The sequence below is a fragment of the Parasteatoda tepidariorum genome, chromosome 6, assembly GCF_982258835.1.
Source record: "Parasteatoda tepidariorum strain Cologne lab strain chromosome 6, Ptep-v5.0, whole genome shotgun sequence".
Lineage (NCBI taxonomy): Eukaryota > Metazoa > Arthropoda > Arachnida > Araneae > Theridiidae > Parasteatoda > Parasteatoda tepidariorum.
This window is the reverse complement of record NC_141760.1, coordinates 114,087,171-114,231,349: the sequence shown is the minus strand read 5'-3', so window position 1 is coordinate 114,231,349 and position 144,179 is coordinate 114,087,171. Positions and strand designations below refer to the sequence as shown.

At 32.0% G+C, this 144,179-nt stretch overlaps 6 protein-coding genes and 1 long non-coding RNA gene across 7 annotated transcripts in view; 5 read left to right on the top strand and 2 right to left on the bottom strand.

Annotated features, from left to right (window-relative positions):
* LOC147808309 (WD repeat-containing protein 7-like) overlaps positions 1-724 on the top strand; it is an 8,160-nt gene extending 7,436 nt beyond the window's left edge. Inside the window, exon 6 of the mRNA XM_087166981.1 lies at positions 575-724. The gene's annotated coding sequence lies outside the window, so the exon portion shown is untranslated. The remainder of the gene's footprint in view (positions 1-574) is intronic.
* Positions 725-42,869: 42,145 nt separating this feature from the next.
* LOC147808308 (uncharacterized) lies at positions 42,870-45,417 on the top strand. The gene is made up of 3 exons (XM_087166980.1): positions 42,870-43,041; positions 43,099-43,671; positions 43,715-45,417. The coding sequence occupies exons 1-3, from the start codon at positions 42,870-42,872 to the stop codon at positions 45,415-45,417; spliced, it is 2,448 nt and encodes an 815-aa protein (XP_087023106.1).
* Positions 45,418-50,489: 5,072 nt separating this feature from the next.
* Positions 50,490-53,246, top strand: LOC147808307 (uncharacterized). The gene has a single exon (XM_087166979.1). The coding sequence runs from the start codon at positions 50,490-50,492 to the stop codon at positions 53,244-53,246; it is 2,757 nt and encodes a 918-aa protein (XP_087023105.1).
* A 5,448-nt stretch (positions 53,247-58,694) lies between these two features.
* Positions 58,695-59,630, bottom strand: LOC147808306 (uncharacterized). Its single transcript, XM_087166978.1, has one exon. It carries the CDS (start codon positions 59,628-59,630, stop codon positions 58,695-58,697), a length of 936 nt encoding a protein of 311 aa, XP_087023104.1.
* A 6,535-nt stretch (positions 59,631-66,165) lies between these two features.
* LOC107450113 (uncharacterized) lies at positions 66,166-73,643 on the bottom strand. Its single transcript, XM_016065849.4, has 7 exons — positions 73,273-73,643; positions 71,064-71,182; positions 70,449-70,683; positions 70,127-70,273; positions 69,392-69,444; positions 67,134-67,374; positions 66,166-66,301 (listed from the first exon to the last, which is right to left on the bottom strand). The coding sequence occupies exons 1-3, from the start codon at positions 73,337-73,339 to the stop codon at positions 70,567-70,569; spliced, it is 303 nt and encodes a 100-aa protein (XP_015921335.3). The 5' UTR covers positions 73,340-73,643; the 3' UTR covers positions 66,166-66,301; positions 67,134-67,374; positions 69,392-69,444; positions 70,127-70,273; positions 70,449-70,566.
* Positions 73,644-89,656: 16,013 nt separating this feature from the next.
* On the top strand, positions 89,657-103,474 carry LOC147808305 (uncharacterized). The gene is made up of 4 exons (XM_087166977.1): positions 89,657-91,702; positions 92,250-92,537; positions 98,733-98,799; positions 103,329-103,474. Exons 1-4 carry the CDS (start codon positions 89,657-89,659, stop codon positions 103,472-103,474), a joined length of 2,547 nt encoding a protein of 848 aa, XP_087023103.1.
* A 10,338-nt stretch (positions 103,475-113,812) lies between these two features.
* LOC147808304 (uncharacterized) lies at positions 113,813-115,176 on the top strand. Its single transcript, XR_015434941.1, has 3 exons — positions 113,813-113,877; positions 114,019-114,173; positions 115,042-115,176. It is a non-coding gene; the product is annotated as an uncharacterized LOC147808304 (long non-coding RNA).
* Positions 115,177-144,179: the final 29,003 nt, after the last annotated feature.

The following is a 144,179-nucleotide window of genomic DNA, read 5'->3' as shown; positions in this document are numbered from 1 at the left end:
CCATTCATCCTCAGGTTGTAATTTTGACCTAAACCAGAGCCTGTCACCCTTTCATACAGGGGGGTGAGTTAATGGAGTTGAACTCTTGACCTTTAGGACATGGGCCCAAAGCCCTTCCAACCAGGCTATCACGACCTTATTTATACTATATGGTGATGCCATTATAGGCCTTATAATTGAACCACTTATTTAATGCCATTATAGGCCTTATAATTGAACCACTTATTTAAATTTTAACACATTTTTATCAAAAATGGTTATAAATATTTTATTTTCCTTACAATCAATGTAGGGTTAATCGTCAGGCTAACCGTGAGAGGTTCTCGTGGTCCTCTTTTCCATGTAGCACAAATACGGGTTGATTCCACTAGAAATTAGATTATTATTAAAAGCATCTTTAGGGAATAAATGCCTCTGCTCATTTTTTCACTTAGATTGAAACTGGCAATGACAGATTTCTGGTTGTATCTGTATTGTGCTTGTTTTGCTAGAAAGTTTTAAAAATTCTTTATTTCCATCTTTAAGTGCTAAAAAAAAGTATATAGGGTTTTAAAACTCGTTTTATCTACTTTAGGCCATCTGCAATGGTGTGATTGAAGCTACCATAAATCATGCCCAAGGCTACATGCAATCTAAACAAACTGTGGATGCTTACAGTACTGGTGAACCTTAATCTGCCTTTCATAAAAGGATAAGTTTCTGCCTGGATATTTGCAATAAATCTGTCAAGGTATTTTTATTTTATTTATGATTCTTATTCCTTTAATTGTTTTTTTTTCTATAATAAAATGATGCTGTATCAATGTATATAACTCTACTGTAAACAATAACAATTGTAAAAATTTTTGTAATTTTTATTCCTTTGTTTTTTCTATAATAAAATGAAGCTGGGAAAATGTAAACAATTCTACTTGAATCCATTGTGGTAGTGCTCAGGTGTAAGAGACATGTTTAGTTTTATAATACTGTGGAGTCTTTGAAACAAAATCTCTTAGTTCCAGCTGAAAAAATTGTTATTTAGAAAATTTGCTTCATTTAGTATCCTCCTTTTGCAGTTATTAAAGAAAGTTCTTAGTCCGTGCAACAAGTTCAAACATCTATAATTATGACTTTGAATAAAAGTTAATATGTATTATAAGTGTATTTAAATCATTTATATTCTTGCTTAAACAAAATGCTCCAAAGTGAAGACACTTCCACAATTTAGAATAATGCTTTGAAATTTCTGATATTTTACAATGTTAAATTTTCTCATCTTAAAAGTGAACTAAAAATAGTCGTTATCTTTGAGTTGGAAACCTCTTTTAATTGATTTGAATTAATGCATCATTTTAGTCCAATGTGATTTTTGTATCTCTTTGTTTCAAAATCACTTTCTTAGCTGTTATCACTTTAAAATCTCTTCATCTGTAAGACAATTAGTTATAAATGCTTATTCACCTGCTTCCAAAATGTCAAAGACTTACATCATCTAACATTCTTTCTTTCCTTTCTGATGTTCCAACTTTCAATTGTAACTATATCCAAAAATCAAAGATTCGATTAAAAGAGCAGAAAATTTTAGCATTAAATATTCACAAACTGAAAGTCGTATATTGCTTTACATTTAATAAACTAGTCCAAATCATTAATTACTATTATTTTTTCAATAGATTCTTAGCAAGATAAGTTCACTTAGTTTTGAATTAACAAATACTTAATCTCAAAGTAGGCCAACTGGAAGAGCAGTTATTTTTAAATTAAAGAAAAATTTTAAGAAAACATCTAAAAAAAAACTTTTCTTATTAATTTATTATTTTTTTTACTTTAAAGCTTGACATCGACGTATAGGCCTCCCAATATATGCATTCAATATGAATAAAAAATATAACTTTTTAAATAAATTACATTGATTAGTGTTTAAATGACTGCTATGTTCAATTATATAAGTACATTGAATCATAATAAATAAGTAAATAGAATAATTTTTTTAAATTTCTCAATCAGATCTAATTGCTTATTTCTGTTCTATTAAATACTTTTTGTTTGAATTTACCAGGAAGTAGGTTTAGCTCTGGAGTTTTATTTTGGCACAAATATCAGAACTTACAATCAATCCGAAATCAAAAATAAAAATACGCTTAACTAACCAAAGCAAATTCAAGGAGCTTTTCCGAATCACAAACTACTCATTCCCGTTTTATTAATTGAAAAAATACACCTGTTTTAATAAGAGCTAATTAATTAGCATAATTATACAGTGCTCAAAATAAAAAATGGACCACCCTTAAAAACTTTTGATCTAATGATCGAATCTTCAAGTTCTAGGACTCGATGGGGTAACCTCAAATATGCTAGTTAATTAGAGCAGAAGTTATGAAATCAGGCGCAAAAGTGTACTTTCTTTGAATACCTTTTTCGGCCGATTCAGATTTCTTTACCCCAAAAATATTGGCTGCAATCGGGAAAATATGGTCGTAATAATTTTACTTTTTCCATATTTCGCGCATCTCGAGAAATTTTTCAGCGAATTTAAACATTTTTGCACACAATTATAAAACTAATTTATTCAAAGATGATTCCATACTACAGGGTGCATACAGATTCCGTATACTCCTTAGAAACTTCTTGGAAATAAAAAAAGTCTCCAAGGCGTACTTGGATTTCTAAATTAGTCCTTAGAAACTCCTTAGATTATTGTGTTGCATAGATGAACTTACTAAGTACGCTGATGAATTTGCTGCCCAAACAGGGAAACTAAATAATAAGCCGTCAAAATCTAATAGTTTAAGAAAAATTTAAAAGAAAAAAAAATTATTGCAAGAGTTAGAAGAAAAAAATAACAGCAAATAATTTTAATTTTACATGTTACAAGCAAACTTAATTAATAATTTTCTATGATTATTTTTTTGTATAAAATGCCTTAGATTTTCGTACGTATTCAAATTTAGAAATATAAGATTGGTAGGTTTTTATGTTAATCTTTAACATCTGTACTTTAACAAGATTTATTAAAATAATTGAACCTGAAAAATGTATTTATGTGTAAAAGTGATAACTTTATTTTTCTTGATGAAGTTTGACAAAGTTAAAATTTATTTCAAAAGGGCTAAAAAAAAAAATATGCTAACTAAACGTTTTTGCAAGTTCCTTATAATAACTGTTTTTTAATTTAAAAAAACTGTCTAGTTATCTTTTACACAAAGATTTTTAATTTTTGATAAATCCTTAAAATTTTGGACTTCTTGGATACTCCTTGGATTTCTTCGTCTGATCTCTGTATAAACCCTGCATGCAAAAAATAAATTTTAATTAATATTAACTATTTTATTAACTATTAGTTGAAAAATTTAGAATTATAAGGTATAAAATTTTTTACATCATTTTAAAGTATGTAATTTTACATCACAAAATACAAAATTGGTTGAATAGTTTCTGAGAAATCTAATTTTAAAAAACCTGTATATTTAAAATTTGATTTTTCACGAACTATTCACCCAATTTCGCTAAAATATTTTGTATTTTGACATGATGTAAAATACCTTAAAATGATCTAAAAAATTTTATATCTTACAATTCAAAATTTTTTCGTCTATTATTTGATAAAATAATGAATAGATAGTATTTATTTTTTGCAAAAATTATTCAAACAACTAAAAAAGTTTTTGATGTGATGAAGTAAGTAAAATTAACAGTAAAGGGTTTAAACTGAATACCGCTCTTCAGCCAAACAATGGGAACCATATTTCCCAGATTGCAGCTACCCCTTATATTTTGGGGGTCAGAAATCTGAATTCATTCTAAAAAAGGTATGTTTAATCTGAGAAAGTACGTTTTTGTGTCTGATTTCCTAACTTTAAATATTGTCTGCACTTATTAATTAGCATATTTGAGGTCATCCCCTCCAGCCATTAAGATTGAGTCCTAGAATCTGACACACCACAGTAAATGTGTGCGAACTAGTTATATCTTTTAGTTTGTATGGACTGATAGATAAATCTTCTATCTAACCATGGATTGCAGGACTTTGAATTGTAGATTTATAATGAAGGAATGCTAAAACATGCCAGAACACACACTCTACAGGATTTTCAGTAGACTACTGGACTTTGGCAGTTTCTCCTGGTCTACTGGTTTAAATAAAATTGTTAAAATCCTGGTTTTCATACATTTTAGAAAATTCCCTAAAATGGAGTAAATTTCCAAAAACAAAATCCCTACTGAAATAGAATTTTTGAACAGATTATTGCTTGCTTGCTTAAATATTTAAATAAGTATTACTAATACATAATGACACGAACCTCGTTTAAGGAAATCAGTTCATAACTTTATTTGTTCTAAAAAATGCTCTGTTTATTTTTATTCAGAACTCTTTTTAAATTAAAAACAAAATCTTAACTATCTTTGATAAATTATATGCCTATTAATATTCAAAATTAGGAGTAAACTTAATACATAACATTTCAAGTATGTCAATCATAAGTGGAAAATATTTCAGTTTTTCGATTTTGATGCTCAGTTTTCATCAGTTTTGATATCAGTTTTTAATATTTTGAGAAAATCCCTAAAACTCCCTATGTGTATTTAGTTCATTATGCAACAATTATCATGAAATTTATATTTCGTAAAATCTACCGGAGTTTTTCCTATTCATGATGATTCTCTACATTGGGTTCGAAATTACAAGGCTATGGCGGTGAACATTGGTAAACTCAAAATTTGGTCTTCTGTTCCAAATTAAGTCTGTGTAACCTAAAAAAAATATTTCAATGTCTGTAGATGAGTCCTGTTTTAACAATTTACATTGATTTTGAGAAGAACTAAAAACCTATAAACTACAGAGGATTTGAAAATCATCTGAAATAAAAAAAAATGCAGGGAATTTTCTTTCTTTACAAACTCAGAAAATACAGGAAATATTGTTTCTTATTTCAGTCTTTTAAAAAATGGTGACCACTCAAAGCGTAATCTATGGGATATTTAAGGATGATATTTCAGTTATACTAAACTATTTCGTTTACTATAGCATCATTTAAATATGTTCAGCTGCTCCTTTTTTCTTTCAAGCTTTTCCCTCTATTAAAATTAGTATAGTTAGCTCAATATGACTGACGCAAGAGAACAGTAGTTGTTGTGTTTCCTCTTAATATATTGTGTATAATCTGCATAGCAAAAACACAAGGAATTTTTTTTCTCCATATTTGAGTAATTTTTTATTATAAAGTATCAAAATTTTATATTATTAGGTATATTTATGATGAACATAAACGTGATAAAATGTTAAATATTTTAACATTATGAAGCTATAACTGCTCCTATTATGAATGTCACATGTCATGCTAAATTTTTATTTCAGCTTTTTTTAAATAAACATAATGAAAAGTCACATACTATTATTTGAAAAGATCGTTTATAATCAATTAATTACTTTAAAATTTATATCTCGAACTTCTTTTATTATAACTAAAAATATTTTCTTTTTTCAGGGTTTTCCATTATTTGGGATGAAGCATGAACAAGTTTGTTACTTTTTGTCCATTTCATTTGCAATTATTTGATACCAATTATGTATTTTTGAATTTTTAAGAAATGTAATTCTAGCAGGTAGTTAATGTTTATGAAAACATCGGGTAGTAGTTGTTTATGAAAACATCGGGTAGATGTTTAGTCATTAAGATAAATTTAGAACTGGCCACACGCAACAAAAAGAATTTCCACAGAAAAGGAAAACCAGTACCAATGTTCACAAACACATTTGATAAGGATGACTCAGATACAAAGAAACATGGGCAATCAAATTAACCTTCTGTTAGACGCGCACTTGTTTCCGACATGGGTAGTCGCGTTGCACCTATAAGGTGTTTTTGATTTTTTTAAAGTCAAGTGACATTGATTCTAGTTTAAATAGTTAATTGTTACCTAGTTAAGATTCTTTAGATAGATAAAGTATCAAAAAACTTATTTAATTAGTAAAGTATATTAAAAAACTGTATCACAAATAATTGCACAACATAAAGAAAAACAAAGAAGAGTAAAATTGTAAAAAAACATTGAGAGTTTTGTATATCAGAACAACTTATTTCAATATCACATGTTAGTATAAAAATATTATCTTAGAGAGGCTGTCTGATGCAGAACTACCACCTTCATGCGAACAAGAATTTTTGGTCTTTACAAATTGTTGTTACATGACTAAAACATAAGTATTTTCCTCAGGTAGCACAAGTATACTTTGTATTTTTTAAATTGTTTATTTTTTTGACATGGCTCGCACATTTTTCTTTTCTTGACTTGATTTTCAAACAGTGAATTTTCTGCGGCTTGAGAAGTTTGTTTCTGCCGAGATTTTTCACCCCGAGATTTCTTCACTCTCTAAAATCATAAAACCATCTGCTCCGTTCAAGGCTAACGCCTACACACACACACATAACTCTGAGTGAAAAATAAATCCACAAACTCCTCCATTTTGAGATGCTGGACAGTAACTCAAAATATTTATAACATGCCAAGTCTATTTGGCACTTTTATAGATCACCCATACCGAGTTCTTTTTAGTTGAGGTGATGTTGCTGGCTGTTGTGGTACAGATGGTGAGTCAGTAGTGGACACTGGAGCCTTCTCATGAGCATGAGTTGGTAAAATTTCTTCCCAAAGTTCTAGTAGATAAATTCTTTGTACGGGAAGTATTAATATATTGGTCTGAGTCTTTAATTTGACAGCTCTCATTTTCCCATCTTTCCCATCTATTAAATCTACTACTCTGGACAAAGGCCAGTTTTGCCGTTTTTTTAGCATCTCCGATCAAGACAATTTCGCCCATCCTAACGTTAAGATTACAAAGATTTTTGTCCTGTTTTTGAATAAGTAGCCCTAAATATATATTTCTAAATCGTGCTAAAAGTTTCCCTTTTAACTTCACACGAAATCTTACTCTTTTGTGACAATTGTGAGATTCAAGTGCGTCTATATAGGATACTTCAAAATTATTTTGATCCTATAAAAACAAGTGTTAAGGGGGTCCTCCATATCTTCTGATAAATACGTTAGAGGACGTGAATTCACAATTGTCTCTCATTCAAATAAAATTGTTATCAATTCTTCATACGTAAGTCTGGCTTTCCCTAGAGTTTTTTTTTAAAAGAAGATCCTTCACAATTCGAACTAGCTTCTCCCACCAGGCAGCGGTAAGAGGGATGAATTTCCAAGAAATTCTATATCCTTAAATACTTTCTTCCAATCAATTTCACGTAACAAATTAAATGTCCCTCTGAAGTTAGTCCCATTATCTGAATTGTGGGCTTTCCCCTTTGTGCTATAAAACGGCTTAAAGATAACAAAAAAACATTCTGTTAAGGAATTAACCCTCTCAAGATGAATGAGCTCTAAAAAGAGAACAAGTAAAAAGCACAATCCAAACTATATCAACTCGCTTTATGTGAAGTGGTCCTGCCAGATCAATTCCCACAATTTCTAAAACTTCTGAACATCCTATTCTATCACGAGGTAAGGCTACAGGCTCAGCACTGAATTGTTTAACCTTAAAACGTTAATATTTTTTTCCAATCCCCACCTGTGTTAACATCCGTCAATTCAGGTATTTACAGGGCTATTTTATTGGCCTCTCTTTCAGGGGCACCATATTAGGTGGGCCAACGTTGCTCCCACAGTGAGGACAGATAGTACAGAGAAGGAAAGAATATCCATGCCTTGCCCAGAATTCGAACCCAGAACCTTTCTGATGCAAGGACAGCTCCCTGTCCCTTACACAAGCCGGTCGGCTTAAAACGTTAATATTTAGCACAAAGGTTTTAAATACTTCTCACTGATTTTCGCCATCTTAAAATCCAAAACTTTTCTCGAAATATGCAGAGCAGTATTTGACTTCCTGCGTGATGGTTCAGCACTGAATTGTTTAACCTTAAAACGTTAATATTTTTTTCCAATGCCCACCTGTGTTAACATCCGTCAATTCAGGTATTTACAGGGCTATTTTATTGGCCTCTCTTTCAGGGGCACCATATTAGGTGGGCCAACGTTGCTCCCACAGTGAGGACAGATAGTACAGTGAAGGAAAGAATATCCATGCCTTGCCCAGAATTCGAACCCAGAACCTTTCTGATGCAAGGACAGCTCCCTGTCCCTTACACAAGCCGGTCGGCTTAAAACGTTAATATTTAGCACAATGGTTTTAAATACTTCTCACTGATTTTCGCCATCTTAAAATCCAAAACTTTTCTCGAAATATGCAGAGCAGTATTTGACTTCCTGCGTGATGGTTCAGCACTGAATTGTTTAACCTTAAAACGTTAATATTTTTTTCCAATGCCCACCTGTGTTAACATCCGTCAATTCAGGTATTTACAGGGCTATTTTATTGGCCTCTCTTTCAGGGGCACCATATTAGGTGGGCCAACGTTGCTCCCACAGTGAGGACAGATAGTACAGAGAAGGAAAGAATATCCATGCCTTGCCCAGAATTCGAACCCAGAACCTTTCTGATGCAAGGACAGCTCCCTGTCCCTTACACAAGCCGGTCGGCTTAAAACGTTAATATTTAGCACAATGGTTTTAAATACTTCTCACTGATTTTCGCCATCTTAAAATCCAAAACTTTTCTCGAAATATGCAGAGCAGTATTTGACTTCCTGCGTGATGGTTCAGCACTGAATTGTTTAACCTTAAAACGTTAATATTTTTTTCCAATGCCCACCTGTGTTAACATCCGTCAATTCAAGTATTTACAGGGCTATTTTATTGGCCTCTCTTTCAGGGGCACCATATTAGGTGGGCCAACGTTGCTCCCACAGTGAGGACAGATAGTACAGAGAAGGAAAGAATATCCATGCCTTGCCCAGAATTCGAACCCAGAACCTTTCTGATGCAAGGACAGCTCCCTGTCCCTTACACAAGCCGGTCGGCTTAAAACGTTAATATTTAGCACAATGGTTTTAAATACTTCTCACTGATTTTCGCCATCTTAAAATCCAAAACTTTTCTCGAAATATGCAGAGCAGTATTTGACTTCCTGCGTGATGGTTCAGCACTGAATTGTTTAACCTTAAAACGTTAATATTTTTTTCCAATGCCCACCTGTGTTAACATCCGTCAATTCAGGTATTTACAGGGCTATTTTATTGGCCTCTCTTTCAGGGGCACCATATTAGGTGGGCCAACGTTGCTCCCACAGTGAGGACAGATAGTACAGAGAAGGAAAGAATATCAATGCCTTGCCCAGAATTCGAACCCAGAACCTTTCTGATGCAAGGACAGCTCCCTGTCCCTTACACAAGCCGGTCGGCTTAAAACGTTAATATTTAGCACAATGGTTTTAAATACTTCTCACTGATTTTCGCCATCTTAAAATCCAAAACTTTTCTCGAAATATGCAGAGCAGTATTTGACTTCCAGCGTGATGGTTCAGCACTGAATTGTTTAACCTTAAAACGTTAATATTTTTTTCCAATGCCCACCTGTGTTAACATCCGTCAATTCAGGTATTTACAGGGCTATTTTATTGGCCTCTCTTTCAGGGGCACCATATTAGGTGGGCCAACGTTGCTCCCACAGTGAGGACAGATAGTACAGAGAAGGAAAGAATATCCATGCCTTGCCCAGAATTCGAACCCAGAACCTTTCTGATGCAAGGACAGCTCCCTGTCCCTTACACAAGCCGGTCGGCTTAAAACGTTAATATTTAGCACAATGGTTTTAAATACTTCTCACTGATTTTCGCCATCTTAAAATCCAAAACTTTTCTCGAAATATGCAGAGCAGTATTTGACTTCCTGCGTGATGGTTCAGCACTGAATTGTTTAACCTTAAAACGTTAATATTTTTTTCCAATGCCCACCTGTGTTAACATCCGTCAATTCAAGTATTTACAGGGCTATTTTATTGGCCTCTCTTTCAGGGGCACCATATTAGGTGGGCCAACGTTGCTCCCACAGTGAGGACAGATAGTACAGAGAAGGAAAGAATATCCATGCCTTGCCCAGAATTCGAACCCAGAACCTTTCTGATGCAAGGACAGCTCCCTGTCCCTTACACAAGCCGGTCGGCTTAAAACGTTAATATTTAGCACAATGGTTTTAAATACTTCTCACTGATTTTCGCCATCTTAAAATCCAAAACTTTTCTCGAAATATGCAGAGCAGTATTTGACTTCCTGCGTGATGGTTCAGCACTGAATTGTTTAACCTTAAAACGTTAATATTTTTTTCCAATGCCCACCTGTGTTAACATCCGTCAATTCAGGTATTTACAGGGCTATTTTATTGGCCTCTCTTTCAGGGGCACCATATTAGGTGGGCCAACGTTGCTCCCACAGTGAGGACAGATAGTACAGAGAAGGAAAGAATATCAATGCCTTGCCCAGAATTCGAACCCAGAACCTTTCTGATGCAAGGACAGCTCCCTGTCCCTTACACAAGCCGGTCGGCTTAAAACGTTAATATTTAGCACAATGGTTTTAAATACTTCTCACTGATTTTCGCCATCTTAAAATCCAAAACTTTTCTCGAAATATGCAGAGCAGTATTTGACTTCCAGCGTGATGGTTCAGCACTGAATTGTTTAACCTTAAAACGTTAATATTTTTTTCCAATGCCCACCTGTGTTAACATCCGTCAATTCAGGTATTTACAGGGCTATTTTATTGGCCTCTCTTTCAGGGGCACCATATTAGGTGGGCCAACGTTGCTCCCACAGTGAGGACAGATAGTACAGTGAAGGAAAGAATATCCATGCCTTGCCCAGAATTCGAACCCAGAACCTTTCTGATGCAAGGACAGCTCCCTGTCCCTTACACAAGCCGGTCGGCTTAAAACGTTAATATTTAGCACAATGGTTTTAAATACTTCTCACTGATTTTCGCCATCTTAAAATCCAAAACTTTTCTCGAAATATGCAGAGCAGTATTTGACTTCCTGCGTGATGGTTCAGCACTGAATTGTTTAACCTTAAAACGTTAATATTTTTTTCCAATGCCCACCTGTGTTAACATCCGTCAATTCAGGTATTTACAGGGCTATTTTATTGGCCTCTCTTTCAGGGGCACCATATTAGGTGGGCCAACGTTGCTCCCACAGTGAGGACAGATAGTACAGTGAAGGAAAGAATATCCATGCCTTGCCCAGAATTCGAACCCAGAACCTTTCTGATGCAAGGACAGCTCCCTGTCCCTTACACAAGCCGGTCGGCTTAAAACGTTAATATTTAGCACAATGGTTTTAAATACTTCTCACTGATTTTCGCCATCTTAAAATCCAAAACTTTTCTCGAAATATGCAGAGCAGTATTTGACTTCCTGCTTGATGGTTTTTCCAGTGAAAATGTTCAAAGAGTATTTGAGTAAATATACACTTATCAGGAATGAGAATAGGATATAAGAAAAATGGTTTATCATTTCGTTCTGTGATTCTAGCCCTGACACAAAAAATAACCTTCCTCATCTTTAAAGGCACATAAACAGGGAATTGATCTAACATCTTCGAAAAATTGGGATTGCACTAATCGAATTAAAAGAACATCAGCATTCTCTATCTCAATAATAGACTGTTTGTCTTTCATTAACCAGTTTTCTACTTCTGTTAATGAATCTTAGTACCCATGCAGCTAATCGGATAATTTTATGAAAATTCGAAAATTTAACAGAGTACCGAGGTATTGCTTGTTCTGACAAAGTTATGTTACATAAAGTAACCTTTCTTTTCTCATTTAATATTTCAGGCAATTCAGTACAAATTAATTCAGTGAGAGGCCAATTATTTGAATTTTCCCGCAACCATAGTGGGCCTTCCCACCATCAAGATTTCATTAGGTGTGTTGGAGTGCACCCGCTTGAAATTAAATCTGCTGGATCCATTTTTTCTTATATATGACACCATTCATTATTTCGAAAAAGACTCTCTCACTCTGTTTGACACAAACACTGACCCCTCGTTCTTTAATCCAGTATAACGCCATCATGGAATCACTCCAAAAGGTGATCTTTGTATCTGTAATGTTCATAGCTATTCTCACCGAATGCGCTATTACTCTCCCAATTCCTTAAATTGAAACATCTTGTCGCAAAAATATTTTTAGTATTTTTTTCAAAACTCTTTAATTTCTCCTCAGAATGAACACCAGACACACAATTATCTACGTGAAAAAACTAGCTTAATGTTTGGACCAAACACTCATATTCCGGTCCTACATAATTAACAAGATGAGAAATCAATGCCGCTAATAAAAATGGACTCGATGTCACCCCAGAAACTACTCTGCAGTGTCTATAAATTGTTTCTTGATTTTTGAATCATAACATGAAGCGAAGAACACTGGTCAAACTTTCACTATCAAAGAATCATTTTTAATTACTGGCCAGGTGAAAAAAACAATAATCAGTATCAAAATTGTTAGTAACTCTTTCAATTATACCTAAATTTTCCCTCTCTTGAAAAACAGCTTTATAATCTATAATCCTATAATCTATAGCGCATCTTTCTGTGACGCTCTATAGATAATTCTTTATTTGTCAGCCGTTATTGTTGATTTAAATGTCAAACAGAGTTCGTATCTACCGTCTTGAAGAATTTTTATACTATTTTTTAACTCTTCCTAGACCCTAGAATATTCTGAACTTTTTTTCGCGTTCTCAATGGGGTCTAAAATACCCATAGATTCCAAAGACCATAAATCACTCATTAACGAGTCTTTCATGTGCAAGGAAATTGAATTCAAAGCAATATCACTTTCATCAATATTCGCCTATTGCCCGCTCACAAGATATCCAAAAGGCGTCATCAAACAAATACAAATTAGGATTCAATTCGACCGGTTTATGAGTTAACAAGGATATTTGCTTCTAATAGCAAACCTATCTCATTGACGAAAAAATTTCTTATCGGATGAAGCTATTCTTCTATTTTTTAATTTCCGAATTAATAAAGTATCATTCATTTTAAGCAAAGAGTGGGGATCCTTCCAGCTGCTGCGTTTTTCATCACTAGTTACAGTACTATTCAATTGCCTTCGGATAATTTGCAGCAGTTGTGGGAAAAGATTAGATAACTTCAGCAGCTCTTGAATTGGGTATTACAGATTTGTGAATTTTTGAAAATTGAGATCAAAATGTCAAGTAGCCTTTCCCTTCACTAAATTTCTTAGGTTCAATTACGGGCAATTTAAATGTTTTTTTTTATGGTATATCCGCTGGCAGAGGAATCTTAATTAAAGTTTATAGGAATCTTAATTAAAGTTAAATATTTTATACCTCTTACTCAGCCTACATAGATTTGTCTGATAGGATCTGTTTATTTGTGGAACTTATTTTGATTTTTTTGAACTAAATGTAATGTCTTGATATTGCTCCCTCTATACATATTTTTTTAGGATCATGGTTGAATTAATTTTGAGCTAGACTTAGATTATCTTCAAAAACTTTCTCTTGTTGGAATTTAGGCTATTATATTTCATATATTTTGAAGCTATGAACTACAAAAGTATACAAACTTGCAAGGTAGTGGAGGATAAGTTTCTTGATCTATGAAACTGTAGGAATTAGAGTTTGAGACTGAATTTTGTGTGTTTAAATAATTAGGGTCTACGTGGGGTGTTCCTGCTGTAATTTGGCTTGTTTGATTCATGTTGATCAACATATGAATGAAAAAGCATTCCAGCCTATTGTCACTAAACTGTTTCTTCCTGCATTGTAACATGGTCGATGACATCCAACAAGAAAGTTACAGTAAAAGTCAAAGTTTTAATCAGAGTTTTCATTTATGCTTTTATAAATATTTTATTGTGTGTAAAAAAGGTGAGAACATGCCTCTTAAGAATCTCTAATTAAACAAATTTAACGTTTTTTTGGGTCACGATACATGGTTTAAGAAGCGGTGACCAAAACAAGGAATTGCATGCCTATCATAAGCACACAGTACAAAAAATTAGTCATCATTAGAGAAATCATGAAAAACATAATCTCTCTGGATTTGATAAGTTATTCCGCCAGCTTTTGCAGGTACGTCGGGCTTAGTATAAGTTACTCCCTGAGGGATTGATCACCCAAAACCACCGAATTGCGAGGAGGATGCTGATTACCGCGTCCTACCTGTTGTTCCATCATGTCCCACAAATTTTCAATGGGGCTCAAGTCAGGTGCAGGAGATTTGAAAGCCAGTCGAGATGTAATTGAGGGTCTGGGTGTTCATGAAATCAGTCATATACTTTTTCAACCCGATGAACTTTGCTGTTGTCATCTTGAAAATTAGGGGTATAAACTACACACTCTTCATGAAGTTGTTGATTGAAAGGCGACTTCTAATCATCCAGAATGTTCACATAAACATGTTGGCCCTCTCAGTGAGGGGGTGTAATAAGAAAAATGTTCCCAAAACATGGCAGACCTCCCTTCTGCCTGACCTTGCACGCAATCAGGATAAAAGGCTTCATCTGCTCTTCGTAGCACTCGATGACTTGCGTCTTTTAAATAAAGGCAAAACGTGATTCGTCAAGTAATATAATATTCCGCCAGTCAGCAACTGTCCACGTTCGGTGACTTCCAGCCCTAGGAAGTCGCGCAGTTTTATGTGCCTGTTTGAGCAATGCCTCTTACGAGATACTCGACTCCAGAAGTCCATTGCATGCAGCTCCCGTCGCAATGTTCTCTCACTGACAGGTTGGGATGAACCTTCATTTACTAACTGAACCAATTCCTGTCGGGTTTGGAAGCGATTTTGATTGACAAGTCGTGAAACTCGTCTCCGGGCCCATTAATGCATGATCTTTTTCCGACCACAATTCTGACGTCTTTCGTGACCACGTGTATTACACCACTGCTTGTAGACACGTTGAACAGTCCGCATCCAGCAACAATAAATCCAGCAACTTCATTCACAGTATGACCATGGGCATGGCCAAACACAATTGCCAGTTTTTGCCACTCTATGACATCCTTACACTTATCCATATTTACACACAATTTCCTTTTCAAACAAAAATATCACACTGATAGCTACTTGCCTTTGATCACGTTGAAGCAGTGTGCGGGCAGTTGAGCACGTCACTTGACCACTGCGTCACCAAACGAAATTTAACGATTCATCGGTGCTCACGCACTAGGTTGACTAATTTTTTGTCTGGTGAGCTTATGTTTCTTCTGATGATGGTGAGCTATCTTGCACATACTTAAATTATCCCCAAGGATTTTGCTATTACCCTCATTCGAAGACTATAAAATTATAGTCAAATTATTCCTTATATATTTAACAAACGTTTTTTTTCATACCTCATTTGGAATTTGTAAAATGGTTGTTTGTGCTTAATTCTAATAATACGATGAATTATGAGGTTAAAAAATTTTATCAAAAATAAGAGTTTGATTTTCCTAAACTGCCCAAAAAAAGTTTTTCGAAATCACTTTTCTCAAAGTTTTTCCCATAAATGTATTCTAGAATATTACATGAACCACAAACACTATTTTTTAATCCGAAAGAATCGATGGACACCAGGTACTCAAAAGCATAAAGTTTAAGCAACCTGGTTGTGTTATGAAATTAGCTAAAGAACTTAAATTAATTATAATTGTCGACATTATGAGAGTTTCAATACCTGTTTAAAAATGTATTATTTCAAAACCAGCTTTTTAAGAGTGCTGTCACCATTAAGTCAACTTATCCTTAAACAGTTGGTATCCGAAATGAGCAATATTTTCCGACGAAAAGATAGTTATAAAGAACTTACAATAGAATTTTTCTATGGAATAGTTTTTGCTGAAATGAATAATAACTTGAGTAAAATACACAATAAATCCAAGTTATAGGCTTGTGCATCGTGAAAAGTAAATTAAAGAATAAGATTAGATTAGAACTAAATCAATAACTGAAAATGCGCAAATTTGTTAAATTAATTTTATTCTGTATGAATGAATCCAACATAAAAATGTAAATATACAATTATATAGAATTTTGATAATCTTCAATTTCTAACAAACTTTGCAATTTTTTTTCTATTCAAAAAGAACAGTAATTGGTATCAAATAATGCAATTGATTTTGTGACAAATCAACAAAATAAAATTCTATGTTTCTAAACATTTCTTTTTTGAACCAACTGGATGAAGCAATGGAGAAGCTATTACAGGGAAGAAGTAAAGCTAGAGAGAGGCTACTGCTGAGAAACACTAGAAGGATGGGAATTCCTACAAGGTGAAGAAGATGAAAATTAATTCAACTAAACGAAGAGCGTTCTCCATTTCATAAAACCTTTTTTAAAAAAAAAAGAAACTCTTTTTAGTAAGTTTCACTGACGCAGACAGCATCACTAAAAAAGAGTACAGAAATAGACAAAAAAACAGCAGTATTGCAAGAAGAAAACACGGGATTTGTAAGGCCAAAAAAGAAAACCTTCATATTACTTTAATTAAATAACAATTTTGTCTAGAAATTCAACAAGAAAGTTCTTGTAGAAAAATATGTCGTTAAGACTATTGACTTCAGATCCCAATTATTTAAAATTGTTCACGGTTTCAAATTTATAATCCCCAATTACAAGATAAGGGCTGGTATAATTGGTACAGGTCATATACTTAGTTTTGCCCTGGTTGATTACAAGATGCAGGCTGCTGCCTCAAGTGAAATAAAAGCCTCTGTTAGTGCCTCAGGAGTTCGTGCAACAATATCAATGTCGTCAGCGAATGTAAAAATTTGGACAGATTTATTAAAGATTGTTCCGCGGGTATTAATATTCGAGTCTTTCATAATCTTTTGCAAAGCAATATTGAAAAGCAGACAAGCCTCCCTTTGTCAAGTCCATTAGAAACAACAATAAGATCATTCTGAACTCTGAGTTTTGTTTCAGTTAGGGTAATGGCTGTCAGATTGACGAGTTTCTCTGGTATTGCAAACTCGCTCATTGCCTCGATGAGTAGATTTCTGTTAATGGAGTCATAGGCAGTCTTGAAGTCAATAAAGTTACTATAGAATAACTATGAAAGTCAACTATAGAACTATAACTATAGAAGTCATGGTACGTTAAAAGTCATGGTAAAAATATCTAATTCTGCTTGATTAGCTCTGAAATCTCAAAATCTGCCTTCAAACTCAAAATGGAGTTTTTTCAAGCCATCTTCATAATTCTAAAGCTTAATAATATTACCTAATTTACAGAGGGTATTGAATTTAACTTCGAGCTTCCCAGCTAACAGATTAAGCTTCTGTAAAAGGGTCATCAGAGAAAGTAAAAGGGTCATCAGTACTTAGTTTAAAAAAAAGAATATTCTATTCGCGGGCCGGACAGAACCTTCTGGTCGGCCACAGTTGGCCGCAGGGCGTAATTTGCCCTTCCCTGAAGTAATTGATACTCATTTTCTTATTGCAACAGAAAAATACATAATTTCTTTATATTAATCTCAAATTATTAAGAGTTGTTTCCTAGACTTCCATTAATTGGATCATACTGGAAACTGTAACTAAACGGTTTTTTAATTATACATAAGTAGAACAAATTATACTTTTCGTAGTTTGTTGCTAGCCCTTTTAAAAAAAGTCTGGTATGCGTTTACTGTTTCAAAATGTGTCCTGGTTTTTTTTCTCAGGAACACTACGTGACCAGTATTTTAAACGTATTACTTTTCACTTTGTAATTTTTTTAAGCAAATTAATTTTGATGTTTACCGTAATGCATTAAAACTTTTTTTTAACTAATTATCAGACAGAACTGGTTAATTATGACCTAAATAATTCCTCAGGGGGTTTACTTGTGAGTAAACACGGGTGTCACAATCCCGAGGTACCCCAGTGATTGTTTTATTTAGATTAAGTTTTGTTTACTATGAACTTCACTATAAGCATATAGTTACACTTTAGTGAAAAACGGAGCTTTTTTCTTCTGAAAAGTCAGCTCATTAATTTATATTCTCTTTGTGGGGATGCTTCTCCAGGATCTGTGATTAGTTATAAAGGCTAAAGATTTTTTAAAAAAAGATTAAACTTTGATTAAAGCTGTTCCGTAAAATTGTATTCAGTTTCACTTACATATAATACTAATAGCTTTAAAAGTTCATTTCATTATGAAATTGACTAATTCAATTCTGATTTCACGAGAATTTTTTTTCCCATAAGATTATTTAGGTTTTGTTTATATGAATTCATATGCGAGTTAAAATTAGAAATGTTTTAAAATTTTGGTGTTTTAAAGCTTATTGAAAACTTTTATGCACCTTTAAGTAAAAAGAAAATAATGTTTCAGTAAGCATCATTGCCTTCAGAGAAATTTTATTGATAATATTCTGAAGATTTTAATAGTTACTGCAGTCATACAAAGTTTCGCAACACATTTTCCATTCTGAAAAACGACTTAGCAATCTTTTTCTTCTTTCCTTTTTTTGTGTGTCATTTTTCTTTAAAAAATCGAATGAAAACAATGTAAGCATTACTTGGGATTTAAAAAAGCTGTTCTTGGAGACATAGAAGTTATTCTGACATTGCTGATTCCCCCCCCCCTCAAAAAAAAATATTTTGTCGCTGTTTTTCTTTATTTTCCTTTTTCGTCCTGAATCTTATCTGTCCCATTTTCTGGGGATTAAAATGTTTGATACGGATAAATGAATTATTTATATTTTTAACAATTCGTAATGTTATTTTTTGAATCGCAAAATATTTCTACTAGTTGTATACTTGGTTCAGGCATATAACCTTACCAACAGGATTCATGGTCTTATACTTGGAAATAGATTATGACCAAAATAATTCCTCAGGGGGTTTACTTTTAAGTAAACACGGGTGTCACAATCCCGAGGTCCCCCAGTGATTGTTTTATTTAGATTAAGTTTAATTTTCTGTGAAGAAGCATGTGCTGTCTCTGGAAAAAAAAATTTGACGATAATGTAAATGAAAAAATTGTTTCAACACGTTAATATAAATTTCAACATTACTCCTTCAAAGAAAATCTGTGCGAAACATTGGACAATATCTGGAAATTATTACACGTCCTTTGTTGAGAATATAATAACCAATTGCAAGTGTAGAACTGAAAACTAGCTCTGAATTGTCCGTTACAGCCATGTGATTGAATGTAAATTATTTTATCAGCCTAACTGAACTAAAAACCACTATTAAGCACTGCAAACTAACATCACCATGTAATACACAGAAATAATATATTCATACACCTTCCAAAGATTCAACTTTTGACAGTTGTAAAATTGTAAGAATGAGAGCTGAACGGAACTTTCCTTTCAGTTTACATAGTACTCACGAGTAATAGAAACCAGACTAGCTTATTTACTTAAAAGTGGTCAAGTTTTATCGATTAAAGAGATTTTAAAAAGTTCCATGACACAATAGACAGGATTTTATTTATAGAATCAAATTGGGCCTTTTTTATATTAGCAGTATTGTTGAATTTTGATTAGGAAAACTTTTCTAACCAAAATTGCCGCTCTGTAACTTTAAAAGCCTAATGATGCACAATATCAGAGTTGCTGCATTTGGCCGTGGTTGTAAATGTAGAAAATTTATTCTTGGCTTCTATATAGAAAATATTTTGGGTCGCTTTAATGTTTAGAATTTGTTTCTCCTGTTTCCATTTTTCGCTTTGTCGGGCATTAGCAGAATAATGTTCGAGATAATTTGTACATTGTTCTGGTGATGTACAGGTTTTTAAATTATGCCCAGATTGACAAAATCGATAACAGGTCTCCTTCCCTCTGCAGACCTGCTAACCTTACAAAATAAAAAAGCAGGAGACTCTTTCTGTATCACGACATAGCGCAATATTGAAAATTAAACCTGATTCACATTTCTTACAAGAAGTTTATTTCAAAATATATTATTTTCATTACATAAAATAGATCACAATAAGGTTCTGACACTGACTAATAAAGATATGTGTTCTTACTATAAAATATAAGGTTCTATAGAATTATATTAAAACACATCTTGATTTTTTAAAATTTAGGAAGAGGTTCAAAATTAGCAAAATATGTCAATAATGAATACAATACTTTATAAATGTATTTCTTCTTATTTTTTTTAAACTGCTACTGTTTTAAAACTGCAGATGTTGCTGTTGTAGCATTATTTAAAAAACTGCCATCTATAGAAAGTGATAAAACATTTTGCCTAATGGTATCCAAGATATATTTCCTCTCCAATTTTGCCATTTCAATGGTCATTGCTGTTGTTTTGGTTCGCGCACATCCATAATTTTTAGCGATGTTGCTATAGGGGAACATTAGCATTTTTCTAAATAAATGCCCAGCATGATCTGAAGCACAGTTGGGAGGTTATGCTCTATGATAAAAGCAGTAAAAAATGATTCGGCGCGAATAACAGAAAAATCATCGTTTCTTTTATTTTTCTTGAAAAATTATTTTTCGATTTGCTTTGAGAAATCTAGAAGCAGTTTGATGCTTTTCACGATTGATGTGGGCAACAATATCACTTGCAATAGAAAAATCTGTTTGACACGCATAGCAGAATGCAAACGTATCTCCTTTCCTTGAACTTAGGATACAAGGAAAATCATCAGAATATTTTTTGTTAAAAGCTGTCTGATATATTTTTCTTAATGTTAGTCAGACATTACTGCTTGCAACCCTCCCTCTTCCACTCTACGTCACACGATGCCATGGTATCATGATAATCACGAATCATGATTACATACAACGTGAAGAGGCAAAGGAAAAACGGGAAAATCGGGGATACAAAAGAATAAAACACATCTTAACACTGTGTTCTAATTTAAAAATTAAGAAACGTCGTTTGTTTAATAATGATTTCTTTTTCCTTATTTTCTTTACTCGGTACAACTTCGCATCGAAACCTTATTGACATTCTTAAAGATAAAGGATACTTCCCTTTACTTTAAAACATGCTTATATATTGACTAAGTGCTCGGTGCAATGTATCCTGATTTGGCTCTTACGCAAGAAACTAACCATATCCTTGATTATGTATCAGACTATATATTGGACCACCTATAAACAAATCGTACAATTATATAAATAATCGATTTTCATATCATGATGTGTTGATATTCGGGAAAAGTTCGGGCAAAGAATATTATTTTACATATAATTATAATTCAGTTATCACTTCCTTACTACTTAAAAAATACCTTCAGGGAGGGTGAGGTAGAAAACAATGACTATCTAACTTACCACCTCTGCATATAAACAAATATCGCTAATATATAAACGCTTCATTATTATATGAAGATGCATTTAAATTCCGGCAAAATATAAAACGAAAAATATTTCAGCATGCAATAATAATTTGGTTTTCACTTCCATACCACCGTGAAAATTCTTCCTAGGAAACATTAAAAATGCGCAAATATGATACAGGATTTCTTTTCTCCAACTACCTCAATACTCAAGTACTGATGTATTACTAGTTTTTTCAGTTAATAAATGTTTGGGGATTTGAAACAAATTTTTCTTAAATAGCGAAATAGATGCTATCGTTATAAGATTTTTTTAAATATCGGTTGCAAGTCAAATAACCTATATCTTCCTTCAGTACAAAATTGAATCACAGCATATCCAGTATCTATTGGTTTTGTAAGTAGGCATTCCTTTTTTCTCTAAAAAAGCAAACATAAATCACAATTTCATAATAGATCCCAGCTGTATTATAAATCCATACTTAACACGTTGACCTCTGTTTTACCAACATTGAAATTACGTCCATTAGAATGGTAGTCAAAAGGCTCATACCATGCTATGTGTTGTACTAGCATAGGAGTGAATATCTTGACATTTGCTACTGCATTATAGACAATCAAGAACGTGTGTAATCTGTAAGTTTGTAATTAATAGAGATCTATGGAAGTGTGACCCTACTTTCTTATCGGCAACTAATTCAATATTTTGGAGCTGGACCATTGCAAGCTTTTTAATGTAGTCAATAATTGTTAGAAAATTCGCATTAAAAATTTTTTAAATGGTTTAATAAGTTGGTATAATAAGATTTCTATTACCAAGTAAACATGGATGCTAATTTGAGAATAGACCCTGGCTCAACACTACCCTAGTTACCCATAGCAGCAGAGTTATGAGGTTTATGATATATATTTTCCAGAATTTGTGCTAGATATATTATAAATTGCTCTAAAGTATTTAGTAGAAACTTTCATTTCAATACTGAAGTCATTATACTGATTTCTTTCTATCGAGAACGGCTAAGAAACTGCTTTTCACAACTTATCTTTCTTTCATAAGTCCTTTAAATTCATCTTGATTAGAAATCTGCCATTAAAGCTCATTTGTCTTTTAAGTAATGCATCCTGTATGCACTATTGAATAGCTTCCTTTTTAATCACTGCAATTCACTTCTTGTATTACGGATAATTATATTTATAAAAATAAGATAATGCTCAACTAAGGAAGGTGATAAAAAAATTTTTTATTTTAATTATTATTATTAATCAGCCATATTATCAAAAGCTTCCGTATAAAAAGCATTGAAGTAGCACTGTCATAGGCTTGAGAATTACATCTGAAAGTTACACTAGATCCAAATGTTTGTTGTGCATTTTTAATCCAGATGCGCCATATGTTTCTTTCATAAAACTGCTAGTACTAAACATAGAAAAAGGAAAAAATTGGTTTAGCACATAATAAATAATTATTTTTTTAGAATTATTATTGGATTTACGTATATAATAGAGGGTGGAACATTTACTTCCATTAATGCAATTGGTTACCCTTTTAGCCGCTTTTAATTGTTTGCTGTTAAACATATAAGTGGATGATATATACATATATGGCCTTTTTTTGGCCAAAACTATAGACTGGTGGCGATGGTATCTTCCGTAAAAAATTTTTCATCCACTCCAATACTTTGATTCATCCATAAGCATTTTCTTTCATTTCTAAATATGCATTTACTGTAGATTCACCTGTATCTGTACAGGCAGTAGAGAAGCTTAAAGAAATTTAATATTCCTTTTTATCTTGTACTAAATTCATTTGAATATTGAATTCATTTGAATATTGAAGTTATAATAGTTTTGGCAAAGTGAACTCTTAATCTCTCAATATTGATTATAATGGTAATTGTTTCTTACTCGTCATCTTGAAAGGATATCGGGAACACATAAACATTCAATTAAAGAGTAGAAATATTCAAGCCCAATTTATTTCATTCTAGAAATAGACGCATCCTGACTCTAACTTGCTCCAAAGACATCTTAAAGTGTTTGACGTAGAAATGTGCAGCCCATTCACGCTTTCTCTATCTTGCACCTATCCTTAAGAAATTTTTGCATTTTTTTTTAGCTCGAATTAAAGGAATCGCCTCATAAACATATACTGAAGTAACACGTTTTGTAAATGTAAGAACAGAATACGATCAATCAAAGCTAAGAAAAAATTACTATACTCAAATAACAAGATATATATACTTTTTCATAATATTATCACTGTAATAGTGTACAAATATCACAAGACTTGTAACGCGTTTCATACTTTGCTCGGCATTCTACCAAACTGATGGCTATGCTTACGCAACCAATCATTTACAAATGGAAATGATCCATTTCTCTTCTCAGTCTGGGAAAGAATACTCAAAAGCATCAATATATTGGATAGCATAACTATTTACCAATGTATGTGTTGGAAAATATCCCGAATACAAGTTACTGTCTTAATAAACATACACCAATTTTTTTAAGGAGCAATTCTTTAAAGTTCTCTGTTTCAACATTTGTGTGCTACGTTGATAGTTCTGTTAATTAACTGATTCGAATTAAAAAATAATAGGCAATAGATGAGTTACTTCATCTGCTTAAATAGTTTTGAGAAGGGCTGCACATGATTGATATTATGGTTAATATTAATACAAGACTGTTGCCTGTCGGTGGATGATGGTCGGTAGGTAGATGTGGCGGTTGCCTGTCACAAACCTGGGCGGGTGCCTGTCACAAACCTGTGGCGGGTGCCTGTCACAAACCTGAGGCGGTTTCGAATCAGAAATTAATAGATAAGTTACTTCATCGGCTTAAATAGTATTGAAAGTAGAATAATAGTATTTAAAAGCTCAAATAAAAGTACGAATGTGTCGATCTTCTAAACAAGGATCTTACTCAGTGTCTAAACGTAAAATGACAGTAGAAAAGTAAATAGATTAACAACAGGAACAGAAGGACAACAAAATAAAAAAGAGTGATAAAAAAACCGAAGTGAAGCTGTCTCGATGGAAACCCTAGAGTACAAAAGATTAAATTAGAGTAGATTTCCAAAATTTAAGAAAAGGTGTTAAATTTAAGAAAGTTACAGAACGAACGGGAAAGTGCCTTGTTTTTATTGAAAACTAATATATAAAAATAAATGTATATACAATGTGTGTATTAATTTTTGATATATTTGAAGTGCTCTAAAATATGGTTTAAAATAAACTATCTTTAAACACATTACAAATGTGTCTTGTACTGCCATCTAGTATAAAGACAGATAATTAAACATGATTTTGCCATAAGAAATAAATCGTTTAATCTTTTAAACACCTCATCCCGGAAATATCACAGAGAAATATATAGAGGGTGGCATTTTGACGCGAGCCAGAAGGTTTATTGAAATTATAAGAATTTTTCAAAATGGAAAATGATTTATAAAACTAAAGGTCAGTAGATGAAGTTGAATGCTTATAGGAGCAGAACTTAGGATTGGAACTCCAATTATAGAGCAATGGAGGATCGTTTAGTATCCTAATTTTTACATATATTTCATGTTCTTTAAGTTTAAATGTAAGGGTAAGTTTAATTTGCCCAATGTATGCAGGTACCTAGTATTTGCATTCTCAATTTTTTTCTTCTGAAAAGTCAGCTCATTAATTTATATTCTCTTTGTGGGGATGCTTCTCCAGGATCTGTGATCTGTGATTAGTTATAAAGGCTAAAGATTTTTTAAAAAAAGATTAAACTTTGATTAAAGCTGTTCCGTAAAATTGTATTCAGTTTCACTTACATATGATACTAATAGCTTTAAAAGTTCATTTCATTATGAAATTGACTAATTCAATTCTGATTTCACGAGAATTTTTTTCCCATAAGATTATTTAGGCTTTGTTTATATGAATTCATATGCGAGTTAAAATTAGAAATGTTTTAAAATTTTGGTGTTTTAAAGCTTATTGAAAACTTTTATGCACCTTTAAGTAAAAAGAAAATAATGTTTCAGTAAGCATCATTGCCTTCAGAGAAATTTTATTGATAATATTCTGAAGATTTTAATAGTTACTGCAGTCATACAAAGTTTCGCAACACATTTTCCATTCTGAAAAACGACTTAGCAATCTTTTTCCTCTTTCCTTTTTTTGTGTGTCATTTTTCTTTAAAAAATCGAATGAAAACAATGTAAGCATTACTTGGGATTTAAAAAAGCTGTTCTTGGAGACATAGAAGTTATTCTGACATTGCTGATTCCTCCCCCCCCCCAAAAAAAAATATTTTGTCGCTGTTTTTCTTTATTTTCCTTTTTCGTCCTGAATCTTATCTGTCCCATTTTCTGGGGATTAAAATGTTTGATACGGATAAATGAATTATTTATATTTTTAACAATTCGTAATGTTATTTTTTGAATCGCAAACTATTTGGTATTTCTACTACTTGTATACTTGGTTCAGGCATATAACCTTACCAACAGGAATCATGGTCTTATACTTGGAAATAAATTATGACCAAAATAATTCCTCAGGGGGTTTACTTTTAAGTAAACACGGGTGTCACAATCCCGAGGTCCCCCAGTGATTGTTTTATTTAGATTAAGTTTAATTTTCTGTGAAGAAGCATGTGCTGTCTCTGGAAAAAAAATTTGACGTTAATGTAAATGAAAAAATTGTTTCAACACGTTTATATAAATTTCAAAATTACTCCTTCAAAGTGAATGTAGAAAATTTATTCTTGGCTTCTATATAGAAAATATTTTGGGTCGCTTTAATGTTTAGAATTTGTTTCTCCTGTTTCCATTTTTCGCTTTGTCGGGCATTAGCAGAATAATGTTCGAGATAATTTGTACACTGTTCTGGTGATGTACAGGTTTTTAAATTATGCCCAGATTGACTTAATCGGTAACAGGTCTCATTCCCTCTGCAGACCTGCTAACCTTACAAAATAAAAAAGCAGGAGACTCTTTCTGTATCACGACATAGCGCAATATTGAAAATTAAACCTGATTCACATTTCTTACAAGAAGTTTATTTCGAAATATATTATTTACATTACATAAAATAGATCACAATAAGATTCTGACACTGACTAATAAAGATATGTGTTCTTACTATAAAATATAAGGTTCTATAGAATTATATTAAAACACATCTTGATTTTTTAAAATTTAGGAAGAGGTTCAAAATTAACAAAATATGTCAATAATGAATACAATACTTTATAAATGTATTTCTTCTTATTTTTTTTAAACTGCTACTGTTTTAAAACTGCAGATGTTGCTGATGTAGCATTATTTAAAAAACTGCCATCTATAGAAAGTGAAAAAACATTTTGCCTAATGGTATCCAAGATAGATTTCCTCTCCAATTTTGCCATTTCATTGGTCATTGCTGTTGTTTTGGTTCGCGCACATCCATAATTTTTAGCGATGTTACTATAGGGGAACATTAGCATTTTTCTAAATAAATGTCTAGCATGATCTGAAGCACAGTTGGGAGGTTATGCTCTATGATAAAAGCAGTAAAAAATGATTCGGCTCGAATAACAGAAAAATCATCGTTTCTTTTATTTTTCTTGAAAAATTATTTTTCGATTTGCTTTGAAAAATCTAGAAGCAGTTCGATGCTTTTCACGATTGATGTGAGCAACAAATCACTTGCAATAGAAAAATCTGTTTGACACGCATAGCAGAATGCAAACGTATCTCCTTTCCTTGACCTTGTTTTCATTTCCTTGAAAATTTGTTTTCATTTGTACTTAATGGAAATTTAGTTTTTGGTAATCTAAGTGATGATAGGTTTCGATTGTGAGAAATACTTGTTGTCTCCATAACGTATGAAGATGTTCCGCTGGACACTACCATTCTTACCATCGATCCCAATAAGGGGAACAGAAATACCTGCTCTGAATACTTCAGTATCGGTACTTTGTTCAGGGTGGATTCAGCTAGAGCACTACCCCAGGAGAGTGTGGATCCGCCATTACTATATAGCTTAGGGGCAGTCCCATGACGCAGCATGTAGTCTCAAGCTGGGTGCAAAGCATGCCCTACCAGCCGGTTGAAAGAGAGGGGGACCTAACTCCTCTCGTCTAAAGTGTAGCACTGGACAAAGAGCACGTAACCTGTAAACTCCGAGATAAAATTAGCCCCTCGATTGAGAATGCAGATAGGTAACTCCAGGATCCCCTTTTCTACTTTACGAGAGGCGGAGAACATGATGGTCAGCAATAGCCAACATTGTTAGTCTGTATGTTTTTTTTGGGGGGGGGGGGAACTGTTATTTAAAATAAGTGAAACATAATCCTAAAAAAAGCAGCAGTTTTGGATCTAAAGGAATGACCAAGTAAACGGTATTTAGATCTTTTATTTCCATAATGAAGTTGAGGTATTTTGTTCTAAGGGTGAACAATTGTATTACATGGTCTTATCAAAAATTTACTTTCGTATTTTTTTTTCATTTGTCAAGGTGAAATTCAAAGCACTCCATAACTCGTCATCAGCAAACAATAAGATGCTTATAACTGGGGCATATTTGAGATTAGTATCGATTAATTCATCATATTAAAACAAGAAAAAACTCTGACTCAGTCCCGTGTCTTGAGTTAAACCCTGTTTGTTTAGACACAACACACAGTCTGGCCATATTTAACATTTATGAAACGTTGCTTAAAAAGACTTTTAATCTACTTGTATGTAAGTTATCAGAAATGCCTGCCTTTTTAGCAAGCCATTTGCCTAAACTCCTGCATTTTTTAAGCCCACAAATACTATCTTTGCTTTCTCTGAAGGCAGTCTTTTGTCTTTCGTTGTGAGCGGACCAATTTGTTCAGCATATCTACCAAACCCTGCTTGCTTTTCTTAAATAACTGCTATTTCATCAAACAACACTACACATGGCTCAACACTACCCTAGTTACCCATAGCAGCAAAGTTATGAGATTTATGATATATATTTTCCAGAATTTGTGCTAGATATATTATAAATTGCTCTAAGGTATTTAGTAGAAACTTTCATTTCAATACTGAAGTCATTATACTGATTTCTTTCTATCGAGAACGGCGAAGAAACTGATTTTCACAACTTATCTTTCTTTGGTTTATAAACGCCAACAAAGTCTATTTCTCAGAATCACCCAGAATTGCAAAGAACTCTGGTCACGTTTACCCTTTACTAAAGCTCTAAAACCCTTTTTACCAGAGCTCTAAACCCTGGGTGGTTGCCTGTCACAAACCTGTGGCGGGTGCCTGACACAAATCTGTGGCGGGTGCCTGTCACAAACCTGGGCAGGTGTATTTTAAATCTTGCAATCCAATTCTCTTTTTAACTAAAAAATCTTTTTTTCCTTTTTATAAACTTAAAAATATTTTTTTTACTAGCCTGAACAGATATCTGTATCAAGAACAACTATTTTTAAGGGATAAAATGCGTCTTCCTTTCTAAAAAAGGCTCATCCCACGCCTACTGCCGATCTGATTTAAAAAGAAACTGAAAAAAACCATACTATGTGTCTCAAACAAAGTCTTCTTAAACCATGGTGGAACAATGAATGTGGACAAACACATTAAACCCTCAAAGTAATGCATAGAATACAACTACAACTACTGAAAACTGAATAGATTTTAAGAAAAGCGTGAGCTTGAAAAGTGCGATGACAGATCCAAAGAAACTTCTGGATTCAACGTGTTAACAAAATGCATTTAAAAAAAATATTTACAGAAATTAGGAGAAAAATCCAAACATTATATGGCCATTATAAAACTTATTCTTTTTCAAATCTTAAAACCAAACTTAATAATTTTTATATGATGTTGAAGAAATAGTTCACAGCTTAGGTGAGAATTTTTCAAAGGTAAAAAATCAATTAAATTAATACCCTTCCTTCGAACAGTATAAATCTAATATTGAAAGAAAAAGCCCATTAAAATGTCCATTAGAGCCGATTAATGGGTATAAATCTATTATTACACAAGCTGGGCTAAAGACTGCTGTAAAATTACCACGCCTGGTCCTGATGATGGCATACTAAAAACTTTCTCAATCCCATTTTTTGAATATTTAAAACTTAATCGCAAATTTGGGTGTGAGGTGAATTTTTCCTCAAATAGGAGGAAATCGAATGTAATTGCTGACCTGAAAATTACTAGAACTCCAAAACTAAAAAATGCCCAAAGTATTCATCTAACGAAAAATCAAAATACATCCTATCTTCTAAACAGAATTGTTTCCGAAAATGCCTTTTCATAATTGTGCTTTGTTCATAATTGTTTCATTACAAAATCTATAGATCAGGTTCACTCGCTTTTCACTCTGACGTAATTACGAAAGTGACAGACACTTCAACAATTAGCAGATGGAATGGAACACAAAGATCTACAACGAATTTGAAGTCGGACCATAAGTCACCCCTTTTAAAAGAAATAGTTCCAGGAAGGTTGTTAGTATTTCAAACAGATTACGAATTGGCCATACATGATTGGTACTCATTCAGATGCAACAATCATAGACTCCTTTTACTAAACGAACTAGCTGCTGTTTGCCCTAATTGCAGAAAACCATTAAGAATAAAACACATCTTAACACTGTGTTCTAATTTAAAAATTAAGAAACGTCGTTTGTTTAATAATGATTTCTTTTTCCTTATTTTCTTTACTCGGTACAACTTCGCATCGAAACCTTATTGACATTCTTAAAGATAAAGGATACTTCCCTTTACTTTAAAACATGCTTATATATTGACTAAGTGCTCGGTGCAATGTATCCTGATTTGGCTCTTACGCAAGAAACTAACCATATCCTTGATTATGTTGTAGCGTATCTACCACTACAAAATTACAACTACAATTCACTAGTATATAAGACATGTTAACTCGACTCTATGTTGGGGTACCTTTTCATAGATGACGGTTGACATGGTCTGTAACTACTCTCCCCACATTGGTGACCCGGACGTGATGTGAACACGCCTACCTTGGCAAAAAAAAACTCCCACTTTGATCTGGATACGCCTACATCGGCAGTAACGCCTTCTTCGTTGGATGGTCCACATTGAATAGTTGACTTGCTACTTGTGACTGCAACATTATCCACCTCCTCGCACTGTTGCTACTCAGTCTCGTGCACACAACGTCGGCCTGCATACACTCGACTGCTAAAGGCAACACAGGAGCGACTACAACCGTGAAGTTAATACACCTCTCACATTCAGCACTCAAAAAGTACGGTGATCTTAATACAGCTCTCCCGGCTCAACCGCACAAAAACAGCAATGATTCAACTAGTGGTATTCATTCATCGTATTCTATCACAGATATAATTCTGGTGGGGAAGTACTGTAGCGTATCTACCACTACAAAATTACAACTACAATTCACTAGTATATAAGACATGTTAACTCGACTCTATGTTGGGGTACCTTTTCATAGATGACGGTTGACATGGTCTGTAACTACTCTCCCCACATTGGAAATGCTTCTGGCCATCGACTATATCTGTCAACACATGTCAGACAATACCTGTATCCTTTAGATGGAGGTAATGGACCTACTATATCTATGTGGACATGACTGAAACGACATCGTGGAAGAGGATAAATACCAGGTTCAGACTTTGTGTGTCGTTGAACCTTAGACTTCTGACACTGCAAGCAGGATTTTGTCCACTCCGAGACGTCTTTTTTTAAGGAATGCCAGACAAATCTTTGTCGGATCAAGTCAACAGTTGACTGCACTCCTGGATGAGATAAGTTATGAAGATTGTCGAAAACTACTTTTCGAAATGCTTGAGGTACGTAAGGGCGTACCTTGCCAGTGGACGTGTCACACCATAGTTCTAAACCATCTGGCGTGAATACGAAAGGTTTGAGCTTCAAAACCTCTGATCGTCTACCCTCATGCAACTCATCCCCAGAAGACTGTGCACGTGCCATTTCCTCATAATTAATATTATCAGATATATGAATTTCAGAAACTCTGGAAAGTGTGTCTGCCACTAAATTTTCGTTTCCCGAAATGAAACGTATATCTGTAGTAAATTGAGAAATGTATTCGAGGTGTCTTACTTGTCGAGGCGAGTTATTACCATTATTTTTACAAAACGCGTACGTCAATGGCTTGTGATCAGTATAAACGCAAAATTTTCGTCCTTCTAACATATGTTTAAAATGCCTTACAGAGCTATAAATTGCAAGTAACTCAAGATCATATGTACTATAGTTACGTTCGGTAGTTGTAAGTTTGCGTGAAAAAAACGCTAATGGTTGTACAATATCGTTATCAATCTGTTGCAAAACTGCTCCAATGCCAATATCTGAAGCGTCTACCATTAATGTAATGTCCGCATTCACTATCGGATGCGCTAATGTTACCGCATTCGCAACGGATTCTTTACAAGCGTCGAAAGCTTTAATGTTTGCCTCTGACCAAGTGATCGGAGTTTTATCCCTTTTCTTCTTAGTTTTACAAAGATCATGTAGGGGGGCCTGAATAGTAGCAGCGTTTTTTAAAAATCTATGATAGAAATTTAATATAGCTAAGAAACGGCGCAATTCCTCAACAGTCTTTGGCAAGGGAAAATTTTGAATAACAGTTACTTTATCAGGTAGAGGTGAAATACCTTGAGTATTAACAAGAAATCCCAAGAATTGTAACTCTTTTTGGCCGAACACGCATTTTTCGACGTTTAAAATAATACCGAACGAGTTCAACCGCTCGAAAATTTGTTCCAATTGCATCATATGCTCACTTTCAGTTGCGGAAGCGACTAACACGTCATCTAAATATGCGTAACAAAAATCTAATCCGCGTAGAATTTGATCAATAAACCTTTGAAAAGTTTGCGCTGCGTTTGATAATCCAAAACACATGCAATTGTATTCGTAAAGACCAAAAGGTGTTATTACCGCACTTTTAGATTTCGAATCCGCGTCTAATGGAATCTGGTGGTAAGCTTTTACCAGGTCAATTTTTGAGAATATAGTTTTACCAGCTAAGCCAGATGAAAAATCCTGAATATGCGGTATGGGATAACGATCCTCTAAAGTGACCGAATTTAACTTTCGATAGTCACCGCATACCCGCCATTCATCATTCTTTTTTTTAACTAAATGAATGGGACTAGACCATGGGCTATTTGAAGGAGAAACTATACCCTGTTCTATAAGAATGTCAAACTCTTTTTTAGCTGCTTTAAGTCTGTCTGGGGCTAAACGACGAGCCTTTGCACAAACCGGTGGACCTCTTGTAATGATAGAATGAGTAACATTGTGCTTTTTAGGACTCTTTAGAAAAGATTGATTTGTAATACCGGGAAATTTTGACAAAAGTCTATGATACTCAGTATTTCCGCAAATCGTAGTTAAACCTAACGATTTTCCGCGAACCCGTGTACCCTTAGCTGAAAATCTCGAAGTACTATCAATCAATTTGCGATTTTTTATGTCAACCAATAAACCAAAAAATTCTAAAAAATCTGCACCCAAGATAGGTCGCACTACATCAGCAATAACAAACTTCCATTTGAATTGCCTTTTTAAACCAAAATCTAACGTTAATCTACGAAAACCGTATGTGTTTATTTTTGTTCCGTTCGCAGCGTAGATTGCTATCTCCGTAGTCGGTTGCTTATGAATGCGTGAGTCGCGTGGAAAAACTGAAATTGACGCGCCAGTATCAACTAGAAAATTAAAACCTAATTTTCGGTCAATTATGTGGAGGCGACTGAACTTTAACCCACTATCTGTCGTCACCGAAACAGAAGCGGAATTCAGTTTTCCGAGTATGAACATTTACCGACACATTTTTTAGCATTTTTACCAAATTTAAAATGGTACCAACAATACTGTTTTTCCGAAGTTTTATTGACATTATTCGAATTCGAACGAGCCCTTGAACCAGACCGTTGACGAAATTTACTTCCATTGTAACTTTTTTGTCGAAAAGTCAATTTTTCAACTTTTTCGGAAAGTTCAGAAATTTGAGATTGTAACTCTTTTAAATCAACGGAAGAAATATTATGTTCTGTAACTGAAGTACCGAAACACGAAACTTCGTTTATTTTATCCGCGATTTGAGCCAAATCAGCAAGTTTGTCTTTACTAATTGATAATATTTGCTGAATATTAATAGGGAGTCGCTGAATAAACAATGTTTTTAAAACATCGTCAGATATTTGACTACCAGCTAACGATCTCATTTCATGTAATAGTTGCGTTGGTTTTTTCTCACCTAAATACAATTCCTGTAACAAAGTCCTCAATCGCGAACTTTCGGACTGTGTAAAACGTTTTACAATACGTTCCTTAAGAACCGTGTATGGATTATCTGTAGGTGGAACCTCAACGATATCTTTTACGTAGGAAAGAACTTCCATATCTAACGCTGCAACGACGCAGTGGAATTTTGTTAATTCTTTTTCGATTCCCGACATCACAAAATTTGATTCTACTTGAAGAAACCATAAATTTATTTCGGTTTTCCAAACGGGTGGAGCTCGAAATGCAACTCTGGCTATTTCGTTTTCAGCCATTATACTATCAAGTTAACAATTTAAATGCCTTTGAAAATGTATTAAAAACTAGTACATTATTCAAGAAAAAATATGAATAGTTTACGAAAGCATTAATTCATATTTACATTGTACTTTATGAATTCAAAATCAAATTGTTTACAAGTCCATGAGAATTCAATTAAATTCAATACGTTAAAATTTAAATTTCACTAGTGTATAGAAACTTTAAAACCTATAAAAATGGCACAATGCACAGCTCTGAAAAAGAGAAACATTAACCAAGAAGTAACTACTCACTGCGTACCAGGTAGGCCAGCCAAGTTCAAGAAAAATAGTAATCCATAATTACACACATTCTTTGATTCAGAAGGGTGTCACAACTTCTAAGTCCGGGTCACCACTTGTGGGGTTGATTTGGTATCTTTGTTAGAGTCCCCACTTAAACTCTAAAAAGAAATATAACTCTAGGAAAGCGTTCCACATAAAAATGTTTCCGAGAACGTGTTATAGGTTTCTTCATAAATAACACTAAGTTTTAAATAAATAACTATCTTTATTAACATTTAGGAAACTTGTAAATTTAACTAAAACATTTTAACATCTATAAAACTTAACCACTTTAACATTGAGGCATCATAGAAATAAACTGCGAAAAGGTAACCGGCGAGAACATGCCGGATTGCTAGCTAGAACCGACGGGGAGAGAGAGAGAGAGAGCTATCTGTGAGGATGCGGTCAAGTTATATCCAAAACATAGTGTGCGCATTTTGCTGATTTCGCCCTTCACGCATATCTCCATTCAGGTATGAGGTTTACGTCAATTATCGGCTGCGAGCGACGTAGTCCAACGTCAGAGATTCGTAATTCGGACTTTGCATTTCAGACCGCAACGCCACAATGTATCAGACTATATATTGGACCACCTATAAACAAATCGTACAATTATATAAATAATCGATTTTCATATCATGATGTGTTGATATTCGGGAAAAGTTCGGGCAAAGAATATTATTTTACATATAATTATAATTCAGTTATCACTTCCTTACTACTTAAAAAATACCTTCAGGGAGGGTGAGGTAGAAAACAATGACTATCTAACTTACCACCTCTGCATATAAACAAATATCGCTAATATATAAACGCTTCATTATTATATGAAGATGCATTTAAATTCCGGCAAAATATAAAACGAAAAATATTTCAGCATGCAATAATAATTTGGTTTTCACTTCCATACCACCGTGAAAATTCTTCCTAGGAAACATTAAAAATGGGCAAATATGATACAGGATTTCTTTTCTCCAACTACCTCAATACTCAAGTACTGATGTATTACTAGTTTTTTCAGTTAATAAATGTTTGGGGATTTGAAACAAATTTTTCTTAAATAGCGAAATAGATGCTATCGTTATAAGATTTTTTTAAATATCGGTTGCAAGTCAAATAACCTATATCTTCCTTCAGTACAAAGTTGAATCACAGCATATCCAGTATCTATTGGTTTTGTAAGTAGGCATTCCTTTTTTCTCTAAAAAAGCAAACATAAATCACAATTTCATAATAGATCCCAGCTGTATTATAAATCCATACTTAACACGTTGACCTCTGTTTTACCAACATTGAAATTACGTCCATTAGAATGGTAGTCAAAAGGCTCATACCATGCTATGTGTTGTACTAGCATAGGAGTGAATATCTTGACATTTGCTACTGCATTATAGACAATCAAGAACGTGTGTAATCTGTAAGTTTGTAATTAATAGAGATCTATGGAAGTGTGACCCTACTTTCTTATCGGCAACTAATTCAATATTTTGGAGCTGGACCATTGCAAGCTTTTTAATGTAGTCAATAATTGTTAGAAAATTCGCATTAAAAATTTTTTTTAAATGGTTTAATAAGTTGGTATAATAAGATTTCTATTACCAAGTAAACATGGATGCTAATTTGAGAATAGACCCTGGCTCAACACTACCCTAGTTACCCATAGCAGCAGAGTTATGAGGTTTATGATATATATTTTCCAGAATTTGTGCTAGATATATTATAAATTGCTCTAAAGTATTTAGTAGAAACTTTCATTTCAATACTGAAGTCATTATACTGATTTCTTTCTATCGAGAACGGCTAAGAAACTGCTTTTCACAACTTATCTTTCTTTCATAAGTCCTTTAAATTCATCTTGATTAGAAATCTGCCATTAAAGCTCATTTGTCTTTTAAGTAATGCATCCTGTATGCACTATTGAATAGCTTCCTTTTTAATCACTGCAATTCACCTCTTGTATTACGGATAATTATATTTATAAAAATAAGATAATGCTCAACTAAGGAAGGTGATAAAAAATTTTTTTATTTTAATTATTATTATTAATCAGCCATATTATCAAAAGCTTCCGTATAAAAAGCATTGAAGTAGCACTGTCATAGGCTTGAGAATTACATCTGAAAGTTACACTAGATCCAAATGTTTGTTGTGCATTTTTAATCCAGATGCGCCATATGTTTCTTTCATAAAACTGCTAGTACTAAACATAGAAAAAGGAAAAAATTGGTTTAGCACATAATAAATAATTATTTTTTTAGAATTATTATTGGATTTACGTATATAATAGAGGGTGGAACATTTACTTCCATTAATGCAATTGGTTACCCTTTTAGCCGCTTTTAATTGTTTGCTGTTAAACATATAAGTGGATGATATATACATATATGGCCTTTTTTTGGCCAAAACTATAGACTGGTGGCGATGGTATCTTCCGTAAAAAATTTTTCATCCACTCCAATACTTTGATTCATCCATAAGCATTTTCTTTCATTTCTAAATATGCATTTACTGTAGATTCACCTGTATCTGTACAGGCAGTAGAGAAGCTTAAAGAAATTTAATATTCCTTTTTATCTTGTACTAAATTCATTTGAATATTGAATTCATTTGAATATTGAAGTTATAATAGTTTTGGCAAAGTGAACTCTTAATCTCTCAATATTGATTATAATGGTAATTGTTTCTTACTCGTCATCTTGAAAGGATATCGGGAACACATAAACATTCAATTAAAGAGTAGAAATATTCAAGCCCAATTTATTTCATTCTAGAAATAGACGCATCCTGACTCTAACTTGCTCCAAAGACATCTTAAAGTGTTTGACGTAGAAATGTGCAGCCCATTCACGCTTTCTCTATCTTGCACCTATCCTTAAGAAATTTTTGCATTTTTTTTTAGCTCGAATTAAAGGAATCGCCTCATAAACATATACTGAAGTAACACGTTTTGTAAATGTAAGAACAGAATACGATCAATCAAAGCTAAGAAAAAATTACTATACTCAAATAACAAGATATATATACTTTTTCATAATATTATCACTGTAATAGTGTACAAATATCACAAGACTTGTAACGCGTTTCATACTTTGCTCGGCATTCTACCAAACTGATGACTGCTTTCGCAACCAGTCATTTATGAATGGAAATGTTCTATTTTCTTCTCAGTCTGGGAAAGAAGGCTCAAAAGCATCAATATATTGGGTAGCATAACTATTTATCAATGTATGTGTTGGAAAATATCTTGAATAAAAGTTACTGTCTCATAAACATACACTTCAATTTTCTTTTAAGGGGTAGTTCTTTAAAGTTTTCTGTTTCAACATTCGTTTGATATGTTGATAGTTCTATCAATTAACTGTTTCGAATTAAAAAATAATAGGCAATAGATGAGTTACTTCATCTGCTTAAATCATTTGTTATTCGGGGAACCTCCTCCCCAATGCAACACCTGCAAAGTTTTACTCACTATGCATCATATCTTAATTATCTGCCCATGTTTTAACCGTCATCGTCTAAACTTTTTTGGTAGTTCTATTTTAACTCTTCAGGATTTGTTAGGTGACTCTCATCATCCTAACATTTTTGCGTTTCTACGCGCAATTGGTCTTCTATACTGTATATAACTGTCTTATCCTATTCACAATTTTATCTGATTTTATTCATCTTTGAATACCTCTGTCACGTTGTATCTAGTTTTTAAATTACGTGTGACTTTTAATGAAGAAAATTTGTAATATGCATTTACCTTATTTTAAAACCGTTCGTTTGGCACAGCATGTCCTTCTTTGGACTTTGTGCCATTAAACCCCACATTCAATCAATCAATCATCTGCTTAAATTGTTTTGAGAAGGGCTACACATGATTGATATTATGGTAAATATTAATAAAAGACTGTTGCCTGTCGGTGGATAATGGTTGGTAGGTAGATGTGGCGGTTGCCTGTCACAAACCTGGGCGGGTGCCTGTCACAAACCTGTGGCGGGTGCCTGTCACAAACCTGTGGCGGGTGCCTGTCACACACCACTCAATTTTTGCAGCAATCGAGTGTTGCCTACCTCTCCCTTTGAGGAAATATCAATTATCAAAAGTGTTCCGAAAAATTAGTCAGCGAAAAAAATTAAGAAATTCTCGAAAGTTTTTTTAAAACTTGTTTCGATTTTTTCGTAGAATATTTGTAGTTTTTTACTCAAATTAACGAAGAACCAAAGGAACCAAATTAGAAAAATAAAAGTACGCAGTGTTTTGCTTTTAATTTTACATTAGTTAGAATTAGATAGCTTATTGGGTCAATATTCTGTTGAAGGAATAAATCATAATGGAAATCCACTGTCAACAGCAATAGAGCTTTAAGCTAAACAAGCTTTCCTTTTTGCTTATAACGATTGGAAGAAATGTCAGAAGCCCGATAAATAAGAGAGCGTAAGGCAGCAATCTTTTGTTCAGGAGGTCAATGGTTACCGATTAACAGAAGTGAGAAATTCATTGCAATTACGAATAAGACTAAGTAAAGTAAGCATTTTTTTCTTGTTGAAACGTGAAACAAATGCTATTGAATTTATAATATTTAAAACATGATCCATGGCCATGAATACGAAACAATTATCTATAACAGGTGAATTAATTAAAGTATATAATTTCATAATAAGGCATATACAAGTTAATTGAAAAGATTGCCTATTCCAACTGAGCTCACAATCAGAAGCTAAAATTTATCATTAAAAGTGAAAGTGTATTGTTCTTAGTAAATGCGAGTAGTCGTCAATTTAAACTTGGCTGAAGTGGAACTCTTTTTAGACTCTTTTCGATGCAATTAGAGAAACAATGGGAACGTTAGTGAATAATAAATTGTGCATCAAAAGTGACTAATGTGTTTTCATTTGGTTTGAACGTACAAAGCTAGTTAACATAATCATACGGGTTTTTGAGAGTAAATACATTTAAACTAGAAAGTCCGGATAAACTTGAAATGAAATACTTGGCTAATGTATAAGAGGTGGTGCCTATATTGGAAGCAATGGGTCTAAAAGGAACCTAAGCCATATGAACTTTAGGTGAAGCTTAAAACCTAGCACAGAGTGAATTATTATATGCAAGAGAAAATTCCAGATGTTTACGAATTATTACAGCAGTTTTCATGGCAGATATAATTTTCTTAAACTCTTTAAAGCTTAAATCTTTAGGTAATACTCTATATGGGCCGTCGTAGATTAATTATTAGGATTTCTGTAGATATTCAACTTTGTCTAGAACTGCAATTTGTATCCTTTTTAGTAATAGTAATGTCCGAGGTAAACTAGCAATGCTACTAATTAATACTAGCAATGCTACCGAGTACTAATACTACAAATTACTTTTGAATACTAATGAATAATAACAATACTATTGAAATTTTAATTCAGAAAGAGGATTTTTTTAAGGTCGGGAATTTAAGTCAACAGTATTGACAATCAAATGTTTGATTCTTTTTTGTGGTTCTGACATCGCTAAATGCAAAAGCTCTTTAAATAGAAAAAATCAACTTTGGTATTAAGGGAGGGGGAGGAGTAGAATAAAGTTGTTATTTAAGAGCACTGAGTTCGTTATTATTTAAGGTAACAGAAGAAAGATTGACAACAGAATTTTGATTAAGAGGTGGTTAAGTATTAAGTTCAGGAAGATGATTAGATGTTAGGAACCTAGAGGATTACTTTACTTTGATTAGTTTGTGTAGAAAAATTAAATCCTTCACAAAGAACGTTAATCAATTGCGTCAAAATTGGAAGTAGAATTATTACTATTTATATGCAAGTCATGTAATTTGCGCTCAACAGTGGCTTACTTTTTACAAAATTTCTTGAAAGTAAAAACTTAAAATGAAGTATTTTCTCAATTTTGTTGTGAGGGCAAAATATATTTTCAAGATACGAATTCAGAATCAAATTTAATGCCCCTACAATGAATAAAGAAACTAAAGTAGTGTAAGAGTTTGTTTTTTAAGCCTTATGTTGCAAAAACATTGTGATTTCTTACAAGTTTTGAAGTTAATACGGTTCGCAAACGGTTAATTAAAAATGCTGTTGTGCTGCATAAAGTTATTTTTCCTTTATGAACATAATATGTGTTTCTTATTTAAGAAAAAGAGAGAGAAATCCTAAGCAAGATTTGTAAAGATGTTATGAATTATAAGTTTATAGACCTAAATGAATATTATCGTTTAATACTATAAGATCAGTATTATCATTTTCAAAAGTGAAAAAGCTTTAATGGCAGAGAGTAGGGTACACGTACTACCCAAAAACCTAATAAATACCAAAAAGCCTTTTTGAAACAATAGTTTCGAATTAATATGCATGATTTAATGATAATTGTAATTTTTTTATGGTTGAAATCGGGAATTACAGCCCTTAAATTTCCTTCGCTGATTTTTCCGAATCTTTTTGCTCGCTATTGAAATAGAGGAACCTAATATTTTTTAGCAATGTAAGAATTGCATGTGCAAAATTCTTCTGGCATTTCGCCAGCATTCAGAATGCAAAAAGTTTTGTTGTTACATAAATTAAAAGAAGTGGTATAAAATGAGATAAAAATTTATTTACATGTAATAAGTTTTTCACAAAAAGTGTGATTAGCGTAGAATACGCAAAGAAAAATTATCTATAGATAAAAGGAATTTCCCTCTTAAATTCATGCCAAGTTGTAGGTGCGATATAGCCACAACTGGCTCTTGCGCCAATAACTAAAAACTAACTAACTAACTTAAATTCATGCTAAAGAAAAGAAGGTATGTACCCTTATGCAATTACGAAATAGTATGTAGCAAACTAAATACTATTTCGTAACACAGTTGCATTTAACTAAGAAATAGAACCGTTGAAGAAGTAAAGTCCGTCATCTCCTCAACAAGCCATACTACATGAGTCTGCATGGTTAACAAAATAAGTAATGAGGGAATAAAAAATACTTCCAATCTCGCAAAGGATATACAGAGACTAGGATTGAGTCAGTTTTGGCTCCACCGGCTGATAATTTAATTACTTTAAAAAAGAGGCTCACGCATTAGCAAAAAAAAAAAATATTCACAGACTAACTCAAAAGGTATCATGCATACAATGTGGACCCAAAATTTTTTCTAAATACAATCAAACTATGAAGAAAAATTCTGACCATTACATTGCAAAATTCCAAATATTTAAAATGTGAAATATAAATAAATGCCCATTACAACCTTTTGATGAACACAATACCTTAACCCTTTGGCTACTAACATTTGTCCCAACAAATGCTTCAAAATTACTAATGGGGTGAAAAGCACTTAGAAACTCATTGTAATATATCCCAATTGTAGAGTCAAATCAAGTATACGTGCTTCATGTGTCAAATATCCCCTGGATGGCGCTACCTAGATGGCGCTAAAGAGTTTCTTGCATGAAATAGCATTGTGATTTTGCGCTGGGACAGATATATCCCACTAGTATTCTTCATCGGGACAGATATATCCCACTCGTATTCTTCATTGGGATTGTTATGCTCATTCATATTTTATTCATATTTGTTCAACTGAACATAGAAAAAGGAACAAATATGAGTTGGCCAGCTTAGTTCCTAAGTTAAAACAAAAAGAAAACACTTCGACACGGAAAAGTTTAATAAGCAGACCCCTGTCAGTGTTATCTTTGGCGATGACTATATTTGACGTAAATGATGCTAGAAAAACTTGAAAAACAATTATGGATATGAGTTTTTTGTTACTGAATATTACCCCCGTGTATTAAATAGTGACTGGTGCAAGTTAAATCTGTCGGGGTCACAAATCCTCCAAGTTTCCTTAATAAATCATTACCTCTGGGGGTACTGATCCAGGAACTGGGGGTACTTCGTCTTCTGGACCAGAATCAGAATTACAAGGATACGCAGTTGAACATTTGTAGTCGTAAACATAGATTTGGATCGGCTGTTCAACGACGTTCAAAATAAAGTAAAATTAATGAAATAAGTATTTGAGTTTGAAAAATACAGAATTTAGGGATATTTTTAAAGGAAATCTCAAATTACGATGTCTTTGCTAACCCCTAAAGTAGATTAGAAAACTGAAATATTTTATACATCAACTTTTTAAGAGAAAGCTGATACTTTTTGATTTGGGACAATATGCTTTATTTCTAGGGGTGTATTATGCACCATAACGTATGATTAGTATGGAAAAGACTATCTTCCATCACCTGAATAAATTTTGTATGCACTTAGGTTTTTAAATGAATTTACCGTATTGTTTGGCGCAGCATGTCCTCATCTGGACCTTGCGCCTCTAAACCTTACATTCAATTCAATTCCATCACCTGAATTGATAGTTTTGTAATCCCATAGAAACCGACTGACCAAAAGGTGTAGTTCAATCTTACAGATCTCCATTCTAGTATAATATAGTGAAAATATATTCCAATAATCTATAGGAATCTAGTGGATATTCCAGCATGAAAATGATATGCATTAGACTGTTTTACATTTTTTAACTAACATGCATATCGGATAATATTATTTCAAATGAAACTAAAATTAATCTATATTATGTAAAACGCTAATACGTACGTATGTATGTATCAATAAAACCGATGATATATCTTTTCTCGCGCTGGCAACAGTTTTCATTTTTAATTGATTGGATTCGGTGCGCAAGAGCACGTAGTGAGCATCATATGTCTATCTATCTCCGATTGTCACCGAGAAAAAAAACGGTTGGTTATGAGTACTGAAATAGTTCCTTTTCATTGGGAGAAATGAGAAATGTTATGCTATTGCTATTTTATTTTGAATTGAGCGCTTTACTATTCCACGTTTTGTTATATTATTAGTTATGAGTTGAATGCAGTTTTAATATTTCATATTTATTTTAAGTTAAATTTCATGAATCTTAATAACCTACGTATGGTTTATAACAATCTCCGAAGAAGAGAGAGCCGCTCTAATGAAACTCCAGAAGAGCAATATCAACGAAGAACAATTAGAAATGCTACAGAACTAGCACGACGTTCTAATGAAACTCCAGAAGAGCAATATCAACGGAGAATAATTAGAAATGCTACAGAACTAGCACGACGTTCTAATGAAACTCCAGAAAAGCAATATCAATAGATAACAATTAGAAATGCTACAGAACTAGCACGACGTTCTAATGAAACTCCAGAAGCGCAATATCAACGGAGAACAATTAGAAATGCTACAGAACTAGCACGACGTTCTAATGAAACTCCAGAAGAGCAATATCAATGGAGAACAATTAGAAATGCTACAGAACGAGCACGACGTTCTAATGAAACAACTGTTGAACAACATCAACGGAGATTGGCCAGGAATGCTGCCGATAGGCTTCGGCGCTCAAGAGAACGTAGTGAGCATCATATGGCTAATCGGGTGAATTCTCAAACTGAAGTCACTGTCTTGGAACACGATTGCGGTAGTATGACGGAGGTTTGCAATTTTTGTCACGCACTTTTTTGGCGGGGTGAACTAAACTCCAGTAAAAAATATACAAAATGCTGCCATGATGGGAAAGTCCGATTGCCGAATTTGGCTGATCCTCCTGAACTTTTAAAGGATTTACTATCCAATAATTCAGTTGAAGCTAGGAACTTTCAACAGCATATTCGGGAGTATAATGCATCACTGGCTTTTGCATCAATGGGCGCTGAAGTAAAATTACCTCCTGGATACGGCCCATATTGTTTTCGTATTCATGGACAGATCTACCACAGAGTTTCCCCATTGTTCAGATGAAAAGAAAAAACCTGGATATGGACAGTTGTATATATTTGATTCTTCTGAAGCATGCAGAAAGCGTCTATCCAACAATTCATCTTGCCTTGCCTCCGTGAGGAAAAAATTGGATGAAATGCTACGTTTACTAAATCCGTATGCTGAATCATATTTGCAAATGCATAAATTAATGCAGGCTAATCCAGCAGTAAAGGTAAAAATGGTTTTTGCTGAAAATTCAGATTCGGATATGCGGCGTTATAATGCACCTGCCTCCAGAACTGAAGTCGCTACCATATTTGTTGGAGATGAAGGCGAACCACCAGCAAATAGAGATATATGCATTTATCCAGTTGGGAGGGGTTGCATAAATATTTCTCCTTTAAATAAATGCAATGACCCTATGGTTTATCCTCTACTTTTTCCAAGAGGAGAACAGGGATGGTCAAATGAAATTGAACATGTTCAAGAGAGACGCTCGGCTAAAAGAAATAGAGTAACTCAACTACAGTTTTATGCTTATAGGCTTTCAGTTCGTGGTGGTTTCAGTACTTTGCATAGCAGTGGCAAATTATTTCAACAATTTGGGGTAGATGCTTACGCTAAAACAGAAGGATCTCGACTTAACTACATCCGCTTAAATCAAAAAGATCTAAGAGTAAAATTTTACCAGGAACTTTTGGATGCTTTAACAACACAAGCCTTGAATAACAATTTACGCGTAGGAAAGCTTATCATATTGCCTTCTTCTTTTCAAGGAAGCCCAAGATTTATGCAACAAAATGATCAAGATGCTATGGCTATGGTCAGAAAATTTGGGAGACCGGACCTGTTTGTTACATTTACCTGTAATCCTGCCTGGCCTGAAATTTTAAATGCCATGAATGGTCGGGAAAAACCCAAGAATAGACCAGATATTATTGTACGAGTTTTCAAGATGAAGCTGTCAGAGCTTTTGGACGATCTCATAAAGAGAAATATATTTGGAATTGTTACTTCTTACATATATGTTATTGAATTCCAAAAGCGGGGCTTGCCTCATAGCCATATTTTACTGACATTAGACTCTTCCTCCAAAATTCGTTCAAAAGACGACATAGATAGATCTGTAAGAGCAGAATCACCTAATGTAAATATAAATCAACGTCTTTTTGAAATTGTTACAAGGGTCCATGGCCCCTGTGGTTATTTAAACCAAAATTCCCCATGTATGAGATATGGTAAATGCTCGAAGCAATTTCCTAAAGATTTCAAAGAGGAGACAGAAGAAAATGTAAATGGCTATCCAGTTTACAAAAGACGCTCCACTGTGCCAGTCAAAGTTGGCAAGCATCGCATTGATAATCGTTGGATTGTTCCATATAATCCTTACCTTATCAAGAAGTATAATGCACATATCAATGTTGAAGTTTGCGCATCTGTAAAAAGTGTAAAATATTTGTATAAATATGTATATAAAGGGCACGATGCAGCTTCTATCGTGCTGAAAAATGATAGCAATATAAACCATGATGAAGTTTCAAATTTTTTAGATGGACGATATGTTAGCGCTCCAGAGGCAATGTGGCGTCTAAGTGAGTTTAGCATGTCTGATAAATCTCACACAGTAGTTCGACTAGCAGTTCATTTGCCTGACCAACAACCGATATACTTTATAGAGGGCCAAGAAAATGAAGCAGTTGAACGAGCTTCAATTAAAGAAACAACTTTAACTGCTTGATTTAAATTGAACCAAGTTGACGTTGAAGCGCATGAATTTTACTATGCGGATATTCCTGAACATTATGTCTTCGATAAAGCTTCAAATAAATGGAAAAAAAGGCAACGAGGCGGGCAAAAAGTCATTGGAAGAATGCCTATAGTTGGTGTACAAGATTCTGAGAGATTTTACCTTCGCATGTTATTGTTAAGAGAGAAAGGTGCACTCTCCTTTAATAGTTTAAAAACTATCAACGGGAAATTCTGCCAAACGTTTCAAGAGGCGTGTAAAGAACTTGGGCTGCTTGATGGGGATCAGTACTGGCATGACACTCTTTTTGAAGCTGCAAGAATGCACATGCCAAACTACCTTAGAGTTTCGTTTGCCATGATTTGTGCCTTTGGGGAGGTTGAAAATATTCCCGATCTTTGGGTTGAACATAAAGAAGCTCTTTCTGAAGATTTCATAAATAAATATTCGGAGGAAACTGGGCCACTTTATGCACTAGCAGCATTAAATGAACTGCTTAAGTCTTACGGCTTAAACTTGCAAAAAGTTAAACTTCCTTCGGTCAATTTACCGACAAATCTCTTTCCAATATTCTTCGACACTGCTGAAGAACAGTCTAAAGCTAATGCAAATATTGAAAAGCTTAATTCTGAACAGCGATTTGTTGTTGACGAAGTACGAAATGCTGCTTACGGAAATCAGTCTGATGTTCAAAAGTGTTTTTTTTCTTGATGGTCCTGCTGGGACAGGGAAAACTTTTCTATATTCAACTCTATTACATGCAGTTAGAGGAAAAGGAGATGAAGTCATCGCAGTAGCATCGACAGGAATTGCAGCTACATTATTAATCGGAGGCAGAACTGCCCACTCAATTTTTAAAATTCCTTAAACATTAAATTCTACTTCTACGTGTAATCTGAAACCCAATACTCCTGAAGCTAAATTATTTGTAGATGCTAAATTATTTGTAGATGCTAAATTGATTGTGTGGGATGAAGTTCCCATGACGCACATTCATGCCCGATAGACTACTGAAGGACTTAACTAAACTTGATGAACCGTTTGGTGGAAAAATTATTTTGCTGGGTGGAGATTTTCGACAGGTTCTTCCGGTTATTCAGAGAGGTTCCAGAGCTTTGACAGTTGCGAGCTGTATTAAAAAACACGCGCTTTGGACTAAATTTTTTGTTTTCAAATTAACTGAAAATATGCGTGCTACGGCTTCTGAAAGAGAATTTGCTAATTGGCTGTTACAAGTTGGGGAGGGTGCAAGTGGAGATCAAATTATATTGCCCCCAATTTGCTATCCTGAAATTCAAGATCCAGTAAAACAGCTTTTTCAAGATATCACTTTTAGTACAATAACACCTGCAGAATTAAAAGGTAGAGCTATACTTACTGTAACCAATGATTCACCATTACTAAATAATAACCGTGTATTAGCATGCTTACCAGGAAGTGAAGTTATTTATGAGAGTACCGATAATATAGTCAGTGATGACCCTCAAGACCAACTATCATACCCTGAAGAATTTTTAAATAATTCAACTCCAACTGGAATGCCTCCTCACAAATTAAAATTAAAAACAGGAGCTATAGTTATGTTACTTCGAAACTTAGCTCCTTCTAGAGGTCTTTTCAATGGTACAAGATTAACAGTAGTTATATTAGAGAAAAATATCATTGTAGCAAAAAAAATTTGTGATGGTAACAGTGAATTTCATCTTATACATCGAATTCCACTAATTCCATCTGATAATAATATGCCGTTTAAATTCAAACGCAAGCAGTTTCCAATTAGATTAGCTTTTTCGATGACTATAAACAAAGCCCAGGGACAAACTTTCGATAAAATTTGTTTAGATTTAACTAAACCAGTGTTTAGCCACGGTCAATTATATGTTGGACTATCAAGGGTGAAATCCTTCAATTCTATAAGTGTTGTATCGCCAAATGCCCAAATTAACAATTGTGTTTTTAAAGAAATTCTATAAAAAGTTTTAAATAAACAACTTTAACTTAAATAATAAACTCATTTTCTTACTCTTTTCTTTGTTTTTTATACATTTTATATTTTTGTGATAAAATAAAAAACTTATAGTTGTTCTGCTTCTGAACACTGATGAAAACGCAAAATGATCTCAAATCAATCAAAAATATATACATTTATTTTACAAATTCCATATTAGGGTGGCGCTATTCAGAGAATTAAAAATACAAAATTATCTTCATCAAAGCCGATGCTTTACATCCGGCGTTCAGTGGCAGACTACTATTTCATATTGTTTTACAACACATGGCTTTAACCCTTTTGTGGGAAAGACTTTAAAACAAAACTTACAACAGTTGCTTTTCTCAATAACTGAAATTTAGAATAGTGTGATTAAGAAAAATATGTGAACTGTTTGCAATTTCAAATTAATATTGAAATGCACAGGTTCAAAATTTTCTACAGTGAAAAGTTTTCGGAACTTCAGTGTTCAAAAAAGTATACAAAAGCTAGACGTTAAGAACGTATCCAATGAGCGAGTAAAGCGAGCACCGGATTGCTTTGCAATCCGAAATGAACTGCGAAAGCAGTTCCGAGGGTTGGCGAGCGTCAGCGAGCAGGGGGCGAAGCCTCCTAGTTTTTTAATAATTAGGTTTCCTCACTGCTAAAAATTGTACTTTTGATTTTTTTTTCTGTACACGATTTAAAAAGGAGAAACATACTCTTTGGCTGGTGTTATCCTGGTTTGGAGTCTTTTATCGGTGGCACAACGTTCTTTTCAATTTTTTCAAAACAATAGAACTGGATTCATTGCTTTAAAAAATCATTATAACGTTTTAACGTACTGACTGACCATTAGTATAGCCATTCTAGATTCCACAATAAATTTCAACCAACAAAAAATGAAACAAAATTATTTTTATTAAACGAAAACAACATGCATGTACAGTATAAAATATTACTTGAGGCAGAAAAGAAAAAGTGAATTATTCTGATTGAAAAAATCATAATCCTGTCAACATTTTATAAATAAATTTAATACTGCCTTTTTGTATAAGTTTCAGTTCTTTTTGAATTAATGCTCTAACATTATATAATAAGTTGACTCTAATGTTCCTTTTCTTTATATTGAGTTTAACAGGAAAAAGCAGTAATTGATATGCATTATAATGACCAATATCCCTAAGCTGATAAGGTAAAACTTTGTTGTTTATTTTATGGTTTAAAAGAGTAAAAAATGGACCAACATAAAGGCTTAGATGGATCTTTGTTTGCACTAAGCTTAAATAAATTAAAATACAGATTAATCAGAGCGTTGAACCAAAATTACGAGCTTTTGAAGTTAATATTGACGAAAGGATGCCAGTGCTTTATCTAGACTTTTATTTTATATTGGGTTTAATGTACATTAAAATATGACAGACAAAGTATGTAACTTAAGAAATGTACATTGTAATTTACAGTCAAAACTTCCTTTAGATCAATAAAAAAATTACTCGATACAATAAGTATCAGTAATATCTATATTATATAAAACGCTAATACGTACATATGTATGTATGAATAAAACCGATGATATTTCTTTTCTCGCGCTGGCAACATTTTTCATTTTTAATTGATTGGATTCGGCGCGCAAGAGCACGTAGTGAGCAACCAGATAACAATAACCAGAGTGAGCATTATCAGGTTGTTCAATTCAGATTCATGCACTAAAAACATGACAATATTTCATTTAAACTCAATTAGGAATTAATTAATTAATTGAAGTGAGAATGCTTTAAAAGGCCGCTGTTGAATTGATATTTTTCTACTGGGAGCTTCCTAAACGTCTAAAAAACGTTTAAGTGTTTGTATTGAATGCTGTTGCCACTCACATTAAGTTTGTCAATTCCGTCATGTTTTCTTTATTTTATTTTGTATTAACATTATCTTTTGCGTTTGTGAAACTGGCAATTATTTTTTATGTTCTATTTATGTTTATAATATTACGTTAAAGAACTTACGATACGTTGCGTTTAAGAGAATTCGGTACGATTTTCATCTTTATGATGTAAGTTTATGTATATTGTATAATATCGTAAAAATAATATATTGTAAATAGTCCTATTATTCTGAGTGTTGTATTGTAAAATAAAGTAATTAGAAGCAAAAGAAACTTGAGTCATTATAAAGTGGCGTCCGCGACAGGACATTATACTCTGCATTTCGATGTAAAATAGAAGAAGGCAAAATTACGAACAAGATATTACTTTGTCAAGGATTAAATAGGTACGAATAATTTTGAATTTTGGCTGCTTCTGTTATCTTTTTATACGAAGTCTTCTTTTATGTACAGTTTATATGTTTGATCTGAATTAAGTTTAAAAAAGAAAATTAACTCGAGATTTAGAATAAGTAGAAACTGAGGGTTTATTAAGTGAATTTAGTAAATAAACTGACTAAATATTATTTACATTAAGAATATGGATGCTCTTAAAGTGAAAAGAAAGTCATTAAGAACAACTTTTACGACCACGTCGAATAAGTTGGCGCAATATTTGGCGACACCGGAAACTGTTGCCAAGGATATTAATCAGTTGCAGGCACTAAGGTCACAATTGCAAGATAAATTTTCTCGTTTGAATGAAATTCAAAATGAAATATCCTCAGTACTTTTAGAAAAACCTGAGACCGTTGCTGAATACGAAACTGATTTTGAAGCAGCGGAAAATTACAGAGATAATTATCTTGAACTAGACGCAAAAGTCGCAAATTTTTTAAATAAGGACTCCGGTTCCATCGCCAAAAGTTCTTTAGAGGATAATGCCGTGAAACTAAAACTATCGAAATTTGAATTGAAGACATTCTCTGGTGATCCTAAAGAATATCTCACATTCCGGAGTATATTTTCAAAAATTCATGAATCCGAAGATTTATCTGCGATCGACAAGTTCCAATATTTATATCAATCTATGGTACCCGAATCCAGGGCAGCAAGATTAGTTTCCCAATAACAGCAGAGAATTATCCGAAAGCCATTAAATAATTGAAATTAAGGTTTGGCCGAGAAGATCTTTTAGTACAAATATACGTTCGAGATCTCCTTTCACTTGTTATGAAAAGTGCTACTGCCGGAAAGAATTCTCCTGATTTAGCAACCCTTTACGATATGCTGGAGACAAAATTAAGAGCTTTGGAAAGTTTGGGACGTACGAAAGAGAAATTTGCTGATTTTCTAGAGCATCTTGTAGAGTCATGCTTACCTGAAAATGTTATGCGAGCCTGGGAACGGAGTAGAATTTCTGAAAATACTGATGGCGTTACCAGTCAGAGATCCCTCGAAAAACTAATGTGTTTTTTGAGACATGAGGTCGAATCTGAAGAAATGATCAGTTTAGCTCGTGAAGGGTTTGGTAGAGATAAGGGAAGTGGCGAGAAACGAAAAGATTACCACAAATCGATCCAAACAGATGAACCTACTGCTACTACACTGATCGCCAACACCTCAGTAGGAAAAAACAATTGTATTTTCTGTGACCGATCACATCCAAGTCAAGACTGTCAGAAAATAGCAGAAATGAGTTATGAGGACAGAAAATCACGAGGTATACAAAAGAGATGCTGTCTTGTTTGCCTCAAATCTGGTCACATGGCAAAAAGATGTCACAGTAATGTAAGGTGCTTAGTTTGTAAACGGAGGCATTACACAATACTTTGCCCAGATCTACGTAAAGGAATTAATTCTTCGTCTAAGGACAAAATAGCAGGTGATGAACAGAAAGCAACAGAAATATTGTTCACGAATCGTCCTTCTGAACGTGAAATATATCTCAAAACAATTACGATCAGACTACGAAACAGAGACAAGGAAGTCTGTGTTCGTGCACTAATGGATGATGGGTCACAGCGCTCCTATATTGAAAAGAGTTTGGCTGAAGAACTGAAACTTTCTCCCACTGGAAGCGAAGTGTTTTCTCAAGGACTGTTTGGTGGGGGAACTTCTCCTGCTTCAGAGCATAAGAGATATATGGTAACTGTTGAAAGTTTAAATCGCAAATATACGACCTCAATATCTCTTCTTGACCAAGCAAAAATTTGCTCAGAGCTACCAAGGATACAGTATAGAAGTTTACTTGCTGATCTAGCTTCTCGAGGAATAGAAATAACAGATGTTGGAAAAGATACGCCCCCTATAAGAGTTCTTCTAGGAGCTGATGTACTTGGAAGAATTCTGACTGGAAAAATAGAAGTGTTAAGATCGGGAGTTTCAGCCATAGAAACCTTACTAGGTTGGACAATTTTAGGTCTAAGAAGAAAAAAGAAAATGGTTAACTTAGTCGCATTAAGTTTGCAAAATAAGGAGTTGCCAAAAATATGGGATTTGGACGTTTTAGGCATTGAAAATCCCGTGGAAAGAAAAAATAAGATGCAACTAGAGGAAGAAACGTTGATCCATTTCAGAGAAACATTAAGAGTCTGTGAAGATCAGAGATATGAAGTATCTTTGCCATGGTTGGCTGGACATCCTGCCCTTTATGATAAATATGACATAGCAGAATCCAGACTTCGCACAGCAACTAAACGTTTGTTAAACGAAAATTATTTTGATGCTTACGACGCTGTATTTAAACAATGGGAATCAGAAGGTATTATAGAAACTGTACCAAAAGAGCAGATTACGAAAACAGGTCATTATCTCCCCCATAGACCAGTCATCAAGCTATCCAGCAATACTACGAAGGTTCGACCAGTTTTCGACGCATCTTTCAAGAAACCTGGATTTGCTTCCTTGAATGAATGCTTAAGTGTGGAACCGAATCTTATACATAGGATACTGCCATTACTGTTGAGATTCCGTTCAGGGGCATTAGGAGTTATTGCCGACTTAAAACAAGCATTTCTTCAGATACGATTAAGAGTCGAAGACAGAGATGTACTAAGGTTCTTGTGGTGGGAAGACGCTGAATGCACAACATTTAAGACTTATCGACACTGCAGAGTGGTGTTCGGTGTGTCTTCCAGTCCATTTCTTCTAAATGCCACAATAAATTATCATCTAGGATTGCAGAAATTCCAAACAGAGAGTCTTAAGAATACGATTGATAATTTAAGAGAAGGATTTTACGTGGACAACCTAGTCACAAGTGTTAATAACGTCGATGAGCTGGAGCATTTAAAATCTCAAGCTATCCAAATAATGAAAGAAGGTGGGTTTGAATTACGATGCTGGGCTTCCAATAACTCTAGGGAAGGACAAGAAACGGAAATGGTTCTTGGCATGAAATGGAATTTAGTTAGTGATGAACTTTCATGTAAGATGCCGTTAAATTTAGTTACCGTCAATGAAAAGGCAGTTACGAAACGTTTACTTCTTTCTATCATCAACAGTATTTACGATCCAATAGGCTTTACTGCTCCAGCGCTATTGTTGCCCAAATTCCTTTTACAGGAAGCGTGGAGAGAGAAACTAAGTTGGGAGGATGCATTATCAGCACAACTTGAGCAGAAGTACAGACGGTGGGAGAACACCACTGCTCTCATACCTGAATGTACCATTCCTCGAAGAATGTTGCCTGTAAATTACGATAATGTCGAACTGCATATTTTCACAGATGCATCTTCTTTTGCATATGCTACTTGTGCTTTCTTGCGATGTGAATACCGAGGTCAAGTGACAGTCAAATTAATAGCTGCTAAAGCTCGACTTGCTCCAATGCAAAAACCTACCATTCCAAGACTTGAATTACTGGGAGCCGCCCTCGAAGCTCGTTTAGCCGCAACTCTACGTTCTGTTCTGCCCATTTCCTCTAGAATCCTTTTTTGGACTGATTCAATGACAGTTTTGAGCTGGATTACGAGAAAGGAGCCATAGAATACATTCGTTGGAAATCGAGTGAAAGAAATCAGAGAATTGACCAATATAGATGACTCGAAACATGTACCTGGAGAAGACATCCCTGCCGACTTTGCTACTCGCTTTTGCGACTGGGCAGATCTATTGCAAAGTCAGTGGTGGGAGAGTCCCAGCTGGTTATACGAAGAAGCAAAATCTTGGCCAGTGTCTGAGATATCCGTTCCGGATGAAGCTTTTCTGGAGCGACGTTAGACAGTGATAACAAATTTAGCAGCTGAAAACGAAGAGAAATTTGGACAAAGATTTTTATACTTTTCGAGTTACATAAGGATTCTTAGAATGACTGCTTATGTTCTGAGATTTTGTAACAGCATTAAGAAAAACTCTTATAAGTTGACTGGTGCGATCTCATGTGAAGAGATTGAATGTGCAGAAAACACTCTTAAAAAATCATACCGTATGAATGGCCTTCTGACATACGTGAGAAGTACAAGGATACAATACAATTCTTCGTAGAAAAGGAAATTTTGAAAGTTCAAGCAAGACTTATCCTCAGTCAAGATCCGGAGGACTTCACATATCCTATAGTTTTACCAGACCATCCTCTTCTAGAAAGACTCATTTTGCATACTCATAGATCTTTGATGCATGCTGGTGTATTAACGATACTAGCACAGTTAAGAGAAAGATTCTGGATTCCCAAAGGACGGAGAGCTGTAAGAGCCGTTTTGCGACAATGTGTACCATGCAAAAAACTGACTTCTAGAAATGTTAATACTAAGCCAGCTCCTTTACCGCCTGACAGAGTAAACAGAGTCTCAGCATTTCAGATAACTGGCGCAGATCTAGCTGGTCCTCTTTTCTTACGTGGTGGAAACAAGGCTTTTCACGTGTGCAGTATATCGAGCTGTCCACCTGGAGCTAGTTTCATCTCTCTCCACAGAATCATTTATGCAAACCATACGAAGATTTTGGGCAAGGAGAGGAAGATGCTCTACTCTTTATACAGATAATGGTACGAATTGCGTAGGTACAGCAAATGCGTTAAAATATTTAGATTGGGATTTCATACAAACAGAATGTTCTCTACAGAAAGTTAAGTGGTTGTTTAGCCCACCATCTCCATGCTATGGTGGTTTTTGGGAACGAATGGTTCGCTGCGTTAAGGAACTCCTTCGAAAATGTTTGAGCAGAGCTTGTGTCACCTACGAAGAAATGTTTACTTTGCTTTACGACTGTGAGGCGGCTATAAATGCGAGACCATTAACATATTTGTCAGACGACCCCAACGAATTGAAACCCCTTACGCCTGCTCACTTCATTCAAGACTCAAAAGAACGTGAAACTTTCGATCTAGATTTAATCGACTCTCAGCATTTATTGAAACGAGTTGTTCCAGTGATTAAACCGTCAGGAGAAGTACATTTGTGTGGTGATTATAAAATCACGTTAAACAAAGCAATGAACGCACATCCTTATCCAATTCCCGCGGTAAATCATCTTCTTTCTAATCTTAAAGGAGAAGGTTATTATGCTAAGATAGATTTGGCTCAAGCATATTTACAATTACCGGTTGATGATGCTTCCGCTGAAGCTCAGACTATCATCACGCATAAGGGTGCGTATAAGGTAAAAAGACTTCAATTCGGAATTAACGTAGCCCCAGGAATATTTCAAAATTTAATCGAAGATTTGTTTCGAAATTTAGAAGGGGTTGTTCCATATTTTGATGATGTACTCGTCAGAAGAAGTTCGGAAGAAGAGTTAGCCGCTCGTTTGGAACAAGTACTAGATCGTTTGAGAAAAGCGGGACTTAAAGCAAACGGGAACAAATGCTTATTTGGGGTAACGGAAGTAGATTTTTTGGGCTACCGTATCGATGAGAAGGGTATCCACCCCTCCAAAAGTAAAGTAGAAGCGATTCATGCTTTTCCGGTACCTAAAAATAAAGTTCAGTTACAAGCGTTTTTGGGTTTGATAAACTTTTATAATAGTTTTCTAAAGGGCAAAGCTACGAAAGCTGAAGTATTACATAGGCTTCTAGATAGGGATTCAATGTGGAAATGGTCTAAAGTCCACGATGAAGCTTTTCGATATTTAAAAGAATTGTTCAGTTCCGAAGCGGTTTTGGTTCCGTTCGATGAAAAATTACCGATAACTTTAGCTTGCGATGCATCTCCGTTTGGCGTAGGAGCTGTCTTAAGTCATGTTCTTGAAAATGGTTGCGAAGCACCAATAGCTTTCGCATCGCGTACGCTCGCGTTGACAGAAAGAAATTACACGCAAATGGACAAAGAGGCGTTGGCAATTGTGTTCGGTATAAAAAAAATTTCATCATTTTGTTTATGGACATAAATTCACTATTATAACTGATCATCAGCCTCTGCTAGGAATTTTTTCAAGAAATAAGCCTACTAAAGAAATTTTGTCTCCGCGTATGCTGAGATGGTCTTTAATACTTAATGCATATGAGTATACTCTAATTCATAGACCAGGGAAAAAGATTCAAAACGCAGATTCTTTAAGTAGACTCCCAAGAGAGACTGATAAATTTGAGGTTCCCGCTCCTTTAGAGGTATTGTTTACAGAGGACTTACAAGATCCTCCGCTTCAGGCAGCAGAAATAGCAAAATTAACATTGCGTGATCCAATTTTGTCAAGAGTGCTAAATTGGGTTTGAGAGGATGGCCAAATGAAAAACCAGATACAAAAATTTCAGACTTTTTTTTCGAATCGTAACGAACTTTCAACCCATCGAAATTGCTTGTTATGGGGTAATAGAGTAGTTATTCCAGTGTGTGGAAAATCACGTGTTCTCCAGGCTCTGCATCTGGGACACCCAGGGATCGAAAGAATGAAAGCTCTCGCACGTTCATACGTGTGGTGGCCAGGCATGGACCACGACATAGAAGTGCATGTTCAAAGATGCCAGGAATGTCAACAGACACGCCATGCCCCTCCTAAAGCTCCAGTGCATCCATGGGAGATTCCAGAGAAACCTTGGTCCCGTCTTCATATAGATTTTGCAGGTCCGTTCCAGGGACAAGAATTCCTCATCATAGTAGATGCCATGTCAAAGTGGATAGAAGTGCGTCAGATGACTTCTGCCTCTGCAACAGTCGACGTCCTGCGAGAAATCTTTGCTACCCATGGGATATCTGAAGCCATCGTTTCCGATAACGGAGGTCAGTTTCGAGCATCGGATTACCAGATTTTCTTAGAGAGGAATCTCGTCCGAAGGGTCATGATCGCACCAAGACGTCCGTCCGGAAATGGTCAGGCTGAAAGAACAGTCCAGACCGTCAAAGATGCCCTAAGGCGCATTGTGAAGGGAAATTGGAGGAAGAGGCTTGCCAAGTTCCTTCTTCAACAACATTGTACTCCCACCACCACAACAGGTGCTAGTCCTGCGGAACTGTTGATGGGGAGGAAGCTAAGGACCGTCTTAGATAGACTCCATCCAGATCTGACGGCTGAGAGGAAGTTGAGACAGGAGCAAGATGCGTATAGAAAAAATGGTAGTTCTCTTCCAAGATCGTTCAGTGCCGACGATCCAGCCTTTGTTAGAAACTATGGACAGAGTCCAAAGTGGTTTTCAGCAACGGTCATTAAACCCACAGGTCCAGTTTCCTACCAAGCTGTGACTACAGGAGGCGAGGTAGTTAAACGTCATGTGGATCAAATGCGGAAACGTATTCCTGATCCGTTGACTGTTCCGTCCGACCCTAGTGTATCATCTCCACCAGCAACGAGTGTTGAGACTGAAGTACCATCTCCCATTCCTTCAAGTGCTGATTCGCAGAGTGCAGTAGTTGAGCCTACAATACCAAATCAGGAGTCTTCTGTTCCAGTTCCAGAACAGACTTCCAGAAACTTGAGGCCCAGACATACCATCGTCAGGCCAAGCAGGTTCAAGGACTTTGTTCTATCCTAGGGAAAAGGAGTGTTGTGATGTCAACCGACGTCACCTTCCGTCATCACTACGAGTCAACGACGACAGCCTGTAGTTTCTGAATAGCGGCGCTGCCTTACCTTTCCAGATAGTATATATGTCCATTCCTAATAGATGTTCATCGCTAACCTTGTTACGTGCGGTAAGCATGTTATTGTTATGTTATGTTTTATTAAACTTATACCTTTGTTATTATGTGTCTTATTCGGATACCACCAAGAATATCTCACAATACAATAAAAGGAATATTAGGTTCCTAATAGTAACCAAGTATTCCTTTTATTACTGTATAATGCAATCCTAGTATTTGTAATCCTAGTAACTACTAATTCATTGAGCAATTTATATAAATGTTTGTATAAGAGAAAATTATATTTTTATTTATTTAGAAGCGACGGGTTAGTTTCAAAGGAGGACGGGTACATTGTTGGACAAGCCGTCCTCGGGGACGGGTAAAATTTTTGAGTTTTTTCGAGCCCTGATTTGAGTAATTTATTAAATTTCTTCTCAGTTATTAACTTGTATTTAGAGTTGAAAAAGTCGGTTATTCGCCAAGAACGTCTATCAAATATGTCAAAATTGGAATTCAAATAACTGATATTTATATGCAAGTCAATTGAAAGTTTTACAGCGGCCTAGGCCAATAGGCCCTTACGCCAAATACAATGGAATACATTAAAAAAAGGTCAACATACCCCTATATATAAAATACAAAAAATATACCTAGAAGAATCGGGATGGCAACAGGCCATTTACATAAATTAACATAGTAATAAAATGTTTAAAAATATCAGGTCAACAGATCCTTATATGGCAGGTCAACAGATCCTTATAGCCTTAAAAAATTTTCCTATTTTACATAGCATTTTGCCTTTGGCAAGGATAGTGACAGTTAGAGGAAGGTATAAAATAATACATACCCTGAGCACCAGTATAGCTGGGGTAAAAGTAACAAAGAGACATTGCTCGACAGGGTTCTATCAAGCAAAGGTGACACCAGAGTGATTAAACATTGAAAAAGTTGACGAGCTGGAGACAAAAGTACAACAAAAAAACTTACAGTAGTACAATGTAAAAAAAACCACCACCAATGTTTAAAATTTGGAATTGAAATCAATCAACTTATCATTAGCTAAAAGGGCAAGGGTAAAACCATTAGTCAGACCAGCTGACATAATATGTAAAACCAATTTTAAAAAATGGTAAAGCATTTAAAATCTGCAACAGGATAAAAGTAAACACGCTCCGAAGGCAAAAACACCCAGGGGTGCCGAAGAACAGTATAAAATCTGAGGTACATGACTTAAAAGACATTACAATAAAACAGGAGTAAAAAAAAGTAAAAATACAGTTTAAAACAAACAAAACCTGTAAACATGACAAAGCAGACTAAAAACAAGACAGTTATAATAAGATGGTAAAGTAGTAAAATGGTAAAGTTGGTAAAAATGGGCAAGTGGTCCAGATAAAAGGGAGTTTGGCAAGGCGACAATCAATAACAAGATTAAAAGACATTAAAAGTTGTTATTATTATTTTGGACCAACACCTCCTCGAGCGTAGTTTTAATAATTTGTTTAATGATATTACGGCAAATGATACTGGCAAAAATTTGATGCTCGTTCTTCTCGAGGAAGTGTTGTTGTCGGAGTGCTCGGAACCGAGAACAGTGATATAGAAGATGTTCTACTGTTTGGGGTTGATCGCAATTGTTACATTTATCATCCTTATTGAAAAACTTCCTTTGGTAGGTCCCGAACAGTCCGTGCCCCGTCAGGTATTGATTTAAGTAGAAATTTGATTGAATTCTTGTAGTTGACGGGGTCTTAATAAACTTAAAAGTCTGCCGGCTCTTATTAGAATTGTACCAATTGTACTGCCACCTTGCCATTAGAATCCGCTTGATTTCTGTCTTTGCTTGCCTAGGGATCCTCAGAACTTGGAGATCTATAATCTCGGAGCCAATGGCCTCCTTAGCTGCTTCGTCGGCCTCCTCATTGCCCTGGATCCCCACGTGGGCTTTAACCCAATTCATTGTAATACCTCTGTGCCAATATGTTTTAATATTTTCAATCAGTTTTGAAATTGGTTCTGGGCCAGCCAGGGCCTGGAGGGAGGACAACGAGTCTGAAAAAATGGTAGCGCTATTGATATTATTATCATTGATCCAGATAAAGGCGGATCTGATTGCGATAAAGATATTAGTATTGTCTGTGACTCTGGTGGAGGATTTAAAAATAGTAATACCATCTTGTTTAACAATCATTGCATGTGACGCATGGAAAATTCCAGGTGTGTCTACCTCCATCCGAGAGCCATCAGTATAGATCTCCACCCCCTGGTTACTAGGGGCACAATATCCCCAGGGCAAGGAGCGATAAAGAGATGGGTGCTCCCGGGGCGGCGTATCAAAATTCAAGGTGTTGTCGAAATCGGGAGGTAGTACATGCATTAGATCTTGTAATCGCCATCCCCATCTCACCCTCTTGGTATAAACATCCTCTATAACTTTAAGTGTTATTGGAACCACCCCCGCCAGTATCTGGATAGCCTCAGTACTGGTAGTAGCGTGGGTTTTTATATGCAAGTCATATAATTCGCACTCAGCAGCTAACTCTTTGCGGATTTCTTGAAAGTAAACATAAAATTTTGTTGAGGGAGGAAATTTTTTTTAAAGGTAATAATTAAAGATAAAGTTTCATGCGCCTACAATGAATTAAGAAATTAAAGTGATTTTTCAAGTCTTCCATTATAAAAACAATTAATGTAATTTTTCAATAATTTTGACGTCAATTTTAAATTTACCGTTAGAGATGATATAAAATTTATATTAGTTGTTGTCATAATGGACTAAAATTATTTTTTCTTCTTGGATCACATAATATGCAGAAAATGTTAAAAAATAATTTTACTAAAATAAAAAATATATAGAGAGAGAACGCTATTACACCTTAACATGATTAGATAAGTGCATAATTTAATTATAATTGTAGTTATTTTATGGTATAAAAAGACATCTACCGCACTCTGCTCACTCTCCCTCAACAACCCTCAAATTGCTTTCGTATATCTCTATGCTCGTTCGCCGGGGGGTAATGCCTGCCGCCTCCACGTGGTGCCCCCTGGATACCCCTCACTGGGTAACTAAATGGCAGGCAAACATCATGATGAGCGAAAAGATAACCTTGGATACGGCATCATCCGTCGCGCCGGTTAACAAGGGATGCGTTCAGGAATTAGGCAGAGGTTCCTGTTCGAAAAGTGTAATACAGTCTCCAGTAGCATATGGTAAGCCCTCGGGTGAGCCCAGTGCTAATACCGCTGCTTTGCAGTCTGCTTCGGATGCTGGTGAGTCGTCCAAAGGTTCAGGCCCTTCCTCTGTAGAAGTCTCTGGTCCCCAGAGGCACTCGGGGGACAGTGTGTCTGGTACCATTGAACTGTCCAAGAGCCGGAAGAAGAAGTTGAGAAAAATGAGGGCCATTGCGGCGAGTGGAGGAGCTAAGAGACCTAGGTCTTCTGATGCAACACCCTCTCCCAATGCGCCAACCCAAACCGGAAAGAAGCCCAGGGAGGATGTTGTTCCTGGGAGGAAAGCTCAATCCAGCGGAGTGGTTCCCCCTAGTGGGGATAGCCGAGCTGGAGAGGGGGATCCAACCGGGGGCCTCCAATCTGGGGTCTCTTTTGCCTGTGCAACTGGGTCTACCAAGATTGCTATAGTCCTGGAGGATTTTCCTCCGGACTAGCTTTCTCTGGAAAACTCAAATAACATCTTGAAGGAAATCTTGGAGCAGACTGACGCCATTCCTGGTGGCGAAAGAATGCCCGAGATCTATAATAACCACCTCCAAAGAGGAGCGCTGGTAATTCAGTGTAATGACTTTACTGTTGGGTGGATTAAAGACCACTTTAACAACAAAGCCTTGGGTAACATTAAGCTCAAGGTCATAGGGGCAAACGAGCTTCCCAAGCCCGTGAAGGTTGCCTTTAAAACTAAGGAGCAATTCTCTGACCAGAGCACCTTTTTATGGCGTCTTCAGAGACTAAACCCAGGGTTGAAGTCGATGGGGTGGAGGGTTCTGCAAAGTGCTGTGGGACCAGGCACCTCTAGATGGATCTTTGAGGTGGAGCCTGAAGACGCTGAAGCAATTGCAAGGGCTAACTTTTGCGCACTGACTGGAGTGGATCGTGGAGATTTTAAAATTATCCACGATCCTAACAGGAAAAAAGCAGTTGAGGCTCCAACAACATCAGACCTCCCTGTAGAACCTGATGTCCAAGAGGACATGGAACAGGAGGAGGAACCTTGACCGGCAAATTTCCCTGATTCCAAGGTAAGTTCAATTGGGGCTCTTGATTTTTCAGAGTTTGGGTTGGACTCTGGGTCAGACGTAACATTACAACCTGACTCACCAGTTTCCATGCTTGGTATTGATGAAGCAATGGAGCTGATAAAGGAAGATCTTTCTTCCAAAAAATAACCAGGATAGGAGCCATTCTGGTTTCATTCATACTGCTAACCAATGGCCACAATCAAGGTTGGTCAAATCAATCTCCATCATAGCATTGCTGCCTCAAGCCTTATGGCCAAAAGGTTGAATGATGGAGAACTTGATATTGCTCTTATACAAGAGCCTTGGACCCGCAAGGGCAAAATAATGGGTCTCAATGTTAAAGGTTTTAATATCTTATATGATACCCATTGCGATCTTCCCAGGACCTGCATAATAGCTAGGTCTAATCTAAATGCCCTTAATCTTGTTAAATTTCTTAACAGGGATTTAGTTGCAGTAAAGCTAAAATTCTATGATAATAAGTCAATCTCTGATTTTGTCATAGTCTCAGCCTATCTCCCCTATGAGGAGAATGATCCATTAGCTGACATTACTAGGGCCCTAATTGCCCACTGTAGTTCAAGCTGTAGATTTATCTTTGGCTGTGATGCAAATGCTCACCACACAGTGTGGGGTAGCAGTGATTGTAACCAGCGGGGGGATGTACTCATGGAACATATTTTAAATTTTAATTTGTATGTCCTTAATAAAGGCAATGAACCTACCTTTGTTACGTGTAACAGAAGGGAAGTCATTGACCTTACTTTATGTAACTCTAAAACAGTAGGTTACGTTAATGATTGGAAGGTATCTGGGGCCGTCACTGCCTCAGATCACCAACTAATTACTTTCTCTATTAAAGGCCTCTCAGGACTGAAGGTCGTAAGGAGGAACCCCAGAACAGCTGATTGGGGTTCCTTTAGAGCAGCTCTGGAGAGGAAGATGGGGAGCTTCTCTGGTAAGTACAATAATGTTAATGATGTGGAGTGGACTGTTGACCAAGTGCAACAGATCATACTCGATTCATATCATATTTCTTGTCAGGTTACGTCTATTAGCTCCCCAAGGAGAGTTCCTTGGTGGTCTTCTGAGCTTAGTAAATTACGTAAGAAATGTAGGAAGTTATTTAACAGAGCAAAGAAATCTGGTGAATGGCAGTCCTACAGAAACGCTCTAACTGCTTATAACAAGGCGATCAGAGCATCTAAACGTCGCTCATGGCAGATTTTCTGCGATGGCATTAATACTAATTCTGCCACCGCAAAGATTGCAAAAATTCTTACTAAAGACTTTAATTGCAGTTTAAATGCTATCCGTCTTGCAAACGGAAGATACAGTGAATCAGGAGAAGAGGCTCTTGGAGAATTACTAGAAGCACACTTCCCTGGATCTCATCCTGCGGAGAATGAAAATCTACATATTACTACCACAACTACTTGTAGTAGGAATGACTGGGAGACCGCCAAAATGGTGGTCTCCTATGAGAAGGTTGTATGAGCCATAAAGTCTTTTAAGCCCTACAAGTCACCAGGCATGGACAACATCATACCAATGATGCTTATCCAGGGGGTGAATACACTGGCCCCTATTCTATGTAGGATTTTTCGATCCTGCATAGCATTTGGGTATATACCTCTCTCTTGGAGGAATACCAGGGTGATTTTCATACCAAAACCAGGTAAGGAGAATTATTTTGAGGCTAAATCATTCAGACCAATCAGCCTCACTTCCTGTCTGTTGAAAGCGATAGAAAAGCTAATTGACAGACACCTCAGAGACACTGTGCTCATAGAAAGGCCACTGTCCTCCTCACAGCATGCCTATCAACCAGGCAAGTCTACAGACACCGCTCTGTATGAGCTCTCCTACCTGCTTGAGAAATCTATCACAGATAAGGAGATGGCTCTCGCGGTTTTCATTGATATTGAAGGTGCGTTTGATAAAGTCCCTGTTGAGACTATCATCAATGCACTTAGGAACAGAGGCATAAACTCAATAATTACCAGATGGATAGCGAATTTGCTTTCCTCTAGGTATGTTTGTTCCTCTCTATTGGATGCAAGCATGAAAGTGCATGCAACTGCCGGATGCCCCCAGGGAGGGGTTTTGTCCCCTATCCTATGGTGTATGGTAATGGACTCCCTGTTAGTTCGGTTAACTGCTCTTGGCATTCCCTGTATCGGGTACGCTGATGACGGTGTTATTGTTGTCAGAGGCAAACATGGAAAAACTGTCTCTGATATCATGAATAATGCACTCCTAGAAGTAGCTAGGTGGTGTTTTAAATCAGGCTTATCTGTCAATCCATTCAAGATAAGTTATGTAGCCTTTACACGGAAAAGGCAACTTGATCTAGGTAATGTATACTACCTGGACCATAAATTGGAACTCACAGAGAAAGTCAAGTTTCTCGGGGTTTATTTTGACTCCAAACTAAATTGGGGTCTTCAACTTGAATACTGCACCAACAGGGCCAGAAAAATTTTCTGGTCTTGTAGAAATGCTATTGGTAGAACATGGGGATTGTCCCCCAAAATAGTCTACTGGATATACTCAATGATTATTAGTCCTATCATCACTTATGGCGCAATCGTCTGGTGGTCAAGGACTAGATTGAGCTCTGCAAGGTCTAATCTTAACAGACTACAAAGAATGGTCTGTGTAGCCCTGTCAGGCTGTCTCAGGACCACTCCTACAGCTGCTCTAGAGAGCTTACTTGGGCTTCTTCCATTGAACTTACGCATTGAAGTTGAAGCTCAGACAGGCGTAAAGCGTCTTATGTACCTTGGCCTATGGAAAGAGAATTCCAAACACTTGTCATGGGGATATCTTGTTTGACAAGTGAAGGATTTATCCTCTTTTATTATGCCTAGTGATTTTATGTCACTAAGATATGCTTTTCACAAGCCCTTCAAGATCCATTTTCCTACTAGAGATGAATGGTTCAATTCTCCTCGGTGGCTTAAAGGCAAATGCCTGATATGGTACACTGATGGGTCAAAGATTGGTGCCAAATCAGGAGCAGGAATTTACTGCTCCAATGATGGTACCAAACTTCACTTTCCCCTGGGAAATTATGCCACCGTTTTTCAGGCTGAGGTCTATGCCATTATCTTGTGCTGCAAGATATGCATAGACAAAGGATATCAAAATACGACTATCCGCATCTGTTCTGACAGTCAGGCTGCTCTCCTATCACTGTCAAGGTGTAAATTCACCTCTTTCTTAGTGTGGGAATGCTTCTCGGTCCTCTGTGACCTGTCCACTCATAACAAGGTATCCCTGCATTGGGTACCAGGTCATATGGGTATCGGTGGAAATGAGCTAGCTGATGAAGCAGCACGGGCTGGCTCTAATGCAATTTTCTGGGGCCCTGAACCTGCGCTGGGAATTTCTCCCTCCTCATTTAGGGCAACCATATTCAAGCTCTACGGCAAGATCGCCCATGAGCAGTGGCGCGCTGCTAACGGTCAAAGACAAGCTAAGGAGCTGAATCGAGACTGTCCTAGTGTACGTCAAAAGGAGCTCTTAAAGCTTAACAGAACAAATGTCCTCATCTGGACCTTGCGCCACTAAACCCTACATTCAATTCATGTTAGGAGTTTTAACTAATTCACGTTGGGCCAACATGCATAAAACCAACATTGTTTGATGGTATTTTTTGATGCTCCAACAAAGTTCATACCAACATATTTTGTTGGCAACAGTCTTAAATTTTGATGGTACCATCAAGACTGGCCATTATCTAATGTTAGGAATTGGAAACATTTTATGTTGGTCCAACATGAACAAAACAAACCTAGTTCGATGGTCTAATCTATCAAGAACCAATATAATTTGTTGAACTGACTGGTCTACCATCGTTAGAAACTGAACTTAATGTTTGACTACCAACAACAAAACTAATATAGTTTGAAGGACCAACATATTTTGATATACAAAGTATTGCATTAAAAGTTACTTTATTTCTTGTATGTATCAAGGTTAAACATCACCTATTCTATATCAAATTTTTCACCCAACTATCCAACGTGAAAAACTAGTTTTGTTTGATGGTTTCTAGCATCATGGACGATTTATAAACAGCAAGAAAAATTTCTCTGGAACACTGTCTCCCTTAATAGCAATAAAGTGTCTAATAAATAATCAAACTGGTCGGTTTTTAATATTGGAATGTTTGTTTGTCTTGATCCTTACCTATCAACACTACAATTTATGATATAAATTTATGTTGCAAACAAACGTTGTTTCGTACATTTTTTATAATTACATAAGATGAAATTGATATTACGATGTTGCTCAGTCTTTCTTATCTATTAAATCTGTTATTTTTTTTCTTTTTCTTAGTAGTTAATCAAGCTGAGCTGATTTACATTATAAAAATATATGTTCAAGAAAGTTAACATGGTAATCATTTTGATGATTGAATGACTTAGTGCTGCAGTAAATATACTAACCATAGTATGTAATAAAATACCTCTGCCCTGTTTTTCAAGAACAATGAATTAAAAGTTTAATTTAACTTATTGTAATAGGTATTTTTACTTATTCTTGGTATTAGTTCAGGAAACTAGTTTATTATTTATGTTTAACAAAAAACATGAAAAGTTTGTCCTTTGAATACAATTATTCACAATGAGGGGGAAAAAAATTATTACAAAATTTTTATTTTTTTCGATAATTTTTTCGAAGTCTAAAATTTTTTCAGCTATGAATCCTATTTCTTCTTTTTATATTAGTTTCTATATCTTCAATGCTCATTTTTTTGCTGCCATATATTCTCTCATCAGAGCTGTAAAAGAAAAGAAATAAAAGTTATTTCTTACACAAATATATCTTTATTCAAATCTGGAAATTTACTTAAGAAATATATATTTTTTTAAAGTACCAATTACATGCACCTTCAAATATAATAGAGTTACTAAATAATAATTAGCCATAACAATTTTTTTACTATTACTTAATTCTTGCTTTTGAATTTGTTTATAGATTTCTTCCTCTTTTAAAAAATAAAGGCTCTACCCAGTTTATTTATCAAAAAAAGTGAAGAAAGCAAATGTTCTAATAATACATTTATTAAATTTAAATCATTAAAAATATTTTAGTAAAGTGTGAAGTTGTTTAGTATAATGTCTATTTATCATTCAGTATAAGTATTTTACATTTCAACTAGTATAATGAAGAAAAATACTTAATATTACTAATGAAGTAATAATGAATAAATTATTAGTAGCAATGAATAAATTATTACTAATAAAGAAAAAAACTGAAGGAAACTAAAATAGTGACCAGCAAATAGGCAATTTTCAATTCATGTTTATATTGAAAACTATTTTGACCGGCACTTTTACAGAATCTATGACAAGTCACATGCTATTATTTCTTAATTGGATATGGAAGTTAAACATTCTAAATAAACTCCGATAAACTTTATCTGTACTGAAAGAAATAAAATTAAACTTTAGACACAATGCACAAAACTTTTGCAATTTTCTATTTTTGCTCTGGCTTTCATGAATGAATAAATAATGAAAGTGATGAGTTAATCAATCATCTGTCAACACTGTGTTAATAGCACAAAGAAGTTGTACAAGAGATGTCTGTTAGTTTAATATAAAACTTACAACTTATGACAGTCAACTTTTCCGGTGTAAGCCTCTGCTTGGCTGCCCGTCTTTCCTCTCCCTCAAGCTTTCTCCCATTTGTGTTCCTGCACTTGACTCCAGTTGTTGACCTCTCCTTCAAGCCATCTGAGGTCCAGATGGCAACGCTTAGGCTTTTTGTAAATTTGCTAATTGAGCTTTCGCCCTTAATAGCTTCCCATTTAGTCCGCTTAAGCGTAAAGTAGTTGCCAAATGAAATATCCTAATATAATTTAATTCAATTATATTATTTAAAAAATTAATCAAATTTTAAAACAGTGAATTTTATTCTTTTTCTACAAAATGTTAAATTTAAAGAATGTATGAGCAAGATGGTCCAAAGTAAAATAGTTAAGAGGTGCAGTTCCAATAAAGTATAAAATTCCAATGATTATTTGAAAAAATCTCAAAGCCCTTTATATGACAATTTTCTATTTAAATAACTCAAAGAAAATCCTGTATATATATACAAAATACTCATTATTTTTAATTTTAAATGACAATTACATACCATCTCCCAAATTTACTTACTGTTTTAAAAATCCTTGTAATAACTGAATTAACGCAAATTAAATTTATTATTTTCAATCTTAACTCACTGGAAATTTAACTCACCTTCATCCGAAAAGCTGATTGTTTTTTCCCCAAATGTTTACTTAATTATTAAGCAATTAAATTACACAAAAAGGTCTCCATAAATGGCAAAAATCAAAAACAACCCACAATTGATTATGACGTCACATTTGCAGAATAAAAACGTGCCACATCCATCCACTAAAAGGCTTTGTCAATGCTCTTTTACTTTTGATATCATTTATATCATGTGGACATCACTTGCATAATTATGAGTAAAATTTATGCGAATTATATTTACGGATTTGAGAATGCGTGCAAAATGGAAGAAATATTACGAGAATCCCAGTTTCAGATGAAAACGAAAGTAAACGCTTTTTGCTTAAAAATAACTTAATAATTAGCACTCTTAGAGGAGTAATAAAGAATATATTGAGTTTTAAGGAACTCTGAATGCATTAAGATTTTTAAAAAAATTTATTGTAATTTTCCGTTTTTTTTTTTTTTTTTTTTTTTTTTAAGCAACACCAAATAGTTAGGATAAATAAGAGTGGTTTGTACACATTTTAGTAAAATACTATCCAGAAATACTATCATAATTTAAAGCTTTCATAAACCCGATTTCCATTAAATAGATATGATCTAATTTTAGAATTTTCCAACACTTTCTCGCATACAAAATTTTGTAGTATAATATATATATCAGAGCTCAGTGCAGGTCATTGTAGAAAAAGTAGTGAAAAATTGACTAAAATTTTTTAAGAAGTAATAAATAGTGACTTAATTTAAAACAGTGTTAATACTCGTGTATCATCCTAATAACCTAAAAATATACAAATTAAATGAAAAAATTTGGTTTAGTAACATTTATTGTTGTAGCTTAACTTACTGCTTTTGAAATTTTTTTTAAAGAAAAAAAATTACTTAACAGTTTCTAATTTTTCAAAACTTAAAAAAAAAGCTGCATGTCTAATTTTAGGGCTAAAAGTATTATATTAAAGAAGCAGTAAAAGTACACAATAGAAATATTGTTGCTGTCATGTAAAGTCAATTTTCACATTTTAGGAGTACCTTCCTAGGCCAAATTTACTACCGTTTAGCGGTACCTTCACAAATTCAACTTGAGGAAAAACTAGTTTCACAAAATACTTTCTTAAAATTTTATTTTTTTTATCCCGTAAGAAACGATAAATCCATATTGTTGTGTTGATTCTTTAACATAATTTTAAATTTTTGCAAATAATGCCTAAATTTCCATAAATTATGTCTAAATTTTCACAAAATAGGTAACTCTCAGAAAAACCTAGGCAGACCCCTGCATTTATTGAGATGTGCTTCTCTTCAGGAGTCAAAAACCGATGTTTTTTAAATACGATGTGAAGAACTGAAAAAATTTTAACTATTATTGGAACAAAAAATTAAACTTTTGCAGTTAAAAGTGAATTTTGAATAAATCATTTAACAAATTGTCGTTGCTGAAACCTGAAATTCGAAAGCATTTTCCTAAGAAAGAAAACAAACAAAATTTACGTATAAAACAGATTTAGACCATTTTGTAAGAACCTACGTCAGAATGAAGGAAAACAATTTTCTTAGTTGATATTTCGATAATTAGAAAATAAGTGAAACAGCATGAAATTTTATCAAAGTAGTTAACTCAGTATTACCTCAGATAGCTCTTCAAAAACTGGAGTTTCATCAGATGCAGGAACCAGGTTTCCTGAAATTAGGAATAATCACAATGCATTAGTATGAAAATAAAGCTTATTGTAGCAATGTAAAAATACTTTCGTTTCAATATTCATGAAAAGTTTATTAGGGTTCGTAATTGTTATTGATTTAACTAGTATTAATTTAATATGATTGACGCATTAAAAAAAAAGAGCTGGTTCTCCAAAGGAACTTGACTTTTTGTTACCTACATTTTAACTTTACCTTACAATAAATAAAGAAAACTATTCAATATAGCTACTAAAACATGACAAATCATCATTGTGTAGGGGAAATTTTTATTTAAACCATGACTAACAACTTTTACGAATTTTTTGTAAGTTTGAATTTTTAGTTTTAAGCAGTAGCAAAATTTGTGCTTTTCTCGTATTTTGAAATAATAAATTTAATTTAAAAGTTTTTAAATCACTAGTATATATGAGCAAATTAAAGTTATAATAAAGGCATGATAATCAGATAATAGTTTGTTAGTTAAATACAATAGTGTATAGATGTGTATATTATATAAATTATTTATAAGTTTCACATGTTTAGAAAAGTTTCTAAAATTTGAAGGAAAAAGAATTTTTTTTTCCAAACTAGGAGGATACAAAAAGAAAGTGGAAGAGACCAGCAGAGAAAATAGATATATGTATATTGCAAAAGTCATTTGTCAAAATTAATGTAATTACCTCGTGTTGAAAGGTCTAAAATTTTTTTCTGCAACTGCCTGTTGAGGTCACGCAGCTGCTGTACCTCAGCATTATCTTTTTTTAAGCTTTCCACCTCCTTCTCCAGTTCCAATATTTTACTTTCCAAATGTTTTTCATTGGATGTTTCTGCAACATATAATTTTTCAAAAAATTACATTGAAACATTAAAATATTAAATAATATTTAGTTTTCAATATTGCTCATTTTCTAAAAGAAAATTTAGACATATTAAAAATAATTGTTAACCTATAATAAAAAATGCAAGTTGGAAAATATAAATAATTAAATTATATCAACCAACCCTCATCGTCATCACTATCATCATCTACGGGACATCTTGGCGCTAAAACAGCCTTAACTGAAGCAGGAGTCTCAACTGGAAATCCCTGCAGGGCTACAGTTGTCTCCTTTTCATTGGTTTAATTTAGAAAAGGCGACTTAGTTTTGCCAAACACATCTTTCCTGGCATTTATTACGGTTGTTAATAACTCACTTGTTAACTCCAACTGTTTATTAGGAAAATGCTTTTTCTTGTTCTACAATTAAAAAAAAAAAGATTAAAAATTTAGAATAATTCAATTTTGCTGAGCAATATAAAGTAAAAAAATAAGTAAAAAATAATAAATTTATAATTGCATTCCGAATGCCACAAAATATGCTTTTATGTTAATTTGTGTATTAACTGTCAAATTATTAACAAAATTCCAGTAGAAAATGTTTTCTAAGAAAAAAAGTTTGTTTAAAGTACAATTATGATCTGAAGGCAGCAAACAACTTCAGCTAGTAACTTAAAATTCAAAAATGAGAACTTAAGCTAAGCATTTATTGTTTAGAATACAAAAAAAACTAATAATAAAATATAATTATGAGCATAGAGAGAAACATTGCAAAAATAAAAAGAGTTAAAAACCTGCACCTTTTTAGTTATTGGCATTTCGTCTTCAGTCGTTGTTTCTGATAGATCATGTTGGAAAGGTATCGATGGCACAGAAGGCCTTTTATCAAGAAGACTTTGCGTCAAATCTTCCAGAGTGGCTAAACATTTAAATAAAAAAATAATTTATTAAGAAACGAAAATTTAGAAAATAGACAAACTTGCATTCTCTATTTTAAATAAGGCACTTCTCAAAACAACAAACAATTTGGTACAAATAATGATTGCAAATTTATGTTTCATTTAAATACCTTAAGTTAATAAAATATAAATTTTACAGTCACTTAAGTTAAGGAGTAGAATTTAGAGCAGAACAAAAAAATAAAAAAATTCTTAAAAATAAAATAATAAAACTGATTTTTATAAAGATAAAAAAAATAACAGATAGTGATGAAATAAAATTTTTACTTCAATAATAAATGGGGGAAAAAAGAATTGGTTTTGCTATTTGAAGATTTTTAAACTCATTTTAAACTATGTATAGTATTATTTTACTTGTATTATATTAGTTGCATATTTTTAATATACTTGTGGAACAAAATTGAATATTTTTGAATTGTTTACTAAAAATATTAAAAAAAAAGATATGAAATACTTTGCAATGGCTTAGTAACTTTTAATTTGAGTATTAAAATATTATCTAACTTAATATTTTAAAAATATCTAAAAATCTATTTATTTTTTACTTACATAGGTTTCTTTTTTATATCTTACTTACACTCATTAGCTTATCAACCTAACACAGACATAGGTGTACTGTGAGGGAGGCACACATGTTTTTAGAAAACTGTTAATCTATTTTCAAGTATAATAAGAGCCGTCTTAATAGCATGCAGAGCCCCCGGGCACAAAAATGTTTTAGACCCTTATAACATACCATAATGTTTAAAAACGAACTAAAAAAACTTCACATACATAAAATAAGCATTTTTAAAATACAATGCAATAATTTAACAAATTTAAGCACATTTTGATTACCTCAAAAACTCAAGTAAAGCATTTTTAAACTATAAATAATTTAGAAAAGTTGAGACGCTTACCATTTGCAATCCTCAAATAATAAAATAATTTTCAACACAATGGAAGTTAATTAACGTAATTAAATTAAATAAATATAAAGGTATAACAAATGAAAAAATTCAAAAGGTATGAATTACTTTGTCAAACTATACAGTTATTAAAGCATCTTACAATACCCAGGAACCTAAAAGTTTCCTTGAAACGCAGAAAAATAGATTTCAGTTGCCTCTTTTAAGTTTTCTTGGTGGTAAACTATTCAAATTATTGATATATGCATGATAATCAATTACTATTTGTAGAATATATTTATTTTAAAAAATATTTAAGGTAATGTTGCTAATTCTTAGCTTTTTTAATAAAATTTATAAAAAATTAAAAAAAGATTCTTAGTGCCTGGGGACCCAGAGCACTGCCCTAGTTTGCCCATGCGTAAAGACAAGCATACTAAGTTTTATACATACATTATATATAACTTATTATAATGAAGTTTTCTAATAACTGTAATAACTGTAAGTGAGCCTCCCTCCCCCTACTCATGCAACACCTCATGGATACTTCCCAGGAAAATAATAAAACAATAAAAATAATATTATAAGAAAATGAGTAAATAACAAATATTCTTCTCTGAATCTTCATTCAACATTTGATTTAAGAATTTAAACTCTCTGGAAGCTATCCTAACTAAATACTTATAAAATAAAAAATATATTTAGCTCTTGCCTCCGCCATGCATAAAATAATAAAATAGTAATTTATTTTTATTAACTCCAAAACAATTTTATTTTAAAAGCTATTATTTCAAAATATTTACCAATTTATTTAATTTAATTTGTATTGATAAAAAGAAATCTGTACTTAGCATTCAAACAAATCACGAAATTACTATTTAAAAATCTTTTAATCATAAAATGGTATGACACTTTCTTGAATTCTCAATATTTCGAAAGTATTAAGTTATGCACAAAAAAATTTCTTTATGATAAGGATGAAAAAAGATTAAAAATTTCCAAATTTAAATGAATAGAAATGGATGCTAAATATGATTTTATCAAATACTTAATAATTTATTTACTCACTCTCTCTTGACTGTGAGCAAAGAGACGAGGTATTAAATTCACAATGATACAAAGAAATATTTGTTACTAAGTGTGAACAACGATTTTCACGTTGCCTCCTAGGCGCAAAATGTACGCTCGGTAGTATCTGCTCCCTTTCTCCCACAAATGCTTAGGAGGCATACATTTCAACCTCTCATGATTTTCTTGATATTTTAATAGTTCGCTTGACCAAAACACCCTATACACTTTCTTTTCTTAATAGTCAGTACTATCTTTAGGGAAGAAATCTTTGATAAACTGGGTAGGTATTTTGTAGTGGATGTCATCTAAATAGCTTATGCAGGCGAACATGGCTATTTAAAATCTCTTTTTAATATATTCTAACTAAAATATATAAGGAAAGAAATAGAATAAAAAGTTTTCGATAAGAGAATGGATGAGATGAATAGAAGAGATGGATGCTATGACTAAGTTGAGTTGTTAGGAAAATTTAGATTATTTTCTTATTTACCAAAAGGTGCTCAAAAGACAGAAGTTGTTTTCGAAAAGTTACTCAATTAAGAGAGAAGAAATTTTAAATAGATTTTATTTAGAGAATAAAATTTTTCAATCAAGAAATTGCTGAAAAGGAAATGCTTCAAGTATTGTTGCTGTTGAATATATTCAACAAAACTACATGTGAAGCAGTAGATCCTCGGGGACCCTGCAAATCCCTAAATATCTGATACCTTTAATTTGTAATGAAATATGTTTTTAACTAATTTTTTGGAATTTGGGGTATTTTGGGAATTCTGGGTCACTGTTCTATTAGCCCCAATTATAGCTACGCCCCTGTAAAAAATAGTAGTTATTATGATACCCACTACATTTCTGAAAACAAGGCCCTTAAACTTCTAAAGCTAATACGATCGAAAAATAGTAGATGAAACGACAACAACGAAAAATTTATTCAGAAGGCAATAATTATTTAATTATTGAAAAATGGAAATTAATAGACCGGATCACCACAAGCATCGATCTCTGTCTTCAAGATGAGGTAGTACTTACTCCTCCTTCGAGAAACAAATACTACAGAATTACAATTTGACGATTTATAAAAAATACCAGTCCCGCTGTTGACTGATCGTTAATACACGGATCGCAGGAGATCTTCGAAGTCAAGTATCATTGGCTGCGGTCAGTGTGCGGGAGGGTGACCACTTGGATTAGACTGCGTAGGGATCGAGGGTGTGCGGTATTGGTCCGCGTTGAACTGTTCTACCGTAAAGTGCTTGACATTCCCCAAAATTGTGATGGCACTCCTTCGGATCATCCTCAGGGATGTTTCCCGGACCGTCGCCAATAGCCCATTGTACAGCTCTAGTGCACCTACAGTGAGCACACGCGAACACAAATAATAATATATGAATCATGCTGAACAACTTTTGATCTAATGATCGGATCTTTACGTACTAGAACTGAATCTTAAAGGTTCAAGGAGATGATCTCAAATATGCTACTTAATTAACTAATTATAATTCTGACCACCAAAATATAGGGGATAGCCGCAATTGGGGTATACGCTCCCCATAGTTGATTGTTACGAGTGCGGTTAAAAATTTGGAACCCTTAATATTAATTTTTCTAATTGCATATTTCGTCAAAACTCAAGAATTCTTTAAGCGAATTAGGAATTATGAGGATCATATTTCCCAAGTTTCGGCTATTTCTTACATTTTGACTGCTTCCTATATTACTTCATAAAAGAGTATATTTATTAAGAGCTTTAATTAGCTTATTTGAGGTCACCCCTCCAACCATTCAGATTAAGTCCTGACGCGAAGTTCTGACCGGCCGAAGACTCCCCGCGAAGTAAATGGTAACTGGAGCTCGTTAAATTTATCGGGTCATAAAGTCCTCCATGTTCCCAAAACAAATCATACCTCTGAAGGCACTGAATTGGAGATTGATCATTGTCTGATTCAGGTCAAAAATATGTTCTGCATATGGATAGATGGTGTGTTAATGTGTTCTCCCTGCAAATGGGGTGTGACGTATATATGTTGCTCCGGATCGTTCTCAGTAATGTTTCCCACACCATCGCCAATAGCTCATTGCGCAGCTCTAGTAAGGCATGACTAAAGGAACGAAAAAAAGTTTTTAGAAATTTTTGAAGTTAAGATTTTAATTTTTTGAAGAAAATGGGAGAAAAGGAAGAGTATCGATCTGTATTCTAGTTAGTACTGATCAAAAAAAAAAAATTATTTTTACTACAAACTAAATTATTTATTTTGATAGTTTCACATCTAACTTCAAGTGTTCGATGCGTCACTCTGATACAATGAAAATTATCTCTTGGTAAAAAAAAGAAAAATATCAAGAACAACTCCACTTCTAACAAAACCAACATTTATTAGGTGCCAAAACTGTTATTCAATCATTTATATTTTTGCTTTTGGATCGAGCTTTCGTATGATTTTATTATCAGTTTTTATTTTTAAAAAAAGTCCTTTTCAGGACTATTCTTAAGTTTTAATTTTCTTTTCTTATTGTTTTTTTTTTTTTTACTTTTAATTGTTTTGTTTTTTTACTTATTATTTGTTGTTATTTCTAATTGTTATTTTTAAATTCGATTTATTTTCTTTCGACAAAGACTTAGTTTAATATTTCACAAGCATATATTTAATATGCCTCGGAAAATTTATAAACGATATTTAGAGCCGGATTCTGATGTTTCTGTTCCCCGAAATACGTTACATCGACGCAAGATTGCGCCTAAAGAATCGCTAGGAACACTCTCATCAGGTCAAGAAGTATCTAGGTAAGTTGCAAATGTTACTTGCATATTATTATTAGATCTACATTTGTTTGGGAGACCATGCTAAATTTTTTAAATTTTCTGTTCTGACACTCTAAGAAAACAGAAGGTTCAGGAAGGACCATCACTTTTGCCAGAGAGCTCCAGAAACACTGAAGAATTCTTAGATCAAAGGGAAATGATTGATGAATGTTTTTTTTCTGAAGACCCTAATAGTGATGATGATAATGAAGAACAAATACCTTCAGTAAGAGATGTTAAAAATTCTATTTACTTTACATTCTATAGGATAGTCATTTCAAAACTATTTATGTTTTTATGCAATAAGTGACCGACACCATTGAATTACCATTAAGAAAGAGCCCAATTTGCTCTGTTTTGATATTTTCTTGTTTCGCCAAAGTAAATGGTTGTGTTTGCTATTTAGATGGCCGCTATACAAATAAGTGACCGACACCATTAAATTAACCTTAAGAAAGAGCCCAATTTGCTCTGTTTTGATATTTTCTTGTTTCGCCAAAGTAAATGGTTGTGTTTGCTATTTAGATGGCTGCTATACAAAATAAGCGACCGACACCATTGAAATACCCTTAAGAAAGAGCCCAATTTGCACAGTTTTGATATTTTCTTGTTTCGACAAAGTAAATAAAGTGGTGTTTACAATCAACATTATTGTTATCTGAATTAATGTATTTCAAAGAGTCAAAAAATTGTATAATATGCAAAGTTATTACCAAATTCAACCTAATATTCAAAGGAACAAATCATTGATTAGAAGTAATTTTATTTAATTTTAATAAAGTTTAAAGTTGCAGAACAGCCATTTCCAGTATTGCTGTTTTTTAAAAATGCTTTCAAAAGGATACTTGAATAAAACCAATAATAAATAAAACTAATTATTGGTTTCTCTTATTTTTTTCTGAAATTAATGCTATTTTTATTTTTCAGGTTTCTGATGATTCTGATTGTTTTTTCGAGAGCTCCTGTAATTTCAGTCAGAAATTTTTAGAAATTATTGAATCAAAAGTGAAAATCTCAAAAGGCGAATTGATTGTGATGATTCTCAACTTTGCTCTTCGACATCATTTGTCTGATGTTGGAGTAAACGATTTATTGGAAATGTTTAATGTCATTCTAGGGAATAAACTTCCAAAAACATCTAGTACTCTCTATAATGTTATTGGCACCAAGTCAATTAACTCAATGAATCATCACTTTTTCTGCCATGCTTGTTTTAAGTACATTAGTACTTTATCAACCGATAAAAAAGATGGTTCAGTGCCACTTCTGTAATGTGGCTGTCAATATTTCAAACCCGCAAAGAAATAATTCTTTTATAAGTGTGGACTTGAAAAGTCAGCTGTCTGAAATCGTTGAAAGCAATGATGCACTTAAAGCTAAACTTTCTTCTGAGCCTACTATTCGAGACTCTGAAATTTTTGAGGATATCATCGATGGAAGGCTCTACAAAAAGCTGCAAGGTGACCACAGTGGGCAGCATATACTGACATATAACTTCTCTTTAGATGGGATGGCCATGCATAACAACTCAAAAGGTTTAGCATGGCCAATCTTTGTTTCCCTGAACGAATTGTCTCTTAAGGAAAGAAACAATCATGTTATGCTTGCTGGTTTGTGGTTCGGAAAAAAAGAACCAAAATTTGAGGTTTTTTTAAAACCCTTCACTGAAATGGCTTCAGATCTAGCTATCAATGGTTTAAATGTTCACTTGGCTGATAAAAACAAAAATGTGAAGGTGATTCCGGCTTGTTGGTGCTCGGACTCAGTAACTCGGCCTTGTTTGCAAAATAGCATCCAATTTAATGGGTTTTATGGTTGTTCGTGGTGCCTCCATCCAGGCTTCAATGTGGATGGAACAATAAAATATAGTATTCGAAATGATGTAATTTTCTTTGAAGATAGAAATGAAGAAGAAACAGCAAAGCTTGCCACAGAAGCAATAAAATCTGGCAGATACCAGTTGGGTATTAAAGGTAGATCACCCCTTGCAGAGATACCCCACTTCAACGTTGTTCAAGGCTTTTCGCCTGATACAATGCACAGTGTTTTTTTGGGCGTTTATAAAAGAATAGTATCTTTATGGTTGGACACAACCAACAAAGATAAAGATTACTACATTGGTAATTCCAGGTGTATAAAAGCTATGAATGCGAAATTATCCAATGTAGTAATGCCTCAATGTGTTGGACGTGTCCCACGCTTGATGTTCGAGAGAAAATCTTACAAAGCAAACGAATGGAGAAACTTTCTCTTATATGTCTGCATTCCAGTTGTCAGGGATGTATTACCCTCAGAATATGTTGACAACATAAGTCATTTAATTGGATCGGTGTTCTTGCTTTTACAAGAATCTATAAATGTTCAAGATTTGCAGAAAGTGGATGAGCATTTAATAAAATTTGTTGCTGGGGTGCAAGATTTGTATGGAGAGAGTGCTTTTAATGTTCATTCACTTTTGCATTTGACCAAAAGTGTGTTAGACTGGGGACCATATATGGCAGTACTTTTACTTTCGTTACTTGTACCGCCGGTACAAGTAAAAAGTACGTACTTTTACTTGTACTTCGTTACTTTTTAAATTTAGTACTTTTACTTGTACTTTCGTTACATTTTTAGGAAAAAAGTACAAGTATTTGTAACGGAAATGTCGAATGAAATCGTTACTTTTTTCTAAAACTCGGTAAGCTTTCTGAAGAAAAAAAAATGCTTTAGAAATGCAATTATTTTGCAAAATGAATAAAAATATTAATTAGCAAGTTATTTTCATTCATTTTCGAGTTTTATGCATTTTTTTAATACATTTTAAATAAAAAATTTTGGATTTTGTTATTACGTTTCTCAATTTTCTGTTTGAACTCACTAATAATACAATTTTTGTCTTAATACATTTTTTACTAAATACATTTTTACCTAGTACATTTTTTACTAAAATTATGTTTATGCCCGACCTTGTCAAACAATGCCCAGTCAAATTTCTAAGAACTTTAGAACTATTTGTGCTACTGAAAGCTATTATAATTACTATTTTAACTCTTGAAAACTCGAAGGTATTAATTTAGCCGCTGATACTAAAATTCGTTTACAAATTTTAATTATTCCGTTAGGCAGAAATGTTCGGAAAATGATTTTCTTGCATGACTTCAGCATTAGCCATTGTTACAAATAAAATTGTAGACTGCTCTGTTTCAACTTATACTGCACATTCAATTATTTTTTACTAGCTCAAAGATCACAAAGCTTTCTGAAACCCCATGTTTGATTTGTTTATGTTTGTGCTTTTAAAACGCGTTTCTATAAAGTAAAACAATTTTAAATCAATGGTAATTTAAATAAATAAAAATAAACTAAAAATTAAAATAAATAGATAAAATTTATTTTTCGTGCAAATCCATAAAAAGTTTGATATAAAAATTATATTATACGATTATATTATAAAATTATATTATGCTATTCTTCCAAATTTAAAAATAAATAAATGTCCATAACTTTCAAAATTAAAAATAATTAAATAAATAACAACAATTTTGCAAAAACATTAGAGAACATAAGAATATTATTCAATAAAATTTACGTTCGATTTCCTAGAAATGTACTTTTAAATCGTTACTTTTTTTGTTTAGTACTTGTACTTTTACTTGTACTTTTTACTCGTTACTTTTTAAAATAAGAACTTTTTACTTTTTACTCGTTACTTTTTTTAAAAATACTTGTACTTTTACTCGTTACTTTTTAAAAGTAACGTTGCCATATATGCTGGGGACCCTTCTGGATCCGATCTATGTTTCTTTATGAAGGGGGGCAAATGCAAGAAAGTTCAGCACTGGTCCGACTGGCATTGCAAGCCAAAGCGATACCTTCTCAATAATGAACTAAAATCAAAACAAATGCTTAAAAAATGCTGCCCACAAGTTGTGCAATATGTTGCAAGGACAATTCTTCATCTGTGGAAAATGTTTTACACTGGTGAAAATTTTATTTTGACAAAAGTGGTCCATAATTTTGAATGTATCACTTAAGTGTATAAAAGTCTATTTTTAATCTATTTTATGTTCCATCATCATTCTTAAAATTTATATAATTTTTTTATTTAATATTTAGGAAATATTTCCATTACGTTTTCTGTTAATTAGCTTATACATTTTTCCATAGCTTTCTCTTCAAAATAGTTAATACATTTATTTGAGATATAGTTTTCACATTATGATTTTTTACTTCAAACCAAATGGCTTGGAAATGTGGTAAATATAAAACTTTTGTTGCCTTTTCTACTATATATGTTCCACTTGTAAAATCATAAATTTGGCCTCAGTAATTATCCTTATAATGCAAAACTTCTTTATTTTTATGTGAAAAATTTTGAATAGCAAATTTAAATTTTAAAATCTTTAGTTTAATAATAATTTAGTCAATATATATATATAGGTTTGCAACATGAAAAATCAAAATATAGTTTTATATTATGTGCATCTAACATTCTTGAAATAAAATGGTTTGTGAAGATTGTAATGACTTTAAATGTAGATTAGTAAGAGTGCTATGCCAATTGGTCCATTGCCTGTTAAAAATAATATTTTTATTATCCATCATAAGATAATGAATAGTATTGGTCAATCAATAACTAATGTCACTTGATGGCTGACCAGGATAGAAGTAAAACATCAACCATTGTATGATGATAGATGGTATTATTCTATCATGAACTTGATGGCTGATCAGCATAAAAGTAATAAAGGTATACACCAAGATTTGCAAAACCCAGAGTTTTTAATAAAAACCCTGCCCATAATTTTCTTTTTTTTTCCTTCCTGAAAAACCAAATTTTGCCTAAGGAGAAGTGGGTCATTTTATGAAAAAAACCAAAAGATTGGTAAGTTTTTAATATAGGGATATCCGCGCATCTGGAAAGTCATGAATTTCAGTAACGAACAAAATTTGCCATGAAATGTCATGATTTCAACTATTTTTTTTAAAAAATAAATCATGAAAAGTCATGGATTTAAGTCGCCTAAAAATCTAATTTTTAAAATGGAATTCACCCTCCTCTCCAGTATCATGGTATTCAGAATATCTGAATTTGTAATAAAATCCCCATTCGCAATCATATTTTATTAAAATATAAAATGTTTTTACCCTGTTCTTAAAAAAATTATGGTGTTCTTTCAAAAAAATTTCTAGAGCAATTATCTTTTAAGCTTCTGTGATTTCAGAATTTCTGTTATTATTTATTTTTGTTATTTTATAAATTTAAAATTCTAGCTGAAGCAAGCCAGTCATTGGCGAATTGTTTTTATTTCGAAATGAGAGCAGAAAAATCAGGAATATTTCTTTCCTTTCTGATGAACAAGAAAAGTATCTTTAGAATGTAGTTTTGCAGAAAAACAAGAAAATATTTGTTTTTATATTTCTTTCAGCTATTTATTACTTCAACTCTTTCTTTACTCTATTTTTTAAATTTAAAATCTATAAATATGAAGATGCAGAGTATAACAGTTTTGGTTATACCTATCATTTCAATGAATGTTAATGTTATTATAATACTTTTTTAAATTTATTGTTGTATTTTTGTCGGAGAAAATAGTAACTTCGTTTAGTCATGAAAAACTCTTGTAATTAATCATGGAAAGTCATGAATTTGAAAATCTAGAATGTACTGTAAAAAATATTGTTTATTACCAAATGGATTATTAAAAGGAAAGGTTCTAAAAATTACTTCAGTCGTTTTTCTGCCTTCTATGTGTATCATGATAAAGTCATTGAAAGTTGCTTTGTAAAATGTCAAGCATAATGTTGTATGATGAATATTAAATTATAAATATACATTCAAGAAATAAAATTTTGTATTTTTTAATGTTTAAATTCGCTATATATCCCACAATGTTCAAAAGATTCTCAACTTGTATCTTTATTATACTTTTTTTCTCTTGAAATGAATGAAAAGAGGCAATAAATGTTAAACAGTCTGATCTATAAGTATATATTTTAAGATTTTACTGCACATGCAAAAATACTCACGAAATTTGAATAATTATTATGTATGAATATATAATGAACAACCAATATCTATCTACACTATGCATTCACATTTCCATTAATAATTTCATTATATGTTCAGTTTATAATTTAATCTCTTTTTTGTAATTAACAAAATTTTACCAAATGAAACACCAGCAAACGAAAATAAGTTTCAAAAAATTGTAAGTAAAATACATTTTTAGTAAATGTTAAAAAAAACAAACTTATGTGTCATTACAATTTTATCCAACTAAAAATTTAAAATATTAGAAACACATTTTAATTCTCACATAGAGCATAAAGAAGTTTTTCTGAAATTAAATGTTCTGATAAGCGATGATATATATATATATAAGCATTCCCAGATTGCTGACTACCATAATTGTAAAACAACATTTTCCGTCTTATTGGCTCTTAAAAGCATACCTTGTTGTTTGACCAACATAATAGCCATACAACATCTCCCATTCTATTTTGATGGTTACTGTTGGTCCAACAATAATAAATATTACTTGCTGGTCCTCCATCATAATTGTAAAACAACAATTTCCATCATATTTTACCCCCCAGGGGCACACTCTAGTGTGACGGGCATGGCGCACCCGGGGCCCCGAGCTGGACCTGAGCATTTTTTTCTGCTTCTCTCCTGCGACGGTCCTGTTTTGAGTTTCTGGCTTTCATTATTTATTACATTGACCTAGTGAGCAAATATATATGAGTTTTTATACCTTTGATTATCCCTTATTTCCGTTGCGTTTATATGAATATCTATTAATTTTGTTTCACTTCATTACCTGCATTATATTCCTTAAATTTTAACCTTTTTTTTGTGGTTGCCAATATACTGGTAAGGGCTTTTCGTCTTAGCCCCGTGTTATAACGGACTCTGATGGAAAGAAACCACCCGCGTGTTCGCCGTGCGTGGAGACCCGTGTCCCTGGAAAAGGGGATCCTGGTAGTTGAGGGGCATCTTGGTACCCCAACACACTACTTTGGCCCCTGCTTCAGGTAAACGGGAGGTGCATAGTGACCCGTATGCATCAATCGGCTTGTCACAAACGTCATCTGTTGGCTAGGGTCAAGTCCGGGGTCACTTGCTGGGCACCTCGTTAAGGGTGGAGGCTGTTTCAGGGGTGACTCTCGGGCGTATAGCTATTGGTTAGCATCGGTGTCTAAGTAACATATTCATTATTGATTACTTGCATCCCCTATGTTGGACTCCGTGGTGGGTGGTGCCGCTGATAGTGGAAGTTTATTTATCTTTATATGGCTGAAAATGAACAGGTGTTCAGTTCCGCTCACCGAAACAAAAGCGGGACAACCTCCTCACCTAGTTTTGTCTTGTCAAACTGTCCAAATTATGATCTCTCAAATGCAAAATTTCTGATACTTAGCTCTAGTGAAAAGAAACTGTCATCTATATCACCATTTTTAGTTCAGAAATCTCTTGAGACTCACGTTGGAAATCCAAGAAGCGTTAAACAAATGCCATCAGGAGACTTATTAGTCGAAACAAGTTCTGCTAAACAAACAACTGCACTATTAAAAATGAAACAAATTGGGAACGTTAATATTACAATAACACCACACAACACTTTGAATACATCTAAAGGCGTCATTTCAGATAAAACTCTGCAATCTCTACCCATCTCAGAAATAAAAGAAGGTCTCTCTAATCAAGGCGTTATAGATGCGCACCACATCACTATCAAAAAGGGTTCAGATATCTTCACAACCCAACATATAGTTTTGACTTTCAATACTGCTGATCTACCTGTTGACATTAAAGCTGGATATCAAAATTGCAAAGTCCGTCCATATATTCCGAATCCCCTACGCTGCTTTAAATGCCAAAAGTTTGGTCACTCCACCAACAACTGTAGAGGTAAAGAAACCTGTTCACGCTGTGGTCAAACCGGACACTCCTTTAAGTCCTGTACATCTCCTGAAAAATGTGTTAACTGCAATGAAAATCATTCTGCAAATTCAAGACAATGCTTAAAATGGAAACAAGAGAAAGAGATCTTAACTATAAAAGTAACTCAAAATCTCTCCTACTTTGAAGCTAAAACTAAATTCCGGAATTCGCAACCCCGTCCTAATGTTTCGTATGCTGCAGCAGTTATGAACTCAGTCTCTAATGCGAAACATACAAAATCAGTGGGCAGTCAATATGATATCACAGAAACACAAAATACCAAACTTAAAACAATAACTCCCAGGCAAACAGCAAGCTCATCAAAAACAACTTTCTCTCAATCTCAACAAACACAAAATCCTGAAAAATCCGTTATCCCTTCTTCAACACAGGTACAAAACAATTCTGAAAATCAAAAGTACTTGAAGTTAACCCCAGAGTTGATAAACAAATTACAACAAAAACTAACTCAATCCCCAATAGTAAGTAAACAAAAGTATTTGCCTAAAAGTAGACAAAACAAATTTAACAAAAACAGGTTAAAGCATTTAAAAAGTAAAGAACAACATTCTGAACAAGAATCTGATGCAATGAGCACAGATGAAGGTAAGGACGACGAGCAGCCTAATTCTCAGATGCAAACTGAAGATGGGATGGAGACTCCACAAAATCTGTGTCCGAAAAATACTAAACTCAAAATTCGAAGGTAATAATGACGAAAATAATATCTTGGAATTGCAGAAGCTATAATGTTACAAAACCTGACATCATTGATATTGTGAATAAATTTTCTCCATGTTGCATTTGTCTCCAAGAAACCTCATTGAAACCTAACCAAAATGCTAAACTTCGCGGTTATAATTCAGTTAGAAAAGATAACATTGACAGAAATAAAGCTTGTGGTGGAGTCATGATTATGACTTCCACTCTGTATCCAACTCGTATAGTATCACTTAACACTAACTTACAAGCAGTCGCTGTTCAAATATCTCTTCAATTTCTTCTCACTGTTTGTTGTATTTATCTTCCTCCTCATGATAATCTGAGCCAATTAGATTTAGACAATTTACTCACACAACTTCCTCAACCTTTCATAATAACCGGTGATTTCAATGGCCATAGCCCTATGTGGGGAAGTCCTGATTCAAATAATAGAGGACTTATGATTGAAAAACTTATCGATGACCATATTTTATGCCTTTTAAACACAGGAGAAAGTACTCATTTCCACATCCCCTCAAAAACATTTCATGCCATAGATCTAGCGATTTGCAGTTCATCTCAGTATCCATACTGGTCATTTCACGTATATAATAATCTCTTCAATAGTGATCATTTCCCATTAATACTCACTCATACAGGCACAAATAATTATCAGCATTCCAAAACCCCGCGACTCAAAATGAATACAACAAATTGGACTAAATTTACCTCTAGCATAAAACTGGAAGAAAATCTTATAAATCAAAATAATATAGATCTTGTAGTTGAGCATTTTACAGATAAAATACTTGAAGCAGCCAAACACAGTACAAAAATGACATCAACGAAATTACCAAAACAACCGAAACCGTGGTGGAACCAGGAGTGTAATCAAGCACAGAAAGAGCAAAAACAGCGATGGGGAGTTTTCCGTAAGCACCCAACAGCAGATAACCTAATTGCATTCAAAAAAGCTCGCTCCGTGGCACGCAGAATTCGACGTAATGCCCAAAAAACATCTTGGAAAAATTATGTTACATCAATCAAATATAACACACCGTCAAACATTATCTGGCATAAAATAAAAGCAATATCTGGTAAATACACGGCAAATAATATTCCTATCCTCAGATGTAATAATTCACTTATATCTCATATTCACGATATAGCAAATGCACTAGCCGATGCTTTTGCTAAAGTTTCAAGCGACTCTGCTTACAAACAACCATTTGCCACGATAAAAAGAAATAGTGAGAAGATTAAACTGACGCCAAAGAACACAAACAGCGAATATAATAAACCTTTTACTCTTAACGAACTTCAATATGTTTTAAAAAATACCCACTCTACAACTCCTGGTCCTGATGAAATTCACTATTCTATGATTCAAAACCTGCCTTATAAAACCTTAAGTCTTCTCTTAATAATATACAACCGAATCTGGACAGAAAGAATTTTTCCTAAAAACTGGTCTACAGCTTACGTAATACCCATTCTCAAACCAGGAAAGAATCCAGAAGAAACCACAAGCTACAGACCCATCGCTTTAACCAGCTGCCTCTGCAAGCTCTTTGAAAAAATGGTAAATCGGCGCCTTATGCATTTACTTGAAACCGAAAATCACCTTTCCCAATACCAAAGTGGATTCCGCAGAGGGCGGAGCACCGTAGATAATCTGCTAAAACTCGAAACTGACATTCGTCACGCATTCTTAAAAAATCAGCATTTAGTTTCAATTTTCTTTGATATGGAAAAGGCATACGATAGAACTTGGCGCTATGGTATACTTAAGGACCTTATAAACTGTGGAATAGGTGGTAATATGTTTTATTTTATTAAAAACTTTTTATCCAATAGAACTTTTCAGGTCAAAATTAATTCCATTTTATCTGATATTTTCCCTCAGGAACAAGGTGTTCCTCAGGGAAGTGTTTTAAGTGTAACGCTTTTCATATTGAAAATAAACAACATTTTAACTCAACTTCCTGTAACAGTATATGGTGAATTATTTGTGGATGACTTTCGGATTTCATGCCGATCCACTAATATGACACTAATTGAGCGACAAATGCAATTAGCTGTAAATAAAATTTTAAAGTGGGCAAATGAAAATGGTTTTACTTTCTCACCTCAAAAAACTCATTGTGTTCATTTTTGTCGACGACGTGGTCTTCATCCTCATCCTGAAATTATTTTAAATAATAACGCTATTTCTGTTGTTGAAGAAACAAAATTCCTGGGAATGATTTTTGACTCTAAACTAACTTTTAAACCTCATATAAATTACATTAGGAGAAAATGCTCTCAATCATTAAACATTCTTAAAGTCCTCGCTAACTGTTCATGGGGAGCTGATATGGATTCAATGTTAAAAATATATAGGGCAGTTATACGTTCCAAACTAGATTATGGTATTCCCATATACTCTTCGGCTCGTCAATCCGTTTTAAAATACCTCGACACTATCCATCATCAAGGATTGAGAATATCATCAGGTGCATTTAGGACTTCACCAGTTGAAAGTCTGTATGTGTTATGTTCGGAACCCTCTCTTCATTTCCGTCGCTCTAAACTGTCATTGGATTATTATTTTAAAATTAAATCGAAGTCACTTCATCCACTATACTCATGTGTCGTTCATCCACAATACACCACTCACTTCTCCTCGCGTCCATCTTATATACCTTCGTTTGGGATTAGAATCACCAATATTTTAAATGATTTTAACATTTTAGATATTGAGGTTTTTACTAACACAGGCATCATCCCTCCGTGGATTGATGTTTCAGTATGCGTGTTAGACGTTTTTAATAATTTTAAAAAATCTGACACTAGCTCAAGTGTTTTCACTCAAAAATTTTATGAACATCGACATAAATATATTGATTTTAAACCAATTTTTACTGACGGATCAAAACACGATAATCATGTTGGTTGTGGTGTTGTTACCGAAAATTCTACTCTATCTGAGCAACTGCTTCCTGATTCGTCAGTCTTTACTGCCGAATGTTATGCTATTTTACTAGCCCTTAACTATATTTTTGACCAAACTTATCTAAAGTGGATAATATATACTGACTCACGTAGTTTTATAGCAAGTATTCCAGACATCGGTCTAAACCCAATCATACTCAAAATCCAAAAATACATCGCTCGACTATATGACAGAGGTTTCAATATTTATTTTTGTTGGATACCATCCCATGTTGGCATACACGGGAATGAATGTGCTGATGTAGTTGCAAAAAGTACTCATAACATAAGCAGGAATGTTTTAGCACCATTGGACATCAAGCGAATTTGTAAATTATCAGTTTATCAAGCCTGGAAAGAACACTGGAATACACAAAATGATAATAAATTACATGGAATTTTCCCTTCTATTGATAACAATAAAATAATGCCCATTGACCGTAAAACTCATGTTTTAATAAACAGGCTACGCATTGGCCACTCACGATATACCCATATGCACTTATTGAAAAACGAACCTGCACCTGTTTGTTCATTCTGTCAAGTTGTTATCACCATTAAGCATATTTTTACTGACTGCAGACGATTCAAATACTTGAGAAAAAATTTTTTTGGCAGTTTTAACCCTGATCTTCAATCTTTACTTGGTGACCCTATACATCACAATCTTTTAAAATTTATCAAAGTCATAGGACTTTATTCTCTGCTTTAAAAAATAACACCGTAGTTTAACCTTGTGACCAAATTTTAACCTAGTGCCTGGCGCAGTATAGCCATTTCTGGCTCTTGCGCCAATAAAATCCAACCAACCAACCAACCATCATATTTTAATGGTTATTGTTGGACCAACAATAATATACATAACTTGTTGGTTGACCATTAGAAATGTAAACCAACAATTTCCATCATATTTTGATGGTTGTTGGTGGTCCATCAACAGTAAACATACCATACTGGTTGACAATCATAAAGGGAATACAGCATATTCCATCATAATGTGATGGTTATTGTTGGTCCATGAAAAATCCAGCATTACTTGATGGTTTACCATCATAGCAATAGAGCAACATTTTCCATCTTGCTATGTTGGAATTTGTTGGTCCATCAAAAACCAACAAACCGTGATGGAAATTGTTGTAGGATGGTGACCATCAACACATGTTGGACCATCAAGAATCTTGCTGAAACCAACATAAACCATCAAAATCATTTGATGGTACCAACATAATTTTTGTCTTGGGTGCAGATGAAGATCTGAAGTCGTGGAGTTCTGCCCCAGTTTGCCAATTTCTAACAAATGAAGGTATAGACAGGCATCTTAACCCACCCTCAACCCCCATTTTGGTGGGTGGTTGTGGAAGGCTGCTGTTAAGTTCATAAAGTTTCATATGAAACGGATGATCAGTCAACTTCTCACGTATTAGGAATTTTACACCTATTTATCAGAAATAGCCTTATCAGAAGAGGCCTGTTTAAACTCCCGATCCCTTGTGCCAATGTCGGAGGATCCCGACAATGGTGATGCCCTTACTCCAGGATTTTTTCAAGTTGGTCATTCTTTGAAAAGAATCCCAGAACCAGTAATGACCGATGAAGATTTAAGTCTTAATGAGAGTTGTCTCAATCATTTCGTAAAAAGTGGTCCTTAGACTATACATCGACGAAAATGAAGACGCTCATCTCCAAATATCAAAATCGGCAGTCATTATAAAGGATGCACCATCTCTTAGGAGGGAAGAGTTATGTTCTTTCCACGTCCCGGCAATAATGCGAGAGTAGTGAAATTAAGAGACTTATTCACAAACTGAGTCTGTTACATGTAGAATGATAGTTATAAAATTTATGAAGTATATATATATAAATTTTAAGCAAGAACTTCCGCTTAAACATCCAGCCGATTATATTTCTATTCCATTTAATTACATTTTACCAAGTGATGAACAATACAAATTTATACAGACCGGTCTCGCTTGATTTATGAAGGCGACTTAAGAGTCGGTTTGCGCCTTCGTCGTATATTTAACTGGTAACTATTTCGATCATTACTGCTTTAGGTTGAGTTGACGTCTGTAATATGCTTGGGGAGACATTTGCTGCTGTCTCTAGTCCTGAGAGCTACAGTACAGCATTTCAATACCATAAGCAGATTGCCGAACGAAATAGCATCAGTTTTGATACACGCCGTCTCTTCCGCTATAACAGAAATTTTAATTTTATAGAACTACAGCGAGCACTTTATCGGTCTCATAATACAAGCACCGGTCCTGATGGTATCACGTATCATATGCTCCGTCACCTAGATCGGACGTCATTGTCAAATGTCCTCGTTCTATTCAATAGAATATGGACGGAACAAACGTACCCGTCAGGTTGGCGTGAAGCAAGTGTGATACCCATCTTAAAACCAGGTAAAGACCCTAAAGATCCTGTTAACTATCACCCCATAGCGTTAACCAGCTGTCTTGGGAAAACATTTGAACGGAAGTTCAACTCTCGCTTGGTATACTACCTCGAAAAAAATCATCTTATACCAGACTTCCAAAGTGCTTTTCGAAAGGAAAGATCCACGATTGATAATATTGTTGCTCTAGAGTCACGAATTCGCAATGCTTTTGTCCGACGTAATCATTTTGTCTCTATCTTCTTTGATATCGAGAAGGCTTACTCTCGGACATGGCGTTATGGAATTTTGAAGACACTTTACAGCATGGGACTTCATGGAAACCTACCCATCTTTTTGAAAAACTTTCTGTCGAAGCGGTATTTTCGAATAAAACTGGGCACTACATTTTCTGATCTATTCATTCAGGCAGAAGGAGTTCCACAAGGCAGTGTTTTAAGTGTCATACTATTCATTATTCATGTTTCACAAATCTTGAACTTGCAGCCACCTTCCGTATTTGGTTCACTGTATGTTGACGATCTGAACGCATCATGTTCAGGATCAGACATGCGCGTTATTGAACGTCAACTTCAGTTGACTGTGAATAAAATTGTGGAATGGTGCGAGCATAATGGTCATAGCCTGTCACCTGCTAAAAGCTCTTGTATACATTTTTGTAGATGGATACAGTGCATCATACGGCGTAGTGGCGCATTCCGCACCTCACCAGTAGAGAGTTTATATGTCATTTGTCACCAATCATCTCTCGATTTACGTCGCATGCAATTGTCTGTAACATATTACTATCGTGTGAAATCCTGCAAATCTCACCCTCTAAAACACGATGTCTTTCCATCAAGCTTGGAACGATTCTATGACACTAAACCTTCATATGTCCGTCCATTTCATGCTCGTGTGCGCTCTCTCATACGAACTTTTGACATGTGTGACGTGCCAACACAATCAGTAGATCACCTTCTCATACCACCATGGATCACCGCACCATATCAGTTTTATTCCCCTTTTATGATTTACAGTAAGTCAAATTTTGCACCCATCATTTATCAACAACTATTCAGTTCTCATCGTCACCAATATTCTGAGTATATGCCTATTTTTACTGACGGTTCAAAATCTGTTGGATATGTAAGCTGTGGTGTCATAATCGCTGATGACACGTATAGCTATAGGATCCCAGATATTTGTTCTGTCTTCATTGCTGAAGCAGTTGCCATCCTTTTGGCATTGCGGCTGATTTCATCACGCTCTGAACGAAAGTATTTTACATACTCTGATAGTATGAGCGTATTGAAGCAGTTAGAAAAGTTTCGCAGTAATACTCATCCAATTTTATGCTTCATCAATCATTTATTAATCACCCTTCATAAGAAAAGATTTGATATTTTATTTTGCTGGATACCGAGTCACGTCGGTATACCAGGAAATGAGTTGGCTGATTCTGCAGCACGATCTACCACTACTGCCTTAACAATTTCTGTACCATACTCAGATATTAAATTACATATTCGGCAGATTATCGTATCTCTTTGGCAACAACATTGGGATCTTCAAACTCAAAATAAACTATATAATATAAAATCTGATCTCAATCATATACCAGTATTGCGTCGACATAATGCAGATGTAAAGCTTACTCGTCTCAGAATCGGCCACACTCGACTCACACATCTTCATCTATTATTTGGAGAACCTCCTCCCAAATGCGACACTTGTAGCGTTATACTTACGCTTCATCACATTTTAACTATTTGTCCCTGTTTTAACCAACATCATATTACCTTTTTTAATAGCACTATTTTATGTATGAAGGATTTATTAGGTGAAATCCATCATCCTAACAATTTCGCATTTCTGCGAGCTATTGGTATTTTATATTGTATATAGCCGGTTTTATCTGATTTTATTCACTCTTATTTATTATCCATTCACCGTTTTACCTTATATAAAATACACCTTTTATTAGATTTTAGTGACTTTTAAATATATTCGTCTCGTTATTGACGGTTTTATTACCTATATGTATTTTATAGAAATAAAAATGTTCTAAGCATTTTACATTTTAAGCTGTATTAACGTACTGTTTGGCGCAGAATATCCTCTTTTGGATCTTGTGCCATTAAACTCTACAATTAATCAAGCTTTAGGTTGAGCGATCAATCAACTGTATTTAAAGCCGAGTTCTGGGGGATTCTATTTACTGGATAAATAATAACAACATTAATTTAATTGTGCTTTATACTCTGATTCCCTTTCTGGTTCGCAGTCCCTAAATAATATCAAAGAATATGACTATCTGACAAAAATGATTAAAGATAACTATGGACAAAATGTTAAATTTCACTGGATTAAAGCTCATGTTGGGCACAGGGGTAACGAGGAGGCTGATAATTTAGCAAAAATAGCTTGTTCTGAAAACGAAATAGATTTAATTGATTATCCTTCAAAATCTTCAGTTAGACACGAATTATATAAACAAAATTTGATCACTTGGCAAAAGCGATGGGACAACCCTGAAAACCAAGCTCGTTACACACTCGAACTAATTCCCAAAGTTAATCCTAATTGTATTTATTCAAACTTTTACCTAAATCAATTTTTGACAAATCACGGAACTCAGGGTACTTACCAAACTAGATTTCATATGAAATCTGTGTTGTGTAAATCATGTTTAATTAACGATGATTTTAATCACATCCTTCTTGTTTACCCAAACTTTTCAACTATTAGAAAAAATTTCTTTCCAAAAAATCTTTCGTTTGAAAATCTTGAAAAACACTGGGCCGCTCCCAAAATTAAAAACGGAATTGAACAAATTATTAAAGAACACTTTATGAATAATACCCCTGTCCTTTAATGCTTTCTTTTCTTAATTGCAAATGAATATCAGAGGGGTTGACATGGTTTCTCTGGATATACTTTCGTAGGCGTTAGCCTTATGACATGAACTAACTACTTACAAACTTTCTAAATTGCATTTTTATGTAGCGAAGATCTTCTTTCCATTTGTTTTAGATCGCATATATCCCTGTAGACTGTAAATTTTTGATTGTTTGTCTTTAATGTACACTGACATCTTTAAAATTTTGTTATGTGGATCATCTTTTCATCTGTAACTTCACGTTGTTACAGTATATCATTTTCATCAGTATGGTTAGAATACTATATATTCACACTTGTTCTTTCGATTCGTACTGGGATGTATGTACAGCTGTTTAACAAGACTTACTGTAGTAGAGATCATCTGTGCATCTGTTAATATTTTCACGCAGACCTCACTTTCACTTTTCAGTTTCATTGTTATATAACTCACCATTTTAATTCATATACATGCTGTGTACATTCATATTCAAAAGTTGTATACTTTCATATTCAAAAGTTGTGTGGTTTATTTGCACACCACCTTTACAAAGGTTTTGTTATTCAAGAGACCCCTTCGACTAACTACTTACGAACTTTCTAAATTGTATTATTATGTAGTGAAGTACTTCTTTTCATCTGCTTTAGATCGTACTTACCCTTGCAAACTGTTAATATGTGATTGCTTGTCTTTATTGTTTCCCGGATGTCTTTATTGTTCCCCGGTTTGTCTTTATTGTTTCCCGGTTTGTCTTTACTGTTAAAATCTAATTGTTTGTCTATATTGATACCTGGATGACCCCTTTGGGGGAGGGCCGGGGCGGGGTTTAGCAGTAAATTATGTAGTATTTTAGTTGAAAACGCCATAGGCCGGCAGTATGCGCAATGCAACAGATGTCTCTATTGGAGAGGACAAATGTTCTTTTTTCCTCAGTTCGTTTTAAAATGTTGTTATAAAATGTAATGTGGTTGTAGTGTTTGTATTTTGTGTATGTTCTTGTTCGTCATTAAAATGTGTTGTCCGTAATTTTGGGATTTTAGTATCGATTATTTAGCATCCTCTATCATTTTGGACACTTAAAATATAGAGTACTTAATTTATGGTTTTCACCATTAATACTAAATAATCAATTATTTTATTTTATATTTTTTTATGTAGCACACTATATTACAATAATTTATAACATAATCGAAACTACAGTAAAGCGTTTGGAAAAGTTTGCATATTATGAGAAGAGATATACTGAATAATCCATTTATATTTAAAAATTCATTTCCAGCTCCGTTTCACATGTGAAGCTAGTTTTTCAATGATTGAGGATAAGACATTTAATGTTAAAATGCACTGAAAGTATCCCGCACTTGACCATGGAAAGACACAAGTTTGGGTAATTTGGAATAATTGGTCAATTGGCTTGCAAGTATAGCAAGTGTAACAGATTCACGTAGATGGCCCTCCTAGATATTTTTCAATCTTTACAAGTGATCGATAGATAACCAATGGGCTACCTAGTGATATTAGATATTATATGTTGGATTACCTTATCTACAATAACGCTTCAATTTTCTCCGTAAGAGGGGATGCATAAGCTCGAATTAAAGTGATGTAGCCCATCTGTAAAGCTTTTTGTGTCAAACAAAATTCAAAAATGACTCTTTCGTATAAAAAAAAGTGAGAAAGTCAGTATAAGATTTCATATCGTTAATATCCTTGGAAGTTCCACAAAGGAACTAACTTCACCTGTAATTTATTAGAAGAAGTATTATGATTATCATTTATTTTCTTAGGATTTAAAACTTGTATTTACAGTTTTTGTGTCAAACATGATACTAACAGACCAGATTGTTTTTCCTCGGAATGTCCTACAATCTATTTTGCTCTTAATTATATCCTCACTCAGCACTATCGGAATTGGATTATTTACTTATACTCTCAAAATTGTTTGAAAGCATTTAAAAATGCAATTCTTGAACTATCATAATACTTAAAAAGTTCAACTTCCTCAGTTTAACAGACATATTGGAATACTTGAAATGAAAACTCCAATTTCATAGTAAAATCAACTCAAATTTTCTCTAATAGATCGATTTTTCGTACAGACGTAATAAAGGAAGTAGCAAATGTCTTCACAATTCATAGAAATAATTAGCAGATAGAAATAGAAAGCAGAGATCTATAACGAATTTCATGAAATCAGTCCGTCAACTACCCCTTTAAAAAGAGCTCTAGGAAAATCAAAGTGCTAAAGAAATATATTATATATTGGCCATAAACAATTATCGATGTCATGATGGCTCAGGGGATAGAGCGTTCGCCTTCCAATGAGGTGAACCGGGGCCGAATTCTAGCGATGGCTGCTCGATATGAATTCCGCATCCGGTTTGCACCAACCACAGTGAAACTTGAAAGCTGACATGAAATATCCTCAGTGATAGACGAAGGATGGGTAGAGTCCCCTTGCCGTCAGGTTAATCCTGGGAAGTCCTCGTGGTTTTCCTCTCAATGTAACGCAAATGCGGGTTAGTTCACTTAAAAAGTCCTCCATGAAGGCAAATTTTCCCCAATACTTAATCCAGTAATTCCCTTGTCTTCTGGATTGGGTGCAAAATGAGGAGTTGAGCATTAGTAGTCGGAAACCCAAAATTGGGACAGCTGTTCAACGAGGGTCATTACAAACGATCATCACATAAACATTGGTTCATTTAGTATAAAGTGTCTGTTTTCTATAGTTACAGAGGACCATTAATCCAAAAGCACATCTAGATCTGGTGTTTTAATTTAAAACTAAGGTGTTATTTTTATTATGATTTTTCTAGCTTGTTTACTTAACTTGGTGACAAAACAAAATATTGTTATTCTTAAAGATACTTAATTTAAATCATTTAATATTAAATACAATGTCAAAGAGAAGCTAGGATGAATTTTATCGGTACCATAAATAATAATTAAAAAAATAATAGGAAATTTCGATTAAATTAAAAAAGAAGAATATATTTGTAGACTATAAAATTCAATATTATTTTTCCCTAATAGCAGACACTGAACTTTTACGTTCTTCGCCTAGAAAAATGCTGGACTCATTTAACGTTACTCAATGGGCACCTGTGAACCTCACGGAGGAGAGCAACATTACCCACGCCATACTGCCACAGATACCCGTTTTATAGGGTGGGCCACATTCACACATTAGAGAACAGCATACAGAGAGAAACGTCTATGCCCTGAGCGGGATTCGAACCTGCAGCCAAAGGCTTTGCAGTCAGATACGCTAACCGCTCGACCGTCTGGCCGGCCAATTTAATATAAAACAGTAATAAAAAATAGTCAATACCTCAATTCTCCTACTTCAAAGCCATTGGTTTTGATACATCAATATAGATATTTTATAAAAACCAAGTTGTAGATGCGATATAGTCACAACTGGCTCTTGAACCAATAACTACTAATTAAGTAACAATAGTTAGAAAACAGTAATTAATAATAAAAAATAGTTCACGAAAATTTAAAATTGACGGCAATAAAAAAAAACAAAGCAGTGACTTAATACCTGCCTTCATTAAAAAAATTTCATCAAATGAAAAATGTCATATTACCTAGTGTTCAGAATCGTACCAAGTGGTTAGATTTTACTGCGAAGTGTGGTGAAAAAAAGTTTTTTCGAATATCAGCCTGATCAGTTGAAAGATTTAGATTTTATGTATTTCCAGATAAACCAAAAGTCTTTATCTGGAAATATTTTAACAAATTAAAAAAAAAAAAATTAGTTGCGATTCAGAAGAAGAAAAATAATTTCATGATATGAAAGACTTTAAACACTTTTTAAAAAATTATTTTACATAAAATGTTAAAAAGAAAAAATTAAATTTTACATTTGAAACAGATGAAAGGTCTTTTTTTTAAATCTTTGCTTTTGTGTACTTTAAAGAGAGTTTAAATTATAAATATTTTATAAAGAAATAAGTGATTATTATTATACTCCAAATAATATGAAAACATCTTAAATAAAATATGATGAAACTTGGAATTCTTTGAAAGATAAATATGTAAGTGTTAATAATAAGTTTAACACTAATAATAAGTTTAAAAAAATGCTTTATAATAAATGGAGAACATCATTTGTATAAATTGGCTTCTTTTGAAGAATTGAATACTAAAGAGTGGAAGTGAAAAAAAATTATACTGGATTAAAATAGTTGCAAATTACATAAGAATTGCATACATAAAGCTGTTAGAGTTGATTTATTAAATTTATATGCATTAAATTATACGGAAAAGAAAATATTTTTAAAAAAATATTGATTTTTTTGGTAAGTTCTATAAGAATGATTTGAAACATTAAAAAGAATAATAATAATTATAGTAAAACAGAAATAAGTCTTCATTTTTTTTATTCTGCATTATGAAATCAATCATTATATATGAAATATATAGTACATCAAAATTACAATGTAACTGAAAAATTTAATAAAATTATATCTAAGCAGTATTATAATATTTTCAGATTTATTTAGAAATTGAAGGAAATATTAGTAGAAAAGTAGACATTCAATACACAACTTATTATTAGGTAAACTATTTTACCCAAAATTAATGGCACAGAAAAAACTTTCTAAAGTTATCTAGAAATAAGAAATAATGACACAGAATTTTTCAAAAAATCAAATATCACTCAATGTACGATTGATATTAATATGATTTGAATGACGAAAAAGAGGTAAGCATCTAAAATAGTAAATGAAGGAACAATTTTGAATTATTTAAATAAAAAATTGTGATAATTTATGCTTAGCTATGTTTATAACTGCCCTTTCAAAACAAAATCCTGATTTGTTATGTGATGAATTATAAAAAATCTCTTTAAAAGATATCAATCAAGGACGGTATGAAATTACAAAAAACATTGGCAGAAAAATTAGATGAATTATGCAATATAGTGTGTAGAGAAAATTTTAATGAAAAAATATAAAGTGGTACTCAAAAGCCTGCCGGTATATTTACATATTGAAAAGTCTAAATAATTTTGATGTTATAACTACTATCAAAAGATTCTAAATAAAATAAATTTTTGCGAATATTGTCAAATTAGTTACGATAAAAAAAAACTGCATAAATGTTTATTACTATGTGATGGATGTTTTGGAGAAAATTCTAATTTTGAAGGAGAGTAGGTGTTTTGCAATAAATGTTTTCGAAAATGTAAAGGTAAAAAGTCCATAGATAATCATAATATGTTATATAAAAATGAAAGTTATGTATGTAAAATTTTTAAAATACAAATGTTTAAAATATATGTATTTAAATGTTAAAAATGTAATGTTTAAAATGTCTTTAAATGTTTAAATTGTAAAGAATGGGTAATACGTGAACATAAATGTTTTATGGAAACAAAAAGAACACAAGGAGGTATATGTGTTTATAATAGAACAGTAATAGTAACGTAGGAGAATGATGTGATGCTCGTAAAAAGAATCAAATATGTATGAGTGTATTAAAAAACTGTATTAATCAACAGAAAAAGAACCATGTTTTTACTGTTGGTTAGAAATTTACCAAGAAAAATACACATTTTCTGATTTCGAAAGGAATCAGTTTAAGAAGAAAATTTGGTTATAAGATATGATAATAACGGTATAATAGATTTAGTTATGCAAAAATCGGCAAAAAAATTTAGTAATGAAAATGAACTTTGACAATGATTATTTTGACAAGATTGTTAAAAAAAAAACTTCAGTTTTTAGGAGCTACATTGTCTTGGCTCATAACGGCTACGGCTTTGTTAATGAGTTATTATTTCTAGTGAAAAATCCTTATTAGGCTATATTGCCTTCACACTTGGTAATTATTTTTACCTTGTTGTATTGATTTTAAGTAATTTTAACCATGTTTTAGGTGCGGTATTGCCAAACCATAGCTCTTGTGCCAAAATTTTACATCAATCAATCAACTCTTGGTAAAAGTAATGTCAAATAGTAAAAATCTATTTAAATCATTGAGCAGAGGCCTGTGTCCTTAAGATAGTTTTCACAAAAATGTTACGTTGAAATCTATATCCTATGAATATTTTTAAATTTCTTGTTAATTATATGTTTACCATTTATCAAGGAAATAAATTTATTTGCAGATTCAATCAATTTCATATAAAAAAAGTTTAACAAAGGGTATAAAACGGTTAAAAACAATATATATTTTTTTGATTTCAGAAATTTGTTTTTGTAAGTATTGTAGATCAAATGTACATATTTTAAGAAAAGTGTGTATATAATTAAGAAGTTTATTAAAAAAAATTGTAACATAAAAAAAAAAAAATTATGTTGGAAGGGGAGGTGGATGGTGTATATATGGCTGTGAATGGCTTAAGAAGTGAATGTCGAAAATATGAAACAATTGCTATTGATGGAGATATTATTCAAAAATATCGAAACAGTAAAAAATCCGTAGCTTGTTTAGATTATTTATCTAAACTATACAATATAAGTATTCATTATGCTTTAAATGGTGGCTAAAAAAGTTAGTATTAAATGAAAAATATTATAAAGTAGGTGATTTTTATAAAAACACTGTAAATCAACTTCATGGATGTCACTGACTCAATGTAAAAGATGATATAAAGAATCAACAATAAATATTCAAGATTATACATACATGAAATATTTATACAACAAAACACAAATATTTTCAAAAAGAATAATAGATGGTGGATTCAAATTAGTAGAGATGGGAAAATGGGTTTTTGGTAATGGTAAAAATATTAATAAATGTATTAAAATTGAATGGAAAAGAGATTATGTAGAATCATTAAAATATTAAGAAGCTTTAAGGACCCACAGAACTAAAATATAATAAAGAGAAAGATAAATATAGAGATTTATGTTCTTTATATCTCATGGTAAAATAATTTGATGACTATTCTTAGTCATCCTATCAAAAATACGATGAAAATTGTCATGGATAAATAAAATGCATAGTACTATATTTTAGCAAATTAAGGAAAGACAAGCAAGAAAAATTAATAGTTGTTTTAGAACAAGATTTAAATAAACTAATACAGGCACCAGAGTTTTCCCGTTGTGTGGAACCACTCACTGTAAAGCTCATTTTTACCAAATGTAGCAAATTTAAAATTCAGAAACAACGCCAATTCCGTAGCTTTAATTCATCACTGATTTTATTAATTGGAAACAGTTCCCACTACAGCATTTTCTCCTACCTCAAAGCCATTGACTTTGATACACAATAAGATGTTTAATAAAAACCAAATTGTAGGTGCGACTAAAGCAATGCCTGCCCTTGCATGTGAATGGATTTGAAGCTGTTGATGCCTTTAAATATCTTAGGACTACTGTAATCTGCAAAACTGACATAAGTACCGAAATCGATAGCCGTTTAGCAATGGCAAACAAGTGCTACTTTGGTTTAAAAAGCCAACTAAAAATTAGTAATTTTTTTAAACAAAAGACAAAAATTAACATATTCAAAACACTCCTACGGACTGTGATCCAGTATGGTATTGAGTGGTGGTCTCTTAATAAAAAAGAGAATAAATTGCTGATTTTTGAGAGAGGGCTACTTAGAAGAATTTTTGGTGCAGATCTATGAGAATAACAAATCTCGTACCCTTTATAATCATGAGTTATATAAAAAGTATAAACAACTAGACATAGTTCATGTTATTAAGGCCATTTCGATGGCTTGGACACCTTTTTAGATCTGAAGACCAATCCCCCCCAAAAAAGTAGCTTTTTATAAACCAGAAAATACAAGAAAAATAGGTGGTCCATCGATTAGGTGGCTGGAAGGTGGCTGGAATAACCTAAAGCCGAAATAACCTAACCGAAAGCTGTAATAACCTAACCGAAAGCCTTAAGGTGGCTGGAATAACTAACTGGAAGGGCATGGCACAAAATAGATCAAGATGGTAAAAACTTAATGGAGTGGCATTGGCCTGTCATAGGCTGTAGTGTCCAAGAAGAAGAATTTATATTTCGCAATATAAATATTTTCTATTGTGGCGACATCTATTGAATAACAAATGAAGCAAAATATCAGGAAAAAATATTTATTACTTATACTTTGTATACTATTGAAACTTCTATTATTATTTTTATTGACTTTAAAGCAGCAAACGACAGTATCCAGTTGTAGTTGTTGTTTATTTACGTCGCACTACAGCTGCATAATGGGCTATTGGCGACCGTCTAGGAAACATCCCTGAGGATGATCCGAAAACATGCCATCACAATTTTGATCCTCTGCAGAGGGGATGCCACACCTGCTTCGGTAGCCCGTCGGCCTGCACGTGAAGTCGAGCACTTAGAACAGTTTAACGAGGACCAATACCGCACGCCTTCGGTCCCTACGACGATAGTATCAAAAGAAATAAGTTGTAAGAACAATGGAGGAATTTGGTTTTCCCCTGAAGCTTATTGACTTGTCAAAGGCAACACTCAGAAGAGTCAAGTGCAGAGTTAAGTTGCAAAACGAACTATCCGAGCCGTTCTACACTGATAGAGGCCTGAGGCAGGGAGATGCACTCGCCTGCCTTCTATTTAATATCGCACTTGAAAAAGTAATCAGATCATCAGGAATCAATGTAAGCGGCACTATTTTTCAAAGATCTACACAAATTCTTGCTTATGCAGATGATCTTGATTTTATAGGAAGATTTCTTAAACTGTGATTCATTGACCCCTTAGGGGTCCATGGGTGATATTTTGGGGGTCCGCCGACTACTTTTATTTTTTAAAACGTTTGGATCAATAATATTTAAGTAACATTGGTTTTTTTTTCTAAAAGGAGAAAATACATACATATTTGAAACTAGGTGATCGAGATACCCCAAATTCAGTGCGGATTGCACACAGCCCGCTGATATCCCTGTCATATTTTTAACATGCTCCACTAACTGGCTTTCAGTTTGCACCATCAGGGGCAACCCCCTGGTGACGTCCGTTGTGCAATTTTTATCATCCCCTATCAAGCTACGTTACATTCGACACCTTGTCCAGCCCAGTTTTTGAAATCTTGAACATTAACCAAACTTGGATTTGGTATTCCACAAAAACCTCTAATTGAGGCATCTCCCAAAGTTGCATATCGTATTGTCAAAAGCAAGAAACCGCTTATTATTGGAGAGACGTTAATTAAACCATGTGCGCTGGAAATGGTTGAATTAGTTTGTGGACTGGAACAGAGAAAATAAACTTGAGGCTATTCCATTGTCAAATTATGTGATACATTCAAGAATAGTCTTGCAATATCTTGAAACAGACTATCGATGAATTGAAAACATCTCCATTTCTCTTTAGTATGCAACTGGTTGAGATCTCGAATTCATTCACTTTGTACAGATGGAGCACCTGCGATGCTTGGCAATAAAAATGGTTTTACCCTGCTGATAATATAAAAGAGTCTCTTGTTACTCATTGTTTTTTACATAGACATGCACTGGCTACAAAAACTCTTCCAACCAGCTTAAAAGAAGTATTATCAATAGTTATTAAAACAGTGAATTTTATTAGAAGTAGAGCTTTTAATCATTGTCCTTTTAAGTCACTGTGTCAAGAAATGGACGCAGAACATGAGGTACTTCTGTACCACACGGAAGTGCGCTGGCTGTCACGAGGGCAGATTTTGAAACGAATTTTCATGTTGAAGTCAGAAGTATCACTTTTACTAGAAGAAAAAGATAACCCACACTTCGAATATTTCAAAAAGAAAAAAAAAAGATTTTACGTATAAATTGGCTTATCTGGTAGATATTTTTAACCACATGAGCAATATAATTCTTTAAATTCAAGGGCCTGATATCACCATTATGGATGCAATTGAGAAATTACAAGTTTTCTTATTGAAAATGGCTGGTTGGTTGGTTGGGTTTTATTGGCACAACAGCCAGAAGTGGCTATGCTGCGCCAGGCACTAGATTAAAAGTCGGTATCTAAGTTAAATTACTGTATTATTTTAACGCTGAGGATATAGTCCTATAGCTTTAATAAACTTTAAAAGGTTGTGATGTATAGGGTCACCAAGTAAAAATTGAAGATTAGGATAAAAGCTGCCAAAAAGTTTATTCCTCAAATGTTTGAATCGTTCGCAGTCTGTTAAAATATATTTAATAGTATTGTTTACACGACATAGAGAACAACTAGGTGCAGGTTCAGATTTTAATAAGTGCATGTGAGTAAAACGGGAATGACCAACGCGCAGTCTATTAATAATAACCTGGGATTTGCGATCAATATCTATTGTTTTGAAGTTGTCAAGATTAGAATAAATTTCGTGCAGTTTATTATTAATTTGTTTATTCCAATGGTTAACTAACGCAAGGCGCAATGTCCGACCTTAATATTGACCCATAATATTCAAATTGGACCAGGTATTATATTACAGGGTAATAGTGTACCCTACCACAGGAAATAATCATAGGTCAATTAGGGGGTGCACAGCGTGACCCTAAAGTTTACTATGTATGCCTATGCGAATTAGAGTGTTCTGGAACATTGAGTAACACTTTAAAGTACTTAGTTAAAGACTGTGATTCAAACAGTGGGGAACCAGATGATGAAGAAGGCTATGAAGATGAATATGTAGTGAGTATTCTTACTTATCTTGGTCAAGGAATTCTATTATAGTTGTGTATATTCCTTTTTGCTGCAATGATGGTGTGTGTATGAATTTTCTATGGGAGTGTATGAACTAACAATATATAATTTCTATGCACATAAGTTAAAAACGCAGAGAAAATATGGAAAATATTAAAGATTAATAAAAGGAGAGAAAAAAATATTAGAATAAATCTTTCTAAATTCTAAAGGAATGAATTGGTTAAGAGTCTTTTTAATATTGATGAGAATTTTGATTCCGAAATTCACGCGTGATTAATTCGAAAGATTTTGAAACAAATATAATAAAAAAAAAGTGTGAACAATCGCTAATATGAGAATTAATTTTCAAGCAATTAATAATTTTAACTTCAACAATTTAAATAATTAAAATAACGGCATACCGAAAAGTGCTTTTGTAATATGTTTAAATTTTGAATTAAATAACAGTATATTTAAATTTTGAAGTGCAAATAAAAATAAATATAAAAATAAATTACATTGGCTTTAAAAAATAAATTACATTGGATTGCGAGAACACCTTTACAATGAGTGTACTACAAAAAATTCTTTAAATCAAATAATCCCTCCCAAAAAAAAAGAGATGCAGATGATTCTAGTGTAGAAAAAAAACTTCTTTCAAACTTTATAAACTTTAACTTTACAAACTTTATTATATTTTGAAATCTTATAAATTAAAAATGCTTTTTCTGTCATATTTGTAAAAGGCATCAGGCTTAAATTTGCTACCAGTCACTTAAATGGTTGTTCCATGTTTTTTTTTTTAAATTTGTTTTTCCTTTGCTGCTAGGACTGAATATTATTATAAATATATTCTCTAGATTGTGGTATTTTTAAAGACAGTTTTAAGTGTTAATGAAGTTTTTATTGCATGTAGATTATTATATTTAAATTATAAATGTTTAAATTATAATTTTCCATTAACTGTGCAAAAAAAAATTTACTGGTAATAAACATATTTCAATTTTACCCATTTACTTTTATGTTTATTTAAATACAAGTGGTTTTAAAACTCATTAAATATATATTTAGTGTATTATACTGAAGTGTTTGTTCTGCTCAGAGTAATTTTTTTTCATCAAAATAATCTGATCTAAATTACTTTACACTTCACCAGATATCTTATTGACAGTCTTTAAAATCCAGTAAAATTCTGAGCTATGGTTGAATTCCATGCCAACTGAAACCAGAAGTAAATTTTTTAAGTTTAAGCAATATCCTTGTATTTGATATCATTTTAAAGAAAATCGGTTGTAATTTATGAATTCAGAAGTTATTTTTAAGATTTATGCATGATTATAGTAAAATTTATCATAAATAGAGAGCATTCATGATTTTGACTTATTCTATAATAAAAAAACTGTCGATTTTAAAGAAGATTAAGCTATTAAAAATATTACGATTTTACATGTAGTTTGATTTATATTGTAAAATAAATTGTTCCTGAGTTATTTGCAGTGATTTCTGTCAAAAAAAATTCCTTGTTTTTTAAGTCAAAAATTATCTTAAATATTTATTTGTCCTCTTTGTAACAATTTTCCTTTTAAGTTTATTTTATTCATTACGCAAAAAACCTTTTAACTTAATAACTGGTTTTTGCAATAAAGTCTATTAGTACAATCATATTATGTGATATTTTTGAAAAAAAGTTTAAAATTTTTAAAGTTTCTCTTATAACAGAGAGGGCGAAAACTAAATGTCCCCTCAGTTACACAAAATTGAGAGGTTGACAAATAAACTCTAGGAATGTAAACAAGTGCTAATGCATCCTGATTCAACTAGTTTAAACCAGCTCTTCCACTATTAAAGCACACTCTTTCTACAAAGCTGTGCCATTTTTATTTAATAGTGTGTTTAGTTTATAGTTATAAAAATTTTAAGTGAATAATCTATATGGGAAAACAGCCGCAGAAAGAATGAGAGAATATAGAACTAGAATGTTCCAAGAAAAAAACAGATATTTGTAAGAAGAAAGATAAAGAATATAAAACGAAAATTTATGATAACAGAAGTATTTTGAAAAAAATTAAAAAATAAAACTTTGACAGAGAAATAGATAAATTGAAAAAAATAAGACAAAGAAAAAATAAAAAGGCACTTATACAAGCAATAGAAATTCAGGAAGGATATTCTCTTTGTAATAATCCTTAGACATTGGGGAAAGCTATTAAAAAATCTAACAGTGCATTTACTGTATCTCCAAGAAAACTTTGTACCGTTCTACGCATACTCTGTAACCTCACAACAAAAGCGAAAGAAACAGCCTAGTAACAAATTTTCAGATGTAGCAAAAAAGGTTGCAAGAAACTTATACTCATCTGATAAACTTTCTTACCAGATTTATAGTAGAGCTGAGTGCATGATAGTCAGAAAAAATGGACGGAAAGTCCACAAAGCCAAATGTGCACCTTGATGAAAGCATATCAAGTTTCAAAGCAGATGCATACAAACATAAAAATTGGCAAAAAGTTTGCTGTACTACTACCTATCTACATTTCATACGTAGGTAAAACACCATATCATGTGCGTATGTGCTATTCACGAAAATGTGAATTTACTATTAAAATCACAGTTGTTTGCCTAATAATTACGTAGGATTACTAAAATATACCGACTTGCGACAATCGCTCAATTGACTTTTTATTTTATTTATCGTCGTTGAACAGCAGACTCAAATTTGAGTTCATGGTTACCAATGCTCAACTCTGTAGTCTTGTAATTTTGAATTCAATCCAAGAGACAAGGGAACTCCTGGATCACTACCCCAGGAGGTATTGATTCGTTTTGGGAACTTGGAGGACTTTGTGATCCGACATAAAAACACAGAGATTCTTTTGATGTTGCGATAGATAGTTTTTCAGGTGTAAAAAGTTTAAGGAAAAAATAGGGTAGTTATTTCTGCTGCCCAAATAACTGAAATCGAGAATGCACTTTGTTCTTTTTAACACTGTCTGGTAAAGTAAAAAATTTCAAATATAACAACAAAGATGTAGCACAGGTTCACTTGTTAGATATTATTGCAGTGCTGCCAACTCCAACTTTAAATAACCGCAGAGTCACTTTTAACAGTGATATTTCCCTTTAACTTTTTCCCTTTAACTCTGTTACATTTCATGTCCTCTGTGTAACGATGCATTATTTGGATTTAAAAAAATGTGTTTGCAATTTTAAAAGTCTTATAATAATTTATTTTACCATAAAATCTGATCATTTTTAAAAAAATTACAGATAATGTTTAGGATGGTCCAAATCGCAGAATTTAGCATAAATAACAGTGCATGTCAAAAATGTGAGATTTATTTGTCCCCTCTGTTACAAGTACTTTTAATTAACTTGCAATTTAATTATGAGGCTCTTTTATTATTTTATGCCAATTAATTAAATATCGTACCCTAACGTAGCAAATGCTAGTAGAATTTTTGTTTTCAAAAATATTAAATACATTTCTTTAGAATAAAATACTTATGTGATTTCCCTTCTGTTACACTTGGAATTCAACGATGACGAAATTCACTGATTTTATTTATTGATTTGTTTGTTATGATTATTATACATGGTGTGTAGCGTTTCTAAAAAGGGCTTACAGGTGCTTATTTTAGATTTCCTTTTTTTAAAATCCCTTAAAGGTGCTTTTTTCATTGGGTGTTCTTAAAAGGTGCTTAATTTTCCCTTTTCGAAAATGAGATTTTTTTCTCTGCTGTGTCAATTGTCATACTAAATGACAAAAAAATACATGTTTTTCGCAATTTTCTCTGAAATATTTATCAGAAACTAGTTATTTTTTGTGATTATATAAATTTTTAAAATGTTTTTGAATTTTGTAGCTTTTATGCTCATGAATTAAAAACTTTAAACGATAGAAAAATTTTTTTTTATTGCTGCACGAATCTTAATTATGATTTTTGATCTTTGATTAAAAATATTTTTAAGGGAATTTTTTACAGTGTTCTATTCATTCAACCACAATCTATTTCGGCACCCTATCGGTCCATAATGTATGAAAGCACCAATTCTTTTACATGTTTGATGAAATACTGGAGAATCCGCGTGTGCAACTCTGCTCCATTTTGCAAGATATTCTCAATTTCAGGCTTAAAAATCTCTTGATCATTTTACAATGGCTAATATAATCGAAAAAAGAGTTCTTTTTCGGAAACTAGTTATTTTAGCATGATCATGTAAAATTCTTAAAAATATTTTTTGCGTGTTTGAAGTACTTAAAGGTACTTATTTTTTGTTGAAAGATTTGGCTACGCACTCTGTTATACTTCGTTTAGAAATTTTCGTCTCAAATAACTATTTTAGCTATTTCATTCTTTTTGAATAATATTAAGAATTATTAATCAGTGTTGCCACTCCACAGGGAAAATACAGGGAATTTAAAAAATCAGCTAAAATAGCGGGGGAAATGCGGGGAATTTTGCAGTTTTCCATACAAACCGGGAATTTTATTTCCTTTCAAAAAATTCAGACCTCTCAAAACAAAGCAAACTTAGCAAAATAGGACAAAATTAGTAATACTTTGTTACTAACCACTGGCATTTTTGTAGGAGCAACTTTCTCAAAAATTTGAAATTGAAAACGATTAAAATAGTTGTTCATATTATTTATGTAAAGCATGTCTCAAAATCTTATTTACACTGTGCGATTCATTTCTAAAAGGCAGAAAAATGTTTCCGCACTTTTTAAGTTATTTTAAATGAAATGTAAGTATGGTATAAATAACTTTTTTATCTTATAAAATTTAGGGTTTAATCTTTTAAACCAGTAATACTAGTTGAGTTTTTTCTTAGTTTGGAATCGTAAAACTTATTAGATACTAAAGAACAAATATTATTGGGATTAAGAAAGTGAAATATTACATTCAATTAGTTTTAAATATCATCTACCATAAATCAAAATTAAAATTTAATGCGAAATTAACTTTATTTCAAAATGAATCTTTGATTACAAAATTCAGTTTCCCTGTAATACTGATCCAGTGTAAATTAAAATTGTTCAGATTTTCATTATTCAAAAATAAGCAGAATTTTAACTGACATGAAACTTATAAATAGATCATTGCAAATGAAACTTGTAAAAGAAAGAAAGACGTTCAAAATCCATATTAATGTACAAACACTCTATAATCCAGATATGCAAAAGTTTCGTGTACTACTCGAAAACTGTAAATCTCAATTTTTTTTAATGTTACTCAATCTTCTGGAGAAAAAAAATGCTGCGTCTTACAGAAAACAAATTATATGTATTAAAGTTTAGAAAAAATTTTAACCGTAAAGCGAGAAAAAAATATAATAGTTGTTCCCAAATATTAGGAGAATAAATGAATTGAAATTGTTAAATAGAGGGGAAAAAGTAAGAAGAATATACAAATACCTTACTTAATTCACATCTATATTTATTAAACATTTTCATGTTAGCTTACATAATATACTAAAAAAAAACGATAAAAAATACAAAAGTTTACATTTATAAAAAAAGAAGTGGCAAAATAAAAAAAAACGCAAGAAATAGAAAAAAATGTATATCAGAATCACCACTTATAGCTAAATAATAAAAATAGCGAGGAATAAAACAAGAACAACAAATATAGGTATAAAAACGATACTAACAGTATTTCTGACAGTTATGAATGAAGCAAAAGAGAAAAAGGAAAATAAATCGTTTTGAATTCAAAAGCAAAATTTTATTTCTCCACATTATCTGGGAAAAAGTGGAGATAGGAGAATAAAATCATCAGAAATGCTCTTAAAAAATAACGCGTCATAATAAAAACATGGATGGAAACAAAAAATTTCAAAGAAAGAATAGCAGAAAAAAAAAACAGTTCTAAAAATCTCAGTTTTTCATATTACCACAATTTTGGGAAAAACTTGCCATAAAAATTCTAGTAGAAACAGTTGGGGAAAAAACCGCTTCATTATATAAACAGACATAATAAAAAAAAATTATAGAAAAAGAAAAAAATGGAGAAAAAAAATTCTTAAAACAAAAGTTAAAAGCCGAAAATTTTTGAAAAAAGCGACGATACAAGAAGTATATCAAAAAACACCTAAAAATGCGTCTGAATGAAATCGCCATTAAAAAAATAATTTAAAATTTAATTCTGATAAAAAAAAATTGTTTTTAATTCTCAAAAGAACCTTTATCACTGTAAATCTCAGTTTTTCGTATTGCAATAAGTAAGAAAGATAAAAAAAAAAATAGTTTTATTCATCATTGAAATCTTATTTAGTAATCTTGTAACTTTTACGAATGAAAGAATGCGTGGGAGGCCGGGATTGCCTGGTTGGTAGAAGAGCATTGGGCGTTGGTCGAGACTTCCCGTGTAGTAAATGGTGACTGGTTCTCGTTAAATCTGTCGGGTCACAAAATCCCCCATGTTTCCATAACAAACCATATTTCTGCTGAAATAGATCTCTCTGGTTCAGGTCAAAATTACGATGTGTGTATGTATGAATGGGTTCATCCTTAAAACGGGCTGTGACGTGTGTCTGAAGTAACCTTCTGGCCATAGATGGAGCAACTGAAAAAGCATACGCTCTGCTTCAAAATTCGCTTGATTTCACCCAGCAGGCTTTCTGGTATAGACAAGTATTTGTGGATGTAACCACATATGCGTAACAACAATATGTGGATGTAAGTTTTGGTAGCATCTTTTCGGCGTAATACAAGAAGTCGAAATCACTGATTTTGGAGAGCATGACGCAATTTTAGAGAAAAAAGGATTTTCAGGTGGCGAATGGCAGGCATTTGTTTAATCGCCATTTCTTATATAATTAGTCTCCCTGTGGCCGGTGTCAACTGATAATTCATCTTTATGCTCAGATGGCTAACTTCGGTTAACAGAGGTATAGGGAAAAATTTAACTCGTATAACAGTTCTTAAATGAAATTTTTCTTCGAACAAATAAATAGTAGTGTCAACTTATTCAATATGTGTCTTAAATTTATTATTATTTGAAAAGGTTGATATTTTATTCATATCTTATTGATTACTTTGCATTTTATAGCACAGGATGTTGTCTTTCTGATGAAGAATAGTATTTTGTGATTCATCATAGCTCTGGTAAGAATTATACTCTTGCTCTTCTATACATTTTCGGGCCGTTCAGATATAACGAAAGCACCTAAAGTCGGAAAGGGATTTGCTCACTTTTTCGGGCAAAGTGGGAGGAAGGATATGAGCGATGTCTGATAACAAAAAGTGAAATAAATTCAAGTTCAAATTTACTTATATATCGTAATTTACTTTTGTTATGAATATTTGAAACGCATCATATGTCTAAACAACGTGTAAATTTGGTTAAAGTTGCGACAAGTAAACCATCCGACAGTTCCTTCTGTCTCAGCCCTTATTTATGAGCATTGTTAACATGCGACCCTAAAATCCCATTATTTTTAGTTGGGATCACGATATGCTACAACGGACTAGCACAGTGTTTCCCAAAGTGTGGTACGCGTACCCCTAGGGGTACGGAAACAGTTTGTCGGGGTTACGCATTCTTATGCAAAATAATTTGCAACAAACGAAAATTTCAAAAAATTTTATTTAAAAACAAAGCTAACCATAAAAAATTTACGATTACGTACTTTTCTATTGGCTATTTTTTGCAGAGTTAACAGCTAATAATTAGTGGTGTCAAGAGCCAGTTGTGATTTTTAACTTTTGTGCAATTTTTTATACTAAAAAGTATGCATTAATTTTTTTATAAGTGGTACAGAGCGTTACGAAAAATTTAGAAAGGGTACACAAAAATCATAAGTTTGGGAAACACTGAAGAAACGTTTAGAGGTCAAATTCTAATGTGTCGTTTCTAGGTCATAATTTAGTTTGAGTGCGAAATTCAAGATTGAAGTTTCTAAATAATAAACTGGCTGAAATTTGTTTTAGTCAAAACTAATTTTGTGGATGGGCAAACAAAACTTTACGTTTTTCTTGTGATTTTCTTGAAAGGAAATTGAAATCTAAACTTGTGGATCAGAAATCAGCTGAGGAGTGTTTTGACCACACCTTTTTTTGTTTTTGCAGTTTTGCAAAATTCAAACTTAACTAATATTTTTTATATCTAAAAAACCCTTTGAACTGATAATAATTTCGTATGAAATCTAATTGTTTCCCATGCATTTAACAAAATATATTGTTTTTATGATGAGATTAAGTTACGTCATAGAATTGATCTGCATTTTGTAATATTTCAACTTCATGCTACATGAAATTTCAGGTTTTTGCAAATATAACGAACGCTTCCAAGCTTATTTTTTCCTTACGAAATGAGAGGAAAGTAATAAGCAATGCTTATGAAAGATACTTAATTTCCCTTCATTTTTATAAACTAACATCTTCCTACAATGAGTATATGTTGTTACCTTGCTGCCGGGCTGACCGTTGGATGTTTTCGTCGTTTTCTACTCCATATGACACAAATGTGGGTTAGTTATATTAAAAAGTCCTTCACGAAGGCTAGTTTGTCCGGATATTGGAGCTGACATTGGCTACAGATTCAATATTCAAAGCCGGCTAGAAAATAAAATGAGCTGATGCTTAAAGGTGTTTTATTGGTCAAAAGTTATCAAAATTTTATTAATTGATTTTCCGTTGCGGCATCGTGATTTTCCTTGACAATTTTATTTTATAACAGTCGTTGAACAGCCAACCCAATTTTGGATTTACGACTTCAAATGTTCAACTACGTAGCCTCGTCATTTTGAACCCCAACCAGAAGACACGTGATCAAGTATTTGGAGAAAATTACCTTTATGGAGAACTTTTTTTGATAGAACAATCACGCATTTGCATTAAACTGAGAGGAAACCGAGAATTTACCTGAGAGGAAAACTGAGTCAGATAAACAGCGAAAACCTTCCGCGGTTTATCTGACGGCAAGGGGACTCTAACCCATGATCCGTCTGCCACTGAGGATATTTTTCGCCAGCACTAGGGTCGATGCAAGCCGGGTGCGGAATTCGAATCGACCAGTCATCGCAGGAATTCGAATCCGTTTCACCTTATTGGAAGGCAAGCACTCTATACCCTGAGCCATCAGGGCATTGAAACTATGTCTTCATATTGCCTTTAAATATAGTAATTGTGCAATTTCCTTTCAAATTTTTTTTACTAGTAACATATTAAAACACAATATGAATAATTGGGGTTGTGAGTAATAATTAAGTATAAAACTATACTTTGTAAGAGTAAAAAGTTGGTAATGTGTAAAAGCCAAGATAAGAAAAAAAAATACTTAATAGCTCAGATCTTAGTAATTCTGATCTTAGGGTCCCTACCACCCACTTATCAAAGCAAAAAATTTCAACTCCCTTTAAAAAAAAGTATTCAAGTTCTTTTTTTCAAATTGTTTACTAGTTTCGATACAAAGTTTTTCATACAGTAAAGCGTTATTAACTAATTATCACACATAAACGTTACTAATTAATTTCGTGGATGATTGTTCCTAACTATACGGCTATAAATTTTTAACAAAAAGAGCACAAGAGGCTGTTCTTCAAAAAAAATTTGTTCGAATTCAGAAATTGATCTTAGTCCATTTTGGAAAAAGAAAAAAAAGACCGTATTCCAAAATATTTAAAACAATTGAAGTATCTAGAACGTTTTAGTTTTTATATATTCCTTTTAAGCCATATTGAGAAAATAAACAAATTTGAATTTGAACTTTAATGTAAATAAAAATTGCAATTTCTAATTCTTTTCAAAATAACGTGGTTCTTGCACGATTAAAATTAGTGATTTTTCAACTAACTTTTACAAGATAGAAAATTGTATAATACACATTGATCCATCCACTCCAACAGGAAATAGAAGGCAATTTAATTTTTTTGGGGTCACTGTATTTGCTATTTGGTACATTTTGTGCAAAAACTGCAAAACTAACACTTTAAAACATTTTTTATTCACTAAAAGTGATATATTCTACAAGCTAAACGTATTATTTTTTCACATCTATTCAAGATGATATATTAAAAAAATAACATTTTAAATAAAATACTTTATAATATTAAAACTTTTCTTGTACCCACCTGCGCGTTATGAGAGAAAAAAACACGCTGACCTGGAAGTTTTAAGATTCTTACTGAAAAACCTGGAAAAACCAGGGAAATTTGAAACCTGATTTGAGTGGCCACCCTGTTTTTACCACATTATCAAAAAGTTCAAGTTCTTTTTCTCCTTATTTCAAAATAATTTAACAAAAAAAACTTATTTTTTTAAAAATATATTTCGATAAATTTTATTCTTTGCACTATATGCCATAAACTGAATTGGTATTTTTAAAACATACAAATTTTTCTTTTTGAAAACACAGTTCTATCCTATTTTTTTAATCATGTATGTTTTTTTTTCCTTAACAGATTGATGCTATGAAAAAACAGGAAGAAGAACAAGAAATGGAATTAAAAGTTTGTTGTTAAAAATTTAAATTGATTTTGTCAAATATTTAGTCTTTTAATTTGTTAAGATTAATTAGAAATTATTTCAATATATTGATAATAAATTTAGAGTATGTTATTGTTTGAGTAATTAAATTTATGCTTATTTAGATACAAGAAAAGGAACTGAATGAAAAGCGGGTGGAATTGAATGAGTTAAGGAAAAAAGAGTCCCAGATGCAAAAGCAAGCTAAATTCAAGTAAAACTCAACTTGATGCATTGACCTCTTCCTTGCAAAGTAGCAAGAACCCATCAGATAAGCTAAGTAAATAATTTTATATTACTTAATATTGTTTATTAAATTTTAGTTTATTTTTAAAAACACTTGAAATTATAAAAGGCAAATAATCCACTTTAATGTGATAACAATAGTAAATTAAAAACAATGCATGAAAACACAAATGCATCATTCTCGCTTAATCTAACACATATATTTTCTCCATTTCATTTTGTTTATTTGGTTCGAAGATTGAGTTTGAGGCACTGAAATTTATCCACTGTAAAAAACACAATAAATCTTTATTACTTGTCTCTACTTATTTATTTATTTATTTTTTAAATAAATTTAAAGCTTATTTTATAATTTGTTTTTGTGGAGGAAAAAAACGATATAAACACAGCCTTATTTTATCCTTTTTCTATTTAATTTTTTTCAAAATAAATATAAAGCTTATGTAAGCAATTTAATTTTTTGTATATTTGCTAAAGTGATAATTCACGAAAATTGCACTTATCATATTCCTGCTTTATGCTTTTCAATTATATCCTCTGCTGCATTATTATGTTTTTGAAAATTGAGCTTTGAGCTACTTGTTGAAAAAACTTTACAGCTTAAAATATTTACAATTTAATTCGTCTTTGTAGATTTTTTGTTGAAAACAATTAAAGTTGCTTTGTTTGTGTATTTTTGTCTAGATTAAAATTAAAATTGATCAAATACAATGCAGCACAGGTTAATGAGTGAAGCTATCAAGGATATGGATAAGCAATTTATTTTTTGTCTCTCTGTTAAAGTGATAATTCACTCAACTACTTAATGACGAACTTGATATCTTAAAATACTTAATTTGACTGTAGATTTTTTTGTTGAAGACAGTTACTTAACTTTCCTTGTTTGTTTTATTTTCTTCTAGATTAAAATTAAAATTGACCAAATACAAGAGCAACATAGGTTAATGAGTAAAGCTATCAAGGATATGAATAATGCGGTTTCTTTTGGTGATTTCCGAAGTATGTCAGACTTTACTTTGAATGGTTTTTCTACACCTCATGATGACATAGTCTATATTTCACCTACTGTAAGTATGCATTTAGTTTTGATTAAATTATTTATCACTTAGAAACATTTATTGTGTTTATCTTTTATTCACATTATAAAGGTCCGTGTAAGTTTTAATTATTGTAATTTGTTTACATACATGAAAAAAATTCTAATTTCAACTAATTTCATATATTAAATACAATGCTTGCATTTCTGTTCTAATTTTAAGCCATATAATTTTTAAATATAGTTATCAAACATCTAAATGTTAAAGGCAAATGTCTTATTTTTTTAAATATTCTGGGAAAAAATATTTTGATTTTTTTTATATTTGTCATGTTTCTTTTTCTGATCATAAGTATTGTTTTTTAAAAGAAAACCTTTATATGTAAAAAAAATATTATGAACAAAAATGAAAATTAATTGTATATAACATATTAAAAAAATTTTTGAAAGGGGTAAATCCATACAGAGTTATTCATATCTATCACATCGATCATAATGCATCAATATTTCTCGATCAATTAATGCCCATCTTCACTGCTGGTGAATAATTGAGCCCCAAATTTTTGTAAAATTTTATGGGTTCAAAAATTTGATATATACATTTTGATATATGGTATTTTAATTATTCTACTCTTGTGTGTTTCTTTAAAAGACAACACCTTAAAGCGTCTCTTTTATTAATAAGTACTGGTCTCATAACTTAGACCTAATCATATTTAGTTTTGATGGTTGTTTCATTTGTGTTAGATGCAAAATGACCGATTCTAATTCTTCAGCCATTAAGCTTTACATATATTGCAATTCATGAAAAAAATAGTTGGTATTATCGCCTATATGGGCTTTTATTTTATTTTTTAAAAAAATTTGAAGTTTTTACTTTCTCCTTTACTGAATGCATTGTATCATATTTCATACATTCAATGCTTTGTGTTACTTTCATAAGTAAGGGGAAAATTTTCTTGCGGACCATTATTAAAAATATACACTAAGTGCAAGTGAAGAAAAAAAATTCCATACTTATTAACATACATACCAATTAACTTTCAAAATTCGGGCTTTTCAGCTTTATTCAATGTTCAATTTTTTTTTCATATTCAAAAGGTAGTTTTCAAGTGTTTACTGTAATCAACTTGAAGAAAATAGTGAATGAACTATGAAGTATTCAATATAATCACTTTACTATTCCACAAATGTGCAAAAACTACCTGACTGCATCAGGGGTATAAAAAATGTGTTTTGTTTCAAAAAGTTAGTTTTCAGTTCATACACCATTTAATCCCTCTTCTAGAAAAAAAAATGGTTTATATTTCTCAGAAAATATTTGTTTACACAATGATATTTATTAAATTTTATTACTGTTGTTTTTGTTATTGAATTGGCAGATGTTAAATTAATTAGATTATACAAGTCTAAATTTATTACTTTTAAATTTTTTTTCTTCATAAAATACATTAAATCGAATTTATACTTTCCAAATCATCGAATTTATGCAACTTTGTGGTAACTTCATTTGTTAGAAATTTGGATACAATTTTTTTATAGGTTTAGTTTCCTCACACTACGAATATTAAAATCTGTATGGTTTGTCTAAAAGTATTTTGCAATTATTTTTATATTAGTACTTTGATTCTATATTAGACTGTATGAAACTGTATTTGTTATTTAGCTAGCTAAATAATTCTTAAAAATGCTTGAAATATTTTTAAGGTTCCAAAACCCTTTGATGAAGTTGAACCAGCTGTAACTACACCTGTCAATGATTTTCAGGTAATCATATTTTCCCATCTATTTCTTTGAAGAGAAAGTTTTAAAACTTTCTTATTACTATTCTCAAAATATGCACCAGGTTAGTGCTCTAAACATGTGGCCCCATGCTCTGTCAAGCATTAAGAGAATTATGTCAACTCTAGCACACTTATAGAATTAATTATTACTCAACATGCAAATATGTGGAAATCAAATTGGAAAATTATTTTGAAATAATAATAATAGTTTTTGATATCTCTCTAAACATGCAGTTATGTTAGTTTGGTTTATTTGGTTGTTATATAAATTATATAAATTCAGATTCAATTTGATTTGGGCGGTTGAAACCAAATTTAATGAAATTAATTAAATTGTAGTTGTTAACAAGTAGTCAAAGAAAATTATATATTTTTCAAAACTAATTAATATAGATTGTTCAATTTGAAGCTTTACTTAATATATTTTTAATTCAATTATATAATATATAGTAGTATTGTTATAATGTATCAACAAACAATAGTCTCTCAGGGAGTTAATAATTTGGCAAATTAAAAAAAATATTGATAAAAACAGTAAAATGTTTCAATTTGATACAAAAAAACAAATTGTTTACTCATACCTGTTTTACTCATACTTTTTTTGAAAAAAAAAAAGATTGACTATGGAATAATTCATATATATATATATATATATATATATATATTTGTTTTTGTCTGTTCTCTTTTAAATTGAAATTTCAAACTAAAAAGCAACACATTTTTAAGCCAATCCTCGGAGTAAATATATGCATATCTAAAAGCACATGTTATATGGCATATTTGTAAATTTTAAAAAAGTGTATGATTTTTTTCCACCTTAAAATAACTTGACAATGGATGTGAACCTGCAGTATGTGAATAGGTTGTTAATAGCTATTGATATTAACAGTTCTATTGCTGACATTTTTATTATGGCTTGGAGACTATAATTTTAATATATATATTTTTAAAGGCTTCTATTATGTCTTATTATTTTATATGAAAATTTTATTTTGTCTTAATATTGTTTTGGAGAATTTTATTTTAACTTGTAATTAAATTTTTAATGATCCTTTAAATAAGTTCCTGTATTTATCTTAAAATTGCTGGTGTCTAAACGTCTCATTGATAATAGCAATTTCTATTTGATTCGTTTCTTTTCAGAGTAATAAAGTTTTAGTTATAAATTATTTCTTTCTTTAAGTTAAAAATGTTGCTCTTTGCTTTTAACTCTAATGATTTTGTTACACTCTTTAAATGATATTTCTTACTATAAATAGTTTTTGCATAATTAAGGTTTTAATTATTATTTTCTGAAGTTTGCTTTTTATTTCATTTAATGAAACTGAATTTATGTATGTTTCAGCTTTATAGTTTGTTTCTCTTAATAATTTTTCAATGATGATAAATTTTTGATTGATAATTAATGCTATTCAGGAATAATATAGTGTCTAGAATAATCTCTTATTTTGTAGATCCTTTTGTTGATACCAATGTTGCAGCTAGTCTTCCTTTCAGTGGAGACCCTTTAGGAAGTGCTTTTAATGTAACCGCATCACAATAAAAAAAAGTGAGAATTTCGATTTGAATATTTTAAACAATTTCTTTTATTTTGATTATTTCAAATTCTTAACAGACAGGTATTAATAATTGGTTGCTATGCAATGCATATTTTAGAAGAAGCTTCCCATTTCAGATAGAAATTCTAACTGCTATTTATTTTCAGTCATTTCTGTGGGTTTTAGCTTTTGTTTTTGATTGCAGAAACTTTTACAAATAAAATATTAATTAGTAAAATATTAAGCATTTGAATAAAATTAATATTATTAAATGTTTTTTATCCTTATCGTTTCTCTAAAACAAGACAACTTATAGAAAGTGAATTAAATGTTTTATTTTGATAATATTGCATATATTTAGAAACTCTTAATACAATTGATCAAATATGCATTTCGATCAGAATTTACAAATTATTAAGTGCTATGAATAATGTTTCTCATGGGAATAAATTATGGAAAAACAGCTATTTGACTCAGCAAATGCATCGACCTTTCATGAAAAAATTTACCTTTCATGCAATAGTTTTTTGAGTGGAGGGCCAAGGGAATTGGACAGAGTCACAGTTATTTAAAGAAAAGTTTAAACTTTTTGAAGCAATAAAAAAATGTTAAAAAGAATATGTCAAAACCTCCAGTGGGTTAATGTCGGAATCGGGCAGTTTTAGAGTTCTTGGGGCAGTTGGTCATGATCATCTAGCAATATTGATTTCAGTCGCTTGAAGGGTTTTTGGAGAGATATCGCACGCTTAAATTGCTCTCTAGAGTGTACCAATCATGCTTTATAGAGATGAGATCAGATCCAGAAACCTGATTATCAAATCTTATTGACCAAAGTCTGCACTTTTTCAGAAAATTGTCTACCTGGTGAGCTCTGTGTTGTCATGCGTTACCTTAAAATGAAAATAGGGAATTTCATTTTAAACCTCACCTCTGAAAAAGCAAACAAAGAGTATCAAGGGCTCTTTTTTATACCTTGTGCTGGTCAAAGTGCTAGTTTGTAAAAGATATAGGGGGTCTGCAGCTATTCAGCATACTCGGACTACCTACACTAAGCCTCCATAATAGTAAATTTCTTAATCATTACACTGGTAACATTAGAGAATAGATAGTGGCGCCTTTGTTCAAAAGTGAAACTCTTTCATATGAAAAGAACCAGTGGCTTGCCAAAACTTCTCAAGTATCTGAGAAAACAACCATTATGTTAGTCCTGTGTTTGCCTTTTAATGGATACAGTTGACCCAAATTTGATTTAGATCCAGATTTGATTTTGAAACAGTCAACCTCAAAGAAGTCAGATAGACTGCGATTTTCTGAAAAGTGAAAATATAGACTTAAAAGATTATCCAGCAAAAACTTAAGATCTATGAAATATGTCTGAAATGCTCTGGGAAGAGCAATTAAAACTTGCAGGCACCCTCAGACAACCATCTAGACCCTGAAAATAGTGTTGAATAATTGAGACCAATTTCTACTTAGTTGATTTATTTCCACCGTTTTTGTTTGAGAATGTATTGTATGTCTGTGAGAAGGGCGCCAGAGTTTGGAACAATTTTTCATTTGCTCGATTCAGTAGCTCCTGTTTCATACCTGGTGAATGTTCATTAAATACGTATTGTATCAACTTATGTGCATTCATATTTCATAAAGCATTATTATTTTCTTTAAAGAATGATTCATTCTCTGGAAGTGATCCATTTGGGGAATTTGATACTGCTTCTGCCCCTTCAAACCCTGGTAAGTAGTTGTATCAAAATTTATTGCATTTTGACAGATCTGAATCTACTTATTTATTTTTTGCTTTTCACATTTGAAAACTCTAGCTTTCCAAGTTCTAACTGTAGGCAAAATTGAGCAAGCCTTTCCCTGCTACTAACTTGTTACCCATTAAATAACATTGAGATAAGTTAGTTTTTGTAGCATGGGTCGGAATAGCCTGGTTGGTAGGTTTGCTGGCCTGATGTTCATGAGTTCGAATCCTGCTGATCGAAGAATCCCCGTGTAATAAATTGTGACTAGGACACTTTAAATTTGTTGGGGTCACAAAGTCCTCCAAGTTCCCGTAACAAATCAATACCTCTGGGAGTACTGAATTGGACATTGATCCTTCTCTGATTAAGCTCAAAATTATGATATGATGCGTGGAGGAATGAATGGAGTTAGACTGGATCCTCCCTGTAAAAGGGGCTGTGACGTGTGTATGGCTGAAGTCGTACTCTTGGGCATAGATGGCGCCACTGAAAAAACAGGAAATGCACTCTCTGCTTAGCTTAAATTAGCTTGGATTCTCATGGCAGGATTGCCGGTATTGGCAAGTGACATTTGTTACAACAACAGTTTTTGTTGCAACAATGCAACCTGTTCAACCTTTTAACCGTTTTCAAAGTTATGCAGATATTTCCCTGCCAAACGCAGTATCTCTAATGGGGGAGAATAGGCTTTCTGTACAGGAAAGCAAACAGATTGGAACCGGAACGGAAATTGATGTTAGCTAAAGGGTTTAAGCTTAGAAAGAGTCATAGCTATTACTTAGATGGTTAAAAATTATTTTATTCTAATTATTTTAATAAATGTATTAATACTTATTTTTTGTTTTTAGAAAAAGATCCTTTTGATCCGTTTAGTTTATCTCAAGCAAATTCTAATCAAGCTCCTTCTATGGTATGTATGTCTTTTTGGTTTTAGTTTGTTTATGACAGATTTTCATTTGTTCAATGATTTAATTTCACTGGGTCACTGAATTTTCTGAAAATTTTCTTAATAGATACGAGATAAATATTCAGCTTATTAATGGGTAAAACTGCCTACGCTTATAAATTTTGGTTGTTGTTTAATGTTTGCAACGTTATCTATTTTTAAAAAATTAATTTTATAAAAGCAAGGTGGCCACCCACCTTGACATCCTGGAATTATCAGGGAGTTTTTTATACTGGGAAAATCGGGGATTTTTTAAGAAAATCTAGAATTTTTTTTTAATTTAAATTATTTTACCATCCGTTATATCCACTTTATTCAGATGGACATTTATCGTCAAACAGCTGAAATATCACCTTAGCAATACATCATTAAAATTCTCTCCATTATTGCCCCGCTAAACTAGAATATCATATAAAACTTGCCTCCATGGAGGACTTTTTTGATAAAACTAAAACGCACTTGCGTTACACGGAGAAGAAAACCACTAAAACCTCCCATGGTTAATCTGGCTGCAATGGGACTCAAACCAGGGTGACCACCCACCTTGAAAACCTGGAATTATCAAGGAATTTTTTTTATACTGGAAAAAATCTGGAAAAGTCAGAGAAATTCGGATTAAAACCTGGAAAAATCAGGGAATTTCAAAGAAAAGCTGGAATTTTTCTCTTAATTTAAATTATTTTACCATCCATTACATCCACGCTTTTTTAGACGTAAATTTATCGTAAAAAAGTTGAAATATCATCAGTTCAGTAATACTTTTTTTGCATTAAAATTATCTTCATTAAAATTCCTGAGAAACTAGAATACTATTGCAAACTCTTTTGTGTTGGGAAATGAATGGAGAAATCTTTTTCCACTTTGGAGATAATGGGACTATGCAGTTTAAGAAAGACAAAAATGTGGAAGAAAGGATTAAGATATTTGCTTCTGTTTGTAAAAGTAGCGTTTATTTTTTTTTCTTTAAATCTTCTTTTAATCTGTGGGCAGAATTCATTAATTGTTCAAGTTTGCTTCGATGCTTTGAGAGTATTTTTTTCTTTTAACAAAATTATTCAAAACGTTTTAGTATTTTTAATTTTATAAAATTCTTCAAAAAATAATTGTTCATAATTTAATTAGAGATTTTATCTTGCGCACTTTTTCTGAAAGCTTTTGTCCAATTAATTATTTCTTTCTGGGTCTCATGATAACTTTTATTTTGATATTTCCGAAATTGTTTCTCCTTTTACCCTGAAAAGCTGCCAAAACCAAGGAATGCATGGAAAACATGTTAAAGGACATATAAACTTAGAATAGATTTTTTTTATTTATATTTGTTTGTTAGAAAGAAGGAAAACAAAACTTTGTTTTTCTGTTCTGCACTATACAAGGACAGGTTTCAAGTTGGGCAACCAGATGACCAAAATTTTTAGCTTAATATTAAGTGAACTAGGTATTATTTCCAAGGTAAAAAATTGAAGATTTAGAAATAAAGATTTTTAACTTATAAATATCAGTTTTCAATAAATCATAGGCTGTTAATTGAAGGGCAATTGAAATTTTCCTCCATGGTAAGAGAATCTGTAACAAAGTACAGTTTTTTTTTAAAGAATTCACACTAATAAGAGAAAATGGAAAGAATAATAATTAAAGTAAACTATAACAAAACAGGTTATCTTGCACAAATATGTAGAAACATTTCTTATTTTGATTTACAAAAAAATTTCTCAAGATATACTTTTGATGCTTTACGTGTGACACCAAAATACATCATTAATTGTACTGTAGCACTAGGATTTAATATAATAAAATTATTTTTTCTGTTTAAAGCAAGATTTGATAATAATAAATATTTTTATTTTAAATTAATAATTAATTATTCTTACACACCACTCAGACACCACTGCTTTTCTTTTCATTACATTTGTTTTTTATTTATTTTCATCTTTTATTTCACCTTTTCTTTATAAAATGAAGTAAAATATGAAGAGAAACAATATAAATATTCCTTAAGGTCAATTTAAAATAATGTATTTCACCTCAGTAGCCTAATTTTTGCAACTATGTTGTACTTTGAGTTATTTATGTTATAACTTAAAATTGATCAATGAAGTTTTAATATATTTTTTAATTTTATTTTATTTACTTATTTAAGGTAAGTATCTCAGTTTTAATTTTATTAATTTATTTAAGATAAGCATCTTGGTTTTAATTTTTTTAGTAGCAATTTAATTTCATTTAGAACATTTTAAATCAATTATTTTGCTTAGAGCTTGAAAAATGTGTGTATTTAGAGAAAAAATAATTTCAGAACATTCTGTAGTTATTTATTTATTTATTTTGAGTAAGAAAGAGAAATAATTTTGTGAGAAAAAAATATTAAACCTACTTTCATAGCAAACTACAGCAATAACTCACATCCTATTCAATCTTTAGGTAAATGGGACAAAAATTATTAGTTATTTATTGGGCCTGTAATTGGTCAACGAAACTGGAGAAGGGGTATTGAAAAGAGATAAAAATTTATTCGGAAATTCATATAAAAATTTGTTCCAAAAATTTGGTCCATCTTTTGTACTACATCCGGACATATGTTCTTTCTTGTTCACTGCTAGCTATGCCACTAAATGGAAGTAAAAGGCATATCGGTAAATATTGTCTGCTTTTATAATTGTGAACATACATTGTTTATATGATAAACTTTATTATATTTCGATTAGTTTTGAATGTGATTGGAAAGAAGCAGCAAAATGCTCTGATATATTGAGATTAGAGTGGTCTCATGCGGTTTATACTTATGTTCATGCTTTAATTCTCTTTATGATGGTAGAAGAAGAAAATACAGAATTACAAAGGTACTATTTCAGAAATGATGGAGTAAGATTTATTTTAGTAATGATTATAGAAATGCTTGTCTTTATCTGTAAATGTATAATCTATTTAGAATTCTTGCATCTTACATAGTTTCTTAGATATCTTTAGTTAATAAATGAATAATATTTTCAAATTTCTTTGAAACTGCTTAATCTTTGTTTTTTTAAAATTAAAAAAATTTTCTAACTATGCAAACGTAATTAAAAATGTTAAAATAATTAAAAATGTTTTCTAATTATACAAACAGGTTCTTAGGACACTTTTAATGACATAAGTAATTTAGAGGAGCATGATTCTGAAGATTTTTTTTTTATTTAAAAAACAATTTTTGTTCTCAAATATTGTTTGTTAACATGCGTTCAGTGATTATTTGAAATTTTAATAATTTAAACTAAAAAAAACATTAAAATATTTTTAGAATTCAATTCTTTTCTGTTTGTTTTTCATGTTCATAAATTACCAGGCTGATATGCCTTCCAATTAAACCTTTATAGCTGTGTTATAAATAAAAGAATTTTTAGGAAAAGTAAACTACTGCTTTTGTGTATATTTTATGTACTTGCAATGTTGTTTATTTCGTCATACCTTTACCAGTTCGTCATTGATTATGTGGTCATCAACAATTTATAATTGATAGTAAAATTTAAAAACACCATTATTTAAGTTGGTTAGGGCTATTGTTTAAGAACTGAAATATGTATTATGAAGCTATTATTCAGGCAGTTACAAAAATAAGTGCTTATGTTAATTGTTTTGTTAATTTCCATTCTATGTTAGGTTATTCTTAATTTCCATTAAAGGTCTTGCCTATAAAACAAGACTATATTTAAATATCATTGCGGAAAACTTTTTATGATCATAAGTTTTTAAAGTAATATAATTTTATCTCATTTTGGAGCTTTAGCTCTTTTTTTCTGTAACGTAGCATTTAATTTATTACTCTTGAATTTTAAAAATATTAAGCAGTTTATTTTATATGCTGTTTTAGGAAAGTTCCAAGCTTACAACAACGATTAGCTGGTAAATCAATACCTTTAGAAAAGTATGTAGTTTGAAAATCTGTCGAGTTTGTGTCCCAAAAAGGTCTTCTGATTGTTCCGGCATTGGTAAGTTTAATGACTTAAGACATTATTTTAATTGGTAAATCCAAAACCAATATCTGATACACATGATGACATTAATATCTGATACACATGATATTTGTATTTATAATTTAATAATAAATCAAAATAATTAATAAACAATAAATAATCATAAGTAATTATTTGTATGTACAAAAAGTAGTGTGAACTATTCCTCTTGTTATTTCTACTTTATTTTTTGAAAGAAAAAAATTAAAGTTTAGTTTTTATATCAAATTTTTGAAAATAAAAGAATATAATCTTTGACACAGTTTTTTTAATTCTTTTTTCCAAATATCATTTAACCATATTCTTTTGTTATAAACTCTTTATTTCTTTATATTGGCTTTTAAATTACCAGTCAAAAATATTCAATGAGTCTGTTTATATTCAGTTTCAGTATTTTTTAATATATATTCTTCATGTGATGTCAATTTATATAAAAAAGTAACAATTATCTTATGTTTATTTTTAGCTTTTATTTTAATTATACCATATTTCATAAATTAAATGTTTTTGTTAAAATCAAATTGAAATATCAAAATTTAAATTTGTTAGTTATTAATTGTAATTGCTAAGATTTCATTGAATTAGATTTTTAAAAAAACTTTTTTTGTTTAGTGAAAGCTTATTTGTTATTTCCTTAGTTATAATCTATTTTTTTATTTTAATATTTGGTACCTTTCAAAAAATGGCAAATTATTTTGTTTTTAAAAATGAAATTGATTGTTTAAGAAAAAAGTGAAAATTAAATATATTAAAATTAAGTGTAGTATAATGAATTTCTTTGAAAGTATATTTGCCTAAATTAAAATAATTTTCTGTTTACAAACATTATTTTTAAACTTTTAAGTTTAGCCTAATTAAACTTTGATTATTTTTTGTTACATTCTTAAAATATCAAACAATTTTAAAAAGTTTACATTTTATAAGTTCTACTATCTTTATTCTCTACTATCATTATTTAAATAAAGATTTTAGATATCAATTTTTTTTTTAATAAATTGATTATTTACTTATGAGCTCATTGTTGTAAAAAAATTTGTAAATTGAATATTTTACACACATTCTTTCTTTTAAACTAAGTCATTTATCTAAATGCTGTAAATATTTTCAAATTTCATTTAAGAACAAGTTTTTATTTCTAAACACAAATAAATATTAAAAGTATTATTTATTGCATTTCTAAATGTTAAGTATATCATGAGTTTTGTTAGTATATCATAGTTCATATCTTTGAATTATATCACTTATTTTTTTAAAAGAAAAGAATCTGTGTTCTTATGCTTTGTAATTAGTTTTTTTAAAAAATTTTTATTACCTACTACTTGTTAATTTCTAAAATTACTTTCGTAATTTGTTTTTCAATGAGAAGTTTCATATTCTGTATCTTGTGAATTTGGTGTTTATTTATACTTGAAGAAGATGGTGTTTTGGCTAAAGTTTTCAGTTTTTCACCTGTCTAATCTTATACCCAACTAAAATTTTTGTGTTGATGAATTTTTTTAACAAAATATAATTATAATTTAAATGTAAGTATAATTTTTAAAGATAAGTTTCAATTAAGGAAATATTTACTTTAAACTTCAGTGATTTTAAAACAATATTTAAATTGCAATTTTTATTCTGGTCATGTGATTCATTTTTTATGATTAGCCATGAGAAACATAAAGAAAATATCAGGTGTTGCAACTTTGGAAAATTGAAGGAGAATAAATTTATGTTAGAAAATTCGTTAATAAAGACTTTTTAAACTATGATCTAAATTAGCTTTCAAATTTATTTTTGATGTATTTAGAGAGAAAAAAATCCGAAGTCTATACTTTGAAGGGAAATTCATTTAAAAAAACAGTAATTATTTTGGCAGAATTTTTTTAACAGTAGAATACCATATAAAACTCCCATGTTTGCTAAATGAATGGAGAAATCTTTGACCTCTTTAGAGATTATGGAACAACACAGTTTAAAAAAGGCAAAAATTGTGGTGGAGGTGAAAGAAAGGGTTAGGATATTGGCTTTTGTTTATATGGAAGAATTTACCCCGTCCCGCCCTTATTTAGGGCATACGGGTAAATGTTTATTAAAATAAAAAAATCCAGAAAACAGTACAAACATAAAATACATAAAATACACATCAGACATAGCAACAGCCCATGAACATGGCGGGCGTAGAGCAGCTAAAATCATGTAAGGTGATAAACATTAAAGCAGCAATATATTAAAAGTGCCAATTAAAAGAATAATTTAAAAGAACAATTTAAAAGATAAACGTGCAAAATTTACAAAAGAACAATATTGTAAAACATTTAAAAACAGTACTTTTAAAACCAATTAAATAGTACAAACGTAAATATCAATAAAATTGGAGCAAGTAAAAGAAGAAGAGTTTATAAAAGACATAGTAAAAAAAAATGAGATACCCAAGCTGGAAGGAACAAGTTCCGAGACATTAAAGACCGTCCCCCAATACATCCTCTAAAGTTTGTTTAATAATCTTTTTTATGATATTTCTACAAGTCAGGTTAGCATAGCATTGATGTTGACCAATATTATTAAAGTTATTGCTCCGGATTGTCTGGAATTGAGAACAATTCATTAACAAGTGATCAATAGATGACTTTTGTTTATATAAGTAGGTTTTAATCTTCTAGTCCGTGGGCTAAATTCATTTATGTTAATGTTTGTTCCGATGCTTTGGGAGCATTTTTTATGTTAACAAAATGATTCAAAATGTTTTTAGTTTTTTTAACTTTATGAAATTCGCCAAAAAATGATTGGTTATAATTTTAATAATGGATTTTATCTTGCACTCTTTTTCTAAAAGCTTTTGTTCTCCCATCCAAGGAATTATTTTTTCTTAGCAAATCCTACCAATCACTCATTTTCTTGAATCGTTAATGGCATAATCATTACAATTGTTGCATTGATGCTAATTTTCTGGATTTCATTTTAGTTTTTTATAACATATTTTATTTTTTAAAAGAAAAGAAATTTTTTTTTCGAACCAACTAGATATAACATTAAATTTTACTGTTTTGTTTGTAAATATTTGATTTTTAGTTCAAAATTCATTTATTAATCACAATGTCGAAAGTTCATAAATGTTGCTCACATTCCGGAGATATTTGCGAAATTGTTTCTCCTTTTACCTTAAAAAGCTGGAAAAAAATAAAGAATATATAGAAAAATGTTAAATGATGTATAAACTTAGAATACAAAAGAAATTATTTTTATTTGTCTATTAGAAAGAAGAAAAACGAAGCTGTGTTTTTTTGTTCTGCACTGTTCAGGTACATGTTTTAAATTGGGCAACCAGATGACCAAAATTTTAAGCTTAATATTAAGTGAACAAGGTATCATTTTCAAAGTAAAAAATTTAAGATTTATAAATAAAGACGTTTGACTTATAAATATCAGTTTTTAATAAGTTATAGGCTGTTAAGTGATGGGCTACATCATTTGAAATCTTTAACCGTGGTAAGTGAATCTCAAACTAAGTACAGATTTTTTTTTACAAAATATTCACATTAATAGAAAATGAAAAAACAATAATTAAAGCGAACTGTAACAAGACAGGTTGTCTTGCACAAATGTGTAGAGACATTTCAAATTTATTTACAAAAATCATTCTCAAGATACACTTATGATATTTTATATGCGACACCAAAATACATAATTAATTGTTCTGGGCCACTAGAATTTAGCATAATTAAATTATTTTTTTTTTTAAAGTTTTATTTTTTCTATAGTGAAGTGTTATTTTTATTGTAAAATTAATTAGTTTTATGTCAGACACCACTGCCTTTCTTTTCCTTAAATTTTTTTTTCCATCTCTCATTTTGTTTTGTTTTTCTATAAAATAAACCGAAATTCTGATAGAAACCATCTAAATATTGCTTTTGGTTAATTTACAATAATGTATTTCACCTCAGTAGCCTAATATAATTTGTTTAACTATGTTGTTTAAGTTATTTATATTATAACTTAAATTGATCAATGAAGTTTTTATATTGCTTTATTTTTTTTTCTTTTATTTTTACGAGGAAAATTACTCAGTTTTAAGTTTTTGAGGAGAAACAATTAAACTTCATTTAGAACATTTTAAATAAATTTTTTTTCTTTGATCTTGAAAAATGTATGCCATTAAAGAAAAAAAATTCAGAACGTTCTGTAGTTATTTATTTATTTATTTTTTGTTAGTGAAGAAAAAAATAATAAATTACTTGCATAACAAACTGCAACAAATAACACCTCCAATTCAATTTTTAGGTAAATGGGATAAAAATAGCTAGTTGTGGCCTATAATTGGCAACTGAAACTGTAGACAGGAGTATTAGAAAGTGATAAAAATTTATTCTAGAATTTACATTAATTTTTTTTTCTTCATAAATTTGGTGCATCTCTAATGCTACAATCGAGGACATATGGTCTTTCTTGTTCGCCATTAGCTGTGTCACTAAATTCAAATAAATGGTATATCGGTTAATATCTTCTGCTTTGAAACATGAAATAGAGTAGATTGTAAAAACTGTACACAACGCTAATTTAATTCTATGCAGGCAATAAATGATACCATTAATTTATCATTTTTCCGGCGCAATCTTTTTTCCCCAGAAAAAAACTGTTATAGGCTAATAATACAGTAAAAAGTTTTGCTTCTTTTTCGTTGGAATGTATAGTGTCATTTTTTTTTCAATAAATTTTTTAACGTATAAGAAAAGGAAATTTTTCGGCTTCCCCCCCCCCTCTATTTTTTAAAAAAAATCGGTGGCAGTTTTTTTTATTCCAGGATTTTCTTAAGATGGAAAATGTTATAAAACTCATAGATCCATTCATTCCAACTGGAAATAGTAAACAATTTAAATTTAAAGAATCTATTTAATTGAAAAATAATGTTTATAGGGTTAAGGTAAAAATTAAAGTAATTTTCAGTAATTTTAATGGTTATCATTAACTTAAATTTATATTGAACTTTAAAAATAACACTGACGTGAAAAAAGCTGATTTGACATTGACTTATGTTGTCTGAAACTGAAGTAAAAAATTTCAAAATAATTATAGATCATATTTTATAAGTTAAGAACTGCATAGAATTTTTTATTCAAATGGCAGCTTCAAATTGCATTTAAGTTTACATTTAATTTACAAACAAATTCGCAGAGTTTACACAGTTTGTAAGTAAGTAATCATTTTTTGCTTTCGTGCGATTTACATCCGACACCAACAATTTCAACCATTTAATTTGATTTTATTATAATCAGTTTTCATAAAACAAATTGTTTTCGATAGGTTATGATGTACTATAAGTATTTAATATAAAAATTTGGTGATTATAAACTTAGCTTATGTTTTATAAGATAGTTTTTCTAAAACATTTATGTTAATTTTTTACGTCCGATACCCTGTAATTTATTTCACAGTTATAAAATCAAAATCAATTACCTAATCCAAACATGTCGAGTTTGATTGTCATAACTTTTTATTTTACTTAAAAATATTTAATTAACGAATTTAAGATATAAATGTTTTATTGAATCGTTTCGATTATAAATGACATATTATCCAAATTAAAATAATAGTTGAGCATAAAATAAAGCAAAGATTGAATTTTGTTTAGTAAAGCAGTAAATATAGAATCAAGCAAAGCGTAAAACTTAATATATTTTGCGCTTTACACTACATCATTTTTTTTAAGTAAAAAGTGAAATATTAAAAAGTTTGTAAAGTAAATGAAAAACGTAAGACAAAAATTAGAAATTATATTTCAGAATAAGAGTTGCTCAAGGTTAAGATAAGTTAAAGTAAAAGCTTAAAGTAATATAAGCATAAATAGAAAGTGTTGCGCGAAGAGTAAGATATTAAGTAAATTTAAAAATGAAGTCAAGCGGAAAGTATAAATGTAAAGCGCAGAGTAAAAGGCGAAAAGTATAAAATTCAAAAAATAGTATGAAATATAGAGTTAAATAAAAAGTAAAATATAGAATTATGTAACGCATAAAATAAGAAAAAAAAAGGTTAGCCGTCAAATGCTTGCATCACATGTAAGGTAAAGAGTAAAGAAGTTTGTGCAGCAAAGAGTAAAGTGGCACATAAAAATGTAACGCAATAAATATAATAAAATTGAATCGTGAAAGTTAGAAATCGTAATAATAAAATTAAAACACATGTGAAAAGAAAAGAAGTAATAAAATTAAAACACATGTGAGAAGAAAAAGAAACGCATGCAAAGAAAATGCAACAATGTAACGCATAAATAAAAGTAAACATAATACGTAAAGTAAATAGCACGTTAAATAAATGGAATGGATACAAAATTAAGCTCTCAAACTTATGTAGAAAAGAAAAGTAACGCGTGCAATATAATTACACGTAAGATTAACGTGTTCGAAAATTAATGTAAAAGTAGTACATAAGTAAAGTAACGCATAAGGAAAATAAATGTAATGCAAAAGAATAGAGAAAAACGTTTAAAAAAAGCCTCACGTGAAATATAATAACGCGTAGAAATCGTGTGCAACCTGTAAAAGTATTTAAATTAAAGCATAGAGATGGGTAAGTAGTGCGTAAAGTAAAAGAAAATGCTTACGAAATTAAACACGCAAATTTACTTAGAAAAGAAAAGTAACGCATGTAATAAAATTACGTGTAAGATTAACGTGTTCGAAAATTAATGTGTCAAAGTAATACATAAGTAAAGTAACGAATAAGGAAAATAAACGTAATGCAGAAGAATAGAGAAAAATATAATAACGCGTAAAAATCGTGTGCAACCTGTAAAAGTATTTTAAATTACAGCACAGAGATGGTTAAGTAGTACGTAAAGTAAAAGAAAACGCTTACGAAATTAAACACGCAAATTTACTTAGAAAAGAAAAGTAACGCATGTAATAAAATTACGTGTAAGATTAACGTGTTCGAAAATTAATGTGTCAAAGTAATACATAAGTAAAGTAACGAATAAGGAAAATAAACGTAATGCAGAAGAATAGAGAAAAATATAATAACGCGTAAAAATCGTGTGCAACCTGTAAAAGTATTTTAAATTACAGCACAGAGATGGTTAAGTAGTACGTAAAGTAAAAGAAAACGCTTACGAAATTAAACACGCAAATTTACTTAGAAAAGAAAAGTAACGCATGTAATAAAATTACGTGTAAGATTAACGTGTTCGAAAATTAATGTGTCAAAGTAATACATAAGTAAAGTAACGAATAAGGAAAATAAACGTAATGCAGAAGAATAGAGAAAAATATAATAACGCGTAAAAATCGTGTGCAACCTGTAAAAGTATTTTAAATTACAGCACAGAGATGGTTAAGTAGTACGTAAAGTAAAAGAAAACGCTTACGAAATTAAACACGCAAATTTACTTAGAAAAGAAAAGTAACGCATGTAATAAAATTACGTGTAAGATTAACGTGTTCGAAAATTAATGTGTCAAAGTAATACATAAGTAAAGTAACGAATAAGGAAAATAAACGTAATGCAGAAGAATAGAGAAAAATATAATAACGCGTAAAAATCGTGTGCAACCTGTAAAAGTATTTTAAATTACAGCACAGAGATGGTTAAGTAGTACGTAAAGTAAAAGAAAACGCTTACGAAATTAAACACGCAAATTTACTTAGAAAAGAAAAGTAACGCATGTAATAAAATTACGTGTAAGATTAACGTGTTCGAAAATTAATGTGTCAAAGTAATACATAAGTAAAGTAACGAATAAGGAAAATAAACGTAATGCAGAAGAATAGAGAAAAATATAATAACGCGTAAAAATCGTGTGCAACCTGTAAAAGTATTTTAAATTACAGCACAGAGATGGTTAAGTAGTACGTAAAGTAAAAGAAAACGCTTACGAAATTAAACACGCAAATTTACTTAGAAAAGAAAAGTAACGCATGTAATAAAATTACGTGTAAGATTAACGTGTTCGAAAATTAATGTGTCAAAGTAATACATAAGTAAAGTAACGAATAAGGAAAATAAACGTAATGCAGAAGAATAGAGAAAAATATAATAACGCGTAAAAATCGTGTGCAACCTGTAAAAGTATTTTAAATTACAGCACAGAGATGGTTAAGTAGTACGTAAAGTAAAAGAAAACGCTTACGAAATTAAACACGCAAATTTACTTAGAAAAGAAAAGTAACGCATGTAATATAATTACACGTAAGATTAACGAAAATTAAATTATAAAGTAATTCGTTAAAGTAGTTCGAAAATTAATGCGTAAATGTAACATATAAGAATCGAACGCAACGCTTAAAGAAATGTATCACGTAAAATATAATAACGCGTAAACGTAAATGAAGTATATAAAAAAAAATATGTATTGTCAAACTTATAAGATATGAAAAGTAAAAAATATGAGAGAAAACAAACGAACAACATAAAATAAAAAGTAGAAATTATAGCAGAGAATAAATTGTAGTAAAAACTAAAGTATCAGTAACTAAATATTTAAAGTGAAACGCTCAAAGCAAAATAGAAAGTAAAGTCACGCGCTAGAGTAAAAGTAAAATAAAAAGTCGAAAATATTAAAAATTGTGGGTTGTAGAAAGTAAAGCATAAAGAAGAACGTAAAGCGTAAAATAAAGTAAAACGTGAACTAAGCAAAGCGTTGCATATAAAGTTACGTATAGAATAATGTAAGGCATAAGATATAAAAAAAGTAAGGTGTAAAAGATAAGCGTAACATAAAAAAAAGCATTAAGAAATTTGTGAAGTAAAAAGTAAAGAGCAGCGTAAAATAAGCGAAGTATACAATAAAAAGTATGTAAAGCGTATGTGTAAAATATATATATGCGTAAAGTGTCAAATATACAGAAATGTAATAAGTAAAGCGTAAAATACAAATTAAAGTATAAATAATGTAAAAAGTCTTTCAAGAAAAGTAAAATAAGGCAAAAAGTGTATTAATTAAAGCGTAAAAAAAGTATTAATGTAAAATAAATGTAAACAAATGAGTAAAATTAAGACTTAAGTTAAGTGTTAAATAAATTAAAAGTGCGTAAAGGAACATAAATTATAATTTAATATTCAGTGAATTATAAAGTAAACAAAAGAGTAAAATAAAAATAAAGCTTATAATGTACAGTGGATGGAAAAGTAAAAAAGGCATGTAAAATAAAGTAAAGCAGAAAATGAAAAGTTTGCAATGTAAATCAAATCTAATGCGTAATAAAGATTGAAAATAAGGCAAAAAGTAAAGTAAATTATAGACTACAGTAAAAATGAATTTAAAGCGTGAAATAAAAAGTAAAGCGCAAAAGTAACGTACAAAGGAAGGAACCACATCAAGAAAAAAAAAATGTTTGGTGTAAGTAAGGAATCCAAAAAGAAAAAGTAGGGGAAAACCAAAAGTAACGCATAAAATGAAAAAAAGCATAAAGAAAAGTAAACAATAAATTTTAAAGTAAATGTGTACATTAAAGCATAAAGCAAAGGAACGTGAAAAAACGGGAGTAAAGTATAAAAAAGTAACGCGTTAAAGCTACGTATTAGAAAAAAAGGAGCGCATAAAAGAAACGGATAAGAAAAGAAGCCTCTTAAAAGAAATACATAAGAAAAAACGCATTAAGAAAAAAATTGCGTTAAATATGCAAAAATAAAGCGTATAAAGCCAAAACGTAAAGCATTAAAATAGAGTTTAAAAGTGACACGAAAAAGAAGTAAGGCATAAAAAGAGTAAAATCGCGTAAATGTAACGCGTGAAATAAAATAAATGGAATAAGAAAAGTTACGCATAACAAAGTTAACGCGTAAACAAAAAGTATTGCGTAAAAGAAACGCATAAAAATAGTGACTACACAAAAGTGAAATTAAAAGAAAAGTAAAACATAAATAAAAGCAATAGGAGAATAACGCGTAAAAATAACATGTATATTGAACAAGCGTGTTGAATATAATAGCACGAAAATTTCTCAAATAAAGCAAAAAGTAATTAGTGCAAAAAATAAATGACTGCTTTATAAAAGTAAGAGTAATGCATAATGAAAAGTAACTCGCATTTTACAATGCGCAAATTGATCTCGCTTGATGCGCAAATATAATGCATGAGAAAGATATTGCGTAAAATACAATGTCGTATAGAAGAAATAACAAGACAAAAAGCCTGTAAAGGTTACGCAAAAGAAGCGTTAATACGTAAAATATAACGCGCAGCTATAAATATAACGCATTCAAACAAACGCGTAAGAATGGTAAAGTATAAAAGAGATAAATAAAGAGCATTATAAAATATAACGCATAAAGAAAAGTGACGAGTAAGAAATTAAAATTGTAGAAAGTAAAGTAAAAAAAAGCAAGTTTAAATGTGAAGCTTAAGAAAAAGTAAGACTTAGAATAAAGGCGTAAAATATAAAAATGCGTAAATATAATGCATAAAAGGAAATGTAAAGTATAAGGAAAGCAAAGGCATCAAAGTAGCGCATAAAATTACATGATCACGTTTAAAAGTTAATGCACAAGAAAAGTAACGCGTCAAATATACAAATGAGTAAAAATTAAGCCTGTCACGCTTAAAAGGGGCGCAATGAATGTAAAGTGTAAAAATAGCGCTTAAGAAAGGAAAAAGTAAGTGATTGAAAGCGTAAAATGTAACAACGAAATAAATCGTGTAAATGTAATACAAAAAAGGAAATAAATGGAATAAGTAAAGTAAAGCATAATAAGTCATAAGAATCGTAAAAAAATAAATGCATAAATTTATGCATAAGAAAAGTGAGCGCGTTGAAGTATCGAATGAGAAAAGTAAAGCATTAAGAAAAGTAACGAGCAATTTATAATGTGAAACAGCAAATAAATGACTGCATAATAAAAGTAAACGCGTAAAATACGAAAAGTGAACGAAAAAGTAACACGTAATTTACAATAAAGCTTAAAATGAGCTTGTAGGCATCGTGAATGTAACGCATAAAAGAAATTAAAATAACGTGAAATTAATGAAAGCACGTAAAAAAAAAGTAACCTTTAAGAAGAACCGATTAAAAGTAATGCTTAAAAAAGTAACCGCTTAACTCGCGAAAGTATAAGTATCGCATAAAAAATTAAACTGTGTATAAGTAAAGCGAGAGAAAGGTAAAAACACTACGTAAACACACAAACTCGTAAAAGTAAAGCCAAAGAATAGTAAAGTGTAAAATTTAATTAAAATAAAGCAAAAAGAAAAGTAATACAAAAAATTAAAATTAATTCTTAGGAAAAGTAAACGCGTAAAAGTTGTAACTACACATAAAAGAATAAACGGGAAAGCATAAATAAATAAAAGTAAAGAATAACACATAAAGTAAAATGTGTTAAGGCATAAAAAAGTAAAGCGTAAAAGTCATACATAAAAGTTAACCCGTTAAAGTAACTCATGAGTAAATTTAGCGCGTAAAACTTATTAAAAAGTGAAGTATAAGAAAAAGCAAAGAAAAGTAACGTCTGAAAGTGATGCATAAAAATAACGCTTAAATAAAGTAAGTATAGTGCGTGAAATAAAAAGAAAAGCAGAAGGTAAAGTAAAATAGAAAGTAATATAAAGCTTAAAATAAAGTTAACCGTGAAGTGTAAAATAAAGCGAAATATATATAAAGAATAAAACAAGCAGAGCGAAATAGAAAGCGTGTTAATTTTTAAAAGGGTGTAGAGAAAAATGGATAAGGAATATAGCTTAAACATATTAGAGAAGTAACGCGTAAAATTTAATAACACGTATCTATAAATCATAATTTAGCTTGTAAAAGTAACGCACATTAATAGTAAAGTATAAATAAAGTAAAAATTGTCATAATTTAAGAGACTACTTATAAGAAAAACTGTGCGAAAGTAACCAGGGTGCGTAGCGTTTTTTAAAGGTGCTGTTTTCGATAGGTGTTTTTTTTTGAAAAGGGCTTAATTTTCCCTTTTTCAGAATGAGATTTTTCCATTACTTTGTTGATTTTCGCTTCGAATTATGAAAAAAGACACAGTTCTCATTGTTCTATTCAACGTTTTCACAATTAATTCAACCCCAATCTATTTCGGCGTATTCTCAGTCCGTAGCGTATGAAAATGCCATTCGTTTTACATGATTCAAAATTTTATGATTTTTGACAATTGTCAAAAACAATGCCAAAAGTTTTTTTTTTTTTTTTTTTTTTTTTTTTTTTTTTTTTTTTTTTTGACATGACGGTTAAAACAAGATAAAACCGTTAATTGTCAAAAATTCTTCCAACCCTGCCTGTTTATGATATTTGTTAAAGAGCTTAAAAATATTTTTGTGTGCATGAAAAGTACTTAAAAGGTGCTTATTTTTGTTGAGTAATTTGGCAACGCACCCTGGTATCGCATAAAGAAATTTGATGCATAAAGTATAATAACGAATGAAATATAAAAGTAATACATGAGAATAATAGACGCGTGAAAGAATAGAATACACCTAATGCATAAAGAAAGGTAGAATATTAATTATAATGTTAATTAATTAATTAAATATTAATTAAAATGCGTGAAAATTAAATCATAATAAAAAAGAGATGATGTATAAAAGTAATCGCTAAAAAGTTTCGCGTAAAAAAAAAAACAACGCGTTCCAAAAATAAAGGTTTGGTGCGAAGAATGAAATGCGTAAAAGAATGAAATGCGTGCTTCATAACAACTCTTTAAGGTAACGTTATAAGAAAAGCAACACGTAAAACATGATAATGAGTAAAAAATAACGAATAAGAAAAGCAAACGCGAAAAAGGGACAAGTAAAAAATCGCATAAAGAAAAATAAAGAATAAATTAAAGCACAAAACGGGAGTGACTCATAAAAAAGTAAGCGCGTAAGAAAAAACGCATGAATAAAAATGCATAGAACATGCAAAAATAACGCGGAAAAATAAAACATTAAAATAATTAAGTGTAAAAGTAACGTTTAAGAAAAGAAAAAGTAACCCACAGGAATATTAAAAGAAATAAAAATATACTCGGATAAGTAACGCATAAAGAAAGGTAAACAATAGTTTTGCATAACGAAGTTAACGCGTAAAGAAAAACGAGTGCGCAAAAGGAACGCATAAGTAAAGCGTCGAATAAGAAAGGTAGAACATCAAGAAAAGCAACAGAAAAATAACGTGTAAAAGTAACACTTACATAGAACTAGAGTGCAAAATATAATGGCGCGAAAAAGTTACGAGTAAGACAAAAGATAGGCGTGAGAAAAATAAGTGACGGCATTATAAAAGTAACGCGTAATGAAAAGTAACTCGTAATTTACAATTATGCGTAAATTGAGCTCGTATGCCGTTCAATCATAATCCACGAGAAAGATATTGCGTAAAGTATGTCCTGTAGAAGAAATTGTGACACAAAAAAACATGTAAAAGTAACGCACAAGAAACATTAACACGTAATATATAATAATGCACAAATATAAAAATAACGCATAAGAAAAGTAAACGCGTAAGTATAGTAAAGTATAAAGGAGATAAATGAAACATTAGGAAAAATAACGCGAAAACTTAAAATTAATGAATATGAAAAATGAAAGTAGCCCATAAAAGAGTAACTGCACAAACGTAAATAAAGGAAAGTAAGGTACAAAAAGTAAAATAAAATATTAGTAAATAAAAACACAAAAAAGTAATGCATGAGAAAATTAAACGCGTAAAGGAATAAATACAGAAAAATATAGTAAAATAAAGAGCTAATTAAAAAATGTGAATTAATGTATGAAGAAATTTAACTCGTAAAAGTAACGTAAAAAGGAAATAAACACGTAAATGTTACGCATATGATAAGTAAAGTAAAAGTTATAAAACTAAGTAAAATGTGTGTAATTTAAAACATAAAAAAAGTAACGCGTAAAAATAGATTTTGAAGAATCGCAAAAATTTTGATCTTTTATCCAACATCTTTTTTATTTTACTGAATAATGCAAGTAGAAATCGCAAAATTTGACAGTTTAAATTACGCCTACATATTATTATATACTACATATTATTAAGTCTACATATTTTGGAAATGCAGACAATCTATGAAAAAGAAATTTGGTTAACAATGTTAAATAATAAAGTATTTATAATGATGATTTCAGGTGACATACGTTTATTAACTATTTTAAGCAAATGTTGTAACCTATTTTGTAGGGTGGACATTAGTTGTTTCACAATTCGTTTCTTTCATGTTGTTGCATTGTGGTCCCTTTTTTTTAAAAAAAAACGTGGCCTTTAAATAAAAATGGAAAATTTAAAACAATTAAAAAAAATCTATTTTTGTTCGTAAATTAGGACAATTTCTTTTGAGCTTTTTAATCAAAAATATAACAGACGTTACAAGGCTCATTTTTAAAATAAAGAAAAATGTTGAGAATCAAGCATATATGTAATAAAATAATTATAAGAATGCTGTAAACAATTTGTAGTAATTCCCAAAATTTATAATAAAACATTCGTTTTCGATTAAAGGAGTAGAGATTGGCAGACAATTGTTGAATCGCAAATTGTTATATTTATACTGAATACTATGAACTGTATACAGTTCAGAATTGATAAAATTAAACTGGAAACTTTAAAATATTTTGTTCTAAACAAAGTTATTCGGAAAATTAAAAGTAGTATATTTTATTATTATTTTGTGATAATATTTAAAGTTTGCCCCTTTTTTAATGTAGTCTCGTATACGTATGATCTTCCAAATATGTATTCCTTTTTTTTGTGTGTGTCTTTTATTTTTCGTTAAGTTCAAAATTTTTTCTTGCAGCATCCAAAGACAGGTAGACTTGTAGATTAGAGATCGGTACCGACGAGTCGCAAAACTGTTTGTCCGGCAATTCACTGTTCTTTCTGTGTATCATCCTCGTCATCGTAGTTTCGTCTTCATTGTTCCTGTTTATGTAGATCAGTGTTTCCCAAACTTATGACTTCTGTATACCCTCACCACTCATAAAAAATGAATATATATTTTTTTAAAAAATATCTTTATTTTTACTATGAAAAAATTGCACTAAAGTTAAAAATCACAACTGGTTGTTGACACCACTAATTATTAACTGCTAACTCTGCAAAAAATAGCCAATAGGAAAATACGTCATCGTAAATTTTCATGGCTAGCTTTGTTTTTAAGTAAAATTTTTTGAAATTTTCGTTTGTTGCAAGAGAACGCGTACCCCGGTTAAAATGTTCCCGTACCCCTGGGGGTACGCGTACCACACTTTGGGAAACACTGATGTAGATCAACATGATATAGATGAAATTCCAGTGACTGAAAGAGTCACGTGATCTGAGTAAGGACTGAATGACTGATGAAATAAGCAAGATCATCTTCCATGTACGTTAAAGATAAAACAGTAAAGGCTGACTAAGTTATCTTACTTTAAGGAAAAGTTATTATTTTACAGATTATCCTCGCGAATGTAATTAAAATGCATTGTATGTGTGTGTGTATTTTCATTTATCCCTAACACATAAATTATGGCGTTAAAAAATATTATCGCAAATATTTAATCTTGAAACTAAAATTGCAAAAATATAGATTTACCTATATTTATAAATTGGTTAATAGTGACAAAAGTACTCCTTTTTTAACTTATATTTTTTATGAGAAGATTTAAAAAGCTTAGTTTAAAACGCCGAACGCCAAATTTTATCTTAAAATTTCGGCCCCAATTATGAAGTTACTGTTAATTAAAAAAGCTCGTAAATGTAATGCATATGTAAAATAAGTTCGTAAGGGAAACACATAAGAAAATCAAAAGTTTCAAAAATTAATGGATGAATATAAATGAAATGAATAATTACTATAAATAAGTATAAGCTACGCATGAACGCGAAGAAATTCATTTGAAAAATAAACGCGCAAAAATAACTTATATGAATAGTATAAGTAACGCGTAAAAATATAAGTAAACGTGTAAGATATTCATAAATTACTACTGCGTAAAAGCTACGTACAAATAATGGTAAATGTGTGTAATAACTAATATAAAAATCTAGTTTCATTAGTAAAAGTGAAGTATAAAGACTTAAAGCTTTTATAATTTTTATTTTGAACTTTAAGTAAACTATTATAAGTAATGAGTAAAAAAATGCAGCGTGTAAGTAATAGTAAATAAGAAGTGATAAAAATTATTAATGCATAAATACCTCATTTTATTAATAAGTCAACTCCTTATCATATGATCAATACTCTAGCCAAATAATTTTTAATCAGTATCGATTGATCCTATTATTATCGGCTGATATATTTGATCATTGTTCGAGTATATTCTCTTTTAATCTGTACTCGAAACTCGCCTTATTTTAATGAATATTCTAAGCCACTTTTCGAAACGCCCCCTTATATGACCTGAGTATTTTATCCCTCTAAGCTAATTTTCATCGGTTCTCAAAACCACGATTAATTGATCAAAACGTGGGCCCTGTATTATTCAACAATACTCGAACTCTCATATCATCGGTATTCGAACATTCATTTAATAATTTATCGATGTTGCAATCATTTGAACACTTTTTTAAACAACTCTTTGTTAAATGCTCGAACATTACAATTATTAACAATCAAACCTCCAAGTTCAGAATAAATAGCAAATCCGCCATGATTTGAAACTTAACTTTTAAATACTTTTCTAACGTATACTCTTATGTACAGTACACGACTGGTTTCATTTCTCTCTTTGAGCAGAAGCTACGACTTCCCTCATCATGACGTCACGCTGCACACAAATCTGGGAGATCGCTAGCAAAGATATTATGAAAACTTAGTATCATTCTCTCTGTAAAAATACGTTTGATTTTTTTCTTGATATTAGCTTCCAAACTTTATGCAATTAACTTATTATTTCCCTTCAAAAGCATAGTTTAAAAGAATTTTCTTGGCCAAAATATTAAATTAAATACCATTTTTAACTAATAAAAATATTTTACTAGTTGTCGTAAATGACACTATGAATAGTTTACTTTAAAATGTTCAGTTTTAACGTTTATTATTAAACAAAATTAAAGCATATATCGACACGTTTTAGTTACTTATTCTTCGATAACAATTTGTATAGATGGCTTAAGTTTAGAATCCGGATTTTAGACTATGCTGCTAATGGCAATTTGTTCATACTTAATCATTAGGAAACATCAACATTTAAGTGCTAATTACTGAAGCAAAATAATAATTTAGGTTCATAATAGTATTAGAAATTTTACAATTGCTTATATATATTCAAATTTTAGAGAACATTATCAAAAGAAATCATAAATATTTAGAATAAGAACATTAAAAAAAAATTATAAAATCAGGAGAATTTTAACTATTAATACTATTCCTTTAATTTTCTTTGACTTAAATCCATTTTCTTGCCTGCCATTCTTTTTGAAGTAACGAGTCGGTTACTATTTAGAAGGCAAATTCTTATAAAAGTTCTTAAACGTATTACAGATTTATATTAACTAGGTCATTTCGTTTGCCACGTTGAATCCGTTCTTTATATAGTTGTTCATTTATTTTAGGGAATACGTGGAAAATTATATTTTTTCCTTTAGTGTTTCTATCAGAATTTTTGCAAGTTGCAATCGCGTAAACTAGCATTTCGTTAATAATTTTAGATTTTTAGTAATTCACTTCATAAAAACAGGTGAAAATCACTATAGAACACACGAATGTCTTGAATTACTTCGCAAAAAGGAATGCTCCAATGTTAGTTAGACCGAACGCTCCGTTCTTGAAGTAAAAGTTCAATCTTTGCGCCGCCGTGACGTCACAGGAGAAAATTGGAGGCTTGGTGCGGTGAGAGTTTCTTCCAAACAGTGAACCTTTCTTTCTATTCTCTCTTTAACCCTGACTCGAATCTACTCTATTTTAATATTGGTTTTCAAACCTTCTATTGTTAGTACTGGAACCCACTTAGTTCTGATCAATACTCAAAATCGCCATATTATTAGATTCTCGATCTGACTCTCAGTTTTTCGGTACTTGAACCTATTATCACTTGATCTAAAATCGAATCTACTATTTCTATGTCAGTTCTCAAATACTCATTTTTTTTTATTGGTGATCGAACTTGCAATTGTTGATTAGTCATCGAGAGAACACTGTCACGATAACCTTATCATTTGATCAACGTTTAAGTTTACTATCATTTGATTATTATTCAATATCTATCATTTCAACACGTTTTAGTTCTCGAACCCATTAACAATGTTTTGGTATTTAAAACTTTCTATCATTTGATCAGCATTCGAGCCTACTATCTTTTAAACATATTTATGAACACTTTTCCCAACTTAAAGTCCATATCACTATATTTTTATCCGTACTTAGAGCTCGCTATCATTTAATCAATAATCGAACCTTCTATTTTCCATCAGTACTCGAAACCAATATCCCCATCGGTAATTTTTTTTACTATCATTTGAACTTTACTCTATCCTACTATCAATTATTTCTTCTAATTTTTCATTTATTATAGTAATAATCGTACCAATTTGGTTAAAATAGTTTTCAGCATTAAATTCCAGATTCTGTGTGATTTACTTCTCAGCGGACACTTCTGTTTAGCTGTTTTTACCCAGGGCTGGGGCGGACTCAGAAATTTTTCCTGGGGAGCGAGGGTCATAGACTCAAATACTCTCCCTCAATTAATTTTTTTATAAAAAAAATTTTAAATATTTTTTTTGAAAAAAAAAACTGGGGTTTTTAATGTTAGTCTTCTCATTTATTTTTTTCATAATGAACAATCTATATTATATAAAACGCTAATACGTACGTATGTATGTATCAATAAAACCGATGATATTTCTTTTCTCGCGCTGGCAACAGTTTTCATTTTTAATTGATTGGATTCGGCGCGCAAGAGCACGTAGGATAACAATAACCAGAGTGAGCATTATCAGGTTGTTCAATTCAGATTCATGCACTAAAAAACATGACAATATTTAATTTAAACTCAATTAGGAATTAATTAATTGAAGTGAGAATGCTTTAAAACAGCGGTTCTTAACCTATGGGTCGCGACCCAAAATTGGGTCGCAAAGCATATTTCTTGGGTCGCGCTGAGTAGAACCAAAAAAGTTA

What these genes read in the sequence shown, in the direction of transcription:
- LOC147808308 (XM_087166980.1), top strand. Translation starts at nt 42,870, where the DNA reads ATGGTTTATAACAATCTCCGAAGAAGAGAGAGCCGCTCTAATGAAACT. An exon ending in TGCTACAGAACTAGCACGAC is followed by an intron (nt 43,042 to 43,098) that starts GTTCTAATGAAA and finishes GAAATGCTACAG; the next exon opens with AACTAGCACGACGTTCTAAT. An exon ending in ATACGGCCCATATTGTTTTC is followed by an intron (nt 43,672 to 43,714) that starts GTATTCATGGAC and finishes CCCATTGTTCAG; the next exon opens with ATGAAAAGAAAAAACCTGGA.
- LOC147808307 (XM_087166979.1), top strand. Translation starts at nt 50,490, where the DNA reads ATGAAAAGTGCTACTGCCGGAAAGAATTCTCCTGATTTAGCAACCCTT.
- LOC147808306 (XM_087166978.1), bottom strand. Translation starts at nt 59,630, where the DNA reads ATGCATGTACTACCTCCCGATTTCGACAACACCTTGAATTTTGATACG.
- LOC107450113 (XM_016065849.4), bottom strand. Translation starts at nt 73,339, where the DNA reads ATGCCTCCTAAGCATTTGTGGGAGAAAGGGAGCAGATACTACCGAGCG. An exon ending in GTACATTTTGCGCCTAGGAG is followed by an intron (nt 71,183 to 73,272) that starts GCAACGTGAAAA and finishes TTAAATGTTTAG; the next exon opens with CCACTCTGGAAGATTTGACG. An exon ending in AAATGCCAATAACTAAAAAG is followed by an intron (nt 70,684 to 71,063) that starts GTGCAGGTTTTT and finishes TTTTAATTGTAG; the next exon opens with AACAAGAAAAAGCATTTTCC.
- LOC147808305 (XM_087166977.1), top strand. Translation starts at nt 89,657, where the DNA reads ATGCTTGGGGAGACATTTGCTGCTGTCTCTAGTCCTGAGAGCTACAGT. An exon ending in CACTCGAACTAATTCCCAAA is followed by an intron (nt 92,538 to 98,732) that starts GTTAATCCTAAT and finishes ACCATGTTTTAG; the next exon opens with GTGCGGTATTGCCAAACCAT. An exon ending in TCAATCAACTCTTGGTAAAA is followed by an intron (nt 98,800 to 103,328) that starts GTAATGTCAAAT and finishes TATGCGAATTAG; the next exon opens with AGTGTTCTGGAACATTGAGT.